General features: G+C 43.0%; 4 protein-coding genes and 1 pseudogene across 5 annotated transcripts in view; 4 read left to right on the top strand and 1 right to left on the bottom strand.

The window, feature by feature from the left end:
• LOC309799091 (RNA transcription, translation and transport factor protein-like) overlaps positions 1 to 19,011 on the top strand; it is a 24,042-nt pseudogene extending 5,031 nt beyond the window's left edge. Inside the window, exons 2-4 of the transcript in view lie at positions 17,726 to 18,373; positions 18,581 to 18,702; positions 19,000 to 19,011. The product of the transcript in view is annotated as an RNA transcription, translation and transport factor protein-like (transcript). The remainder of the gene's footprint in view (positions 1 to 17,725; positions 18,374 to 18,580; positions 18,703 to 18,999) is intronic.
• A 17,451-nt stretch (positions 19,012 to 36,462) lies between these two features.
• On the top strand, positions 36,463 to 49,198 carry SRSF10 (serine and arginine rich splicing factor 10). The gene is made up of 7 exons (XM_082612113.1): positions 36,463 to 36,663; positions 38,149 to 38,288; positions 41,766 to 41,915; positions 43,921 to 44,083; positions 44,297 to 44,350; positions 44,483 to 44,584; positions 47,898 to 49,198. Exons 1-7 carry the CDS (start codon positions 36,599 to 36,601, stop codon positions 47,956 to 47,958), a joined length of 735 nt encoding a protein of 244 aa, XP_082468239.1. The 5' UTR covers positions 36,463 to 36,598; the 3' UTR covers positions 47,959 to 49,198.
• A 2,292-nt stretch (positions 49,199 to 51,490) lies between these two features.
• On the bottom strand, positions 51,491 to 55,133 carry PNRC2 (proline rich nuclear receptor coactivator 2). The gene is made up of 3 exons (XM_082613294.1): positions 54,975 to 55,133; positions 53,878 to 54,083; positions 51,491 to 53,581 (listed from the first exon to the last, which is right to left on the bottom strand). The coding sequence occupies exon 3, from the start codon at positions 53,561 to 53,563 to the stop codon at positions 53,144 to 53,146; it is 420 nt and encodes a 139-aa protein (XP_082469420.1). The 5' UTR covers positions 53,564 to 53,581; positions 53,878 to 54,083; positions 54,975 to 55,133; the 3' UTR covers positions 51,491 to 53,143.
• CNR2 (cannabinoid receptor 2) lies at positions 55,108 to 104,833 on the top strand. Its single transcript, XM_082613292.1, has 2 exons — positions 55,108 to 55,159; positions 103,679 to 104,833. The coding sequence occupies exons 1-2, from the start codon at positions 55,148 to 55,150 to the stop codon at positions 104,804 to 104,806; spliced, it is 1,140 nt and encodes a 379-aa protein (XP_082469418.1). The 5' UTR covers positions 55,108 to 55,147; the 3' UTR covers positions 104,807 to 104,833.
• A 5,867-nt stretch (positions 104,834 to 110,700) lies between these two features.
• On the top strand, positions 110,701 to 134,069 carry FUCA1 (alpha-L-fucosidase 1). Its single transcript, XM_082614010.1, has 8 exons — positions 110,701 to 111,138; positions 117,367 to 117,501; positions 124,703 to 124,840; positions 126,756 to 126,861; positions 129,979 to 130,179; positions 131,245 to 131,435; positions 132,737 to 132,836; positions 133,061 to 134,069. The coding sequence occupies exons 1-8, from the start codon at positions 110,750 to 110,752 to the stop codon at positions 133,199 to 133,201; spliced, it is 1,401 nt and encodes a 466-aa protein (XP_082470136.1). The 5' UTR covers positions 110,701 to 110,749; the 3' UTR covers positions 133,202 to 134,069.
• The last annotated feature ends 10,110 nt before the right edge of the window (positions 134,070 to 144,179 follow it).

Raw genomic sequence — 144,179 nt, 5'->3', positions numbered from 1 at the left:
CAACGCCAACAGTTGACTGCAGTTGTATGAGCAGTCCCAGCCAAGACCAGCAGAAATGCCGCCCAGCACAGCCCAAATAGCTGACCCACAGAAACCTGAGCAAATAATATGATTGTTGTTATAAGTCACTGAGCTTGAGAATGGTTAATTACACAAAAATAGATAAGTGAATTTGGATAAAATCGCTTTATTTGTTTAAATTTGTACTGGGAAAAAGAAATAAACAACATAATCATTTCTATAGCAAGAGGGTTATGTGTTTAAAGATGGGTAAACTTATGTATGCTTTCTATATGCAGAGAAAATGTCTGGAAGATCACAAAAGAGACTGAATGATGGCTGGAGAGAGGAGCTGTGGGAGAGTGAAGCATACTTTCCACATGTTTGAGAGTTTATAAATGTGCATTACATTTATAATAAAAGGAAATTCAGGGCTTTCCTGGTGGCGCAGTGGTTGAGAGTCCGCCTGCCGATGCAGGGGACACGAAGTGTGGGGGGATCCCACATGCCGCGGAGCAGTTGGGCCCGTGAGCCATGGCTGCTGAGCCTGCGCGTCCGGAGCCTGTGCTCCGCAACGGGAGAGGCCACAACAGTGAGAGGCCTGCGTACCGCAAAAAAAAAAAAAAAAAAAAAAAAAAGGAAATTCATTGAGTACTTGGCTATATACCAGGCACTGTGCTAGGCATTAGGATCAAAAAATTGAACTAGACATTTCCCTTGCCCTCGGAAAGCTCCGGCCTAAAGGTGACAGCCATGCAAACAGACCACTGATAGCAATCTGAGCAGAGAGAAGAAAGACATAAAGAAGCAAATGGACAATTTTATGGGGCAGGGCAGGGAATGAGCACACTGGGACAGACTGAAAAAGTCCACAGAGGAGGCTTAAAGATAAGTAAATGCTGGTGGCATAAATGGGGGAGGACCTGAGAGTAGGGGTGGAGGGGGGTGGCACTTCCCACCTCTGGGCTTCAGATCTTCCCTCATTCTAAGATGAGGGAATCAGAGTGAGTTCTCTTGGACACCACTTCCAGTTCTGAAGCCCTAAGCCTTCCTTCACCTTCTCTCCCTCCGTTCAGGTAGCATATTCATCACACAGTGAGAATAAGAAAACTAATACCATATGTAGGGGAAGCTCAACACGTGGACAGAGCTGTAAACTGGGACTCAGGGATGTGAGTTTCTTAATCAGACTTCTGCAGGCAGATATTGTTTTGTCTTCTGTGATTCAAACACCACATGTGTGCATTTCAGAGGTCAGGTGTAGGGGAGGAAAAATATTTCCTCTACCTATCTTAATTAAGTTCCTCAGTTGGGGCTCTGTAACAAAAGACAGATTAACAAGAGAAAACAAACAGAATTTTGTCAACATGTATATTTCATATAAACATGGGAGAAACTCAGAGATGAGTAATTTAAGGAGGTAACTTAGAACTCAGGCTTATGTAGCTTATGTAGCATCTTCAACAAAGAACAGTACACTTGTAGAGCAATGGCAGGTCAAAAGAAAGAAGTTTTAGGCTTCAAAGGGCAACAAACTGTGTGAAAGTAAATACATGGGGGAAAATTAATGGAGTAATGTTTGTTTGTTTACAGTAACATTTGTCTCTGGGATGATAAGAGTCCAGAGTCTTATAGTAAAGGAAAATTTATATCCTGCCTTTAAGCAGAAATGGGGAAGGTTATAGAGAGCTTTTCCTGCATTTGCTATTTCTTAATTGCCTTCAGCTCAAAATAATTCTTACATTAAAAAGGGATATTTTGACATATTCTGGTTTACTTCACAAGTTATGTAGACCAGCCATCCATCTGTAGATGGAATCACTGAAAAAAAATGGGGAATTACAAAACAGAGGACAGTGTCTTATCTTGGCACCCAAGTCAAGTTCCTAGAACCTCAGCAAACCATGCAGTGGGTTGGGAAAGAACACTGGAGTCAGGAAACTGAGTTCAAATCTGGATCCAGCTGTGTGACCTTGGGCAAATTATTCACTCAATTATTCTGTTTCTCTATTTACATGTTATTTACAAGTAACTGAGCCTCTATGAACCCACTCAAGACTTAAAATCAATTTCAAACATAATCACATTAAAACACACACACCTCTGAAGGCAAAGATGAGTAATGAGTATTTTTCCTGGAATTATAGTACACATCACATAGCAAAACTTCCCCAAAATCTTGACTTTGTAGGGGAGGAAAAATAATTTTCCTTTTACACTTATGAGTTCTTTAGCTGAGACCCTTGTAATAAAAAATAGAGAAAAGCATAAAAGAAAAAAGCAAACCGAAGTTTATTAACATGTATGGCTCATGTATACATGGGAGATACCCAGGAAAAATGAGCACCCCAAAGAGGTGGCTTTAGAATTCAGCATTAAATACTATGTTAATAGGGAAAGAGGTAAGGGAATGTAGGCCTCTTAGGGGAGAGTATGTAATTTTGGGGAAAGATGAATGGGCTCTTAGAAGAATATGTGGGAGATAAGATAGTTTGTGCCAAAGTTACCTGGGTGTGGTATTGACGTCCAGTCTCCTCTCCTATGATAAGAATGAATCTTCCCCTGTTAACAAAATTCCCAGGGAGGGGATTTGTGACATCTGAGTTCCTTTGAGAGGATTTATCTTTAGGCAGATAAGGGAGTTCAGAGAAAGCCTCTCCATGCGTTTGTTGTTTTTCAAATGCCTACAGTTCAAGATAATAGATATATCAAAGCAGCATACTTTGGGGCGTGGCATGACCTAAATGTCTACAGTCATATTTTGTGGTGGCATATTCTACAGCCTTCAGCTCTTTCTTCAAATTCCTCTCCCTTTAGCAGCTGCTACAGTTGTTCCTCTCTCTGTCTCTCTCACTTATATCTTCCAGCCCCTCTTCACCCTCTTAGCTGCTGATCCCCCTCCAGCCTTACCCCCAGGTCCAGCTATTCCTTTCTTATGAAGAGCAGTGACCGCCTAACACCCTCCTTAGATGATTATCTACAACTATTCATTAAAATACTTTTGGTCTCAAAGAATGGATGAAGAACACAGACCTTGCCAAGTGTTTGGGAGGATTAAATAAGAAAAGTATGTCTAGTGCCCAGAGAGAGCAGACACAGCAGATATGTGTTCCTCTTTTTGCCATCCTTTCTCCTGGACAGTAGTGGATATTCACAAGTGGAAAATGGGGCAGAAAAGCAAGCTGCCTTAAGGAGAACTGTCAACCACTGAAAACCAGAGTTTGTACTGAGATTTTGGGGTGTGTGATTGAGTCCCCTCCCCACTACACACACATCTTTCTAAAGTACCCCCAATCCCCCTTCACCCAGTCACACTACTGCCCTTAAACATTCTTCCTTGTGGCCACTTCACTACCTGACTCTTTCCCCACCTGTTCTTAGCTACCTACCAGTAGGTATTCATGCAAACGTCCCTAAATAGGCAGGCAAGTTACTCACTGATAAAGGACCCTGCTCTCCCTTCTTGCTACCTTGAAATCCTTGCTCAACCCTTCTCACAAGGTATTGGTAGTGTTACCAAACCAAACATGGGTCCACTCACCCAACGTACAGCAAAGTCAATCTACTGACAGCAGGTTGCAGTAAAGGAGAGTGCAGCTTTTATTGCAGGACACCAAGCAAGGAGAATGGGCAGCTCATGCTCAAAAGACCTAAACTCCCAGATGGTGTTCAGGGGAGAGTTTTTAAAGGCCACATTTGGGGTGAGGGTTGCAGCTCACAGAGTTTCTTCTGATTGGTTTGTGATGAGGTAACAGGATGGTGTTTCAGGAATCTTAATCATCAACTTTCTGGTGGCAACCAGTCTAGGATCTACATGATTGTGATCAGCAAGTAGTCACCATCCTCCATCTGGGTATGTGTGTGTGTGTGTGCGCGCACGCGCGGGGGGGGGGGTGTCTCAGTATCTGAAGAACCACTCAAAAATATGCATCAGATAGTTATATCCCTTGAGGAAGAACTAGGACTCTGTTTTATCCACTGAACTATTGTTTCTAGACTGCTTTTCCTCTTTTTCTGCATCCCTCACCTCCCTAATTAGTAATTGCTTGAGTCTGTTCTTTGGAACTCAGGGAAGTCCTAGGAGACTAAAGCCTTTTTCTACAATCAAGAAACAGGGGACACAGAGGGGCTTTTGCACCTGGGAAGGCCCCACAGAATCCTGCTCAGTTTCAATCCCTGCTTTTCTTTGATACTCCTCAATCCTGAGGGGAAGGGGGTGGGATAATAAAGGGAATACAGTTTTGAACTGAGAGGTTAATCATAAACCCAGCATGGGAACTCGGTTTTAGGGGAGCTCAGTTTCACTAGTTCTAGTCCCTCTGAGCAAAAACCAATTGCACCCAGTCAATGCTACCTCAAAACATGCTATGTGGCAGTTTCTTCTAAAGTTAAACAGTATTTACCACATGACCCAGCCATTCCACTCCCGGTGTTACCCAGAAGAGGGTAAAATATATGTTCACACAAGATTTATACACAAGTGTACATAACAACTTTATTTGCAGTAACTAAAGACGGTAAACAACACAAATGACTATCCGCAAGAGAATGGACAAGCTGTGGTCATGTGACAGAGTCCAAGCTTGTACTGCCCACCACACAACAGGCCAGCAAATCAAGAGACGAGTTGTTGGGACAAGGAAGAGTGAATTTACTCAGAAAGCCAGGAGACCAAGAAGTCTAGTGTCCCAAAGAACCAGCTTACCCGAATTAGAATTCAGGCTTCTTTTATACTAAAAGGGGAGGGTTGGGGGGGTGGCGGGGAGGAGGTAGCTGGTTGCTGCAAACTTCTTGGTGCTGGAATCCTTTGTTCCTGCAGCTGTCCCTGTAGGTCAGGTCAAGATGTTCCTATAAACCTCCCACAAGACAAATGTATTCTCTGTTCTGCAACTTTTCATGTCTATATGAATGGAAGAATGTTACACATTTAAAGGTCAGAGCCTTGAGGATGGGCTATCCTGTATATTTCAGGCTACAGGCAACATTCTTTCACAAAGATGCAGAGTCAGCATGACTAAGCACAGGCAACAGAGCTCAAGGGTTAGCGCTAAAGGACTAGATCCAATATGGAGTCAGGTTTGTTCTCTGTTACAGTCACTCCATACAATAGCACCAGCAATAAAAAGGAATAAACAGGCAACCACACAGATGAATCTCAAAAATGTTTATGCTGAACAAAAGACACATGCCACAAAAGTGCACATACTAGATGGTTCTATTTACATGAACTTCTAGAAAAGGCAAAATGAATCCGTGGTGACAGACAGCAGATCAGTGGCTGCCTGGGCCCAGGGGTTGGGGAGGGCGGAGCATAACTGCAAAGCAGCAGGAAGAAACTTTGGGGGGTGATGGAAAAGTTTTATATCTTAATTGTAGTGGTCATTACCCAAGTGTATATACATTGTCAAATCTCATTGAACTGTGCACTTAAAATGGGTGCATTTTATTGGATGCAGATTCATCAGTAAAGTTGAGCTCTTAAAAAACTGTTCTGTTTCTGCAGGTCTCAGAGGCAGGCTCTGAATACAGCACGTGGTATGTAACAACGGATAGTAGTTATTCCAGTATCCCAAGGAAAACCATTCCCAATCCCAAACCTGGGGTGCCCTGGAGAACACCCCCAGAAGTCTTTCTCACCCAGGGTTGGGTTTGTGCAAGTTCAAAAGCTGATTGAAAGGGGTTTCCTAACTCAGCTCTTCCTGCTGTGGCAGAGAGCAGGCCTGAACTATTTCAGGCCCAAAGGCAACATCCTTGAGAAGTTCTATCTGGAAGGAGTGGGAGATCGCCATGGCAACCTGTCCCAGGCCCAGCCCTGGCCAGCCTCCAAGGCACACAAATAAAGCCATTGGAATGTGGTGCAGGGCAAAGGGTGGGGTGGGGGGAGAAAGTTGCCAAGTTTCCATGAAAACCAATAATGTGAGGCCTGAGGCCCTGGGAGCTGTCAGGGAAGCTCGGGGGGGCCCCCACAGGATCAGCCCCAGGGAAATATAACATGTTCACAGACAGACAGACAGACGGACTTGTACACACACACACCCTGCTTGAAGAACAGCAGTGCTGCTTTTTGAAAAAAGAGGCCTGATGAAATGAGAGCCCTGGCTTTAGAGCCTGACAAACAGCCCTTCCAGTGCCCAGGGACACTTCCTAGTAACCTCAGGCAAGTTTCTGAGCCAGTTATCTACTAGGCCCACTCCCTCCCCTCTTTGCCCGGAGGTCACCTTCTCCCTGAGACCTTTCCCGGTAACCTTACATCAAACTGCAGCCTCCCCTGCCCCAAACGCCTGCTCTGCTTTATTTTTCTTCATGGCACTTAGCACCACCTGACATATGAGATATTTCACTTATTCATCTCGTTTGTTGTCTTGTTCATGTCAGTTCCACAAGGGTGGTGATTTTCGTCTGTCCATGTTCTCTCACCAATGCCTAGAACAGTGCCTGGCACATAGTAGAAATGCACAAGGAACATGACAGAGCATGGACTTCTCTGTACATCAGCTTTCTCATCAGCAAAATGGGGATAATTCTACCACTGTGGGGTTAATGGGAGTGTTAAAGGAGTGGGTTTAAGGCTGTGAGGTAGGTGTCCAGCCCTTAGTGGGGTTCCACTACGGCAACTCACAGTTAGAGTCTTCGTTTAGTGAGGCGTAATCGTGAGCAGGTTCCTCATTACTGCCCTTCTGCACTTTGGTCCACATTTAAAAACAACTTTCCTGGGTTCTTATTTGCTACCCTGACCCGAGTCCAAGAACTTACCTGTGTCCATGTTCTGCAAAACCACTAGATAGTAAAGACAATGTAACCAGAGATTTGATGCACAGAGGCATTTCTCTCTCTCTAAATATTTGTTAGAAGACTGAGCAAATGAACTAATTAATTCATAGGAAAACAAGGTCTTAAAAATGTATAGACGAGGACTTCCCTGGTGGTGCATTGGTTAAGAATCCATCTGCCAATGCAGGGGACATGGGTTCGAGCCCTGGTCTGGGAAAGATCCCACATGCCGCAGAGCAACTGAGCCCGTGTGCCACAACTACTGAGCCTTCACTCTAGGCCCACAAGCCACAACTACGAGCCCCTGTGTCACAACTACCGAAGCCCACGCACCTAGAGCCCGTGCTCCGCAACAAGAGAAGACACAGCAGTGAGAAGCCCGCGAACCGCAACGAATAGTAGCCCCCACTCGCCGCAGCTAGAGGAAGCCCGTGCACAGCAATAAACACCCAAAGCAGCCAAAAAATAAAATTAATTAATTAATTTTAAAAAATTGTTTAATGTACAGACGATTTGTACAGGCAGGAAATGTTTAACCTGTCAAAGGAGAGAACAGGTATTTCTTGCCTACTTAGACTGTGCCAGGTGGCGTGTTAGGCACCTGACATCTCTTATATTGTTTCATCCTGTGTCAACCTTACAAGGAATGTATCCAAGAATGAACAAACTGAGGTCAGGACACTGGCCTGAGGCCGCAGAGCATTAAGTAGTGGGACAGGAGTTGAACCCAGAGCTGACAAGCCCCACTGCCTGTGTTCCTCCTGCCGCCCCACCCCACCCCACCTCCTTTGAAAATTCATTTGGTAAAAGGCCTCTTTGCCAAGCTAGGGACTTTGGATACATTCTGTTGGCAATTCTAAAAAAAAAAAAAAAGCGACTGATTATAAATATATGGGAACTACTAAGGAAGGAGGAATTATTTCTGCCTGAGATAAATCCGAAAAGCTACCCAGGGGAGATGGAACTGTTTTGGGACTTGTATTTCTATTTCATTTAACTCGTGTTTGCAGAGGTTATCACTGGCTTTTGGTTCCAACACATGACAATGAACAGCACTTTCTATTCATATGAGTTTTCCATCATGTCATATTTTCAGCAGGTCATTCCTTTGGGATCCCGTACTTTTATCTATAGCCGTTTACATCACTTCATTGCCAGAATTTATCATGTTCTGGCAACGGCCACTTTCCGAGGGGCTGAAGCCTCCAACTACAAACCTTTAAGAAAGCAGAGAGCGTGGAGTTTGGAGCCTGCTTGAACCGACTCTCCTGTTCAGTGACTTCACAGAGGTAACTTGAAATTAGCCAAGATGAAAGCATTTACATGGCAGAAACCGACAAATGCTTTAAACCGAGGCTCTTTTTTGTTTCCCCTAGAGAGCCGGTTGTTAAACATTGTTGCACTAACACACAATTGGCTTAGCTATTGTGAAAGAGCAGAGAGAATCCTGGATAGAAGTCAGAAAACTTGAGTTTTAACCTGGTGATATTACTAACGCATTTCAACCTCAGGCAAGTCATCTCACCTCTCGGGGCCTCAGTTCCCTTTTCTGTTAAATGGAGGGAGATTGACTAGCTTCAAAAACCAGTATTGCGGGGCTTCCCTGGTGGCGCAGTGGTTGAGAGTCCGCCTGCCGATGCAGGGGACGCGGGTTCGTGCCCTGGTCTGGGAAGATCCCACATGCCGCGGAGCGGCTGGGCCCGTGAGCCATGGCCGCTGAGCCTGCACGTCCGGAGCCTGTGCTCCGCAACGGGAGAGGCCACAGCTCAGTGAGAGGCCCGCGTAACGCAAAAAAAAAAAAAAAAAAAAAAAACCAGTATTGCGACCCAGCAATCCCACTACTGGGCATATACCCTGAGAAAACCATAATTCAAAAAGAGTCATGTACCAAAATGTTCATTGCAGCTCTATTTACAATAGCCAGGACATGGAAGCAACCTAAGTGCCCATCAACAGATGAATGGATAAAGAAGATGTGGCACATATATACAATGGAATATTACTCAGCCATAAAAAGAGACAAAATTGAGTTATTTGTAGTGAGGTGGGTGGACCTAGAGTCTGTCATACAGAATGAAGTAAGTCAGAAAGAGAAAAACAAATACCGTATGTTAACACATATATATGGAATCTAAGAAAAAAAAAATGTCATGAAGAACCTAGGGGTAAGACGGGAATAAAGACACAGACCTACTAGAGCATGGACTTGAGGATATGGGGAGGGGGAAGGGTAAGCTCTGACAAAGCGAGAGAGTGGCATGGACATATATACACTACCAAACGTAAAATAGATAGCTAGTGGGAAGCAGCCGCATAGCACAGGAAGATCAGCTCGGTGCTTTGTGACCACCTAGAGGGGTGGGATAGGGAGGGTGGGAGGGAGGGAGATGCAAGAGGGAAGAGATATGGGAACATATGTATATGTATAACTGATTCACTTTGTTATAAAGCAGAAACTAACACACCATTGTAAAGCAATTATACTCCAATAAAGATGTTAAAAAACAAGAAACAGTATTGTTAGGCCCCCAAGTTATTCCTCAAAAAGAAAACAGTTTAGAAGTTCTTCAAGCAATCTTCAATATTAAAAAGAATGAAAGAAAGAAAAGAAAACCATGCATGAATCCCCTGATAAGACCCAATCGGTTAACTTAAGGAATAAATTGTGTTTCCTGGTTAAAATCTTTCAAAATCTGAAACTCAGAGGAAAGACAAGAAAAGCAGGCAGCCCTCTGCCCCCCTCAATCCAATGTATGGAGCACCGGAAATGGGGCAGTCGCTGCTGGTCACTGATGCTATCATGCCGGGGAAGACACAGTCCCTGCTCCCAGGGAGCTTGCAGACTTTGTATCTTTTGGGTCCAGAATTTGTCCCAACTGCCCATGCAGGCAGTTCTTTTTAGTCCCATATAGTTTCTTGTATTTTGTTGCTCAAGGAGAGGTGTGTCAGGTGCAAGCACTGCAGCAAAGGGTCCCAGGTCCCAGCAAAGGGTCCCAGGTCCCAGCCTGTCCCAGTACCACAAATTTGGCAGCTTAAATAACAGAAAAGTATTCTCTCAGAGTTCTGGAAGCTAGAGGTCCAAAATCACGGGGTCAGCAGGGCTGAGCTGCCTCTGAGACTCTGGGTAGAATCCTCCTTCCTTCGCCCTAGCATCTGGTGGGGCCATCAACCCTTGTGTTCCTTGGCTTGCAGCTGTATCTCTTCAGTTTCTGCCTCGGTGTTCTCCCTGTGGGTCTTTGTCTCTTCACGTCATAGTCTATAGACACCAGTTGTATTGGATTAAGGATCTACCCGGCTTCAGCATGATCTCATCTTAACTAATTATATATGCAACAACCTTATTTCCAAATAAGGTCCCATTCTGAGGTTCTGGGGACTAGGAGTTGGTTTTTTTGTTTGTTTGGGGTTTTTTTTTTTTTTTTTTTGGTTTTTTTTGCGGTACGCGGGCCTCTCACTGTTGTGGTCTCTCCCGTTGCGGAGCACAGGCTCCGGACGTGCAGGCTCAGCAGCCATGGCTCACGGACCCAGCCGCTCCGCGGCATGTGGGATCTTCCCGGACCGGGGCACGAATCCGTGTCACGAATCCGTGTCCCCTGCATCGGCAGGCGGACTCTCAACCACTGCGCCACCGGGGAAGTCCGGGACTAGGAGTTTAACACAGCTTTTAGGGGGACACAATTCAACTTGTAATAGGGAGAGATTTAAAAATTGAATCAATAAAACTAATAAATTTATTAGGTATGGGGGAGGGGCAAATAAAGGATAGAAGTCAAGGGTTGCATGTTGATTTCTGAGTAGATGGTGGTCAAGGGAACCAAGTAGGGAACACAGGAAGGGAAGTGGATTTCAGGGAGTAAGTGATGAGTTTCATTTTGGATGTGTATCAATTTAAAAATGTGTTCAGCCGCAAAAAAACAAAAATCCAACGCTATGGGGGCTTCCTTTTCCCATATAACAAGCCCAGAGGTATGCAGTCCAGAGCTGGTACAGTTGTACCCCATTGCCATCAGGAATCCATGCTCCTTCTGTCTTTCCAGTTGCCAACATTACCATGTAGGGCTTCACCCTCCTGCCTGTGTGTCCTGGTCCCCTACAGGCTATTCCAACTCCAGCAACTACATTCCAGACAAGCAGAAGACAAAGGAAACTGTTAGAAAAGCAAAAACATCCCAGAAACCCTAAGCCTGTGTGTCATCTGGCCACCTCTGCCTGCAAAGGAGACTGAAGCAGACAGTACTTTTAGCTGGCACATTGCCACCCTGAACAAAATCAGGGCTCTGTTAAAAAGAGATAAAGAGAGAGTAGATTTGAGGTAGGAAACCAGCAGTTTCTGCCACAGTCCACCCCTTTGGCTAGCCAACATTCAAACACATCCTTCTTCCCATAAATAAAAAGCACTTACCCCTCCCCAAGAAATACAGCTGCAAAGTTCCATCTCGTCACTGATTCCAGTGCGCAGTCCAGGATCTTTAGAGGCTTAGAGTCAACACGTTGCTTCCCTTGAGGAAGGATCCATAAGCTTAAAGCTGAAAGACAAGTTTCTCTCCCCAACAGCAGCGAGTTATAGATACAGATGTAGATATAGATATAAATAGAGATAGATATAACAAGTGATCACTTATACAAGTGATTGATTGATTGATCACATTTTAAACCCTCTTTGGGAAGAGAGGAGCATGGCAAACACCCAGCTGCCACTGGTCAATGGTGCTCATACAATCCCACTGGGCAGGAACAGTGAGCATTCACTGTCCTGGCAGTGAAACTCCTTGGTTAGCTCCTTAGCAGCCCTCGTTCTGGCTTCTGGAAGGATTCTCCTTGTTTGCTATTCCCTACTGAAACCAGATGGCACTTTTCAGATGGCACTTGAACCCAGTCAAAACTCAGACTGGGACTTGAACCCACAATCCCTGACTTAGGAGGGAACTCGAACCCACTGTCTTTTTTTTTTTTTCAGGAATGCATTTATTTATTTATTTATCTTTGGCTGTGTTGGGTCTTTGTTGCTGTGCGCCGGCTACTCTTTGTTGCGGTGCGCGGGCTTCTCATTGCGGTGGCTTCTCTTTGTTGCAGAGCACGGGCTCTAGGCGTGTGGTCTTCAGTAGCTGTGGCACGCGGGCTCAATAGTTGTGGCGCACAGGCTTAGGTGCTCCATGGTATGTGGGATCTTCCCGAACCAGGGCTCGAACCCGTGTCCCCTGAATTGGCAGGCGGATGCTTAACCACTGCGCCACCAGGGAAGTCCCCCCCACTGTCTTTTACTTGAAACCACTCACCTGGTGTCTGGACTAACTGAAGCTCAGGTTCTTTGTCTCAGAGCAGAAAGAATTCAGCAAGAGGCAAAGCAGCAGGCAAAGAGTAAGTTTATTAGCACGGGACACTTGTGAGAGATACAAGCGGGCAGGTGAGAAGGCTCTACCCCCAGGACTGAGAGGACTTTATTTTTATAAGCAAAAGAAAAGTGGGGAGGGGGAGAAGACCACCTTCTTCCTCATTTGGGTGTAGATATCAAGGCTTATATCATTAGTTCCTCCTTAAACCCTATATGGTCTAACCGGGACTGCCATGGCACCATTTAAATCATATGTATATTAGCAGAAGGGTGGTAACATATACTAAAATCTGGTAATTCATCTCAGGTTTCAGTATAATGTCTCCTTCCACTTAGTTTTTTTCCCCTTTCACCTCTATTCCTATGTTGGCTACAGGCAGAAATGCTACTCTTCAAGGACCATTAACTCCCTGACTTCATGTAACAAGATTCAGACCCCGTATCTCTTGTCTTGTGTTTCAGGTTTGTGGCTTGAGTGTGCCTGGTGCTTGAATGTGCTGGTCTTCCTTCAAGGTAGCATAGATTGTTACTAGGTTACTGGATTCTTTTCTTGAGTGGTCATTAGCCTACAACAGTCTCCCAAACTCCCTTAAAATTCCCTCTCTGTCTTTAATCCCCTCGTGGAATTTTTTGTTAAAATAAATTTATTTATCCTACCCTATCCCTATCACTGTGGCTACACCTGGTTCGGGCACTGGGAAGAATACCCTTCTTGGAGGCTGTCAAGCTTCAGCAGACACTGCTGCTCACATAGAACAGGTCCCATCAATGTCTTAGGGGTTTCACAGGCTGTACTGAACAGCCTGGGGGATTCTTTGATAATCCAAACCTTCAAGATCTTAGCAGGCTTCCTCTATTTGTTTCAGTTCTATGAATAACCCTCATCAAAAGATCTTGCCCAGCTCTTTTCCAGAGCTGAAAATTGGCAGAATATGCCAACCCCAAATATGCTACTTTGCCTTAAGGATTTTTGAGCTAAAGACATTTGAAAAGCGGCAGGTACAGGAAGGACACTCTGACCACCTGTGCCCACCCCCTCCCCACTGCTCTTTTCTTCCTGAAAGCAGGAGATAAATAACTCCCTAGTGCAAGATGCCAGGAGGAAAGAAACATTCTTACCACCAGAGATGGGGGGTGGAAGCAGGAGAAATCTATACAAACAGACCTTTTTAAAACAACTCATCCTACCTTGGCCTCCCCATATGTTTTACTTTTCCACAGTTGCTCCTCTTTGTTCAACTAAGTTTATAAACTTAGATTGGGGGTTGTTAAGGGGGGGAGGTCAAGGGGGGGGTCTTCATTTTCCTAAGGGAAATGTCCATATAAAAACCCATATGCTTTTCTCCTAATAATCTTAGTCAATTTAATTCTCAGGCCCAGCCAGAGACCCTGCGACAATAGAGATACAATTCTGCCTCCCCTACAAATTTAAGTCTGAAGACCTGCTTTTTTACCTCTGTATTCTGCCAACCTACTTCTCACTTAAAGGTCTTTGTCTTGAGACAATCCAAAATAAAAGGTGGGGGACGGCTGGAGTGGGGAAGGAAATGCTCAATGCCCTCTTTGCTGGTAGACCTACTCCCTTGAACTGGCAGATACTTCTTAATGGAAAATGTCTTTTGGAGGACTTTGCCAAAAGGGGCAGGAAATCAGTACACAGCAACCTTCTAAATGTTTTCTACCATTTCCTCTAGCCCTGATTGGCATGGCTCTGTCCCAACGTGTAGCAAAAAACAGTTTGATTGAATGCCACTGCATAACAAAGCTCACCAGCTTTTCAGGCTGCAGCCGTTGGGACCTCATTAACTACCATTCTCCTCCACTCAGTCAATTTCACAGATTAGGGCCTGTGACTTCCAGAAACCACCTTAAAATACGAAGTCTACATGCATCAGGGTTCTTAATTGTAAGCAACAGAAGCTGAGCCTGGTTGATTACAGAGAAAATAAATGTATTTAAAATAATCTCATTGGCCCACAGAATCTGTGTGAAACTGAAGAAAGTGGCTCAAGATTAAGCTTCCAAGAAAAGGACTGAAAAGCAAAAACCTGGCCTGATGAAGAAACTGCTGCTTCTGCTACTGCCGTTGCCACCATGATGTGCTCATGCCGCCATCTGCATTTCGACCAGCATCTCCGTTTGATGATAACCACCGCTACACCAGCAATGCTGTCACTTGTGCCTCAGGCGCTCAGCTCAACGTGAAAATGCTGTATCCCTGAAAGCAATGCACCTCTGCCACTGCCAGGAAAATGGTTTCCACGCCAAGCCTCCTTCCTCACACTGTGCCATTCTGAATCAAAGTGTCATATGGGCGAGTCCCATTGGTAGAGAACAGCTCACAGGCCTAAGCCTGACCACAAGAGACTGGGAAACACCTTTCTGAGGAAAAGGGACAGATGAGGCTGGAAACTCCCCCCACACTGAGCAAAAAGTACTGAGAATCCAGAAAACATAGCTATGTGGGGCATTCAAGTGGAGCAATCTGGTAGATGATGACTATGCATATCTATAGTTTGGGAGAGCTACCTGGGCTTGGGAGCATAGAGGTGGTATTATGGTTTAAACTGTGTCTCACCAAAATTTATATGTTGATATCCTCCTCTCCATTACCACAGAATGTGCCTTTATGTCGAGATAGGGTCTTTCCAGAGGTAATCAAGTTAAAAAGAGATCATGAGAACTGACCCTAATCCAACATGACTGGTGTCTCTCTAAAACGGGGAAATTTGGACACAGAGAGAATGCCATGTAAAGATAAAGGCAGCAAGCCAAGGAACATCAAAGATGGCCAGCAAACCATTAGAAGCTAGGAGAGAGGGAGGGAACAGGTTTTTTCCTCACAGGCCTCAGAAGGAACCAACACCACCACACCTTGATCTAGGACTTCGAGACAGCAGTGAGCGGTCCCAAGGAGAGATATTAGTTCCCTGCCCAGGAACTGAACCTGGGTAGCCTGGATGAAAACCAGGAATCCTAACCAGTAGACCACCAGGGGCTAGAGGCTGGAAGTAAAGTGGCCCTGGCTCTTGCCCCTGTTTGAAAGCAAGAATGTTTCAAGGAGGCAGAAACTGTAAAAACGAGTACAAAGTTTATTATTAGAGACACAGCACAGGGCTTCCCTGATGGCGCAGGGGTTGAGAGTCCGCCTGCCGATGAATGGGACACGGGTTCGTGCCCCGGTCCGGGAGGATCCCACATGCCGCGGAGCGGCTGGGCCCGTGAGCCATGGCCGCTGAGCCTGCGCGTCCGGAGCCTGTGCTCCGCAACGGGAGAGGCCACAGCGGTGAGAGGCCCGCGTACCGCAAAAAAAAAAAAATAATAATAATAAAAGAGACACAGCACACCAAGTGGGAGAGCCCACAGAGAAAGAGTTTAAGACTGAAGCAAGGCTGAGATACACACCCAGAGAGAAAGGGTGTGGGCACCCTTCCTAATGAGCACAGTAAAGAGGTGATTTAAATCACTTGTATAGGGCAGTCCTTCTGGGTCTTTGTTTACCTTTGGCCAATTATTTTGTTTCTTTTTTCACACCTGACTGGGCCTAGGATCCTCCCCAACACGTGTGCTCAACTTTTCGCTAAGACGGATCCCACAGCAGTGGCCTGTGACGGTATGTCCACCCTTATTATGGGGTGGCGCCCCCTCCCTTTTGACCCCCAAACAGTTTTTCTGCTCCTGTGCAGTCGGGGAAGTTTCCCTGACCTCAGCAGTGGTCACCTTCCTTCTTTATTCCAGTAGAGCTCAGCTTCTGCCGCTAGTTTTGTCCTTGGAGTGTCTGGGGGAAAACAAAGCTTCAATTTTAGTTCACTTGACAAACACGAGCTCTCCAGCCCAGGAGCGCATCTACCTCCTACCTCAGAAGGGCAAGGAAGGGGAAAGAGGGCTAATACCTGGGGACGTATTAAAGGGAAGGCATCTCTTCCTCCATGAGAAGAGGAAAAGCCAGATGCAGGTGAGATGAGGATTCCTGGGCAATGACCTATTTTAGGAAGCATTCTCAGGAATAACCTGAAGGGATGCAGGAAAAGAAAGCAGGAATGGAAGGGGGCCGAGCACGAATGCCATGACAGCAGAGTGCCATGAAGAGCACCCTGACTTGGGTTCATTCCCCCGGGGAGCCCTCACAGCTCAGAGTCATCCCAGCCATGGGGCAAGTTTGCGGGGGTATTTATACTCCCGAACCTGTCAGTCAAAGGTTAAGAGCTGGGGCTTCCCTGGTGGCGCAGTGGTTGAGAGTCCGCCTGCCGATGCAGGGGACACGGGTTCGTGCCCCGGTCCGGGAAGATCCCACATGTCGCGGAGCGGCTGGGCCCGTGAGCCATGGCCGCTGAGCCTACACGTCCGGAGCCTGTGCTCCGCAATGGGAGAGGCCACAACGGTGAGAGGCCCGCGTACCGCAAAAAAAAAAGAAAAAAGGTTAAGAGCTGTCCTTTGTGGGTGGAGGTGGGGAGGATGAAAATTCCCGGCCACCTCTGGTTTTCTGTGCAGGCAGAGGGCAGTCCTCAGACAAGAGACACAGGTGCTGACTGCGGGGAGTGAAGGCACATGGGGGTGCTGGTGTGCCCCCAGACAACGAAGGAATCCAAGGTCACATGGGCAGGGCTCTGGCAGCCTCTGCTATACAGCTGTGGGTTGGCAGGACAACAAGAGAGTAACGCATGAAAGGTTCTATATCCCCTTCTATTCTATAGGGAAGACATTTGAGGAGAATGAAGAAGGTTTAAAGTAGGAAAGAGGTGCTTGCTCCAGCAACACATATACTAAAATTGGAACGATACAGAGAAGATTAGCGTGGCCCCTGCGCAAGGATGACACTCAAATTCGTGAAGCGTTCCATATTTTGGGGAAGCAGATTCGTGAAGCATTCCATATTTTTGGGAAGCAGCCGTAGAGCACAGGGAGATCAGTTCGGTGCTTAGTGACCACCTAGAGGGGTGGGATAGGGAGGGTGGGATAGGATGGTGGGAGGGAGACGCAAGAGGGGGGAGATATGGGGATATATGTACATGTATAGCTGATTCCCTTTGTTGTAAAGCAGAAACTAACACACCCTTGTAAAGCAATTATACTCCAATAAAGATGTTAAAAATAAAAAAATAAAAAATAAAGTACGAAAGAGAAAGCTGATCAGGAAGGTACAGAAAGATTGCCAGGCAACAGTGAAGTCCCAGTTGAGAGAGAGACCATGACCTTGTCATGGCACAATCACCAACAGCATCCAGGTATAACAGGATGGTGGGGCAAAAGAGGAGTGATTGGCAAAGACGTGGTAAAGGCATTCGGTCTTTCCTGGGCAGGAAAGGAACTTAGAACCTTAGAATTGAATAGAAAGGGAGACAACGGAGAGGCCAGGGGCTTGGCAGTTTTAACAACTTTGAAGAACAGGTATTGTGGGAGCAACTGGGTTAAAAAAAATGTGGAAGGATGAGAGGGTGTGGTCCCAGATTTAAGAAATGATGATGCAAGGTCCAGGCTGTGGCCATTACGGTGGGTACCTAAGGTGGAACAGAGGGGAAGGTCACTGGAGCTGAGGAGGTCAAAGAACCAACAGGCTGCTCTCACCACGTTGCTGGTGCCTGAATCACCCCCTCCTCTTCCCCTCTCCTCTCCTGGCTGAAGCCTGGGGGACCACAGCCAGAAGCTGGGACCACCACAATCCTGCCAACTACAGTGCAAAGATGAAACAGAATTTAGAAACAATTGTTTGGCTTGAAGACCAGAAAACCAGACACTATGAGATTAAAGACAGAAATAATTTAAGAAACGTTCACAGCAGTGACTAACCCAAGTTCTTTGAAAGGTATCTCAGCGCCATGAACTGTTTTTTCAAGATCGCCAGGTAGCAATTGACTGGCTTCTTGATTTAGCTCTTAGACTTGACTATGGAGGTAATGCTGAAAAATACAAAGACTTGGGACCTGATGGTGCAAAACATGCAGACAGTGCAACTAAAAATGCAAAGCCATTGATCAATTTGGATGTAAATAATCCTGCTAGGAAGGCTGGGGTAAAGGCTTTGCTAACCTCCTTTGGGTTCAGCGTCACAGTGATTACCTGGTAACGATTAAGGCAATTCTCATTATGGTCCAGGAGCTCCTGAACAGGATGCAGTTGCTGGAGGAAATCGAACAAAAGAAGGCTTGCCTGTTGCTTTAGACAAGCATATTCTTGGTTTGGACACAGGAAATGCAGTTCTCCATGAAGCTACTCAAATTCTGTTGCATATAGAAGAGCTCAGAGAGCAGCAGACAAAAATAAATGCAGCCAGTGGTTGAGAGTCCGCCTGCTGATGCAGGGGACGCGGGTTCGTGCCCCGTTCCGGGGGGATCCCACGTGCCGCGGAGCGGCTGGGCCCGTAGAGCCATGGCCGTTGAGCCTGCGCGTCGGGAGCCTGTGCTCCGCAATGGGAGAGGCCACAGCACTGAGAGGCCCACGTACCGCAAAATAAATAAATAAATAAATAAATAAATGCAGCCAGAGTGGCTGTTCAGACGATTCTTGCTGATCCAAAGACAGACCACAGGCTGGGGAAAGTTGGAGGACGAACATTTCAGCTTCTCACCTGCTTAGTACAATTGGGAACCATGTACACTCTGGTATGTGTTTGGAAATCAAATGTCACATTTTCAAAGGAGAAACCCCAGAAAATGGATGATGGTCTAGAGATTTACCATCATTGCTTTTTCTTTAATAAAGTTCTAGGAAGTGGGGAAAAGAAAAGAGAACTAGCAGGATGGGTGTGGGACGCATCATGTACATGGACGCTGAAAACTCACAGGAAGCCTCAGAGCCAGGCGTTGACTAGAGCAATGCGAATGGTAATAATCATCACTGACACATACTGGGTGCTTCCACCTGCTTTATCTCATTTCATCCTCCTTCTCTTCCTTCAGGTCTTAGCTTAAATGGCACCTCATTCCCTAACCCCCTTCCCATCATAGTTCTCCTTCATTCTGTCTCAAACTCTTCATAGAACATATATCAATTTATAATTATTTTCTTCTGTTCACTTTTTTTTTTTTTTGCGGTATGTGGGCCTCTCACTGTTGTGGCCTCTCCGGTTGCGGAGCACAGGCTGCGGACGCGCAGGCTCAGCGGCCATGGCTCACGGGCCCAGACGCTCCACGGCATATGGGATCTTCCCGGACTGGGGCACGAACCCGTGTCCCCTGCATCGGCAGGCGGACTCTCAACCACTGCGCCACCAGGGAAGCCCCCTTCTGTTCACTTTTTAGCTGAATGACTGTCGAATGCCAGTAACTATTCTCCAAGGTGGTTACTATTACTATCCCATTTTACATCCAAGAAAATTTAAGCTCAGATATTATTAAGTGCTTTACCCAAGAGCACACAGTGAGTAAGTGGCAAACCTGAGACTGGAACCCAGGAACATCTGACTCCAAAGCCCACATTCTTAATGATAACACCTCCAAAAAGTTTTCAGTGACTGAGAGGAGATGACCAGGAAGTGGGGGGAGAGCAGGGCAGAGATGGGTGTACTGCCCTGCTCTCAGGTTATACGGTAATTGTAGGACCAAGGACTTTCATACTAGAAATAGTTCAGAAGTAGCCCTGGGAAGGAAGGAGGGCTGCTAACCTACCTTCTGACCCCAGGTGTTTGAGATGTAGGCGATGCATAGTATCCTTTTGAGAGAGCTGCAGAGAAATCTCTTGGAGGAGCTCTGGGTTTCTATTAGCCAAGAGGTGGAGGGAAATTTCCATGAAGAGCTCACACTCCTCGGGAGGGTTTGCTTAGCATAGGATGAGGCTCCAGGGGGTGCAGTGGGAGGCTTTAGGGGAGCAAAGCAGTAGGAAGAGGCAACACAGAGCAGAATGCAGACGAGGGTGTGAAAGAAGATATATAATGGGGAGGCTTATATTTTGAGCATTAAACCAAGGATCAGAGGGCTGTGGGGAAGGTCAGGTTCAGCTGGCAACATATTTGCAAAGAATCATTCTTACCAGTCTTCTGATGGGCAGGAGAAATTCAGAGCATTCTGGAAGAAGTCAGTCTTGTCCTAAGTTGGTTGGGTTTTGAAGACAGTCTCATCCAGGTACACTGACCCATGAGAGTTCTATTTAGTCCCCAGGACTCTATCAGCAGTTGAACACAGCAGAGGGAGTGGACATGATTCAGGTCTGGAGGAATGTGTCAGGTTTGGCCTGTACTGATTTGTTTCAAACAGAATCAGACAGCACAACAGGGTAAGCCTGCAAGTTCCTGGGCAAAAACTGTTTACTCAGCTCTGGAACTCCAGAATGTAACAGACGCCCACCTCACATACCAGAAAGAAGCTCGCTAAATGCTTGTTGATTGAATGATTGCGGGTTTATACTCTTTGTGATGGAATTCAGCACAGCCATCTAGTAATATGGAGTATTATAGAGACATTGAAGTTCAAGATTAGATTTGAATAAAGATTGAATCAGTAGGGTTCCCCCGCAAAATCCTTAAAATATAGCAAAATGGAGACTATTTTTTCGTGTGTAGTGAAAAAGCCTAACGTAAGATTTTCCATCTTAACCATTTTTAACTGTACAGTTCAGTCGTATTAAGTATATTCATATTGTTGTGAAACAGATCTCCAGAACTTTTTCAGCTTGTAAATCAGAAGCTCTATACTCATTAAACAACCCCCCTTTTCCCCCTGCTCACCAGCCCCTGGTACCCACCATTCCACTTTCTGTTTCTATGAATTGGACTACTTTACATACCTCATATAAATGGAATCATACAGTATTTACCCTTTTGTGATTGGCTTATTTTGTTCAGCATAACATCCTAAAGTTTCATCCATGTTGTAGTGTGTGGCAGGATTTCTTTTCTTTTTGACGCTAAATAATATTTCATTGTATGCATATATATTTTGTTTATTCATCTGTTGATAGACATTTGGTTTGCTCCTACCTCTTGGCAGTTGTGAATAATACTACTCTATATATGGTTGAACAAATATCTCTTTGAGACTCTCCTTTCAATTCTCTAGGATATATATTCAGAAATAGAATTGCTGGATCACCTGGTAGTATTATTTTTAATTTTTTTAGGATCTTCCATACTGTTTTCCATAGTGGTCGCACCATTGCACAATCTTGACAACAGTACACAAGTATTCCAATTTTACCACATCCTCACCAACCCTTCTTATTTTTTTTTAATAGCCTTTCTAACAGGTGTGAGATGTGGGTGTGAGATGTGGGTTTTTTTTTTTTTTATAGCCTTTCTAATGGGTGTGAGGTGATATGTTATTGTGGTTTTGATTTACATTTCTCTGATGATTAGTGATGTTGAGCATCTTTTCACATGCTTCTTGGCCACTTGTATTCATCTTTGGAGAAATGTTTATTCAAGTCATTTGTCTATTTTTTGGTTGGGGTATTTGGGGTTTTTTTGTTTGTTTTAGGAATTCTTTATTTATTCTAGATATTAACCTCTTATCAGACATAAGATTTGCAAATAATTTCTCCCATTCCATAGGTTGCCTTTTCTCTCTGTTGATTGTGTCCTTTCATGCACAAAAGTTTTTAAGTTTGATGTGGTCAAAATGTAGAAGATTTTTTAACCACAATGAAGTAGCTAAGAGATCATGGGCTAATATATTTAATGTTGGCAAGAAAATCTTGCTTACATGATTAGGAAGATATTCAAGGTAAACTGACATTTGCACTAAAACATCTCTTTATTTGAAGTGTTGGCTTTGTAATTGAGCCTGCATTTACTCTAGGCTGTATTCCTCAAGGGGCTCAGTGCAACACTGGACCTGCTTAATACAGTAAAACTGATGTTATAAAACTTGGTGCAATAAGACGACAACAACAAAAACCAAAAAAACTAAAAAATAAAATGAAACATGGTGCAGAAATTATCACTAAGGAAAGGTATTAAGCAAAACCAGTAATATTAGTGGTTTAAAAGTTGCCACCTGGATTATGCAGCCATTACTTTTTTTTTTTTTTTTTGGCTGCACCACGCAGCATGCAGGATCTTAGCTTCCCCACTGGGGATCAAACCATTGCCACCTGCAGCGGAAGCGTGGAGTCTTAACTACTGGACCGCCAGGGAAGTCCCACAAATGTTAATAAAACCCTTAAAGGACATGATAGAATGCTTTGAAAGTAATGTTAAGAAAAAAAAGTTAGATATAAAATTGTAGAATTCATTTTCATAATTTTAACAAAACACATGCAAGACCATAAAGCTGAAAATTCTGACGGAACATTGCCAAGACAAATTAAAGAAGACCTAATTAAACAGAGAGGTATACACCATGTTTATAGATTGTAACATTCAATATTGTTGAGATACTTTAGTTATCTTAAAACCACTAATGCCCATCAGCAGTAATTCATTATTTAAAATGGTGGTTTACGTTTTATATTGCTAACATCTGAAAAGTGTAAGCATTTTACTGGGATACCCTATATTGTTGAATTTGATTGATTTCAGGGTGGGCTCAACAAAAAAGTGGTTTCTGAACCTGCAAAGGAGATGACCAGTGCTGGGATTGTGGGTTTTTTACTGGGGACAATCCTATTTTTTACTGAGTGACTGTCCTACAAGTGAGCAAATCCTTTTTGACTCCTCTTCAGCTATAATAATCTGGGATTAGCCTCAGCTTCAGAGGTAGAAGCAACATGTGGCATCACCTCTCAAGATGGTATGAATAAAATAGTCCCTAGGGCAAGAAATCTTAAATTTCCCCATCAATAAAAAGAAAGTATTCCCGTGCTCCTGGGTGATGGAGCTGTATTCAGATAAGGTTAGGGCTTTAGATCACTGGAAAATTAACTATTCACGTGAAAGTCATTAACCGTTCTCGTGCCCTAGGGCACTCCAATATGAAGAGTCAAGTTGAAGAGGGAGAATCAGCCAGCAAGGGAGACTGAAAAGGAGTGTCTACTAGGATGGGACGGGGAACCCTGTGTAGTGTCGTAGAAACCAGGTGAAGAAAGTATACTAGGTACTGATGAATCAGGATCCAATCAAAGGAAAGCAAACCAGTTCTAGGTATTTCAGACAGAAGAATTTAATAAAGGAACTGGCTACAAGAGTATTAGAAGAGATGGAGGAGCAGAAGAGGAGAGGGACAATTACTCAAAGATTATTAACTTCAGGAAACCATCACCACTCTGGGCTAGAGGTGCAAAAATGTTACCTGAAGCCCGGGGCACAGTATCCCTAAGGTTCCTGTTGGTTGTTGGAGCCCAGTTATCTGAGCAGGAGCCCGGGAGCCTGCACTTACAGGTTGTTGCTCCTGTGTCCACAGGCACCACCCAGATCCACTGCTGCCATTGTCACTAGAGTCAGTGCTGTCACCACCACCAACGCCGTACTGCTCAGTTGTACTCCTGTCACTGATGCCAAAGACACCACAAGAAACCAGAGTCAGAAAGGGAGGCAATTCTCTCTTCCTTTCATCTTCCAGTGCCTTTCGTTGACAAAACCTAAACAGAAACCGGCTAGCTCGGGAGTCTGGAAAATATCATTTGTCTCTCTCTGATACATAGCAGAGCACAGAAAGGCCGATAAGGGTCGAGAGCAATAGGCAAATGACCAGCATAATCTACCCTTTTGGTCATTCAGCATCCCTTCTTATTCTTCTACCTATATTTAGGTCAAAGACTCAAAGACTAAATTGAAGTTACCTACCAATGCTGCCTACATCTTAGAAACCTCTCATAGCTCTCCACTACCTTCAGAGTAAAGTCAAAACCCCATAGCTTGGAGGTTAAGAACCTACCAAGCTAGACCAAGCTTCCTTTTGTAACTTCTCACTATTCCAACTAGATTGATCCATATTTCATTTCCCAAACACATCTGGTATATTCCTCCCTCTAAGCCTTTGAGCTTGTCATTTCCCCCACCTAAAATGCATTCCCCTTCTCATCTCTTCTACCTCCTCTGCTTCAAGCCTACCCAACGATCACAGCATGGCTCAAGTTCAATTCCTCCACACAGCCCCCTCCCAAAGGCGCCAGCCCTCAGCACTCTTCCACTCTTGAATTCCTCAAGTCTATGCCACTGATAGAGACCAACTAGCCTTCCTGGCATCCCCATGGCACCTAGTGGCATATTGCCTCCAACCTATCCATTTACTGGCTGATTTCTGGTGGTGGAGGATAGGGAAAATGAATTGGCAATACATAGCCGACTATTAATTGGAAACCCAAGGCACTTACTGCCCGATATCAGCTTCCTGCCATCTCCCATAGGCCCCACTAAGGCTCTGCCTGTTTAATTCTGAATTATAATTTGGAGCAGTTCATCAGTTCTCCATAGCAACCTTAGAGGAGCTCAGCGGGCCTCCAGAGACATTGTTCTCAGATTACTACCAAGCTAGCAACCTGGTTGAGGGTATTACTAAACCACACAGCTTGCCAGCTAATATCATGTCAAAGCAGAAGCAAACAAAATGTTTTCAAGGGTGTTGCTCAACAGGAATCATGTGCCCTGAGAAAACTTGTAAAGACTCAGAACTAAACAAATTTCTGCTTAGCCATCCCGAGTCTGCTCCTGACAAAGATTAAAAGAAGCAAAGCAGCTATAAATCCTCCTTCTCTATGGAAGTTTAAGATGTGGTTCAGGGCTTCTCTGGTGGTGCAGGGGTTAAGAATCCGCCTGCCAATGCAGGAAACACGGGTTCAAGCCCTGGTCTGAAAAGATCCCACAGGCTGCGGAGCAACTAAGCCCGTGTGCCACATCTACTGAGCCGGTGCTCTAGAGCCCGTGAACCACAACTACTGAGCCCGTGTGCCAAAACTACCAAAGCCCGCGCGCCTAGAGCCTGTGCTCCACAACAAGAGAAGCCACCGTGATGAGAAGCCCGTGCACCTCAATGAACAGTAGCCCCCCGCTCGCCGCAACTAGAGAAAGCCTGCGTGCAGCAATGAAAACCCAACACAGCCAAAAATAAATAAATTTTTTAAAAAGATGTAGTTCAGAATAGTAACTCTTACCAACAAAGAAAATTGTTCGTCAACACGAACGGCAATCAGCAAAGAACCAAAGATGTGGTTCTTGTCCCAGTTCTGCCCTGCATGAGGCATGTCCCTTTCCCTCTCTGGATCTCAGTTTCCTCATCTGAAAAACTAGGAACTTGAGCTAGATAATCCCCAAGGGCCCTTGCAACCATAAAATCCAAAGACATCTTTAATTGCTTTCTGGTCTTCTTTTACAAAACATCCAATTATTCATTGAAGACTATTAATCATCTATTATCTTGAAAGCCACCACATATGACTGTTCAGATTGTACACTGAACAAATCCAGAGGGCACCATCTACATTGGGTTTGTGTGAACTGTACCCCTGTGTTGAGTGGTACACAACCTGAACATCCAAACATAGCAGCCTTGATTATGCTCTTCAATTTTGATAATATTTAAGTTTTCACCTTTTATTTTCTTAATACCCGTTGTTTCCTGACCTTGGGTCCCTACCAGCAGAGATGAAACTACATTAATATCTGGTACTGAGTTAAGTACTCTCTTATTGATTAACTTTTAATCATGGACAAGAAAAGAGAATAATAACATTAATACACTATTGACCACATATGTGCAAGATACTTTACATATATTAACATTTAATCCTTACGAAATCCTATCAGGGATAAATATTTCATCCTTATCTTTGGATGGGAAAGTCGAGGCTCAGGGGGACTAAGTAAACTACCCCAGGGTTCCCAGCCAGAGCTAGAAAGTGGCTGAGATGAGGATTCAAAGCCACGTCTGACTCCAAAGCTCATCCTCTTTCCACTCCACCACCCACGACACCTTCTGTATGCTCCCTACTCTGCCAACAAGCTTGACATTTTTCTGATATCAGTGAACATGTACAAGTAATTGGAACATTTAGTTAACCAGAAGCAGCAGTAACGTTGCATAATCACACTAGAGAGAAGTCAACACTCACCCATTTCCATCCTGATGTTGCCGCTAACTAGAGATGTGCTTACCTGTCTGTGGGCCTGTGCCCTCATTTCAAATAAGAGTGATGTCTTGGGACCTTTTTAGGTAAGTTAAGTACCAGCAATTCCTATAGCAATGAGCATTTAATTATTTGCATTCTCTGAGTTTTTGTTAGTCTTTTTGGCTCCAGCTAAACAGTTGTGCCACTCTTGTGACCACTTCAGCCACCAAGGAGAGTTCTTTGTGGTCCTTGCTTCTTTATGCCTCCCTCAGGGCACTCCTGTACTTCCCCCTCAGCCTCAAGATCCCAGGTCTGAGAACTTATTCCATGTAGATTTGTAGGCTTTGAGACGCTAGCCTATTATCAGCAGCCCTTGTTTCCTTCCCTCTCGTGTCTCCAGCTCTTTCAGGATTTCCCAGTGAATCGAGCATTGCATTCCTAAAGAGGGCTGATGTCAGAGTTGTGGCCAAACAGGAGGTGAAATGGAAGGACAGATGCTGGCTGCTCCTTCACAGACCCTGTCTTTCAACTCAGCATCAATCAACAGAACTAGAGGATGTCCTAATGCGCAGCCATAAAACTTTCAGATCCAGACCAGGTTTTCCTTCTCAATATGAATAGTCAATCATCATGACTATGATTATGAGGGTAGGGGAAAAAGGAGATCTAAATAAAATTAAAACGTGAATTATTTCCCAAGTGCAGCTGTTTTCTGCTCCATAACACCTGGATACAAGATATAATATTTTCTTTATTGGTCTACGTCACACTATATCTGGCTCTGAACTCTTATCTCTGTGGATGGGAGAAAAATATAATCTTCGTTATATGTAGAGGCCCACATCCTTCCCCTTCCCCTTCCCCCAGAATTGTACTTGGTTATCAGGGCACTTAGGCAATGCCAAAATTTGTGGGAAGGTTCTCTGATCCTCGGTGTGTCGAGTTTGACACTAAGAAGCTCATTACCCAAAACTATATGGCCCATTAAAAGATGACAGTTCATAGCCCAGTTCATAGTGAGTGGGGACCTCACTCACTCCCAAGATTGCCATGATGTTGAGGGTTTAAATCCCAGGCTCCACGCATCACTTCCAACAGAGGAGCAGCCCCTCTTGGAATGCTGCATGGTGGCTGGGCACTGGTCTCTGCCACTCTTGTGACCACCACTGCCACCAGGGAGAGTTCTCTGTGGTCCCTGCTCCTGTGCGGCTCCAGCCTGCTGTCTAACTCTGGAAAAGGGGCATGTGATTGGTGAAGCTTAGATCACAGGTCCATACCTTTGCTACAAGGGAGGCTGGGAAAACAAGCATCTATACTGTGAGGTAGGCTCTGCCTCTTACCAAGACATGGAAAGCAAGGGATTCCCCAAGCAAGTCATGGGCAGGAACAAAGAAGGACAATGTCTGTACTGCTTTAACCTGTGGATCTTGGCAGAAACCCTTGTCTTCTCCTGAGCTCAGCTTCCTCAACTGAAAATAGAGATAATGACACTGACTTCACAACATAAAAGCCCAGGAGACAAAGGCATACCTGGGCGACCCAGCCTCCCTGTCTCCGGGGTGTGGCAGGATGGGGCAAAGGGAGACGAAATCCCAGGAGAGGGATGAGATGTAGGGAGCATGCCTGGAGGTGATATGTTCTGACCATCAAGGCAAGGACCTGAGCTGAAATGCCCCCTAAAAGTGGGAATCATCCAGAAGTCATGCCTCTGCAACAGTTAACACTGAGCCAAGAGCATTCTAGAAGGAGTCAGACTTCAGGAAAGGAAAAAGAGAAAGAAGAAGGTGCTTTAAAATGGGACACTGTGTACACATGGAGCCAGGAGAGGGAGGAAAGTCAAAACGTAGGGCAGGGCTAAAACAGAGGTCATCTTGCCCTAAATCAGGATTGGGTAACTGAGGCAACTTCTCACAGAGGGCTCCAAGTCTTCTGATCTTCCCACACGCCTGCGGGCTGCCTGTGAACCAAGTCACATAGTTGCCAGTACAGCAGCAGTGAAGCTAAACAATTAAATCTCTGCCTCTTTGCTTTTCATGCTGAAGGTCTCTCCATGTGAAAAAATCTAATGTGATTTTTTTCCCCCATAACTGTGTGCCTCCTCTCATGTTCCAGACAGGAAAATAAATAACAATTGATTATGAAATATAGTTCCAAAAAGAATGTTGAAGACTTGTTTACTGGTGTTTTTAATCTCTACAGTAGTTTGAGCTCAAAAATAATAATAAAAACACTATGACTATATACAGTGAAAGATATATACATATTTTTAGAACACCCTGCACAATTCTATAGTTACTCTATATTTATACACCATATGTATGTGTGTGCATACATATAGAGAGAATTTGTCTATATATGTATACACATATAATCACTGAACTGTACACTTTAAATTTTACTAAAAGTTTTACTAAAAATTATTGATTTGTACACTTACAGTGGGCATATTTTATGGTATGTAAATTATACCTCAATAAAGCTGTCTTTAAAAACCACCCTACACAAGATTTGAAAACGAACTACAAACTAGCAGAATATATTTGCCATGAAAATAACTGTAACAGAGGTATCCTTACTATATAAAGAACTCTTCAACATCATGAGAAGAATGTTTACATCCAAATTGAAACACGGGCTAAAGGAGAAACAGAAATGGTCAGTAAACATGAGAAAAATCTTCATTTCACTAACAATCAAATAAACGTAGTTTTAAGAAGTAAAAGTTTTAATCTATAAAAATCTTAAAAATTGCAACTTCTTTTTTAAGATGATGTCCAGAATTGGTGAGAGTAGCTGACCCAGGCTGGGAAAACTCCTAGATCTCCTAGATATCATCTCCCTTCCTAACCCAGAGGGAATTAAGTCCTCCTTCTTTGTTTCAGTGTCACCCTAAACTTCCATCTCTTATGCCTTATTGTTACTGGCTACTTACATGACTGTATCACCCAGTTAAATTTCAACCCCCTGAGAACTGTGGCTTATTCTTCAGTGTACTCCCAGTTCTAGCAGAGAATATAAACTCTACATGTTTATTCTATGTTTATTGACTGAATAAGAAGAGTGAAATTGGTACAGATTTCCAAAGGGCATTTTGATCATGTCTATCAAGTCCTTAAATTCTTTAATATTCTTTGACTCAGTGATTCAAAACTGAGAAGTCTGTTCTAACCAAAATGTACAAAGATATTTATCTCAGGGTTAGTTTTAAATGTGGAAACAATGCAAATGTTAAACATTCAGTAATAGATTAAATTTTTTTAATTTTTATGTCCTTTTTTACTGTGGTAAAATGCACATAACATACTATTTACTATTTTAACCATTTTAAAATGTGAAATTCAGTGACATTTAATACATTCACAATGTTGTGCAACCATCACTACTACCTTGTTCCAGCACATTTTCTTCACCCCAAAAGGGAACCTCATACCGATTGAGCAGGCTCTCCCCATACCCCCTCCCCCAGAAGGGGGAACCACAATCTGCTTTCTGTCTCTATAGATTTACCTATTCTGGATATCTCTTATAAATGGAATCATACAGTACTGTATGTGGTCTTTTGTGTCTGGCTTGTTTCATTTAGCATAATGTTTTCAAGATTCAACCATGTGGTAGTAATTCATTCCTTTTTATGGCTGAATAATATACCATTGTATGAATATACCATATTTTATTTATCCATTAATCAGCTAATGAACATTTGGGTTGTTTCCACCTTTGGCTATTGTGAATAGTACCGCTATAAACATTCATGTCCAAATTTTTGTTCAAACACTGTTTTCAGTTCTTTGGAGTATATACACCAGGAGTGGAATTGCTGGGTATTTCTATGTTTATGTTCTATAGTAATTCTATGTTAAATTTATTGAGGAAGGGCCAAACTGTTTTCCACAGCGGCTGCACCATTTTACATTCCCACCAACAATGCACAAGGGTTCCATAGATTCACATTTTATTATGTGCTTTTGTGATGTGAGACTGTTCTGGCATGAATAAAACAGACAAGTCCCTGCTTTTAAGAAGCTGACATTCAGGGACTTCCCTGGTGGTCCAGTGGTTAAGACTCCATGCTCCCAATGCAGGGGACGTGGGTTCAGTCCCTGGTGGGGGAACTAGATCCCACATGCATGCCGCAACTAAAGATCCCGCATGCCGCAACTAAGACACGGCGCAGCCAAAATAAATAAATAATAAAATAAGTAGGTAAATACAAATAAAAAGAAACACATTCAGCAGAGGGAGTCAGGTAATAAACAAGTAAATAAATATAAATCTTCTTTTGATTTTTTTTCAACTATTTAAAAATGTTAAGACCCATTCTTAGTACGTGGGCCGTGCAAAAATAAGCTGCAAGCCAGACTTGGCCCGAGGGCTGTAGTTTTCTGACGCCTGATGTACATTCCCACTTACCAAGACTGACCTAGCTGCTGCCAACCTGCCGCCAACCTGCCAGGTACAAAGATCAATGCTGAGCCCGGGATACGATGCCTCAGGACTGCCAACCAACCCCTTCAGCAGGAAGAGATAGGGTTACAGTGATACCACGGGGGTAGGGAGGAATGCGTGTAGAACCCAAGTGATCCTGGGACTTCCCTGGCAGTCCAGTGGTTAAGACTCCGAGCTCCCAATGCAGGGGGCATGGGTTCAATCCCTGGTTGGGCAAATAAGATCCTGTATGCTGCGTGGCACAGCCAAGAAAAAAGAACCCAGGTGATCTAGTCAGGTCTCTCTTCATATCACTTACTTGACAACTGTACTGCAAATGGACAAGTGCTGCAACCCTGACCTGAGAAGGGCATGGTGACAAGGGGCTCAGACCACTATGGGTGAGCCATCAAGATTAGAAGAAGTAAAAAAAAAAAAAAAGATTAGAAGAAGTGACACGAGCGTGAGGATAGTGGAGGAGGGACAAGATGGGTGTCAGCTGTGGCCCAAGAGCAGCTGCAGCTACGGAGCTGTAGTTCATCCCAAGAGCCTCCCTCTTTCAATTTTTCCCCTTAGTAAGAAAGACCCATGGGACCCATGAAGGAGATGCTCCCCAATAATGTCAGAATAAAGGGATCTGCACGGAGCAAGGCATGGACTTTAGCCATCATGTAAGTGTAACTGAGCAGGACCCTATGGGGCCTTCCTGGGACAGACCCCTCCCCCATATCCTCTGCTGTAGCTCCTCTCTGAAGTACCCAGGTAATAGTATCTCATGCATATTTCCTGAGTTTTTCAGATGCTAAAAACCACCACCAAATGCAAGAAATTAACGACCTGATGTTCGTGTGCATGTAGGCCTATCTAAGGATCAATCACCATCAACCAATCAGAGAATTGTGCATGAGCTGATGACATACCCTGTGACCACCCCCTCCCTCACCTGGCCTTTAAAAATGATTTGCTGAAACCCTTCGGGGAGTTCAGGTTTTGGGGGACACAAGCCACGCATTCTCCTTTCATGGCTCAGCAATAAACCTCTCTCTGCTCCAAAGTCCAACGTTTTGGTTTATTTGGACTCACCGTGTGTCAGGCACATGAACTTGGAACGTGAGGTCAGTAACAGAAGTGAGCCCGCTTAGGTCTCCCTTTCAAGAGTGACCTTCCCCCACCACGTGTGTTGTTAGCTGATAGCCTCAGCCACAGCGCCTTCAGGATCCAGTCCGAGAGCAGAAGACCAACGTCCCAGCTCAATCAGTTAGGCAGGTGAAGTTCCCTCTTACACAGCCTCTTTCAGACGTTCTAATTCAGGTCTTGCATTGATTGGATGAAGGCTGCCCACGTTAGGGAGGACAACCTGCTTTACTCAGTCTGCCTGTTCAAATGTTAATCTCATCCCAAAACATCTCTACAGACACACACAGAATGATGTTTCACCAAATGTCTGGCACCACAAAGCTTAGTCAAGTTAACTATATTTGTCTATTTGTGTGTTGTGCTTCAAACAGTCTCTGACTATAGGCTCAGTGACACCCATAAAAGGAATAGATACCTGTAAGCAAGCTTTTTTACTTGGCCTATTGTTACTCTCTGGGACTGGATAGTAATTGATGGGCATCTTGGATGATATAAAACTAATCTGATTAAAATTAAGATAAGTCAATTATGAACCATGTAAAACTAACCTAAAACTCAATTTTACAAATACTGTGTACCTCACTAGTTTAAGAACTCCTTGAAAACACAGGAACTGTTTTAAATTACCTTTTATTCCCTCAGCCTTATATACTGTCAGAAAGTCTTATAATGTCTCAAAGGTTCAATCGCTTCATCTGTAGAATGGGGATTAAATGATTAAATGAGATAGTGCAGATAAAATGATAAACACAGTATCTGGCATGTAGTTAGTTCTTGTTCAGTGTTAGCTTTTATTATCATCATCACCGTTTCTACATAAATCAATTACGCTACAACCATGTAATGAAATGTACCCTTTTAATGTATCCACAACATCTTTCCTTTCCCTCTTCTTCCTTACAAACAGAACTCTAATTTTGTTGAGAGTAAGAATGGTTAGCCTCCCTTGATGATAGGTTTGGCCACAAGACTCAGTTCTGGCCAATTAAGTATAAGTGGGTATTGTTGTCTCTGACTTAATAAGTTCCTTGAGTGTGGGTGGTGGGTGGTGATTCAGCTAGCATATGCCTTTTGAACTTTGTCCTACTCTTTCTTTTTTTTTTTTTTGGACTGTAGACATGATGCCTTCAGCTCCAGCAGCCATCTTGTGACCATGAGGCAATTTGAGTATAGAAGCCAGCACTAGGGATAACAGAGAAGAAAGAATGAAGGAGGAGCCTGGATATCCTGAAGCTGCCATACCAGTCCTGGACTCCCTATTCCTGACTTCTCATTATACAAAAAATAAATAAATAAGTGAAACTCTAATCTGTTTTGACCACTCTATATACCTGTTTCCTCATCTATAAAATGGAAAGAATAATAGTAACCTAGCTCATAGGTTTGGAGTGAGGATTAAATGGGTTAATATACGTGACCTAAAATAACTGAAAACTGTGAGCAGAATGACCTCTGAAAGTTGTAACATTCTGCTACTTCTTGAGCCATTTCCCTTGCTCTTTTGTGAGAAAAATGCCTGGCATTTAAGTGCTCAGTAATAAGTGTAAGCTAACATGATCAACATTATTATTATTTCAAGTTTTTGTTACAGGCAATTGAACCCAATTCATAACTGATACAGCAGTGATTAAAAATTATACCTATTAAAACTATCTAATGGCCAGGGAGGGAAGATAATTCTTTTTTTAATTTATTATTTATTTTATTTATTTTTGGCTGCGTTGGGTCTTCGTTGCTGCACGCGGGCTTTCTCTAGTTGCGGTGAACAGGGGCTACTCTTTCTTGCAGTGCGCGGGCATCCCTTGCAGTGGCTTCTCTTGTTGCCAAGCAGGGGCTCTAGGCACGCGGGCTCAGTAGTTGTGGCACGTGGGCTCTAGAGTGCAGACTCAGTAGTTGTGGCACACGGGCTTAGCTGCTCCACAGCATGTGGGATCTTCCCAGACCAGGGCTCGAAACTGCGTCCCCTGCACTGGCAGGCAGATTCTTAACCACTGCACCACCAGGGAAGCCCCAGAAGATAATTCTTTATAAAATGTTCAGTGAGGAAGAAAACACATTATAAAACTCTATATATGGTATGACCCCAATTTAAACAATTATAGAAATGCTCAGAAATTCAGAAAAGTCTTAGAAGTAATTAGTTCTGAGTGGTATGATCACAGGTAATGTTTGTTGCCTTATAGTTTATTTCCAAAATGTTAACAATAAACACAGGACATTTATAACTGGGAAAAATGTTATTTTAAGACATTAAAAAGGAGGGTAAGATATAACAAGTGATTTTTACCTTAAGCGTATCCAAGGTAGGAATCCACGTGCTAGAAGAGATCATCTAAGGAATAAGGTAAACAAATATGTGCAGTAGTGGTGAATTCACCCACAGAGCAGAACTAGTGGGAGCCTGAGGTTAAAAGAGTCTGCATATAGGTAAATTGATAATGTGTTTATGTATGTGCCCCAAAGTTTCTGACCCACAAGTAAGGAATGTCTAAAAGGGAACACTGAGTCCTCCTCAGTCTGGGGAACTTGGCTTGCTGCCTACTCATTAGACTGAGAAGGCATCTAGGAAACACCAGGCATGTCTTATTAAACGCATTTAAAGAGCATGCTTCTAATTGATTGTTCATGGAGACAGAGGCAGTGCCGAGCACCATCCATGGCAATTGTCTAAATCAAACAGTCGTAACAATAAAATTAAGCTTGATGTACTGACTCAAGGTTTTGGTTTTGTCTATGGAGACGGGCTCATACTTCCATGGCTTTAACACACAGAATTTGTCCCTGTGAGTCTCCCTCTAGCTAGCAGCACGGCCCTCTCAGGCGTGATGTTTGTACTATCATCCACAAATCAGGAAAGAGCTGTTTTAGGATCAAGGGAATTCATAGGTATATATTTTACACTTGGGTCTTACTTGTGCAATTCTGAGAACAGTGCGCAAGGAAAGTGGTTTTCTGACATAAATCCCAATAAAACATAACTTCTTCAAGAAGAGGTGCAGTGCCAACAGACCGTTTTCAGAGGTTAATGTTTGGCTTTCAAAAAAATTACCAACCCTGGTATTGTGCTCGGAATGAAATTCGGTGCTCTTAACCACACATGACAACACTTTTGTGAGGAAGTGTTTTACTTCCAAAATTCCTTGGTGTATCTCCCTCCCCACCTGCCTCACGTGCTCCCACCACCACCTGCAGCAGATTTAGAGTTTGGTAAACTGCCCAGCTCAAGCCCCAGCTGAGCGGTGCTTACTTTCTCTACTTTTCCCAGTATCATCTTTTTCAAGACTGGGATACTAAAGCACAAAAGATAAAGGGGCACTTGGTATGTGAGGCAGAAAGCGATTCCAGTGAGTAAGTATTTGTACCTCACTTGCTCTTATTATTTCTCTAGGCATTATGAGTAATAATAATAATTGCTAACATTCAGGGCAGGCTTCAATGGCTGTGCCACCTGTGTAGTTGCACAGGACCCCGCTCTTGGAACAGCCCTGCACTTGGCTTAGTGCTCTGCTATTGTCATCTTAATTTTTGAACGTTTTCATTTTGCACTGAGCCCCACAAATTATGTAGCCAGTCCGATTAACATTTATAGGGCATTTGCTATGCATCAGACTGTGTTCTAAACATTTATCCATATTAAAGTTGGGTGGAGTGCCACCAAACTGTATTAATTTCCTCATTACTGAGGGTAATTTACAGGAGTCTGTTTTCTAGCCACTAAAAAGTGCTTAAATTAACTTGGGAGGGGGGAGTAAGGAAACACTTGTTCAGCAACTCTTTGTTTTAAAAAAAAAAAGTTGTTTTTTTTTAAACTGTCACATTACTGTCTTTCATATCACAGATCTGCAATTACTTGTTGACCAGCTTGTTTCCTACGGAAACATAAGCTCCATGTTTTTCACCACTGAATTTACAGCATCTAACGTAATGTCTGACACATAATAGGTAATCAATAAATGTTTTAATAAACTAAGCGTCCAAAGCATCTTGGAAAATATAAACGTAGAAAAACAATGTCTCTCCTACAGAGCACAACAGATTATCAAATCACTTAATTGCTATGGATGCGGATTGATGCAAAAATAATGCTTTTTTGTCGTTTTGTAAAATAAAAGTTCATTTAAACAGTTCTTTAGTCCCTGCTATCTGCTTGGCAATGTGCTACATGCCAGAAGCATTCTAGTAGATGGAGAAACACTGCAATACATGAACAATGCACACTCAGGAAGCCGTTAGCAACGAAGACAGTGTAGATGACAATGGAGACTAAGATGTGAGGTTTGCGTCCCATTTTGGTAGGGAACAGCCTTTAATGGGGAGAAAACCCCGTGGATAGGTGAAGGAAACAACCAAGAAGGGTGTACGCGAGGGGCGACCTGGGCAAAGGTGCTCAGAGAGTGAGTCCACCGTGTGCAGAAAGCACTGGAGAGGCAGGCCTATCTCTGCAAGGACACACACCTCCTTCCCTTTCACACTAACACGAGAGGCCATAAATTCTTCTCTTGCCGATGAGAGATCTGATAAAAGCCAGGTTATAACATGGACCAGACAGGGGAAAGCCTGTCCCTCCGAATTATAATATTTAAAACTCAGTCCAATTTGTAAAAACTGTACAGTATGGTGTAAACATCTGCTTCCTGACTTGCGGGGGGGCGGTCAGGAGGGGAGGACGCGGTGCAAGGGAGAAAAGGGCGGCAAAATAAAGCACTTAAGAAAGAAAGAGCGGGCTAGCGGGAGAAGGGGAGGCAGCTCAAGAAGCCAATGAATGAGATCTAGGCTGCAGCACGTACTCCCGCCGCCCGCATGCGCAGGCGCAAGCTGCGTGATCTCGCGGGAAAGAACCGTTGCAGGTCCCGGCGTTGCACTCAGGTAGGAGGTGGGGGGAGGCGGGAGTGAACTCTCGCGAGAAGAGGCGGTTGTCGTAGCGGAGCTCTCTGGCTGTGTGTGTCGAGGATCTGGCGCCGGAGCTGCGGACGGTTTGCTGAGCCCGTTAGTGTCCCTGCTGAGACCCACGCCGCCGTCATGTCCCGGTACCTGCGTCCCCCCAACACGTCTCTCTTCGTAAGGAACGTGGCGGACGATACCAGGTATGTACAGGGGAAGCACTCTGGGCCCAAGAGGGGAGGCCGCGGACGCTCGGAAAGGACCGGTGCGGCGGCGGCGGCGCGCTGGGCCTGCGCCGGGGGAGGGGAAGGGGTGAAGATGGCGGGTCCCGCGCCGGCTTTCTGGCCCGAACTAGGCCGCGCAGCCGGCATAACCGCCGCGTGAGAGCGAGGGCGGCGCCGCTGGTCCTCCCGGGCAGCCGCGGGAGAGCGGGCCGCGTGGCGGCGTTTCGGTCCCCTCCCCCTCCGCAGATGGGGGCCCCTTCCTTCCCGCTTCCTCTCCGAGCGTTCAGCCTCTGCCTCCGCCGAACGTCAGCTCCCCCCATTGATTTGAAGTTCGCGTTCTTTGGGGTCCACGCCCCCTTGGCCCAGAAATTTTTTTTTTTCCCTAGTTAGAAAGAAAAGCTGCTCTGCAGTAAAATAACGGATCGGGGGAGGGGAGTGTGGCGAAGCATTTGCTACCCTTTTTGTTGCTGTTGTGTTTTATTTGCGATTTTTTTTTTTTTTTTGGTGCTGTAGATGTTTGGATAAAGGGAATGTTGAGATTAGAGATATAAAATTCTTCCACTTAAACGGTACAAACTAGTTCTTCCCATTTCCGGGAAATACTGGCCACCCTTTGAAAACGGAGGTTTAGGAAGCCTCTACCATTAGGACGTTGATAGCTAAATTGGATTAATCCGGACCGTCCCTTTGTTCTCGCCAATTCCCTTAATTGCTTGGAGTTGCCGTCAGACTTTTTTGGAAGAGATCTTATGAGATGAGATTTACTGTTTAACAAATAATCACTCTACACACACACAAATCAAAAAATTTAGGTAGCCTCGTATGAGTTATATTTTTCTGTCTTACCTTTAAGTAGAGCAAGTAAGCAATAGTAATTACTCTAGCGTCTAGGAAACTTTCCCCTTTATGTCATATTGACATTTATTGAGGAATTATATATATTTGTGACTTTTATTTTTCAAACCGTATCTACCATTAAGTGTGTAACCCTGTCGCTAAAATTTGGAGGTAAAATAAGTGCTTTGTGTTTTTCAGAATACTAGAGTTGCTTTGGTACTGTTAAAAAAACACATAGCAATAGTTATGTACAACTTAATGCTGCTATACTATTGATGAAAAATGAAGGCTGTGGATAAAAGCAATAGAGATAAGTTGTGATCAGGTTTCCTTAAATGTCTTTTCCTGTTGTTAATGTAAAATAGTGATAGGTTTTATTATAAACTGCGTTATTATCTTCCAGAATCTCGCATTCTGGCTTTTCTTTTTCAAAAAGACATATTGTTGTATATTCTTACCGTTGGCTCTTGATGTTGAGATTTAGAAAGCTTGTTTGTTTCAGGTCACCCAGGAACATAGCACAGTCTCTTTCATTAATTGAGATATTACAGAAAGAAACCTATTTCTTGCAAAGAAACTTTTAAAGGAGTGGACTTAAAAATTTGGCATCTTTTTATGATGTTTTAGGTCTGAAGATTTACGACGCGAATTCGGTCGTTATGGTCCTATAGTTGATGTGTATGTTCCACTTGATTTCTACACTCGCCGTCCAAGAGGATTTGCATATGTTCAATATCCTTTCTTCAGATGGCTGATTAGTGAGGGGTGTTGAAGTTTGAAATTCAAGTTTTTGTAAGAGGTAACATCTAAAAAGTAGTTGTTTTTTTTTTTGTCTTCTAATAATGTTTTGTCTTCAATTTTTTCTAAGTTAATTCTGACTCACACATTGCTCTTACTATTTCTTAAAGTTGATCCAAAAACAGTAAAATATTTAAATTCCCATTCATGCTGCTGAAACTCAAATCAATGATTATAATATGTGATTTAAATCTGAATACACTCTGGTTGCTACCACCTTTAATGTAACTCAAAAGTTAATATGTTCTTGTGCTTAGCAATTAAAGTTTGGTATTCTTGTTTGTTAACTTGAATCACTTGATCAAAAACAAATTGTATAACAATGAGGTAAACTTCTTTAATATTGTCCCCTAATTTGCTGTCCTCTGTTGTTACCTCAGAGAATGTAAAGCTGTACAGTTATGGCGACCCCAAAGAGAAAGCATGAAAGAACCTTTAGAGTAGAGTTCAACACTTAAGGCAAGTAGACAAGCCAAAGACCTCTTAAGGATCAGGCTTGAAGAGAAGGGAGAGTTTGGGAAAAGAAAATATAAAGAAAAGCTGGAAGAAGGACAAGCCTAATGGGAGACAAAGCCTCGCTTTATCTACAAAAGGGGGAAAAGGTTGTTTTTCAAAGTTAAAGATAAAGCCATCTGTCATATTTGGCCAAGCATCTCATGACAAGTCCTTCTGACAAGCACTTAAAGAGTTAAAGGTCAAGATGAAGTTGAATGATGGCCAAGATTAAAGGAGTCATACCTGATGTATCCTACAGAATAACTATTTTCCTTTTTTTTTCTCCTCATGTTTTGTAAGCAGTTAATTTTCAAAATTATTCTGGTTTGGTCTAGTGACAAAACCTGTAACTTGATTTACATGGGCCTTTGATGTTGTGATGTGGTCTTGTATTAATGCACTCTCTCTTAGCTTGTGAAGTTAAAGTGTACCAGGATGTAATGTTGTTAAGCTTAAACCCAGCATATTTCTGTTTTGGACCAAGTGGTCAGGTGCCATAGGGTAGCAGGCAGTGCTCTTTGGAGTCGCATGAGGTTCTGGAGTCAAGCCGACTCCATAGAGCCGTGCTTAGAGGGCACACAGGTGCATGCACTGGGGACTACTTAGAAACGGCTCTGGTGGTTTTATAAGGTCAGATCCACTAGAGATACTGTCTGTTTATAGATTTTTTTAAAGAGGCTGCTAGGGGCACACACATACTCCTAACATCTGAAACTTAGCTCTGTGAAACCTGCTGGCCCTGACTGCTTTAGCACATATGATCAGTTGGCCCAGAATGGGTTGCAGAAGGCCTTATCTTTGGTATGGGTACGTAATCAGGATCTATGGGAAATTGTTCCTTGGCCCAGAGTTTCAGGTGACATTACTTCCTTCAGTGAGATCATCTCCTTGTGGCAACAAAGGTTTGGGCTGTGGACTTCAGGCTAGGAAAAATTCTTATTGCTTAAATTCAGTGGATCTCTTGAAACTTAGCAGAGTTCTAATGAGACTTAGGCGAAATGCCAAAAGCTGCTACTCCTGCAGGCCCAGTGATCAAGGACAGTTGTGGGAATTGGTTGCAAAGTTCTGTTACAGAGAGGACAAGAAGTATATCTGGCTTGGTTAAAAAAAAGAAAAAGTAACGGTACATTCTGGCTTACAATGTTGGCCTGATTTTACTTGGTTTGGGGGTGGCCTGGGAACCAGGATCAGCAGTTTGAAGAGTATGTGATACTTGAGCCAGGAAAGAGTTAACCAAAGGAATCTCAAGGTGAATTATAGCTATTTTTATACACAAAGTCTGTCTATGGTCTTCAAATAGTTAAAAAGAAATAGGTAACAGGATTTTGCAAAGACCCTGAGTACAAATTTCTCCGTAACTGGCATCAGAATGATATTTGACTGTCCCTGCTCTGGTCCTCTTTTCTATCTGACCCCATTCCCAGCTAGCTTTCTCTTAACAGGTCAGGTAGAACCTTGCCATGGTTCATCCAACCCAGTATTCTGTTTTTGAGGGTAGCTCCAGAGGATGATAGGCTCTCATTAATAATTTTTATACTTCTTGGTCTAAATCCTTTAAGAAGTTATTCTGTCTCTCAAAGTAGCAAAGTAGTATACCCTTTAAATGAACTTGTTCTTTTCAATTATTTTAGAGCCCAACTGCATTAACCTGGAGGGGTGGTTGATTATAGTGTGTTCAAGGTTCTAAACTCCCCATCAGCCTTTGTCTTTTCATGATGAAAACTTCTTGATTTAGGACTTGAGAAAACCTCTCGTTCACTACACATAATAGCCTCAGAGAGAGAACTGGGACCCTGTTGTGGTCTTTAAGTCCTTCCAGAACAAAAAATAGGGAATCTAGTGAGGCAGACCTTTTAGTCTCTGGAGTAAAAGAATATTAGTATCAGTCTTGAAGAGAGTATATCGCTTCAGGGATTTTTTTAATCAGCACTCAAGATCTGCACTGCTCTCAAATTTAAGAACTAGAAATGGACAAGTTAGAATAGTGAATTTTAGTACAGAATGAAAATCCACAGCCAAACCTAGCCTAGCTCCCCTTCAGAAGCTTTTATATCAAACACTGCTCTGCATATGTGCTTGGCTTCTATTAGAATGGTGGTTTTAGGAAAGGAACTAAATTTGGTCAGAATAACTTTGTTGGAGAACAAGGCAACAGCCTCTCAGATCAAAAATGGGTACCAGCGGTTCCTGCTTTAGGCTTATAAATATTATCTTGAAATTTCTCAAATTGAAAACCAGTCCCAAACGCACTTCTCTCCGGGGAGCTTTATGTTTAGTGTCATGGTTAGGGCTTTCCAGTCCAGGAATCTTTAGAAATGGTCTGTTATTTCTTGGCAGCATGCTTTTATGGTCTGTGCATGGATATAATATGATGTCTTAAGTATTGCTTGACGTTCTCTTGATATCTACAAGTGGCTGGTGTACCAGTCTTCCCAGTAAGGTGTAATAAGGAAGACAACTAAGTGAAATAATAATGTTAGGTATGTCTGAGAAAAATAGCGAGATTAATTTGAGGTTGATGCTTTCATTTCTTGTAAGGTATATTCCGCTTGCTTACACAAGAACTATTGGCATTTTCTTTTTTTCATTTGAAACAAAAATATGAAAAACAGTTTTGGTTTTATTTTAAGAAATTTTTGTTTTAGCATACAAAATAAAATTGACATTTGTTTTTCTTTTTTGTCTTGTTTTGTAAAATTCTTAAAACTCAGGAAAATCTTCTGATGGGATTACTTGGTAGTTCAGCTGTAACAGGCCTTATTTCAATAATAACTTCATAATATGTATTCATAAGTGTTTTCAAACTCATGCCTTAGGGAGTCACAAGTGCTTTAATACTCTAAAGTGTTTATAGCTGAATCAACCAACCAGTTAGTGGGGTCTGGTTGATTTTCTAGAATAATATTGAGAGGTTGTGAATTGTTCCAGACTTACCAACTGAACTTTCATTCATTATCAAAGTTTGCAAAACTTCCCAAGCCCCTTAACATTTAGCACATTTGAGGATGTTCGTGATGCAGAAGATGCTTTACATAATTTGGACAGAAAATGGATTTGTGGACGCCAGATTGAAATACAGTTTGCACAGGGGGATCGAAAGAGTAAGTACCTTTATGCCTATATGTAAAATGCATCATTTCTTTTTTTTTCTGTATATAGATTTTTTTTTACTTGGAGTATAATTGCTTTACAAAGGTGTGTTGGTTTCTGCTGTATAACAGAGTGAGTCAGCTACGTGTATACATCTATCCCCTCCCTCTTGGGCCTCCCCCTCACCACCACCCCCATCCTATCCATCTAGGTAATCACAGAGCATTGAGCTGAGCTGCCTGTGCTATACCACAGGTTCCCACTAGAGATGTGGATGGACCTAGAGTCTGTCATACAGAGTAAAGTAAGTCAGAAAGAGAAAAATAAACATGTATTAACGCATATATGTGGAACCTAGAAAAATTGTACAGATGAACCTGTTTGCAGGGCAGGAATAGAGATGCAAACATAGAGAATGGACGTGTGGACACGAGGGGAAAGGGTCGAGGGTGGGATGAATTGGGAGGTTAGGTTTGACATAAATACAGATTTTTTTTTTATTTTATTTTTTAATTTTATTTTTTTAGCCAATTTATTTATTTTATCTTTGGCTGCTTTGGGTCTTTGTTGCTGCGCATGGGCTTTCTCTAGTGAGCGGGGGCTAATCTTTGTTGCAGTGTGTGGGTTTCTCATTGCAGTGGCTTCTCTCTTGCGGAGCATGGGCTCTGGGCACACGGGCTTCAGTAGTTGTGGCACGCGGAAATACATCATATTTATACAAATTGTTCTGAGAGTGCTTCTTGGAAGTATTGTGCAATATGTCTATCTGTTCAAAACCCAGAAAGATAGTTTTGGGGAAGATAGAGTATCTTGAATACTTTGCAGAATTTCAGGGTAGACAAAAGGACTTGGAATGCAGTGATCAGAATGCCTGAAATATGTTTGGACTCTTTAAGAAGGTAGATCAGTACTATCAGCTGTGGCATGTTTAATATACTAAAAGTGGAATTGAAAAGAATAAACTTTGGAAAGTTTTGGTTCTCTTGAGCCATTTCCCTTCTGCATAAAGATCATCAAGGTGTAATTGGGTAATTATGTAGGTGCCTGGCTGTAGAAATGAACAGATAGACTGGGAAAGACTATATAGATTAAATTTAGAAAAGATTTTATATTAGTACTTGGTTTTTATTAATATGCAGGCATACACCAGGTGTTGGCTGCATGCTAATGAGGCATAAGTACAGGCTTTGGGGTCACATACACCTGGGTTTGAATTCTGGCTCAACTGTTGTTATGTTTCCTTAGGCAAGATATTAAAAGATAGAGATTAAAATAGCTGCTGGAAAAAAAAAAGCTGCTAAAGAGAGAGGGGGTACTTAGGTAGACACAAGCTGTTGGTGATTCTCCAGTTCTTGGGTTGAATGATAGGTTCCTGGGTAGTCAGTGTTATTTATACATTCATACACATGTGCATAAAGTATCTGCTTCATAGGATTGAATGAGATAACGTAAGGATTGAGGACTGTCAAGGGTGTGGGTGTCTAAGGCATTCGACAAGTGTTAGCTTTCTTCTGCTTTTCTTTGTCATGGTTTCTCAGAACTGTGTAACTATATATTATTGCATTTTGACACTACATATCATTCGTAGGCCACCATTAAGTATTTTGTCATTGTTAATTTTGTTCCTAATGAATGGAAACCATGGTAGGATAATTCCAAATTAGCATATGGTTCAAAAGTCATTTGTATTTTAATTCGGAATTTTAAAAATACTTTCATGGTATATTTTCCCAATGTCAAAGTAGTTGGCATATTTTTGGACAACAAACTAGATGTGAGAGGTCTTTGAAAAAAACAAAATAGTTGGGGAGATATTTGAGGGTATCATTTTTAATATAAAACCGTCTTCTGATAGACTTGCTTGAAAGTAAATACCTTTTCTAAGGTTAACATTCACAAGTAGCCACAGATTTGGAGGCATAAAGGAAGGGGATGCAGGAATTTTTCCTATAATTTGGAGGCTTAAATACTACGTTTTTAATGTTTGTAAATACTTCTGTTCTATGTATTTCATAGCTCCAAATCAGATGAAAGCCAAGGAAGGGAGAAATGTGTATAGTTCTTCACGCTATGATGATTATGACAGATATAGACGTTCTAGAAGCCGAAGTTATGAAAGAAGGAGATCAAGAAGTCGTTCCTTTGATTACAACTACAGAAGATCTTATAGTCCTAGAAAGTAAGTGATGTTGTACCACAGAAAAGATTTAGTTTGTTGGCCTTTAATTTTTTAAAATCTTCTTGTATACTTTTAATTATGTACATTGTATGGTTCATTGAGACTAAAAATATTTTTAGTGCTTTATTTTAAAAGTTTTATGGTTCACTTTTTTAATTAGAACCTTGTAAATAGACATGTGTCATTGTTTGCTTTTTCTGATGTACTTTTTAGCAGTAGACCGACTGGAAGACCACGGCGTAGCAGAAGCCATTCCGACAATGATAGGTAAATAACTTTGCTTTGAAAAAGACTATACATTTTTCAATTTCAGAGTGAACTTTTGCTCTAAAAATAACAAATTTGATTAATATAGAATCTAATTTTTACTCTAATTGTATCTCTCCTCTGTTTTGAAAGATTCAAACACCGAAATCGATCTTTTTCAAGATCTAAATCCAATTCAAGATCACGGTCCAAGTCCCAGCCCAAGAAAGAAATGAAGGCTAAATCACGTTCTAGGTCTGCATCTCACACCAAAACTAGAGGCACCTCTAAAACAGATTCCAAAACACATTATAAGTCTGGCTCAAGATATGAAAAGGAATCAAGGAAAAAAGAACCACCTAGATCCAAATCTCAGTCAAGATCACAGTCTAGGTCTAGGTCAAAATCTAGATCAAGGTCTTGGACTAGTCCTAAGTCCAGTGGCCACTGATAGTATAAACCATGATATTTTTAGGCATGTATCATTCATTTACTCATAGTTTGGTTTACTTAAATTATCAGGAATACAATGTTGCAATGATGCTTAAAAAAAACACTTGTCAGTTTTCCCTGTACCAGGCAATGGTTATTATTAAAATGATATGCTGTTGAGAAGCCACTCTTAAGAGTCCAGTTTGTTTAATGTTATGGGCAGCTACCAATTTGTGGTGTCTCTGTATATTTTTGTAAAGATTCTCATTTTTTAATGCTTGAGGTATTGGTGAAAAGATGTTGGTTGACCATAATTTGCAACATTGTCTTATTAAAAATAAACTTTCATATCCATATTTGGTAGAACTGTTAACCTAGAAATGTAGCTTGCTAATAAGGTAGAATGATACAAAAGTGAAGTTGTAGCCACCGTACAACACTGACCCAATTAGACACATTTAGGTTCAGGGTGGACCTTTTTGTCTTGTCAAGGTGTCGAGACCCACGATGATAATTTATGGCACAGTGTGGAATAGTTCTTTTGTTAACCCCACTGTCTCTGGGAATGACGCCAACTGGGTTAAGTAGCATTTTCAGGGAGATGGAGTTTTTGATTGAAACACGGAGCCTTCACTTTTCTGGTTTCTGTGAAGATTTGGAACCATAGAAACATCGGAAAAACCCACCTTAAAATTTGGGCAGGTTGATGATGGCAGAAATAATTTTAAGGGGAAAAGAATGCTCTTATGCAGTTACTCTAAACTTTAAGGAGCATTGTTGACCATAATATTGCTTAGTTTTCTCACTGCTGTTAAAAGCAAGTAAAGTGTTTTCAAAGTACGTTTTGTTTGTGTGTGTGCATAGTGTAAAAGGACTGAATTTTGATGCTTAAAGCACTTGGTGTGTGCATTTGTATCAAAATTTGCCCATATCTTTATGAAGGAGGCTTGTTCTTCACGCCTCAGTTTATTTAATGTGAGGCAAGTAAAAAGACAACACTCCCATTCTACGTGATTCTGTGGTGCCATGAGATTTTAAATAATTCTGAAAAAAACTAATTTTAAGGAAGTCACATCTCTTGAGGTTTTGACTGCTTATCCATGTAGTACCTGATGAAAATAATACCCTAACTCTATAATTTCTAACATCTCTCTGCGAGATCATTTGGGGGCAATAAAAAGTGACTTGACGTGTCCAATCTCATTTCAGAATAAAAGCTGGCATCCTTAAAATTTTTAGATTGCTTGCTTACAGGCATAATAAGTAAGAAATATTGTAGGGAAACCATTCCTTTTAGAGGATTACTTTTTTCAATTTTGGTTTTAGTAATCTAGGCCTTGCCTGTAAAGAACAAAAGGTGGTTTTTAAATACTGTTTGTGGAATGTGTTTAAAGGATTGATTCTAGAACCTTTGTATATTTGATAGTATTTCTAACTTTCATTTCTTTACTGTTTGCAGTTAATGTTCATGTTCTGCTATGCAATCATTTATATGCACGTTTCTTTAATTTTTTTAGATTTTCCTGGATGTATAGTTCAAACAACAAAAAGTCTATTTAAAACTGTAGCAGTAGTTTGCAGTTCTAGCAAAGAGGAAAGTTGTGGGGTTAAACTTTGTATTTTCTTTCTTATAGAAGCTTCTAAAAAGGTATTTTTATATGTTCTTTTTAACAAATATTGTGTACAACCTTTAAAACATCAATGTTTGGATCAAAACAAGACCCAGCTTATTTTCTGCTTGCTGTAAATTAAGCAAACATGCTATAATAAAAACAAAATGAAGGAAATAATGATTAACTGGAATTATTATAGTTTTGAATGAGATTATACAATAACAACGGATTTAGGAATATTTTAAATCAGTGTTGCACTAGGCACAGGTTTTACTTTGGAAATGATAGAACCTGCCAGAAAGGTACATCTTTTACGTAGTACTTAAAAATTCCTTATGTAATGTCAGAGTTGTTTCATTATTGCTTATTAAATCCCTTGGGTTAAATAACTTAGAGGTTATTGGTAGTGTTAAGATACGCATTAAAATGAAAGTTGAGTCAGCTAATTTTAAGTTTATATTTTCATTATTAGATGGACCAATAATTCTACTCTTCCCCATCCTAAACAAGATGGATTGGGCCTTAATGTTTATGGCGTGATTTAAAATATTTTTGCATTGAATGTTCGTGAGCACTTAATATTAAGTGATAATCACTGTGGGGAACTGGTTTAGGTGTTTTGTGGTTTGAGTTCAAGCTGCTTTATAATGACAAGTATAGCTGATATTTATTGAGTATTTATGATGTGCCAGACACTGTTCTAAAAGCTTTATGTGTTAACTCATTTACTCATCACGAGACCCTATGAGAAAGATACTTTTATTTTCTCATGTAACAGATGATAAGGAAATGGAGGCACAAAGAAAAAGCAGTAAAAGGCAGATCCAGGATTTGAGCTCAGCCGGATCCTTAGATGGTTTTTTTTTTTTTTAATGGACTGTAATTAGAGTAGATTGGGGAAATAGCCCGTTTAATTTTTCTGTCTGTATAGAATTAGAAGTAATGGTTTCGTTTTTATTTTTTATTTGTGTCACTTATTTTTAGACTCATGCTATTTTCTTGAGAACCTTATACGTTATTTCTAAAGTGACATACCTAAATAACATAGCTTCAAAGGGACTATTTTATAGTTGAACCCTTGATAGATAGGATCCTACTCATACTTAAGGATCCTTATACAGGGCTTTAATGTTGGGTTACATAGTTGAGTTCCATAATTATTGAGTATCTACTGTGTGTCTGGCATGGCTCAGTATTGGAGTAGAACATATCAAGACTCAAGTGAGAGCTGACACTTCACCTCTCTTTTTGCTTAAGATCTCTCTGCATTTTTTTTTTTTTTTTTTGAAGCCAAGTAAGCAAGAAGAATAATGACAGATAATGCTTCAGTGAGAAAGGAAAGGTGCTACATAGAGTATGAGCTGTTAAGTTACAACCCAGGGAAAAGACCTGGGAACTATTATACTATTCTCTTGAAAATTTGGCCCTGTAAGCTGCTACATCCAGTTCAACTAACAAAATCCTGTATACCACAGAGAAGAATAAAGAAAACCAAACTGACAAACATCCTTCTTTTATTTAAGACCAAACTGCAGCTGGAATACCCAGTACAGTTCTGCTTACTACACTTCAAGAAAGATCTGAGAAAGCGGAAAAAGAACCAAAGAAGGGCAGTTCAAGCGACCAAAGGGTGGGTGGAAGGTGCTGCAGTATGAATACTGTACGAATATTTTGACTCTGGTCTGAAAAGATAAAAGAATGTTATCGAAACTACATGGAATAATTGAAGTCCCTTCAAGTTTGAAAGTAAGCCTTTTAGGACAAATAAAAGGAAATTCAACTTTGTACTTGTGGAAACTAATCCCTAAATCTGAATAGGTTTATATTGATTCATGGGTAACAGGTCCATGTTAAATTGGAAACTAGGATGTTTGAATATCAAGGAAGACAGCCATAGTCTCTTATAGTGCCTCTATTGGTCTGTCTCAAACTGAATTGGGTGAGAAAAGGTATGGTCCAATATAAACTTGCTTATCTCTTAAAGTCAGTTCTGTTTTTGCTATTGGCAAATCTTGCCTTTGTTTATTCCAGTGCCAGTGTTTTCTGCTTAATGGTTTGCTTTGTTGGCATCTGAGTTTCCTTACTTGTATGCCACATGCGGTTTACATCTTCCTTAAACACTCTCCCACATAAATTCCGATTATACTTGACATCCAGCTAAGAGGGTCCATCTCTTCTCACCTCTTTCCTAGTCAGTATATTCAGCAAACATTTACTGAGCCCTTACTGTGGGCAAAAATTGTACTGGGTAATTGGGGAGAAAAATAGATAAAATTCACTTATTCAATAAATGTCTACTGAGCACAATCTAGTGAATCATTACAGTGTGGCCTCACTGTTTTGTTTGAGGTGTATTCATAACTATTTTACACCATTTATATCCTATGTAATTATAAAACCCAATATACTATCAAAGATAAGTAATTTTGTGGTTATTTGCCATTTAAAAATATCCAGTATTTGTTTTCATCCCATTAATACAAATAATGAAAAAATGATTTGTTTTAATCTGTAATAAACTGATTTATTGTGCAGTGACTGTAATATACTAGAGTTATATATAATTGTTAACTCTGCCTCCTCAAACACATGTTAGGAAACAATCCCCCAAAATAAGTATTTAACTTTGCATCAGATGTAAAGGAGACTCTGGGTGCTATAATTAGATTATTTCGAGGCAGATAGCTGTTATTCCCAACTGATTTAGTATGTTCTGTAATTGAGAAAATGTTCACCAAATATACTTTCTAGCGATTTACATGTACATTTTATAGGGGACATGTTCTGTGTATAGTGAATAAATAACTTTTATAGTATCACAAAATGTTTTGGATTCCTTAGTTCCTTATTAGGATATGAAGTTTATACATTGATTTCATCACTTGCATATTTGGTTTTTGTCTTTATTTCTGCCACATTTAAAACTTTGTATAAAGTTACTCATCTAAAAATACAGAAGTGTTTAAGCCTTTAATTTATAAAGATTTTGAAAATATAGCAGAATATACCTAAGGGAGATGTGAAACGGAGGTATTTTTTTACCCGTTTTAATTTTTCAAACTTGCCCGAGATCACACAGCAAGTAAGTGGCAGATACTAGATAAGTGTCCAAGGTTTTTCATTTGGTTCCTTTTTTTTTACAAATGGGAAAATTTTATAACAATACAATTAATATAATGGAATCTAGAGTTCACTTAGAGGGAAGCTTTAATAGATTTATGAAAATTATTTAATTACAAAAAGTATTTGTAACTTTCTTGGATGGAAAAGGTGTTAAATGTAATCTAAGATCTCAACAGCTGTTGACTCACTTTCCAGCCTGGCTTTCCAAATTTCAATCTCGTATTGCATTTTGACCATATTCCTGTTTACAAAATCCTGAGATAGTTTTGAAGTGGGGAGGCTGTGACAGGAATAAAATAAGTGTTCAACTAGGCGGTCTATCAAAGCTTTTAGAAGTCCCAGGAGTGAATTGTCCTCACTGATGAAAGAAGTCAGCAACCTATTACTCATCTTCAACTACTGACATCTATAAGACATAGCTAGCTGCTATGGAAAAGGATCTTTTTTGGGGGGTTTTCCCTTTGTCCCTTCCTCCAGCAGTGTCAGTTATGTTCATTGTGTTGCTTCTATGTATTCCTAAGTTGTTTCACCCTTATGTTAAAGATGGGGGATTCCTTTTTTATTTGGAGTACAAAGCAAGGCATGTAAATTCATTTTGTTGATAACTGACAGAGTAGTTTGTAAAGAAGTAAAAGGCCTCTTTGTGTCGTTTGTTGTAGAGTACATCTCTGAATGCTAGATAATGAAATAAACTGGTCTAGGATCCAAAAAAATCTTGGAATTTTTTTTTTTTTTTTTTTAGGTTTAGCTCTGCCTGACAGATTTGTGGCTGGGTAGGCTTTCCTCATTTGTGTAAGAGGTTTGAGATGTACTCTATCCCACTTGGTTTACGAAGTAATTGCCTATGAGACAATTAAAGAAACACTAGAAAACTAGTGTTTTCCTTCAGGTTTTTTTCCACCTTGTGCTTCTGGGATGAAGAGAATTTACCAGAACTTAAGTGTAAAGATAGGTTATGGACTCAAGATTCCATCGTACTATATACGCTGCCATCAAAAAGATACAACTTTAAATTGTAACACTGACAAGGCTCATGCTGTGGCTGACTGCAGCCCTACAGGGTAGATGAGCTCTTAACAACTTTTTGGTTCTTAAAAGAAGTACGACTTGAGAAATTCATGTCAACCATACTTCCTGTACGCTAACCATACCTTTATTAGTACCCTTCTAAGGTATGAGATATAATACGATTATTAACTTTTTAAGTTAACCGTAGCTATTAAAAATTTTTGTAGTTAAAGCTGATGTGCTCTTAATTCTCTGAACACTTTTACCACTGGAGTCAATCCCAAACCAGAAATCTAGTATATACTGTATTTACATGTATACATCAAAACCTAACATAAAGATGCTTGGGATGAAAATTGTTGAATCTAGTGGGATTCCAGTGCAGTACTGCAAAGAACTGGGCAATTCTTGCCACTGTTAATAGAAATTACACTGGGAATAAACAGGAAAAAAGACTCATTAATTTCTTCCAGCAGTTTGCATGAGAAAATACAGCCTGGCCCTGGGATTCACTGCTTGCTTAGTGTAGAAATTAAAATATTTTTCTTGAACTAGTTTAAGCTATCCTATCATTTGGAACGTATTAAAAAGCCAGTTTAGTTCTTGTGTCTTTTCTCCTCCAAGGTCCCCTTGTGAAAATTGTTTATAGAAAAAAAAATTCGCAGAATTTCTCAAATTGACAAGAACTCTTGTGTAGAAGAGGGAGACAGGCGATTAAACCTGCTTTACTCAATTTGGTATGAGATGAATTCAGAAGGTTTATGTAAGTTTCCAAAGTAATATTCTGTGGCCTTTTACTGTTAGCCCTGCTGGGAGGAGGAAGCCAGTTGCTTTAACGGTATAGCTGCTAATCCAAATGTCTGTATCAGTTAGCAAATTGGTTGCCTCTTAAAACCAACGGTCCTATTGTTATTTCAGTAGGATTAATTATGTGCATTCTAATAATATTACAGTCATAACAATTTTTTATACAATAAAAACAAGACACGGGAAAAAGCAATTTTATTTTTTAATTTCATGCTTCAAATTCCTGTATGTACATTAAGTACTATTATATAAACTTGTCTTTAGGATATCATTACTTGATATGGGCAATATTATCTCACCTGAATTTATCTGGAGAAATACAACTTACCCATTCTGCTTAAAAGTATCAAAAAAGCTGCCAAATGAGAAAAGAGGGCACCTACACTCATATTCTAAACAGACCCCCCGACACACTTTCCTTTTAATTTACTATTGGGTTGGCTGTTATAATTAGCGCTTATCTTTAAGGTAAGCAAAACATGTTATCATGGTATTAGGCAAGAAATTGCATCTTTTGCAATGAGTGGTCCCCTGGGTTGCACCTGTTGACCAAAAAAAAAAAAAACCAACACTGGCATTGTACACTATACTCCTAGGTTACACAAATTGTTGAAAGCCAAAATGAATCTTGTAAGAGGAACCTCTTAATAGTTAATCTTTGGGCTTAAGAAATTAAAATAATCCCATACTGCATTTCACATCTCTCAAAAATAGGAAGTGTTTTAGCAGCTTAAAACCTTTTCAGTTATATAAAACTTCTTACACTAGGATTTACTTTGAAATATAGTTTACAGCAAGATCAAATATAGTATACGTACAGTGGCACTTTAGCACAAGGGCAAACTTTAAAAACAAGGTATTTTTGGACCTTTAAAATTAGGCCATAGTATAAAAAGAGTCCATGTCTTACATTCAGCAAATTCATACTAAAATATTCTATTTTTGTAGGATAAATGCCAACAAAACTTTACATATGCTACAAGTTTATTACATATATTTACATGGCTCTTTCCTAGGTACATAAAACTTTCACATTATACAGCTCCCAACTTTAAACAAGCTTTGCAGGGATGATTTGAAGCCAGATCACTGTCAGAATAGCTTGTGCAGTGCCATAATACTAAAATGTATTCTGAAAGCTACTCGGTGAACACCGAATACTATTTCTATAAAAAATGGTTTCGGTGCATTTGTTGGCAGACACCTATCCACTGCACATCAGTAACAGGGACAATGGGGTATACTGTTTCATTCTATAGCCCCTAGTGCCCTTTCCGCCTTCTCCACCATACAGTTCACTAAAATACAACTATACTCTAAAAAAAAATTCACATTTTCTTTTGGCAGTGCATCAGATCGTTGGCATATTAACTGGTTTAGGTGTTTCTAGGACATTAAACTTTCAAATATTCAACTAGTTTTCAACCCCTGTATGTCTTAACTGGATGCTTATAATCACATTTACCAGATCTCAACAAGGCAATCTGCTGATCCATGAGTGATAATCTTAAGTTACTATTTTCCCCCAACAGGCAATAGAAAAAGTTGATTCCTTTACCATTCCCCAAATCGAAACTTGACTGGTTTCACTTGAATGGTTACTCAATTGAAAACACTTAGTATTGATATGAAGTACAATTATCAATAATTTAGTTATTTTAAGTTGCACTGATTCTACCATCACAGTGCACATAACACACAAAACAGTTAAGTCTAATTATATTTTCTACATTAATTAGCAGTTTTACAGATTAAATTCCCTAGTGAATTTGGTCTGAGACAATTGCCAATTACCCTTAAATATGACTAAATTTAAACACATTAATTCATTTTACACCTGTACTTTAAGTAAGGTTTTAAGTTGAAATGTCATTATTTCTTTATCAGAAGGATTAAAGGAAACAGGAACCCAGTGGCTTGGTGGTTTAGGAAGAACACTTGGTGATGGCGGCTCACTAAATTTGGCTCCAGCATAGTTCTGATTAGTCTGAGACTTAAAAAGTAAGGTGGGACTTGATAAGCTAGAGTTCCAGTTTTGATTATTGGGAAAATTTTTGTTCTTCCCCCCACTTTGCATGGCCTGCCATGCAGCTGCTGATGAATTATAAGTATGTCCTCTTTCCTTTTTCTTATGAACAATCTTCATCTGAGAATTCTGATCCTTGGTCTTCTGTCTACTAAGCTGTTGTTGGTTCTTACTAACATTTCTAGACTGAGGGGCTGGAATGTTATACCTCTCTCCACCACCCATCTTCAGCTTCTTTGTCACCTGTAAGTGAATGCAAACAAAATATTGAGTAGAGTTCCACTTCAAATAGTTCAAAACTTTAAGAAACTTCAATAGCTCCAATTTGTAACTCCAGAAATCTTGGGTAAGACTCAAATACGTACTATTCAGCTGCTTTAACTTCACTATACTGTTCACACTTCATTACATGCACTTTATTACCTTCCTAAGAACAGTGAGCTTATCCACAAATCTGAATAATCCTCTATTTAAAAACAAAAACAGTTTAGGATGAGTCCATCATAAAATGCCCCATTACAACGGGAAGTTTTTGATACCTTTCAGTCTGCTTTTCAGATTGCAGGATTTCCACCACCTGTCCTCTTCCTTGCTGCCACGCCCAGGATAATAGATGTTGCTTTCTGATAGATCCTTTCCTTTGTCTCAATACAGAAGTTTTCATGGGCCGACCTGCTGAGTTCAGCCTAGGAGCTGAGGCCAACATCTGAGTCTCCTCAGCACACAAGTTTGAGAGAAGTCTTAGCTAGAAAAGCAAATATTTCATTATTTCAATTCAAAAACACAGGAGAAAGTGATCGTTGATATTTACTACAGAAATAAAGAGTGACTACTTCCTGGACTAAAAGGCAGAAAATAAAGTCTCTAAAGATGGCTTTGACCTTGTAACTGTCATCATTTAAAAACCCTCAAGATCCAGGAAACCCTGAGGAATCTGGGGAGGGGTGTCCGCCAAATCCCGCAACAAGTTGCATCTTCTTCCTAGGAACCTTTCAGATTCTCACATGGATTTTGTGACCAAAATGTTAAACCACGGAGGCATTAACCTTTACAGCCATGCCAAGAAATAGGCTTAAAATCTTTCCTAAAGACCATGTTTTGAAAGTTCCACCAGAATTTCCCTTGGACACATCACATATCTATTTTCACAAAGCCTCCTCTCCCAACGTGTCTACGTCATGCAGCTCTTCCTTTGGTTATGAACTCTTGACTCCTCCCCGTCTTAAAATAAGTTTCACAAGCCGTAACAAGCGAAGTCAGTTCTTAAATACAAAAAAAATGCCTCCCTATCGTGAACATTAAACATTCGAGATTTCATTTGATATTCCAAGAAACCAAGTTATCGAACAAATAAGAAGCCCTCTTTTCGAAAAGGTGAGAGGCCCCTCCAGACTATGTTAACAGCCCTAAAGAAATTAGTTCCCGGATCGTGAGTCATTCCGAACGCGAGCCCGGAAAGTTCGGTTCTGCCGACGGCGCTGGGCTTCCGAGCGGCTCAGCGTTCCTCGAGCCCGGCCCGAGAACCCGCTCCTCCGGGCCGCTCGCGCCCGCCCGGCCTCGGATCTCGCCTCCTTCCCCCAACAATGGGGAGCGCGGCCGCCAACATGGCCGCACCCGCCGCGCCGCCGCCACTCACCGACTTCGAACCCGGGACTACGGCGGCGGCGGCTCCTGCTCGGCGTCGAAGCCCCCCTCCCCTTCCAGGGAGAGACGAGGCACGGAACGAGCGAAGCCCACGAGCACCGACGAGACAGCTGCAGGCCACCTGGGCGTCCCGACCGACCTTCCCCTTCTGCCTCTACCGACAAAATGGAGGCGGCGGTGAGCGCTAGAGCGGGGCCGGGGGGCGCGGCGGCCAATCAAAACACGCTTTTGCGCGGCCCGGCCAATGATACGCGGGCCGCCGCCTGTTGCTGGGGCCCGACGGGGCCGGGGGAGGGGAGGTGGTCGCGGCCGAGGGTTTGAAATCCTCCCCGAGAAGAGCATGTCGGGAACGACCGCCGCGGCACCGGCCGGCTACCGGGTGACACTGGCCTCTCCCGGAGGTACCCGTCCGTCCTCGCCCGGCACTACAGAATACGGCCAACGCCACCCCCTCGTGGCGACTCCGGGGCCCGAGCCCGGCGCGCCGGGGAAGGGGCGTAAGCCGCCCGCCCGGGCAGCGGCTTTCACCCGGGCTGCCCGGCTCGCGGGGCCCGCGGCCCTTGGAACCCGATGGTTCCCCGCCGTGGGGAGTCAGCGAAGGGGCTTTGAGTTCCCGAGTTAAGTTCACCGAGCCGTGTACCCGATCTCTTACTGATGGAAGGTACTCCAGCAAGTTGATTTCTGAAGCTGGCCCCTGGCCACTTAGTCCTGACACTCCTGTCACTCTGTTCCCCGGCCACGGGGACTTCTTTGCAGCTCTCCAGCTTGCGGTTCCCCTGCGGTTCCCTCTTGTCCTCCCTGCCCGCAGCCTCGAAATTCTTGAGTAGTTGCCTCCCTTGTGAAGGCGTTTCCGACACAGGTGCGGATCAAGTTAATCAGTTCCTCTTTTGTGTCCCACTGGCCCTGAACTTCAGTCACACGGTGTGGTGGCTACGTGTCTGCCCATCTCCACACACACACCTCTTTCTCCGAGCGCAGAGCACACTGTAAGCGCACAAGAAGCATCTGTTGCGAGAATGGGGCTCCCTTATTCCCCTTTCTGCCCAGTTTGTAAGTGAAAGCGGGGAGAAAAGGTAGAGTTCAGTTGATTATGCGACCAAGGTGCAGGGAAAAGGAAAAGGGCAACTTCTTTGGAGTAAATGGATAGCAACCCAGAGTCTGTGTTTTAAAGAACACCAATTTCTATGAACATGTACGCATTTTTGTTACAGGATTTATATGTACTTTTTATTTGTTACAGGATTTATATGTACTTTTCATAAGTCCCACATAATTCGTTTTTTAATCTTCAGTTTTTCTGCTACCATCATCCCCCACCCCTATGTTCTTGTAGCCATGGACCTTAATTAAGTTTCTTAAGAAAACCAATTTAAAAGAGGAGTTTGTTAATCAAATTAATTAGGTGAAATGTGTAGAATAGAAAAGAGGGCTTCCCTGGTGGCGCAGTGGTTGAGAGTCCGCCTGCTGATGCAGGGGACACGGGTTCGTGCCCCGGTCCAGGAAGCTCCCACATGCCGCGGAGCGGCTGGGCCATGTGAGCCATGGCCGCTGAGCTTGCGGGTCCGGAGCCTGTGCTCCGCAACGGGAGAGGCCACAACAGTGAGAGGCCCGCGTACCGCAAAAAAAAAAAAAAAGAAAAAGAAAAGAAAAGATATTTTTGAGCATGGGACTTTCAGCTGCTAATCATTATAGTCAAGTAGGATGTACATAGTAAGCGACCTTACTGAAAGTGTAAATCTATTTCCTAAAAATTCAAGAAGTTGGCTTAGACATCCAGCCAGATTACAGCCAGGTTGTATTTAATGGATTCAAGACTTTGACTTAAAAGACCCTTACAATATATTTTTTAATATAGTGCTTTGTAAAATGAACAGTCTGGTTTCAGTCTGAGCACTTCTCTTTTCTAATTCTTTTTTATTATCATCATCCAAATATCTTTCAAATTCATCCCTCCTATACTCCTGCCTCGCCCTCCTTTCTACCCTCATGGATCTGATTGTGTTACTTTAAAACAACAACAAACACTGCATTGGCCCCAAATTGTATTACAAAATTAAATCACCTTCCAGATCTTACCTGTATAAACATACGGGTAATGTCTTGGATGCTTGTAAACACACATGATGTACCGTATTGGATACTTACTCCGCCTCCCTCTGCCCTGTGGTAAATTGTTTTGCTTACATCATTTCATTTAATTTTCACAAATTGTGGAGTAGGTGCTATTTTGATCTCCACTGTACAGATCCAAAATCTGAGGCTCAGTTTAAAGCTGAAAGCCACACACTAAGGCTCCAGAGCCCACCCTGTGTTCCCTGCAGCATCCGTGTCACCTCTGTGTCCTCCCCAGGGCCCCAAATGTGCTTTGCCCAGAGCAGACACTGACTGGCTGCTGACTCGGGTGCTGGGGAAGCTTGGGCAGGGTGAAGCCTCCATCTTGCCGTCTGGCTGAGCCAGCTTCTCTGCCAGAAGGTCAGAGTCAGGCTGCGCGCCAAAGACTGCCGTTAAAGCCTTTACCATGTCCCAGACTCCCAGGAGCCTCCCAATATAGCTCCAGTCTCATCCTTCATTAATATTTACCAAGTACCCACAACAGCTCAGAACTGGAGAGCAGGAGTTAAAAATCACATCCTTTTCAGGACATCTGATACAGCCTCTGCCTGTCCCAGGCTGGGCTTTAAAGTCGGTTCCACCAACACGATCCAATTAGTGATTCTCAGATCAAATAGGAAAATGTTGATATAAACAAACAGCTCTCAGGATGTCGATCAGCCACCAATACTGGGCACCAAATGCATAATAAATGCGTGGGTGTTTAATACCAAGCATTTATTTAACAAAGATTTACCTGGTGCCTTCTTTGAGGCAGGCACTCCGCCAAGCCCTGGGAATACAACAGTGAATGAGGCTCCATCCGAGCCCTAAAAAACTCAAAAAGCTTTTCCCTTTACCACTTTTCAGAGAGGGAAGCTGGTGACTGAGGAGATTCATTTCCTCAGTTCTTCCCCAGAGAGTCAAGGACAGGCAGTCCTAACTGTATGCAAACATAAAAATCAACCTGCTAACACTGCGAAGGAGTGCAGCTTCCAGACCTTGTGCTCAGACCCTGTAGAATGGAAGGTAAAAGGAGAGGCTTTCCACACTCGCTGAAATCCTTTCCCCCGAGAATCTGTTTTGAATTATGTATCTGTGGGAGCTAAAAATCAACATTACCTACCTAATCTGTAAGTAGAAGTGAGCCAAAAGACATTTCTGAAAGTCCAGCTTTGGAGGACTGGCAAGGTGCAGGCTGATGCTTATTCTATTCAGACCCCACAAGGGCCAGAGCAAGTGAGACAAACACCCGAGTTTGCCAAATATTTGGAACAAGTCTCTAGTTGAACTGACTGGCTTTCGGGCTGGATCACTTACCCCGCCAGGGTGTCTCTCACAAAACAAGCCAGTTTGGTTCTGTTTCTTCCTCAAGCTCATCTGTGAATTCAGAGGACAGCTTTGAATGCTTGCAGGTCTGTCAGCTGATGGCTTATTTCATTTAGGGCAAGCAAGTTCTTGGCACCTGCCAAGAGTAAAGTGGACGGACAACCTGCCTGATGTTTTGATGTGTGTTAGGACTCTTATCTTGTTACCAAACTGGTATCAAAACACACGCACAGTGGTTTTGTTTCCTGGGGAAGCAGCTGCTGCACGCTCCCCAGTTGCTCACACATTCCAGAGCGGTTGCAAATCAGTCCTCAGCCATTACAGCCATTTCGGTCTAATTACTAAATGGGGCACAGGAAGTCAGTGTGAAACTCCCACACTTCCTCTGACTCTGACCCAGCGATTCTCAATCTTCAGTACCTTTAAAGGGTTCTGCTGCCTGGACCCCCAAGCCAGGATCAGAATCTTTGAGGATGGGTGCTTGGGTGTTCCAGTTCCAGCTGAAGGCTGGCAGAATATGCCACTCCTAAATATGCCACTTTGGCAAAATGATTATTTTGAGCTAAAGGCACTTGAAAAACAGCAGGTGCAGGAAGGGTGCTCTGACCCTCCTCCCCTTTTCTTCCTGAAAGCGGGAGAAAACGCCCTTGTGAAAGATGCCCTTCCTGGGCTTCCCTGGTTTCGCAGTGGTTAAGAATCCACCTGCCAATGCAGGGGACACAGGTTCAGTCCCTGGTCTGGGAAGATCCCACATGCCGGTGAGCAACTAAGCCCGTGGGCCACAACTACTGAGCCTGAGTTCTAGAGCCTGCGAGCCACAACTACCGGAGCCCACGCGCCTAGAGCCCATGCTCCGCAACAAGAGAAGCCACCGCAATGAGATGCCCGCGCACTGCAACGAAGAGTAGCCCCCGCTCACCGCAACTAGAGAAAGCCCACGCGCAGCAACAAAGACCCAACACAGCCAGAAAAAAAAAAAAAAAAAAAAAAAGATACCCTTTCCTATACCAAGAGGAAAGAAATGTTCTTATCACCAGAGATGGGTGGGGAGGGGTGGGGAGGGTGTCAAGGCCAAGAGAATTCTGTGCAAACAGACCTTGTCAGAGTAAGTCTGGAACCGAGCAGACCCCTGTGGGCCACCCCCCACCCCTCCCCAAGTATTGATACAAAGGCCCATTCACATCTCCTGCTTCTTGTTTATAGAAAAGCTGAAGTCTCCCAGGCCTCCCTGAGTCACAAAAGAGCAGGCTGAAGCAGCTAATGATTAGGACAATAGAGTCACAGACTCAGTGTCTGATGCACCTTCCTGAGTTGTTTTACAGATACTGTAACTGCCACCAGAGGGAAAAAGCTAACTGCATGATGACCAGACTGCAGCTGTGACATATAAACTGCTCCATCTTGAGCAGTAGTGAAACTATGGCTAGCACAGCTCCAAGAACTGGCCTTAAGAGAATGGGATTAACACTACTGCTCATAATAATCTATGTCTTTGTGGGCATCAAAATAATTATAGCTTGTTCTGCCCATATATGTAAAGGGGCGAGACAGCTGTCAGCAGGGAGATGCTACATACCCGTGTCGACATCTTCCACTCTAAGAATACAGTGCCCTATGTCAGCATGAAGAAGTTACAGAAGATGGACTTTCACCCACGATCCCATAGAGATGGAATAATGTTCTGACAAGCGGGGATTTGTGAGCAGCTTTTGGCAGAAAAAAGCTCTTTGCAGGAAAGAGCTCTCTGCAGGAGGCACCCCTTTATCTTGACACTAATCTTAAACCAGGCATCCCCATGCTCTACTCATCTCCGGCCCTAGTACCCCTTTTAAATCTTTTGATCACACAATAATTTGCCTAGCTTGTTGGTTCTTTCCATCATGAGTGAAGTAGAAATGAAGAATAAGAAAAATAAGAATAACAGATGATCAGATCTCTTTCCTAGCTTCCCCTTCAGTAATCTCTTAAACCGTATGAACAAAATAGCATCTAAATAAAGATCATGAGTCCCCAAGGGCTTATTTTACTTAAAATTCATTTGGCCTTTGGCTTATTTCTAAATAAAGAAATAAAGATCAGGAGGAGTGACAAGCCTGCACAGGGGTGTATGGGGACGGCTCTGGCCCCCGATCTCAGTGGTTAACTAACATTACTTCCCTGTTTCCTTTTAAAAACTTTCATGGCCGAGCAGAAACTTCAGATGTGGTTTTGGAGGATGCTGAGTCCACCTTCTCCCCAGGTTGCCGGCATTCGGTTTAAAGGCAACTTTCCTTTCTATCAACACTGATAGAGTATTGATTTTGTAGGCAGTGAAGAGTGGGACCAAATTCAGTAACAACTCTTATCTTCTTTTAGACTCTCCATATATTTTAGTTACTTTTCCACAGTTGCCTGCCTTTGTTCAATCTAGTAGAAAAGCATTTAGGATTTACCACTTCTTGGGGTCTTCATTTCCCCATGAAGGCTCCGCATCACATAAAACATATTAAATAGACTTGAATGTTTCTACCTTGTTAGTCTGCTTTACATCAGTTTAATTCTCAGGTCCAGCTGAAGAGCTTACGAAAGTGCAGGTAAAGTTTTGCCTACCGTGCATCTGATTCCAGTGTCTCACTCTGGTTGACAGCTCCTGCTCTAAGTTTTTCTAAGGGCAATCCCCTAGCATGGGGATGTATGTGTGAAGGATGTATGTGTGATGTATGTGTGAAGCCCCTTTGTCCTCCATAATCCTCAAAGGTGGTGATCACACAAACAATTGGAAAAAGTGAGAAACTAGCTCCTGAACACCCAGAGGTACTTAGATTAACTTCATAAAGTGTGTGTCTCACAAGTGGACTCCAGGCTCTACCAGCAAGCTCCCTGCTAGTCCACTGAGCCAAGCTGTCTATTCCTTGGCCCACTGCAGGGGCTGAGCTCCCAGTCCTTCAGGTCAGAAGCTGTGTGAACAGCGAGATGGGAAGCAATGTTTAGAAGAACAACCAAAACAGGCTCAGACGGGCAACTGGATTGATAATAACAGGAAATCTGGGACACTCACCGAAAAAATATAGTGGGAGATGAGAGCCATCTACTTATATTGGGTTAGCCAAAAAGTTCATTCAGGTTTTTCCGTAACAACTTACGGAATATATAAGGTCATGACCATACCTGTCTCCCAACTAGTCACACCCAGGGCATGAGGAAGAGGCACACAGTCCTCAGCTCAGAAGTCGTTGGAGTCGCTAAAGAGAATCAGATGAGATATGAGCCCCCTCAAACTCTCACATCATGTCTGCTCAGCTTGACAATCTCTGAATTCCTGCAGATATCTTGCCTTGTCACTTTCTACTTTGTGTTGCTTTGTACTGTAGCACCTAGCGCTTGTTTTTTTTAATTTAAAAAATTTTTGTCTGTGTTGGGTCTTCATTGCTAAGTGCGGGCTTTCTCTAGTTGCGGTGAGCAGGGGCTACTCTTCATTGCGGTGCACGGGCTTCTCATTGCAGTGGCTTCTCTTGTTGCAGAGCATGGGCTCTAGGCGCGTGGGCTTCTGTAGTTGTGACACGCGGGCTCAGTAGTTGTGGCTCACGGGCTTAGTTGTTTTGTGGCATGTGGGATCTTCCTGGACCAGGGATGGAACCTGTGTTCGCTGCATTGGCAGGCAGATTCTCAACCACTGCGCCACCAGGGAAGCCCCACGTAGCACTTTTAACACTTTCCAAATCTACACTATCAGAGTGCTTTCACAAGCATTATTACAATCTTGGCATTAGCTCTACAGGAGAGGTGTTATTACCATTCTACAGATGAAGAAACTAAGGCTCAGAGAGACTTTTTCAAGTCAGCAACAAAGATCTTCTCTCTTAAACATTTTTATTGGAGTTTATCTTGTTACATAAGTAACGTGTGTTAACTGTAGAAAAGGCAGATAAACAAAAAAATAAAATAAAACATCTTACCTTCCAGATAAGCACAGAGATAAGGCTTTCAGAGGACGTCCTTCCAGCCTTTTTTCTATACTGAGAAGCAGTATGGAGTGGTAAGAGCACAGACTCCAAAGCCTGTCCAGAGTCAAATCTCAGCTCTGTGACTTGCTGGCATATGACCTTGGCAGGATTTTTAACCTCTCTGTGCTTTAATTTCCTCATCTGTAAAATGGGGATAATACAATACCTAATAGTGTAGGGAATTAACTAAGTCAACATCCTTGGAGTACTTAGAACAATGCCTGGCACATAGAAAGCCCTCTGTTATTGAGCTTTTTTTTTTTTTTCTTGTTATAAGAATAGTAATAAATGGCATGTGTTCTTTTGTTATCTGACTTTTTTTTTTCACTTTTTTTTTTTTTTTTTTTTTTTTTTTTTTTGCGGTATGTGGGCCTCTCACTGTTGTGGCCTCTCCCGTTGCAGAACACAGGCTCCAGACACGCAGGCTCAGTGGCCATGGCTCACAGGCCCAGCTGCTCTGTGGCATGTGGGATCTTCCTGGACCGGGGCACGAACCCGTGTCCCCTGCATCGGCAGGCGGCCTCTCAACCACTGCGCCACCAGGGAAGCCCCAACTTCATACTTTTGCTTGTGGATATTCAGTTTTCCTAGCACATTTGTTGAAAAGACTGTCCTCTCTCCACTGAATGGTCTTGGCACCCCTGTTGGAAATCATGTGACCATATATGTGAGGGTTTATTTCTAGGCTCTCTATTCTATTCCATGGATCTGTGTGTCTATGTTTATGCCAGTTTCCCATTGTTTTGATTACTGTAGCTTTGTAGTAAGTATTGAAATCAGAAAGTGTGAGATATCCAACTTTGTTCTTCCATTTTCAGGATTGTTTTGGCTACTCAGGGTCCCTAACATCTCACCACTTTTGCTATATTCTGTTTATTGGAAGCTAGTCACTGAGTCCAGCCCACAGTCAAGAGGAGGAAAGGATGTAAATACAATTGTCTCTCAGTATATGCAGGGGTTTGGTCCCAGGACCCCCTCAGATACCAAAATCTGTGGATGTTCAACTTCCTTGTATAAAATGGCATAGTAGTTGCTTATAACCGAGGCACACCCTCCCATATACTTTAAATCACCTCTAGATTACTTATAACACCTAATACAATGTAAATATTATGTAAATAGTTGTAAACACAATGTAAATGCTATGTAAATAGCTGTCTGCTTGTGGCAAATTTAAGTTTTCCTTTTTGAAACTTTCTGGAATTTTTTCCCCCTGGAATATTTTCAATCTGTGGTTGGCTGAATCCAGGGATGCAGAACCCATGGATACAGAGGGCTGACTGTACCAGGACGCAGGGGTTACTGGGAGCCATTTTAGGGGCTGCCTACGAGAAGAGCTAACATTTACTGAGGATTTAATATACTAAGCCACATACATGTACATATACTCATTTAATCCTGACAATAACCCTGGAAATCTTTAACTATAATTAGACCTAGTTTGTACCAGAAGGCATTGAGGTTTAAACAGATTAAACTGTTTACCTATGGCCCCACAGCTACAAAATGATGGGGTTGAGATTCAAACCCAGCCTGTCTGATTCCAAAGCTGTTGTTTTTAGCTGTCGTACTATCCATGCACACTTGGCTGTTTCAATAGCTCAGGTGAATGTAAAACGTTATCGGTTATAATTTAGAGCTTAAATTTACAATTGCCAAAAGTCTCAGATGACTGTTCATGAGCAGAAGAATGAGCTCTTTCACCTGCATTTAACACTAGTCAAATGAATCCTATTTTAGTTCAATGTCAACTTGTTAAGGAAGTTTGCTACTCACTGTGGAAAATGAGTGACAAGCCCACTAACACAAACATGTTGAAGAATTTCCCTTCTTGCTACACTGGAAATGGTATAGGCTCTCCAGACTTCTTCTTTTCTTCTTTTTTTTTTTAACTTTTTTTTTTTAATTATTTTTTATTTATTTTTTTGGCTGCGTTGGGTCTTCATTGCTGTGCACGGGCTTTCTCTAGTTGTGGTGAGTAGGGGCCACTCTTTGTTGCCATGCACAGGCCTATTGTGGTGGCTCCTCTTGTTGCAGAGCACAGGCTCTAGGCACGCAGGCTCAGTAGTTGTGGCTCGCGGGCTCTATAGCACAGGCTCAGCAGTTGTGGCACACGGGCTTAGTTGCTCCACGGCATGTGTGATCTTCCCGGACCAGGGCTCGAACCCATGTCCCCTGCATTGGCAGGCAGATTCTTAACCACTGAGCCACCAGGGAAGCCCTCTTTTTTTATATTTATTTATTTATTTATTTGGTTGCACCACATCTTAGTTGCAGAAGGCAGGCTCCTTAGTTGTGGCATGGGAACTCTTAGTTGTGGCATGCATGTGGGATCTAGTTCCCTGACCAGGGATCGAACCAGGCCCCCCTGCATTGGGAGCGCAGAGTCTTATCCACTGAGCCACCAGGTCGTCCCAGTTCTCACGACTTCTATAAGAAGAGCCTCAGCTTGAGGGAAACTTTTGGACCTAACTTCATGGGCAGCTCATAACATCAAATCTCTCGAACTTCCCCAGAGCTTCTGGATCAGGTCACACACAAGAGAACTTTGAAAAAACAGGTTTCCACAGAACCTCTGGGCCTGAGAGAGTTCTGCGTTCAAATAACTTCTCCCCCACCTCCTCCCCATTCAGATTCTGCTGCTTGTGAACGGAAGGTCCTCTTCCTACCCTGAGGAATGTGTCCAGGAAAGTCTGCTGGAGCCATAAAGACTCTCTGCTTCTCTTTCTTCCCCTTCTGTTGAGACCGCATCCGCAAAGTCTCAGCAAGAAAATGATACGTTGAGTTTTAAAGCCCAGGATAGAAAGCGTGGTTTAGAAGTGTTTCAGGAACACTGAAAAAAAAATTTTTTTATGTGTTTTTGAAAGGTGTTCTTGTTTTCATTACACTGTAATGAGCAGATATAATTGCCTTAGCCCTTCAGCTTAAACAAGGAATCCACTCCATCCACTCTTTTTTCCTGAGCTCCAATTCAGTCCTCGGAGCTGGATTGGATCCTTTGCGGGTGCAGTGATGAATGAGACATGGATCTTGCCTTTAAGGCATTTTGACAACAGGAGTCAGAAATGAGAGCAACTTTGTACACTGTACAGCAGAGCAAGCCAAGTGCTCTGAGTGAGCCACAAAGAACTATAAATAAGTTTCTTCACGTTTTGCCCACAGCACTACTTTCATTTAGAGAAGTCCTTTCACTTACTTTCACAAGCTCTCCTTGAGGTCCACCCCACCCCACTGGGTCAACACAATGTTAAGAGCACAAGCTCTGGAGCTGGACAGCCTGGTTTTGAATCCCAGCCCTGCCACTCAAATGATGCACAGCCTTGGGCAAGTAACTTAATGTCTCTCGGTCAGGTTCCTCATTGGGAAAATGGAGATGATAATCTATATCTCACTGGGTGATTGTGAGGATTAAGGGAAGTGGTGTGTTTAAAGGGCTCAAAGCCCAGGAGGTATAGAGCATTTAATAACGTTAGCAGTTACAGCATTTCCCTTCCATAAATGAGGAACCTGAGGTTTAGCTGACTTAGGCAAACTGACTTGCCCAGAATCATTCAGCTAGTAGCCAGTGGACCAGGGCTTGAACCCAAGAATTCTCATACCAAGTCCAATGCTCTTTCTGTTGTTCAGCAGCCTGAAAGCTATGGGAGTTCAGAACTTGACCCCGGGTCTGGGAAAAGGGGTTGGGGGGGCGGGTGGGCAATGGAAATCCAGGGAGGTTTCCTAAGACAGCGTGGAATGGAGATTGTCCTTGAGTTCCCATATACGAAAACCTTCATCTAAAGATAAATTCGAAAAGATACATGCACCTCAATGTTCACATCAGCACTATTTACAATAGCCAAGACATGGAAGCAACCTAAATGTCCACCAAGAGATGAATGGATAAAGAAGATGTGGTACATATATGCAATGGAATACTACTCAGTCATTAAAAATAGTGAAATAATGCCATTTGCGGCAACATGGATGGACCTAGAGATTATCATACTAAGTGAAGTAAGCCAGACAGAGAAAGACAAATATGATATGATATCACTTACATGTGGAATCTAAAAAAAAAAAAAGATACAAATGAACTTATTTACAAAACAGAAATAGACCCACAGACATAGAAAACAAATTTATGGCTACCAAAGGGGAAAGGGGTGGAGGAGGGATCAATTAGGAGGTTGGAATTAACATATACACACCACTATAAATAAAATAGATAACCAAAAAGGACCTACTCTATAGCACAGGGAACTGTACTCAATATTTTGTAAGCACCTATAAGGGAAAAGAATCTGTAAAAGAATATATGTATATCTATATCTATCTATCTATCACTTGGCTGTACACCTGAAACTAACACAACATTGTAAACCAACTATACTTCAATAAAATAAAAAATAAAGATTTCTTCCAACAACAACTCAGTTTGACAGTGTATCCTCTTAAAAGTATTAGTGTAATTTCTTTCTTCACGTCGTACATTCAATTACTTTTCATAGCTCCCTCCTCTGTGTTTTCAAATACACAGTGCACACTTCTATTATAGCACTCATTGGAGGGTATTTGGGTTACCTACGGTTCTAGTTACTATTGTTGCCTAATAAGTCACCCCAAAGCTTAATGGTTTAAAGCAACAGCAATGGTTTTATTATCTCTCCAAGTTTCTGTGGGTCCAGCATACAGGAAGGATCGACTGGGCAGATTGACTTCGGTCTCTCATGTGGTTGCTGGTGGCAGATGGTGGATGAAGCCTACTGGACATCTCTCTGTCTTCGTGGTCTCTCACAGCCTCTCCTTGTGGTCTCTCCACATGGGCGAGTTTGGGCTTCCACACAGCACGGCAACCTCAGGGCTGTCAGATCCTTTACATGGTAACTGAAGTTTTCAAGAGCGAGGGTTCCCAGCCTTGCAAGTCACATAGCATCACTTCTGGCATACTCTTTCAGTTAAAATAATCACAAAAGTCCTCCTAATTTCAAGAGGAGGTGACATAAACCTCACCTCTCAATGGGAGAAGTCATACAGATGGGAGACTTTGTTTAGGTCGTCTCTGGATAATGCAGTCTGCCAGTCTTGCTTTTGTGTCCACCTTCCATGCTAGAACACTGGTGCATTCATTCACTCATGCAGTCATTTGTTCACTCATCAAACATTTGTTGATTGCCTACTATGTGTCAAGCACTAAGCCGGTCCCTTTATATAGATTATTTCATCTAATCTTCATGTCAGCCCTTTGAAGCCAGTGCATTATCCCATTTAACAAGTGAGGAAACTAAAGCTCAGAATGGTGCAGTGATTTGCCCGAGGCCACACAAATAATGGAGAAGCAGTGATTTTAACCCAGAACTGCCCATTCCAGAGCCTATGCCCATTCCTTACACCAGGCCACGCTCCCAGCTTCAATACAACCTGGTCGCCTGTAGGGCCTTTCGATCTGATCTGCACCTTGGTGAGTCTCCTTGTCCTCCATTCCCCCAGCCTAGGTGAGTGGCTGGGAAAAGGAATGAGGAAGACACTGCCTGGGACCAGTGGGAAGAAACCCCAAGTCCTGGGCCAGCCATGGGCCTTACATTTGTGGTTCCAGAGGTTCTGGCTGCACAGTGCATGATTGGGACTCATGCCCTTATTGATTCACCTATTCACACATGGCAAATAAGGTTTATTTCAGTGCCAACTCCAGTGGACAGTGGCAGCCTGGAGTGCTGTATTGTGGAGGATTGTGAGTAGCACTGGGCTCAGCAGGAATAAGGGCCTCTATCGACTAGTCATGGCTACCATGGGCATGCAACTGGGAGTTGCAACTCAACTCTCGGCCCTTGCATCCACCTTCCCAATATTATAAAATTACATCTCTTTTCTTATGGGAGGATACTAGGATGCAAGCACCATGAGGGCAAGGACTTTGTTTTGTTTACTGCTGTAACCCCAGCACCTAGAACAGGGCCCAATGGGAATTAGGATCTCTATAAACACTCATTGAATAAAAGAGACAGTTATGACATAGAAGTTAAATGGGTTGACTCCATGGGTTTGAATTTTAGCTCTGCCCCTTGCTGGCTGGATAACATTGGGTAAGTCATTTTATTTAACCTTTCTGAGGTTCAGCTACTTCATTCACTCATTTGTTCATTCAATAAATATTAGTTGAACACCTAGTATGTACCAAACACCGTTCTAGGCATTGGGGATGTAGAAGTGACCAAAATAGACATAGATCCCTGCCCTCGTGGAGTTTATATTTTAGGGAAGAGAAACAGACAAGTGAACAAATAAGTGAAATATAGAGATTTATAGAAAGGACCTTTGGATAAATACAAGTTTCTGGCTTTCAGACCATAATGCTAAACTGGATTAAAATGCAAAGAGAAAAAGGCAAATCAGAGTATCCAAGAACAATGAGAGAATATCAAAAGTTATAAGATATGCTTACTTGGACTACCAGAAGGAGAAGAAAGAAAGAATGGAGTAGAAGAAATATTTGAAATATTAATGGCTGGTAACTTTCCAAAATTAATAACAGACACTAAACCACAGATCCAAGAAGCACAGAAGTCTTATCCAATGAGGTAAATACCCCCAAATGCACAGCTAGACATATCATATTAAAAATGCAGAAAACCAAAGACAAAGAGAAAATCTTGAAAGGTGTCAGGAAGTTGGGGATAGTGTGATAGAAAGAATACCTTATCTATAGAGGAACAAAGATAATAATTACACCAGACCTCTCATCCAAAACCAGGAAAGCAAGAAGAGAGTGGAGTGAATAATTCAGTGTGTTGAGAGAAAAAAACGCATGAACCTAGAATTCTATCCAGCAAAATTATCCTTCGAAAGTAAATGAGAAATGAAGACTCTCAGACAAACAAGAACTGAGGGAATTAATTGCTAGTAGATTTTCTCTGCAAGAAATTTTGAAAGAAGTTATTCAAGAAGAAGTAAAATATAGGTCAGAAACTTGGATGCACATAAAGAAGAGCAATGTAGGAGGAATAAATGAAGAACTCTTCAAGAACTGAGTAGGCATTCAATATCACTTTGAATGTTGGAATAAATGAATGAGTGAGTAATAGTAAATGTCAGCCTTTTAAATAAAGTGTTTGGTGATATTTCAAAATATATATATATATATATAGTGGGTGTCAGATGATGATAAGTGTTTGTTTGCTTTGGCCGTGTTGGGTCTTCGTTGCTGCACGCGGGCTTTCTCTAGTTGCAGCGAGTAGGGGCTACTCTTCTTTGTGGTGCGCGGGCTCTCATTGCGGTGGCTTCCCTTGTTGCGGAGCATGGGCTCTAGGTGCTCGGGTTTCGGTAGTTGCGGCACGCAGGCCCTAGGGTTTGCAGGCTTCAGTAGTTGTGGCACACAGGCTCTAGAGCGCAGGCTCAGTAGCTGTGGCACACGGGTTTAGTTGCTCCGCAGCATGTGGGATCTTCCCGGACCAGGGATCGAACCCATGTCCCCTGTATTGGCAGGCGGATTCTTAACCGCTGCGCCACCAGGGAAGTCCTTGATAAGTGCTTTGAAGAAACATAAATCGAAGCAGGAGGACAGGAAACCATGAAGTAAAGTAGAAGATTTGCCTCCTGGCCTATAAGACCCTTTGAAGATTTTAATCCAGGGCACGAAGGATGGTAGACCTCATCTCAGCCAAGTCACCTGGACCTCCTTCTAACGCCTTCGTAGGAAAGACTGTATTTCCATATGTAATGTAATATGGATATATGATCTTTATTGCTAAGACTTGTGAGGTTTTCTCACAAATGAAAAAGTGTTTGTTGAAAAGTTTAGTTATATGCCTTGACTCCTTCCAGGCCTACCCAAATCCTTTCCCCTATAGATCTTCCCTGCTAGGTCACAAGTCCCACTTCTTAATCTTTTTTTTTTTTAATTTATTGTCTGCATTGGGTTTTCGTTGCTGTGCGCGGGCTTTCTCTAGTTGCAGTGAGCGGGGGCTACTCTTTGTTGCGGTGCACGGGCTTCTCATTGAGGTGGCTTCTCTTGTTGCGGAGTATGGGCTCTAGGCTGTGGGCTTCAGTAGTTGTGGCTCACGGGCTTAGTTGCTCCGCGGCACGTGGGCTCTTCCCAGACCAGGGCTTGAACCCGTGTCCCCTGCATTGGCAGGCGGATTCTTAATCACTGCGCCACCAGGGAAGTCCCCTCAATCTGTTTTTATTTTTGTTTTTGTTTTCTTGAATGCTTATATCTGTCAATTAGCTGGTAGGTATCTATTTGTCTGCTTATGTGTCTAGAACTGTGCACAGTGAGGGTTCAATACCTGGAGGTTGTTTTTATTTTCCTTTCATTTATTCAATGGACGTTTACTAAGTACCTACTGAAAGTCAGAGCTGGGAGGTCCACCCCATCCTCTAATTTTACAGAAGAAGCATCTAAGGCTCAGACTTGTTCAAGATCACACAGCCAGGATGAGGCAGAACTAGAACTTGAACCCCAGTCCAGTCTTGCCTCCACCGTTGCTTCCTCAACCATTCAGGTATTCCCCACAATCCCTTGCTTGTGGACTGTTTCCTATGGCCTCTCATGGGTCCTGAAAGCTATTGGAAAATTATTCATGACACTTGTTAAAGATGGTAAGAAAGGCTTTATTCAAGGGCTGGGGGTGGGGGAGCATTATGATGAGTGTAGGGACCACAGCAATGGTTTTTTGCAGCGGGAGAGAGATCGGACTCAGCTCTGAATACAGTATGGGCACGTGGGGATTTCTAGCCAAGGGGCAGGGTGGGTGTGAGTGGATGGAAAATTACTAAGAGGCAACATCAGGAGTAAGGGGTGTCGGGGGTGGGATTCTGGCTAAACTGCCCTAACAGGATTCCTGCTGAAGGCCGGCCAGGGCGATCAGACATCACCTGGGGCTGGTGGAGGCTGAGGAACCCAATTAGATATGGAGGGAGATCAGCCATGGAGGATGGGGGATTCTAACTAAACCAACCTCGCAGGATTCTTGCGAAAACTGGACAGCACAGAGATGAACATGAAAGTCCAAAAGTTGAAGCCTGATTGAAAAGTTCAGGGGAGCCTGAGTAGAATTTGGTCCAGGAGAGAATCTTTGCTGCTATTCAGTCTACCATTAAAAACCGTGAAATAGTTTAGTCAACTTTCTTTTCTTGGAAGGTTCAAGATAAACCTATCGGCAGCTTCTTGAGCCCACTCTGAGTCAGGAGTTTCCAGCCAGTTGGACACTTTGGAATCTGCCCAGAGTGGAAACCACCTTTGCTGACCCTAAGCTTGCTTAATCACCTGGCCCAGCCAGTCAGGCGTCAGCAAGTGCCTCCCTCTGACCCATTTCCCTCGACCCTGCACGGAGGCCTTGGATGCTACCTCCTCTTTGTTTAGAGAACGGTTCTTCCTGCTCCTCCCTGCCTTGGGGCTTATTTTGTCCTCAGCCTTAACTCTCTTTGCCCTCTCTGCATTTCTCTGAATTGGGAAGTGAAAAGAGAGTTCTCTGCTCTCCCCACTCCTCCAGGACATTGCCCGCTACTCAAACCGCCCCCACCCCACTCAGGCTGCGTTCTCCTGTTCCCTGTTCCCTACGTCTTGCTGATCACATGTGTCTTGTGCCTTTTGGACTCCTCCGTAGACCCAAGCACAGTTCTAGACACAGAAGTAGGCAAATAAATACCTCCCAGCTATTTGACAGATGTAACCGTTCAAGAAAAAAACAAAAACAAAAACAGATTGAGAAGTGGGATTTGTGACCTAGCAGGGAAGATCTATAGGGAAAAGGATTTGGGTAGGCCTGGAAGAAGGAGTCAAGATCAGACAGAAAAGCAGGAGGGAGAGGGCACTGCAGGCTGGGATGACAGCATAACCAAAGATGCAGAGGCAGTGATATGCAGGCGGGTCAGAATTCCAGACCTGGACAGGAGGCCCTCTAACAAGTGTTTGCAAATTTCAGTGTGTGGGTGATTAAAAATTATGTTTTTGGCTACAAATAACATTTTAAAGAATAAAACAGAGTAGATTTGAAGAGAATAAAGAGGATTATTACTGTTACATGAAATTGATGCTGTAATTTTATTCATAGCATGTAAATGTTATTATTATTATTTTTAGATAGTTGGTTATTTAAGTAATTAAATTGCTATTTAAGTACAATTTTCCTTTTTTACTAATGCTTGCCGCATGTGAAGGAAATATTAGATATGGTAATCACTTGGATCTGTCTTTCAAGTAATTCAGAGAAGCACACGATGCATGTTCAACAACCTCACCCGACGCTGGCATAGCCTCAGCTCCACATAGCTAGCTCATAATTCATATGCTCTTCGCCAGAGCAGGAAACCAAAGTCCTGAGAGAAGTAACGGAATCAATTTAAGATGATCTTGCATGATTCACTTTTATTTCCCTTGGAAAGACCCACAGAAGTAAAGGATATGGGGGAGAGGGAGGAAGGACAGCTGGGTCAATGTTGTATTGTGTCCTGGAGGCTAATCTTTCTTTTTAAATTAAGTTTTACTGGAGTATAGTTGACTTACAATGTTGTGTTACTTTCTGCTGTACAGCAAAGTGAATCAGTTATGCATACACATATATCCACTATTTTTTAGATTCTTTTCCCATGTAGGTCATTACAGAGTACTGTGAAGAGTTCCCTGTGCTGACGAAGTGAGAGAGTGGCATGGACATACATACACTACCAAATGTAAAATAGATAGCTAGTGGGAAGCAGCCGCATAGCACAGGGAGATCAGCTCGGTGCTTTGTGACCACCTAGAGGGGTGGGATAGGGAGGGTGGGAGGGAGACGCAAGAGGGAGGAGATATGGGGATACATGTATATGTATAGCTGATTCACTTTGTTATAAAGCAGAAACTAGCATACCATTGTAAAGCAATTATACTTCAATAAAGATGTTTTTTAAAAAAGCTCAGGGGCTTCCCTGGTGGCGCAGTGGTTGAGAGTCTGCCTGCCGATGCAGGGGACACGGTTCGTGCCCCGGTCCGGGAAGATCCCACATGTCGCGGAGCGGCTGGGCCCGTGAGCCATGGCCGCTGAGCCTGCGCGTCCGGAGCCTGTGCTCCACAACGGGAGAGGCCACAACAGTGAGAGGCCCGCGTATCGCAAAAAAAAAAAAAAAAGCTCAAGAAATGAAAGTTATTCCAAAAAAAAAAAAAAAAATGAGTTCCCTGTGATGTACCCTAGGCCTTTATTAGTTATCTATTTTACATATAGTCGTGTGTGTATGTCGATACCAATCTCCCAATTTATCCCTTCCCCCGCTTTCCCCCCTGGTAACCATAAGTTTGTTTTCTACATCTGTGACTCTATTTCTGTTTTGTAAATAAGTTCATCTGTAACATTTTTTTTAGATACCATATATAAACGATATCATATGATATTTGTTTTTCTCTGTCTGACTTGCTTCACTCAGCATGACAATCTCTAAGACCATCCATGTTGCTGCAAATGGCATTATTTCATTCTTTTTTATGACCGAGTGTAAATGTTAGAAATGTACTGGGTCATAATGTAAAATGAATTTTTCATGGATTACAGTAAAAAAATTTTTTTCTTTAACTTTTACTAAACCAGCCTGTTCATTTCACAGATGAGGGGACTGGGGCTCATAGAGAGAGCTAGGGCAGCCCTGGGGACCCGACACAGATCTCCTGACCCCTGGTGCTCTTCCACAAAGCATCCCACCCCCTGAGCTAAGGGAGCAGATAGAACTCAGCTCTTAAGCACTATGGCTCCCATTATTTTTCCCTCCCCGGGGACACTCCCCAGTTTTTCATTCAACACACACTTGTTGAGCGCCCACCATGGGTTGGGCATTTGTGCCAGGTACTGGGATAGTATGAAGTTTACGATGGGAATGTAGGATTTACTGCCTGACGTTGGTTTTCTCTTGGGTTAACTTTTAAATTTTTTGTTCTGATTGGGGACATTGAAGAAAAATTACTCTGACAATTGTTAAAATGGTAAGGAAAACTTTGTTCAGGAATACTGCGATAGGAATATTGCAATAAGGAAGAGAGATGGGGCTCAACTCCAAATACAGCAAAGGCAGCTGGGGATTTAAAGCCAAGGAGCAGGGTGAGGGTGCCAGTGGGTTGAAAGTTACTAAGAAGAGATATTGAGGGTAGGGGGATTCTTGCTAAAGGCAGGCCAAGGACTGAGACATCAAAGTTGGGGGATGAGGGAACTTTCCTGGTGGTCCAGTGGTTAAAACTCCACACTTCCACTGCAGGTCCCTGGTCAGGGAACTAAGCTCCTGAATGCCACGTGGCCAAAAAAACAAAACAAAGCTGGGGGATGAGGGATTTGAAAAGATATCAATGGTGGGAGGGGAGGATGACTTAGTAGCCTTCTTTGCTAAGACTGGGCTGGGCAGGCCTAAGGCAGGACAGGGGCCAACATCAAGGCCTAGTTGAAAAGGGGACTCAGAGGAACCTGTCTACAGTTTGGTCGGGGAGAGAGTCTTAGTGATGGCATCCATATCTGTCTTATTAATCTTGTGTTTACAGTTATCCCTGATATTTATACGGTGCTTTCCATTTTTTGCACTTAGTTGCTAGGTAGTATTAGTACAAAGGAAAACTGAAGTTCAAGGAAATTAAGTAACTTGATCAAGGTCACACAGCTGTTCAGTGGCAGAACTGGGAATGGACGCCCAGGTCCATCTGCTTCAGAGCCCAGACGCTTAACCGCTGTGCTGCATTGCTTCTCATGGCCAGACCCAGTTGGAAAATCCAAATCCAGTACTCTGCTACTGAAGATGCCTGCCACAGGTTCTGATTGGGAGCCCAGATGTTATCTGCCTGCGCTTGCACTGCTGTCTGAGCCCAGTGGTGAGAGAGAGGCTATTATTAAACTCTCTCAGGTCCCTGAGCCTAGCAGGCTCAGATCTGCCCTCAGCCCCTGCCGATGCCGTTATTTATAAGAGCTGATTGTTTCCCCGCTGCGGCTGGGCTCTGCCCCCAGGGCAAAGGGCCGATGGAAATACCCACATGCTTTGCCTGGGCACCAGAGCTCAAAGTTTGGCTCCAGATTCAGGTTCTGTTGATCCACCCTCTAATTCCTCTTTTTAGCCGTCCTCTCTCCTCCGTCCCCAAGTCCCCCACAGGCATGTTGAGGCCCTCAGCACCTCTGGCCTGGATTTGGCGGCAGCGGAGAGAAAAAGATCAAAAAGCTAGCAGTGGCTCTCTGGTTCCCTGCAGTGGGATCGGAAGCAGGCATTTTTGTCTTCTCCCTCACATATATTTTAAATTTCCCAAATGTCTGCAATGAGAATTATTACACTTTTAGGGGGGCCCCTTGGGTGAGTTTACTGTCTTAAGTAGCCCCCTCCAGTCTAGGATACCTTCCTCGCAGGTAAATGATTCATTGATGGACTGAATTTCTTTTATCCACCTTCCTCCTGCGCTCTCCTCTGCCCCTCCCCCTCCACTACAGGTAACCTCTATGCGGTACCTCTTTGGTCACCAAATAACCTTGACTTTAAATATATCCTTGTAAAATATGTTGTATTGTTTTCTGTGTGTAGGTGTTTTCTAATCTACAAAAATAGTAGTATGCCACACGTCTTATTCTGCTTCTCTCTTTTTTTTAACTTGCACATATGTGGACATTGTCTGTGACTTCTGTTTAATTTCATAATCAGAAAAAAAGGCCCAACAAATAGCAAAGGTGGGATCTGATGGATTTCAGAGGTAGCTGTGAGTTAATGCGGAGTCACACGTCCCCTTCTTTTGACATACAAAGGCAATACATTGGAAAAGGGAAGAATAGGTACCCTTGGGGAGGGGATGTGCGTGCATTCATCTATGAGAAATTACCAGCTATCCTCACTGGGAGGGCTGGAGAGGGAGAGGATGGGACAACATGGAAATGCAGAGCCAGAAGGGTCCTTAGGCAGAGGTTGCAAACTGGAGGCCCACAGGATAGATCCGGGCTGAAGATGTGTTTTTTGTTTAAACACATGTTTGATTAAAAAATCAAGGAATTCCAGATTTGGGGTATCTCTTGAAAAGTCATATGGTTTGGCCACTTGAGCTCATTCCTTCAAGGAACAATCAGCAGAGCCGAGAGGCACAACCTCCTTTGTGTCAACCTCCTGAGACATGGCAAGGGCTCTCTCAGCTGAAGTATAGTTGATTTACAACGTTGTGTTAATTTCTGCTGTACGGCAAAGTGACTCAGTTATGTGTGTGTGTGTGTGTGTATAAAGATATATACATTCTTTTTTATATTCTTTTTCACTATGGCTTATCCCAGGACATTGAATATAGTTCCCTGTGCAGTAGGACACTGTTGTCCATCCATTCTATATGTAATAGTTTGCATCTACTAATCCCAAACTCCCAGTCCATCCCTCCCCACCCTCCCTCCCCCTTGACAACCACAAGTCTGTTCTCTATGTCTGTGAGTCTGTTTCTGTTTTGTAGATAGGTTCATTTGTGTCATATTTTAGATTCTATATATAAGTGATATCATTTGGTATTTGTCTTTTTCTTTCTGACTTACTTCACTTAGTATGATAATCTCTAGTTGCATCCACGTTGCTGCAAATGGCATTATTTTGTTCTTTTTTATGGCTGAGTAGTATTCCATTGTATCTATGTACCATATCTTCTTTATCCATTCCTCTGTTGATGGACATTTAGGTTGTTTCCATGTCTTGGCTATTGTCAATAGTGCTGCTATAAACATAGGGGTGCATGTATCTTTTTTAATTATAGTTTTGTCCAGATATATGCCCAGGAGTGGGATTGCTGGATCATATGGTAACTCTATTTTTAGTTTTTGAGGAACCTCCTTACTGTTTTCCATAATGGCTGCTCCAACTTACATTCCCACCAACAGTGTAGGAGGGCTCCCTTTTCTCCACACCATCTCCAGTATTTGTTATTTGTAAACTTCTTAATGATGGCCATTCTGATGGGTGTCAGGTGGTACCTCATTGTAGTTTTGATTTGCATTTCTCTAATAATTAGCAATGATGAGCATCTTTCATGTGCCTATTGGCCATCTGTACAGCATCTCTGTACTTTAAAAAGTTTTCCTGGAGAGTCTGATGAAGTTAAAGTTTGAGAAACATTGACCGGGACCTGGTTCCTCATTCCTGGTTGAAGAAATTGAGACCAAAAAAAAGAAAGTGCTTTGACTGAGCAACTGTAGATTCTCCCCAAACCAGAATGTAAACCTAAGGCTAGCCCAATTCCAGAGACTGCACCCAAACCACCCACCACACTGGAGAACCTAGCTCCACTTACTTTCAGCTTATATTCCCACTAAACGTACAAGAGTGTCTCATCACAGGCTTTCCATCATTGCTATTGTTTTCTTTGTTTTTTGGGGTTTTTTTTGCCCAATTTGGTAAGTGAATCACCATGACTTAAGCATGCATTATGCAACCACCTAAAAGGGTGCTAGTAGTAAAAACTTGCAAAGATACACAAATCCTTTTCCGTGTAAATATCACCACCAATATCTGCATTTAGTAGATTAAGATAATTGTGCGTCAGGTTTTTTTAAAGCAGAAAATAGCAACAGTTTGGTGAAAATACGTTATTCCACAAGCTTGCCAGAGCATTTTATTTTCATTTTCCCAGGTTAATTCAGGTGCCCTGGATACTGGAAGCTGAGTCCTCTGAAAGAGTCAGATGGCCTAGAAGTTACCAAGGGGGCTTCCCTGAAGCCTGGTAGGAAAGACACGACCCAGGAAGGTTCCTCCTTCAATCAGGCCCCTAATATGGCAGTGCTCTGGGCCCAACTATGGGCAGATGCATCCAGTAGATGGCAGTGTCTCACAGAACAAGGGCCGGGGGAAGCTGTCCACTAGGAACTGAAAAAAACGACTCCTGGACCCTCCCCTGCAGGTGCACCTAGCCCTCCCTGGGGAAAAGCAGAACAGACTTCCTGTGTGGGCCCCCTCAGCCCTGCCCACGATAGCCAGAGGACTTGGAGATCTGGACCGACCGAGCAAGAAGGGCCCTTATCCATCACGTTGTCCAGTGCTGCCCAAGGTGTGTTCAAGGACCAACAGCATCACCTGGGAACTTGTTAGGAATTCAGATTCTCAGGCCTCACCCCAGAATACTTTAGTCAGAAACTTGGGGTGGGGTGGGTCAGCAATCTGTGTTTTAACAAGCCCTTCGGGTGATTCTGATACATGCGCAAGTTATAGAAGCACCTATCATTTTAGAAGTGGGGAAATCGAGGCCAGACAAAGGAAGTAACACAGCCAGGCAGTGGCAGAACCACACTAGAACCCAGATTCCCAGTGTTCTTTCCACCTTAGCCTTTAAGTAGCTTCCTTCTTTTCTTCATTCATTCATTCATTTATTCCTCACTCATGCATTCAACCTGCCATTCCACTCTCTGGGCTGCAATGGAGAGCAGGCTTTGGGGTCAACCTCCTCCTTCTTCTTCATGATGAGGTTTCCTCAAAACCAGGGGTCAGGGAGTCAGTGTCATGGAAGCATCTGCTGGATCTTTGCCAGCTCAACCTTGGTGTTCTCCAATTCCGGTCCAGAAAGAAGTCTGATGTAGGTTGCAGGTGGCCCCCAAACCCCAGCTACCTCCTGTCTCCTTTTTCCTCTTTCTTAGCATCCCAGGGTCTCTTCCCATCCTTACTGTCAATTACTTGCTCTTAGGAAAGGCACAAGAGTGCTCCCCAAAAGACTTGTCATCAAATGAAAGGCCTCCCAGAGTGGGGTTTGCTCAGAAGGGACCTGGGCTGGGTCTAGAGCCATTTCTCCACCTCCGTGTTATTGACATTGTGAGCTGGATAATTCCTGTGTCCTGCGCACGGTAAGATGTTTGGCGGCATTCTTGACTTCCACCCACTCAATGTCAGTAGGATCCCCTCCCGGTGTGACATCTTCAGATATTGCCAGAGGTCCCCTCTGGGTGGAGTTGCTAGACAAACTATAGAACGGCCAGCTAAATATCAATTTCAGATAAACAACAAATAATTTTTTAGTATATGTATGTCTCAAATATTACCATCTTATATTTTTACTCGCTGAATCTAGTAACTCCACCTCCAGGGCAAAATCTCCCTTCTTGAGAATTACTGGCCCAGATCTATCCCTTGGGGTCTGGGGTGTGTGTGTATGGTGGGGGGCATTAGATGAAAAGATCTGATGACATAATTAAAGGCCATTACCCTAGGGGGTGAGAACTTTATTGTACGCATCTTTGTATCCCTAAGGAGAAGTAGATTCTCATTAAATATTCTAGCTGATAACAGGTGTGAGAATAGTTTGAACTGTATCAGGTGTCGGACTGGGCGTTGGCTACACACTCCCTGCCCTCAGGGATCCCGTGGTCCAGCAAACAGAAACTGAAAATGGTGTTTGATTTGACCCACTTAGCGTTTTTAGAAGATTTGACTTTGTGGTCAACATTCTAAAATTGGAAGCCACTACATAAAAGTCAGGTTTTCTAGTATCGTTGAAAAATGTGGTATATCTTCCAAATGCTTGGAACATCTAGCAATCAGGCCTGCACTCCCAAGTAGCAAGGCTTGCCTGGAGCTGAGAGATGTGTTCCCCTTTTCCCCTGGAGTTCCCACCACTCCTTGTTGCCCCCTACCAGCATCCTTCACCCATTTATGTTATCTGCCTGGTGCCTATGGGCATTTGGATTTCAAAGCTCTGGTCTGGTGGGGAAGAACATTAGAATGGAATGTCCTTTTAGGTGATCTGTGTAAAAAAAAAAAAAAATGGGTGCATTATCCCCATTTTACAGATGAAGAAACTGAGGTTGAGTGAATTGCTCAAGATCATAACAGCTAGGCTGGGTTGGAACCCAAATCCCATGACTCCAGGGCCTATGCCCTGGCCAGAGATCCCCATGAGAAACAACTCAACTGTAAGGGCAAGGATGTTGTGACATTGGGTACCCAGAGGGGAAGTGGTGACAGGGACGGAAGGCCAGAGCTCCCCACACTCACTCATCTGTGAAAAAGCAAAAGCAAGAGAAAGCTGGTTTGAGGGCAGCAGCCCCACAGGAGCTCTGACTGGGACCCAGGGCTGGGCCTTAGACACACAACTGCCAGGACTCCTCAACGTCCAGCTGGGTCAGGGAGCTCAGCCAGGGACAACCGTGAGTAGCTTTTTCTGTTGTCTTATTTTGGGCTTCTTCCTCTTTCCAGAAAACCTGTGTTCTTACCTTATCCCTTCCCTCCAGGGTTGTAAGAAGCTGGGTGGGCCTGCCTGGGGCCAGGGGATTGATGTTGTAGAGGACTCCTGAGGTTTTTGAGGACCAACCCCTGGAAGGTTCAGGGCGGGTGCAGTCCTCACCCTTAGACAGGACAAGAATCAGCTCTCAGCATTCATGTCCGCCAAAGTCAGGACACAAGTTGATGATCACAGCCCGCAGAGAGCCTCCCTGTGTGCCAGGTGCTGCTCTAAGGGCCTTTCATGTTTATTTAATCCTCGTGATGGTCTAAATCATTCCCCACTTTACAGACGGGGGCTCAGCAACTTACCCAAAGTCATATGGGCGTTAAATGAGAGCTCTGGTCTTGAACTCAGGCATTCTGGCTCCATGGCCCACTCTTCAACCACTAGGCCCTCCTGCCTTACAAGGTACAGGCCTAAATAGCAGGTGGTGGGCCAGGAAAAAACCCCAAAAGACTAAGGCTGGAAAAGACCATCTGGTGAGTCCCAGCCTTTGTTTTACAGGTGGGGAAACTGAGGCACAGAGAGACGCAGCTTGCCCGGTTGAGGCAGCTCGGTAATGTAGTGTAGTCTAGTCCACACTAGACCCAGGAGGCTAGGGGTCCACTTCCCTGGAGGTTCCACTCAACGAACAGTAGTGTTGACGAGTGTGCTCTGGGGTCAGTGCCCAGGTGCGAACCCCAGCGCAGCCTCTAGTAGCCCTATGGCCTCAGACAAATTACTCCACTTCTCTCCCACTCAGCTTCCTCTTCTGAGAAATTTGGGCCCGGGACCATCAGTCACAGGCTCGTGGGAGTGTTGACGGGATGAGGCCAGTGCTAGGATGGGTACCTGTGCTGGGCTCAGCAGGTGGCTGAGGTGGAGATTCTGATCTTCACCCCATCTGCGCTGGCCCTGGATTAGAGATGAGGATAAATGAGGCTGCGCGCTGTTTTTCCCTGGAATGGGTGGCATTAGACACCTTCAGGGCATAAAGACCAGGACTGAGGTGGGGGAGGGGCTGGGGAGGCCTGGGAGGTGGCACTTGACAGCACTGGCCCCAGCTCTGCATCCACCTTCTGGCTCACCTCGAGACGGCCCCTAACCTGCCCTGGGGCCAAGCATCAATTTCTATCAATGAAGCATGTTCTTTATCCTTTGGCTGGTTAAGATCAGGTTAAGGTGGGAAAAATGGCAGCCCGGCTCAGCTGAGCAGAGCCCTCAGCGCCAGTCTCTTTTCTTCCCTCCTCACCTTGTTGCATCTATTAATCTTACCTCACTTTTTGGCTGCATTGGGTCTTCATTGCTGCGCATGGACTTTCTCTAGTTGCATTGAGCGGGGGCTACTCTTCGTTGCGGTGCGCGGGCTTCTCATTGCTGTGGCTTCTCTTGTTGCAGAGCACAGGCTCTAGGCACGCGGCTTTCAGTAGTTGTGGCCCATGGGTCTAGTTTAGTTGCTCCATGGCATGTGGGATCTTCCCGGACCAGGGCTCGAACCCGTGTTCCCTGCGTTGGCAGGTGGATTCTTAACCACTGCGCCACCAGGGAAATCCCTATTCATTCTTATTAAAGCACATTCAATAAGACTCTGAGTCCCCATCCTCCTGAACTGGTCAGTAACTGAACCTCACTCAGTGTGTACGGAGCCTCCCCCGCCCCCACCCCTGCCTTCAAGCATCACACATCAACTCTTAGGGTCACCTGCCGAGCACAGAGTGAGAGAAGCCACCCAGGCTCCTCCTTTGGTGAATGCCCCTTGTCCAAATGGGTTGGATCCTCTGAAGTCCAGCCTGGAGCCTGGATTCTTTGCTAAGGCTCGAATCCCCTGTGTCTTGGGTCCACCCTCAGGGTGTGCCACCTGGCAACTTTCCCCAGAGGTCCCACCATCTCCCCAAGGCACTTCCAGGCCAGAGCCCAGGTCCCCAACGCTCAAGGACCCATGACCTCTGGTCCCCTCCCTGTGTGGGGCCATCTCTCCTCTCTCCTCGGCTTTGGATCACAGATGCAGGCTCTTCTCTCCCCACCCACCTGGGACACCAGCTTAACCTTCTTAGGTTTTTCACAAAGGACAGGAAGAAGGGCTGTCTTCAAACAGCTTCTGCTTTCCACCCCACCCCTGCGCAAAGTCCCTGAGCCGGGAGACACCAAGGGCACTCTGAAGGGATACAGGCTGTCCTACCCTACAGAGAAGGAAAACCAAGGCTCAAAGGCAATGCGTATTCGCTCAAGGTCACATGGCCGAGGAAGAGAGGAGCCAGCGTTGGGTCCTGCTCTGCGGGCTCCAAAGCTTGTGCTGTCAATCACCGAATCCTGTGGAAGACCCAAGTCTCCCTCACCAATTAGTCAGGTGGCCCTGGCTGAGCCACATCACCTTTCTCAACCTCAGTCTCTTCAACTCTAAATATAAAGCTATGGTAGCATTACCTACCTGTCTCAAAGGGGTGCTTGTTTATTTTCTGAAGTTAACATTTACTGAGCTTTCTAGCACGATATGCTGGAGCTCTGCTAGCCCTGAAGACTCACCTCTTTCAATCCTCACAGCAGCCTGTGGGGGAGATGCTATCACTACCCACATTTGAGAGTTGAGAAACTGAAGCTGACACGGCTTAAGACCTTGCTCAAGTTCACACAGCTGGTCACGTGGCAAAGCCAAGACCCAAACCCTGGTCTGCCTGAATCCAGAACCATGGTACATTGTGGTGAGAATCAAACAGGAAAACAGTTGTGGAAAGTGCCTCATAAGCAGTAAGGTGCAATGCAGGCTCCAGGGTCAGCCCTCTTCCAGCAGAAAAGGACAAGACCATTATTCCCTATTCCCACCGTATCCTGGAGAGATAGGGTCCACAGAGCATGGGGTGTGTCCTGCCCCCACCCCCATGCAGCGAAGACCCCAAAGGAAATAAAATAGCAGACCCGGGCAGATCAATGGGGTAGGTCAGGTGGGGAGGATCCTCCCCAGTGTCATTAGACCCAGGCGTGGGAAGGAAAGCTGTGGGTATCCCATCCAAATCGGGAGGATGTTTGTGGGACCTCTGGCAGAAGTGACAACATGGGTGAGTTGGGCGTCCTGTGGGTTTTGCTGCTTCTCTTCTCCTCCCCCACCTGCTCCCACCGGCACAGGGGAAGCCCCTGATCTGCTCACCCAGTGAGTCAGAAGCAGCCCCTCCCACCAAAGTCCCCCTGCCTTCCTCTCTGGGGATTGCGGCCACCCCAGAGTTCCTCTTTGAGAATCACAGCTGCATTCACAGTGTTGCCTCTGTCAGAGTTCAATGAGTCCATCCTTTATGTGTCTCCGTGGATCTGCCTGGATCCTGGGGAATCTGATGGAGCCAAAAGCAGGAGACGGGAGCCTGCTGAGGACCACGGGGGAGTGAGGTGCTTCATGGACCTTCTCTAAGTTGTCACATAATACCTACTGGACAGATGAGGTCACCAAGGCTCAGACACAGCAGGTAAATGGCAAAGACAAGAGTCAAGCCTGGGTCTGTCTTTCCACTACTTTCCACCAGCTCTTCCCAACAGGGAAGAAGGTGTTCCAGAAGGTTCACATTATTAGAATGTTTCCATTTTTTGAAAAATTAGTGAATAATTATTTTGCCATTTAAAAGGTATTTTTCTCAGGCTGAGAGCTTCTTAAGATACATGAGAATCAGGAATTTCCTGGTGGTCCAGTGGTTAAGACTTGGCACTCTCACTGCCAGGGTCCTGGGTTCGATCCCTGGTTGGGGAACTAAGATCCTGCAAGCCACATGGCACAGCCAAAAAAAATTTTTTTAATAAAATAAAATAAATGGAAGAATCAAAAGCAGCAGTTAGTGGTGATCAAACAAACAATAACCTTATGACTCCCAACCAGGCTGTTCATCATTTGGTCACTGGAGTGGCTTTGGCTGACACAAGGTTTTACATTGGTCTTATTCTTAATCTTATGTTGCTTAATTTATACCTTTAATGAACCAATGATTAAAGAAAGGAATCAAAGGGAACTCTGAGGTCGAATACACAAGGAAACAGGAGAAGGAAGATGATGACTCCTCCGCAGATAAGTCTCAAGATTTATCATTTGCATTTATCTGATCAAATTCCTTATATAGACTGTCATAAAAATTCTTGTGAGTTACAAAATTTCAAAGATTATTAAAAAGAGAAAATAGGGCTTCCCTGGTGGCGCAGTGGTTGAGAGTCCACCCGCCGATGCAGGGGACACGGGTTCGTGCCCCAGTTCGGGAAGATCCCACGTGCCGCAGAGTGGCTGGGCCCAGGAGCCTGCTCATCCGGAGCATGTGCTCCGCAGCGGGAGAGGCCACAATGGTGAGAGGCCTGCGTACCGCAAAAAAAAAAAAAAAAAAAAAAGAGAAAATAATATGTACTCTTTCTTTCCCTGTGTTGGGCATAAAGGTAATCTATACCTGCAAGGCATATGCAGAGAGGTGCTTGCAAATAGAGACCTGAGAGCTATTTTATCTTACCATACAACAAACATAAAGTTCTCTTTTAAAGTACAAATCAGATTTTTTTAAAATTAATTTATTTAATTTATTTATTTTTGGTTGTGTTGGGTCTTCGTTGCTGTGCGCGGGCTTTCTCTAGTTGAGGCGAGCGAGTGCTACCCTTCATTGTGGTGCACGGGCTTCTCATTGTGGTAGTTTCTCTTTGTTTCAGAGCATGGACTCTAGACGCGCAGTCTTCAGTAGTTGTGGCACGTGGGCTCAGTAGTTGTGGTGCACAGGCTTTGTTGCTCCGCGGCATGTGGAATCTTCCCAGACCAGGGATCAAACCCAAATCCCCTGCATCGGCAGGCAGATTCTTAACCACTGTGCCACCAGGGAAGCCCTACAAATCAGACTTTTAAGCATCAAATCCAAGAATGCAAACCCCCAACTTATGAAAGTGATCTCGCAGGGCTTGCGGGATCTTAGTTCCCCGACCAGCAATTGAACCTGGGCCCCCGGCAGTGAGAGCACTGAGTCCTACCCACTGGACCACCAGGGAATTCCCCATTTCATTCTATTTTAATGTCTATTTGGTCCCCCCATAAAACATCACTTTAAAATTTGTTCAGCAGCCATGCATTTTCTTCTATCATGAGTTTAAAGCAAATCAAGCACATATGCCACTGTAAAGTGGGGAGAAGTCAAAATTTGTTTTTATATATTATGCATATAATTTAAATAAAATAAATGTTAGGGAAATTTTGGAAATAATACACTTATTAAAAATAGTACTCTTGATGGGCTTCCCTGGTGGCTCAGTGGTTAAGAATCTGCCTACCAATGCAGGGGACGCAGGTCCATGCCCTGGTCCGGGAAGATCCCACATGCCACGGAGCAGCTCAGCCTGTGAGCCACAACTACTGAGCCCATGCACCTACAGCCTGCACTCCGCAACGAGAAGAGCCACAGCAACGAGAAGCCCGCATAACCCAACGCAGAGTAGCCCCCGCTTGCCGCAACAAAGACCCAACCCAGCCAAAAATAAATTAATTAATTAATTTTAAAAAATAGTACATTTGACTTAAAAACACTTCCTTTTTCATGGACCATAGAAAATTATGATATAGCCCAAATAATTCTCATGGGGGTTTGTAAAATTATATTTTACTGTGAAATAGTTCCTGAGTCAGGAGAGATGAGAGATGGTCTAGTCCAACCATCTCATTCTATTTTATTTTACTCTTTAAATTTTGGATATGATCCTTAAGTAATCTGGCAGAGAAAATGTACACAAAAAACAATAAACATAATAGCTAACGTTTATGAGGATCTATTAAGTGCCAGCCAGGCACTATGTTATGCGTTTTCTACATGCCGCCCACCCCATTCACTCCTCACAACCGCCCTGAGGGGAGATAATTTCATTATCCCCATTTTACAGATGAGGACACTGAGGCTCAGGATAGTGAGGTAATTTGCCCAAGAGCCCACAGATTTAATAAGGGGGCAGAATCAGAACTCACAATTGTGACTCAAGGCTGCCTCTTAAACTTCTAACTATTCCCTTCTTATTCTGAGCTGATCCTTACCTGCTTACCACCTCTCTTCACAGAAGCAGGAGATAGAAATCCAGGTTACCTTGCAAGTGGGTATACTGAAGGAATCAGTATTGCTGGATCTGATCCCATATCCTAGGCCAGAAATGGTAATGCGCTTTCTTCTTCACGGTCACGGAGGCCAGAAGCCAGACAGATCCTCAAACACACGTGAATTCATTCTATCACAAAAGGCTATCGTGGAACTTGCATGAGGGTCAACTCCACAGATGTCTGGCCTCTCCTTATCTGTCCATGGCCTGAATGCCCACACTAGGTTTAATTTAGCATCAGCCGCTGTCCAGCTGTCCCTGTGACCCTCCAGCCACTCTGTCAACACTCACATCTTAGCGGCCTGCAGCCCTACGACTCAGCCTCTTTACTGATGCCAGTTCCCTCAATTATACAAGGGGAGTCATACCACTTCCCTCATTGGCTTGTCGTGTGGAATATATGAGTTAATGTGTAAAGGGCATAGCATGGAGTCTGGCCCACAGTATACAGTAAGTGCTCATTCAGTGTCACTTTCTGTCTTTGTCATGAGCACTGGTGTGTTTCAAGAGCTGAGCCTCCAGGGCTCTGCGCATCATCACCCCACCACTCCTGCCTCTGCTCGGGGACCAGCCCAAACTGTAACCGCCACCCCCACTGCTGCAACCCTAGAAACAACCAGAATCAAGATTAGGGAGGGACCCCACCGTTTGGGATCTGGCCAAGCCAGGAAGAGGCAGAGCAGCCTGCAAGGAAACCGCAGGGGATTCAGAACACCCACCATGAAGTTAACCTTTTCCTACTCTGCTATACAGAGGAGCCACCATGAAAAGTCCTCAGCATCCTTTAACGGCCTCTCTGCCCCGCCTCCCCCTACTCCATTACAACGCTTTGCTTGTCCTACAGAGAGCACTTCATGGGCGGAGGGGGCTGACCAGCCACTTATAGGTGTAATTTTAACAGTTTTAACAATGCTCCTAAACCCACCTGCTCCCCCCGCCATGCTTCCCATTGACTCCTGACCAAGCGTCCACCAGCAGCAAGTACCCCCAGGGGGAGGGGGAGCCAGAGACACTTATCGGGCATTTACACTTTAATTACTGAGTTCCTAAAATTTTCTGTAGTAGGTTTTCTTTGAAAGAGGAGGATAGGGACTTCCCTGGTGGCGCACTGGTTAAGAATCTGCCTGCCAGTGCCGGGGATGCGGGTTTGATCCCTGGTCCGGGAAGATCCCACATGCCGCGGAGCAACTAAGCCCGTGCGCCACAACTACTGAGCCCGCGTGCTGCAACTACTGAAGCCCGCGCGCCTAGAGCCCGTGCTCCACAACAAGAAAAGCCACCGCCATGAGAAGCCTGCGCACCACAACAAAGAGTAGCCCCAACTCGCCTCAACTAGAGAAAGCCCGTGCACAGCAACGAAGACCCAACGCAGCCCAAAATAAATAAATAACATAAATAAATGTATTAAAAGAACAAAAAAGAAAGAGGAGGATAGGCCTTTAGTTCCTATTATCAAGATGAAGATAACAGCACAGAATCAGAGTGAAGCCCTGAATCGTAGAGATGCTCCCTGCAGGGGAAGAACTAAGACACGTGTCTTCAGACAGCATGTCGAGGTGCCCATCTGGAGGCTCCGAACCCTGGGATCTGCGAAAGCACGAAACAGGGAAGCCTATGTACTTACAGTATTTCAAGAACCGTGCCCCCCAAAGGATAGAGGTCCCCAGGAGAAAGCTTCAGGATCTGACTGAGCAGGAGGTATGAGGGTGATGGGCCTGGGCCTGGGTTCAAATTGGGCTTTACCCTCTGTATGACCTCGGGCAAGTCACTTCATTCCCGTGTGCTTCTATCTCCTCGTCTGTAAAAGGGAGACATGAGAATAGCACCACCTTCCCCTCCTCGTTGTGAGGAGTAACTGAGTTTACATGCAAAGCCCAGTGCTTGGCACACAGCAAGCCATTGTCATTAAGGTACAGTCCCCCCTACCCTGCAATCCCCCTCTCGCCCATATATTCAAGGCAGGCAGGTCAGGCTCTAAAAGGCTTTTCCTGTGTCCTCTTGCCACAGAACTTTGAGAGTCACTTTTGAAATGTTAAGCCAGGCATGCCCTTCCTGCTGATGTATATTCTATCAGCCCGTCTTTTCCCCCATAAATCGATCAGTTGTGTCTACTTTGAGAATCTTGAAGAAGGTAGCCCTCCCTGAGGATTTTCACAAGTGTCACAGAACTCCTTCAACCAATTCACTGGACAAATATTCCTTGAGCAGCTGCCATGGGCCAGGCAGCGTTCTAGGCCCCTGAGACGCAGCAGGGAACAAAACAGACAATGAGCCCCGGATCTCTTGGAGCTGACCTGTCAATGCCTTGGCAGCTAATGGCGGTGCTGGAGGCCCTGGTTAGAGGAAATGGTCCAAGGAGGAAAGGAGGAAAAGGAGACCAGGGAAGAGACTGTTGCCCAGACTGTGAGAAAGACCCGCATCCCCCTCCATCCAGGCCGGCCTGCCGTCCATGGACTGGGCCTGGCACCAGCCGTAGCAGAACAGCCTGGCTTTGGGTTCTGATTCTGCCGCCTACAAGCTGTGTGACCCTGGGCAAATCCATTCAGCAGAACCTCACTTTCCTGATCTCTAAGATAGTGAGAATAAAGCATTTCTATCTGCAAGGGCAGTTTGCAGGATAAAGGAGAGAGTGCAGGTAAAATGCCTCCTGTCGTGCCTGCCACAAAGGAAGCACAGGAGACAGTGAAAAATTCATTTTCCTCATACGTTTTAACCACAACGACACATTATAACAGACTGAATGCAGAAGCAGAGATGAGAATCCAGCTGCCTGACAATAAAGATATCTGCCCCCCAAAATTATTTTCATTAAAAACATGTTATTTCTATTAACATGTAACAGCTTTTTTGTTGTTGGTGGTTTTTTTTGGTTTTGGTTTTTTTTTTTTTTGCGGTACGCGGGCCTCTCACTGTTGTGGCCTCTCCTGTTGCGGAGCACAGGTTCCGGACGCGCAGGCTCAGCGGCCATGGCTCACGGGCCCAGCCGCTCCGCGGCGTGTGGGATCTCCCCGGACCGGGGCATGAACCCGTGTCCCCTGCATTGGCAGGCGGACTCTCAACCACTGTGCCACCAGGGAAGCCCAACATGTTACAGTTTTATTAAATATTGTTTCTAAGTTGTCAGTTTTGTTTTCTACCCAGTAGGTGCTGAAAGATGTAACCTGCAAGGAAAGCCCTTTAGGATCTGGGTCACTTTTTGAGATGGTAAAGGGGTGCTGAGCCCATGAAGTTTGAGAACTGCTGCTCCAGGCGTTCTCACTGTTAGCTCTTTTCCAACCTGACAAATCCCCGCACCCACTCCCCGCCTCTGCCCTGCCCCGGCCCTGCCCCAGCCCGCCCCAGTTGTGTGCAGTTAATTGTACAACTCAAAATGGAAGGACCAAGTTGGAAGGGTTTTGAGATCTCATCTGGTGCAGATGGACATTCTGAGGAGGGGACCGTTTTGCCTGAGGTTCCCAGGCATCAGTTCCACCTAAAATTGGAACTGGAATCCAGACTCCTATCTCCTTGGCCCAGGGCTCTCCTCGTAATTGCAGGCTGTCGGGTACTGACTTCTTACCACAGCCTGGTTAATAATCCATCAGGCTCCCAGGCATATTGTCAGTTTCCTGTTCACTCAGCTCCAAAAGTCCTGACTGGAAACAGGATCTTCTCCCTCTGCTCACCCCCTCTCTCCTGCCTTTTGCCTTCCTCCTTGACCACACCCCTGCCCTCACACCAGCCCAAGGGCATAGCAGACATGGCATTGTCACTCTCATTTGTTGCCAACTAACAAAGAACTTGAGAAAGTGAGGAGAGGGACTTCCCTGGCAGTCCAGTTGTTAAGACTCTGTGCTTCCACTGCAGAGGGAGCGGGTTCCATCCCCGGTCAGGGAACCAAGATCCTGCATGCCACGTGGCATAGCAAAAAAAAAAAAAAAATTTGAGGAGAAAGCTACAATATGTGTACATATTATATATACATATATAATCTGCCATCAGTGGTGGCCTAACTGTGTACCAGGCACTATACTAAGCATGATGCTATCCCAGCTAGTCCTCGTGCTTCACCACCAATGAAATGTGTGCTATATGTTATTCCCATTTTACAGATGAGGAAACTGAGGAAAAGAAGTGAATGAAGTAAGTGACTTTATCCAAGGGCACAAAACTAATACTTGGCTGAGCCAGGACCGGAAATCAGCCTGACTGGCAAATCCATGGGGATCAGTACTTCACCAGGCTGATGGGGACAGGACTAAAATCTACTCCAGCTAATAGTAGCAATGGAGGCATGACTGAGTGAAACTGGTCAGAAGAGGAAAAAGACAAAAAGAGAAAAGAGATGTGTGATTTGACCCTGGGACTAAAGACAAAAGATTGCCTGTGTCTGGCGTCACCTGGGCAGTGTCATGCATTAGATCCTGTCCCTTTATCAACTTGACTTTGTCATAACATAAAGGCTCAAGTCCTGGCTTGGCCTGCCACTTGCTGTGAACTGGAGGCAAGTGACTTGCGCTCTCTAAACCCATTTGCTCAAGGAATGCTACCTGCTTCATATAGTAGCCATGAGCCCTTCCCTGCTGTGCAAACTGTCAAGTATGATCTGAATGTGGGCCTTATGAGTCTATTCTCTGAAAGGGAAGTTGCTGGAGTATAAGGTAGTGGAAGAGAAGAAGAAGATATTTGAAAAGACTCAACAAAACTGTCCTGTGGGCAGATTTCAGGTTTGTTAATTTACCGTGTAATGGTTTAGAGGTAAAGAATGTAAAGCAATAGGATGGGACCCTGGGTCTTCAGAGGAATGAACAAGAGCACAGGTTCCTGACGCCCCCAGCCAGTCTCTTAGCAACCCTGTACCCCAATTTCTGCATTTATGAAATATTGAAAATAATAATATCAGGTTTAAATGAGATACTGAAGAGAAAGTGCTAGTGCAATGCCAAGCGCCCATCACCACTATCCTCCAATCTTCTTTTCAGATGGCAGTATGGAGGCGACAGAGAGTAAGTGACTTCTCCATAGAATTAACCAGTGCCAGTGCCAGGTTCAAACCCTGAGTATCTGCTTCCTAACTTGGGACGCTTTTCTTTCTACTACATTGCACACACGTTCTGTCGTTCAATTAGGCGGCCAAGCTACTGCTTAATTGTTTTTTTGTTTTTTTGTTTTTTTGGTTTTTTTTTTGCGGTACGCGGGCCTCTCACTGTTGTGGCCTCTCCCGCTGCGGAGCACAGGCTCCAGACGCGCAGGCTCAGCGGCGCAGCTGCTCCGCGGCATGTGGGATCCTCCCGGACCGGGGCACGAACCCGCGTCCCCTGCGTCGGCAGGCGGACCCCCAACCTCTGCACCACCAGGGAAGCCCTGCTTAATTGTTTTAAATAATTATTTCATCTGCACATCAAGAATGCTGGTATTACAGGGAAAATATTTTTGCAACTCAGAAGTAAACTTGTGAACAGTTAGAAAAAAAAAGAATTCAGGTATTAATTTCCCCAGTTACAGATGAAGAAACTGAGGCTCAGAGAGTTTGAGTAACTTGCCCCTAGGTCACACAGCCCATCAGTGGCAGAGCTGGGATTTGAACCCTGCAATGCTTCATTCCGAAGATGTGGCATTTAACCTTCGCTACAGTGAAAGAGGATTCAGGCATCATTTAGCTCAATTCCTCCTGGGAGAGAGGCTGGAGATGATACAGATTAATGAGGAAGGAAGGTCCAGGGAGAATGAGTGTCCAGACAGCAGGTGGTGACCCCACAGGCCCCTGGGCGGGAATGATGAATGGTGAGTAGACAGCAGACTTGGGACAAAATCCTTCAGCCCCACAAGGCAGATTCATGGGGACTGGGTTTCTTTGATGACCAATAGACATTTGAGAAAGGAGTTGTGGAGGAGACCTCAATGATGATCTTTTGCCCCAATTCTGTAAAATACAAACTCTTTCCTAAAAGCACTGGAGGTGGCCTATGTTATGAATTAGGGCAGTAGAAATAAAAGTGAAGCACTAGAGAGACTTCTCTGGTGGTCCAGTGGCTAAGACTGCACACTCCCAATGCAGGGGGCCTGGGTTCGATTCCTTGTCAGGGAACTAGATCCCACATGCCGCAACTAAAGATTCCGCACGCTGCAACTACAGATTCCACATGCCGCAACGAGATCCCAAGTGCCAAAACTAATATCCGAAACAGCCAAATAAATATTGATAGATAGATATATTTTTTTAATTAAAAAAAAGAAAAAGAAAAACACTAGAAACTACTAAAAGGAACAATAAGTGAATGAGGAACCAACCTTGAATGACCCAGCACTGCTGGTTTGTACTGCATTTAGCTCTGAGCTTCCTGGCAGCTGAGGGAAAAGGAAACACGAAAGTTTGTCTGGAGAAACCTGCTTTTTTCCTAATAGACATTTGTTCATTCATTTATTCAATAAGTTGATTTGAAGATATTTAAGAGCCTACTTTTTGCCAGGCCCTGTGCCCAAGGGCTGGAAATCCAGGAAGAAAGTACTAGAGAAATCAGTTTGGGAAATAACCCCTTTGGCAGCCCTTTGCATCTCTCCTCTAAGGCAATTTCTATACTCTGCCTCGCATCGATAACCTTCTCCTGCAGCTCATATCACTGGAGAAATTTTAAGTTCCTTCTTCCACGTGCTGGCCCACCTCCCCTGCCAAATTCATTTTAGGAATGACTATCCTGGCGCTCTGTTTATAAGGTTAAGGATCCTGGACAGTTGCCAACCTTCTAGTTAACTCTCTGCTTTCGACCTGCTGCTTGTGGTTCCCGCCTCTTTCCGGAAGTCTGGATCTGTGGGCCAGGAACACTATGGTGAGAAGCTCACAGTGAGGCTTAGGGCACGGGAGGACTGGGACAGATGGACAATGTCTGCCATGACTTGGGAATGGGGAGTGGTGGCTTGGGGGCCATCAAATTGCCTTGCTTATGTGGGCTGAGTTCCATCTCCATAGGGCTGCTTAGCTTAGCTCGGGCCCTTCATCAGAAGATCTCCACCAAGAGTCTACTGGGGGCTCTTTTTGGTGTGAGGGGGAGTAGAACACAAAGATGCCACCACTCCCTGACCCAGATTCTACACTCAAAATCAGAAGCTCACAGTCCAGGGAGCAATATGAGGAAAAGACACAAATAAGGGAAGGTAGACAGTGATCCATGCATTAGGACTCAATGAGTTTCATCCTCATAGACAAGTAAGGAGAAACCAGAGAATACTTCCTGGAGGAGGTGGCTTTTGATATAGAGCCTGAAAAACTAAATAAGATTTGGGCAAAGGAGCACAGCCCACGGCCCAAAACTCCAGAAAACTTTCTTGCAACTGCAACCAAGTGCTACCAAGCACGGAGGGGAACTAGGAGAAGAAAGATGGAAGGAAGGCCCCACGACACCCTTCCTATGGCTGAACATAGCACCAAGAGCCCTGCTGGGAAGCAAGTCAAGAGCCTCAACTTGGTCTATTACTAATGGATCATTCATGCAGGTCAAACAGGTTTTTTTTTGGTTTTGGTTTTGGTTTTTTAATGTGATGGTCTGGACTTCATGGTGGTAAAGTGACCACTGAGGATGAGTGAAGAGCTTTCTATATGCCTAAGTTCTCAGATGACAGTTGGACAAGACCAGCACAGAATCCTGTAAGAATCCTATAAACTAATTCTACTGAGTATGTCCTGCCATTCATTAGACACATACTGTAAGCCACCATTCACTTCATAAATTTCTATCACTTGATTGCGCAACAGTGTGATATGGGTAGTATCCCTCCTAGTTTACAGATGGATGAAACAGAGGCTCAGATAGGTGAAGTTACTTGCCCAAGATCACACAGCCCACAAGGTACAGAGCTGGATTTGAATCCAGGGCTGGTTGAATCCAAGGAGGTCTGGTTGCCAAGCCTGTGACATTGTGATCCAACATGGTGAGCTTCCCAGAGGAGACCTAAGATGTGACCCAGGCAACCCACTTGCTTTAAAGATGAGAAAAGAAAGACCCAGACAGGAGAAAGGACCTGCCCAAAGTCACTCAGTGGCAGAACAGGGACTGGAACCCAGGCCTCCCCACTCCCAGTAAGAGATAAATATGATGGCTCCCGGTCTCAGCTTCTCACTGCACTTGTAGCGGCCACGATCAAAGGGCCAGCTCCTTCTCACGCACACGTGGTCCCCAGTGCCTTTGGGCTTTCAACACAGCAGTACAGAGGGGCCAGCTGTGACCATGGCATGCTTTCACTTCACACTTTCAGTTCGGGTCAGTAAAAGCCCCAGGCGCACCTTTTCCTGAGCAGCTTCCCGGCGCTCAAGGTGCCCTTCGCAGACACTCAGCAGGAGTCAGGGCTCCAGGTCCTGGACACCCACTGCAGCATGGACGTGCTCTCTGGGGAAAGAGTGTCATGTAGTTTGGGGGTGTGGCATTTTTCTTAGGCGGGAAAAGCACTTGGTTGTTTGTTTCTCTTTTAATACTACATTTGTACGATGTCAGGTCACAAAATGTTTTTGCACGCATCAGTGGTTCCTAATATTTGGAACTCCACTGACACGCTGATTAAAAAAAAAAAAAATGAACCTTTTCCTCCTAACAAACGCACAGACATGAAGTCTTACCTACACTTTGAAAGGAGTGGTACCTCATCACAGCCTCCCCATGGACCTGGTTAAAGGGTCATGGGGGAGATTGCCAGCCAATTTGGTTTTCCCAAGGAGAATCGGACAGGTCTTGTCATTGTCATTTCACAATGAGAAGAGGGGCTCAGAAAGCTGAAGGGACTTGCCCAAAGTCACATGACAAGCCATGCAGAGGTGGAACTGGAACAACAAACACTGAGTCTCTCTCTGCGCCGGGCATTCAGACCAGTCCTTGCCAGGAGGAAGGTTCATCTAGAAGCCAGAAGCTCTGGCTCCAAAAGGGATTTCTATCTGCTCAGAGGGAAGGCAGACAGGGATCTGGGTTTCCTGTTGCTCTGTGCATCCTGTTGTCGGATGTTTTCTTGTTAGGACCTCCATCCAAATGCCTGCATTTCCTGGCCTTACTTAATTTGGACAATAACCATAGGTTGGTGGCCACGCCAGGCCTGGGTGAGGCACAAATACAAGCCACCACCACCCTGGCATCCCTCTTCTAGGCTGGACTCTGCGTGGGGTAAGCCATTCTCTGATGGTGGGGGGCTGTTTTCTAAGGGAAATATGGCAAGAGAGTTGGAGGGGGATGGGACTGGGGCTGCAGGGGTGCAGGGAGGAAGCTTTCAGAAGTGGGATGGTGGATATGGGAGCTGAGAAAGGCTTACACTGTCTCTTATTCATGTCCAGGGCTGAGAACTTGGCTGGCACCATTTCCTATCTCACTCTGGGGTGGCCTTGGCAACATTCAGCAAAGGGCATCCATCTCAGGGAAACACCCCTTTTCAGCTTTTCGAAATAGGGTCACTTCTATGCTTACAGCACGAGGGTTTTGATTGTGGTTTGGGGGATGTGAAATCTAGTTCCAGCTCAGCTGCTGATTTGTTGGGTGATCTTAGAAAATTACATCACCACCCTTAGACTGTTTCCTTGATGGTAAAATGACAGAGGTGGATTTGATGAGAGGTTTTCAATCTGTTCCTTGGAGCCTGAGGGCTCCACAGAGGAATCTGGGCTGCCTGGAAGAGAGGACAATAGGTGACATGAATTCAGATTTTTACCTGATTTATGAATAGGTGTTCCATTGATGGTAAAAAGCATTCTGCTCTCTTAAAATTTAAAAAACACTGGATTATAAGAGCTGCCACTTATTAAGCTCATATAATGCTCCAGGCACATTACTGTCAACAACCTCACTCTAAGCAGGTTGAATTATCCCATTTGAAGATGCTCCTAATAATAATAATAATAACAATAATAAGCACTTCCATATGTTATATTAATTTACTGAAATCCTCACAAAAACCCATTTTACAGATGAGAAATGGGAAAACAGAGGCATTAGGTATCTTGAACAAGGTCACCAGGCTAGGATTTGAACCTACCCTATGTGCTCCCCTCCCCCTAACGCTCTTACTTGGGATCTACACATTGGCAACAGCCCCTTTCCATCCAAATGGGTTTCATTCATTAAGCAGTTTTTGTTGTTTGTTTGTTTGTTTTGGCCCCCGCTGCGGCTTGTGGGATCTTAGTTCCCCAACCAGGGATTGAACCTGGGCCCTCAGTAGTGAAAACGCAGAGTCCTAACCACTGGAATTCCCCATTAAGCAGTTTTTTAGCACCGACTAGGTAGCAGGCATTGTGCAAGGCACAGAAGACCCAGAAATAATGAAGGCTCAATCCCTGACCTTGACAAGCTGTGTGCCCTCCTCCAAGTAGTTTAACGTCTCTGAGCCTCCATTATCTATGAAATAACAATAACCACAATTCCTATATCAGAGATTGTGTGGATTACTTTAGATTGTGGCTGAGAAAAAATATTTTGTAGAAGTTAAATTGCATACAAATATTGGTTGGTGCAGTTATCAGCCTGGTTGGAGAAAAGACTAATCAGAACTGGTTATAATATATACAGAGTAAGTCTAGGAACTTGGTGTGTGACTGCGGGGTCCTGGAAGCTTTCACTGGGCGAAAGATGAGTCCAGAAAAAAGATGAGCCAGGGAGAGGAACCCCTGGGGCAAAGGTGCAAGAAAGCAGAACTATCTGAGGAATGGTGAGGCAACCAGTTGAGTCCAACTGGGGTTCCCTACAGCAGCTGCAAAGGAATACTTCTGACCTTGCTGTCACCAGACAGTACAGCACGTTGGGGTGGGCTAGCGCTGTCCCATGAGCCCCTTGTCATTTAAAATGTTCTAGTAGCCACAATAAAAAATAAATAAATAGTGGGATAGGGAGGGTTGGAGGGAGACGCAAGAGGGAGGAGATATGAGGATATATGTATATGTATAGCTGATTCACTTTGTTATAAAGCAGAAACTAACACACCATTGTAAAGCAATTATATCCCAATAAAGATGTTAAAATAAATAAGTAAATAAATAAATAAAAAGAAGCGGGCCAAAAAAAAAAAAAAAAAAGAAATGAGTGAAATAAATGTTTTTATTTAGCCCAATATATCGATTGGTAATTAATATAAAAACATTACTAATGAGCTATGTTACCTTCTTTTTTCCATACCGTCTTTGAAATCTGGTGTGTATTTTACACTCAAGGCATATCTCCATTCAGACTAACCACATTTATGGTGCAGGTATAGACAGAACTGGAGTTGAACCCCAGTTCTCAACTCTTAAATAACTAGGTCATCCTGAGCAGGTTTCAAATTAAGAACAGTTCAGTGAAGTGTCGAGCTCTCTTCTAAATATATTTTATGTATTAATTCACTTAATCCTTATAACGTGAATTATCTATAATGGTGGGTTACCATCATTATCCCCATTTTATAGATAAGGAAATGGAGTAAAGGGAGCCCAGAGAGCTTATCATTCCTAAACCTTCTTCCGCTCTAAAATGAGCACAAGCACACCCACCCTGGAAGTTACTGTGAGGGGAGACTTGAAACTGCAGCGAAGGTCTTCTCACCCGGACACACCAGGAAACCACTGCTCGGGAACCACAGACCTCGCTTGTCCCAACTCCCACTCCCTGATAACCTCTAGCAAGACCGGAAGTAGGGTGAGGAGAGGGAGGCCCTCACCATGGGCACAAAATTTAAATGGGTGCCAAAAAATTATAATAAATTCTGTTTTGAGTGTAAATAAAATATTTAAACTTTATAAAATAGTGTTGTGAGTTTTAATGACCTACTTTTCCATTTTTCAATAATAACTACTTTTTAGTGTTTTATTGTTTAATGTTTTGAGGGGGGAAAAAAAAGCCAGTAAAGAATACAGGGAGGGCTTCCCTGGTGGCGCAGTGGTTGAGAGTCTGCCTGCCGATGGAGGAGACACGGGTTCGTGCCCCGGTCTGGGAAGATCCCACATGCCGCGGAGCGGCTAGGCCCGTGGGCCATGGCTGCTGGGCCTGCGCATCCGGAGCCTGTGCTCCGCAGCGGGAGAGGCCACAACAGTTAGAGGCCTGCGTACCGCAAAAAAAAAAAAAAAAAAAAAAAAAAATACAGGGAAATGTCTACATAGAGGAACACATTTTTTCCCTTTGCCTCAGGCAAGACATTATAACAAATTCTGTTTTGAGTGTAAATAAAATATTTAAACCTTATAAAATACTGCACTCCTCCTGCTTCTCTAGTTCCTCTGCCACTGTCCACGAGTTCTCTTCTCTTTATCTACTCTATAAATCCTCTACATTCTCCTAAGGGATTGGACTTTTGGCTCAGTGGCGTGATGTTAACATTTATCCTTGTTGACACATATAGTTCTAGTTCATTTTTTACTGTTTCATTTATTTCTGTGTATGGATGTACTATAATTTATCTATGCATTTTGCAATTGATGGACTTTTGTTGGTGGTGGTGATGGTGGTTTTCTTTTGCTATTTCAAAAATGCTGCTTGTACATGTCTCCTTGGGCACATTTTCAGGAGCGGAATTGGTGCACCTCAGGGCAGTGGCTCATCTTCAACTTCACTAGATTTTGCCAAACTGCCCTCCACAGTGTTTGCCCCAACTTACACCCCCGTCACAGTGCTGACCGTTTGCACTCGATATTGTCAGATTCATCTTTTTGTTGATCTGATGGGAGTGAAACTTGCCTTTCTGTGGATGCTATTGAGGTTAAACATCTTTTTAAAGGGCTATTGACCATTTCTCTTTCATGCCTGATATTTTTCTTATTTGTAGGTTCTCTCCTTCATCTTAAGTAATCTTGCCTGAGGTTTGTCTGTTTTATGATCTTTTCAAAGAACTAGTTTTGGTCTTTGTCAGGGCTTCTTATTCTCTGTTGTTTAACCATGTCATCAATTTCTGCTCTTATTATTTCTGCCTTCTGCCTTCTTTGTATTTTTGCTGTTGCTCTTTTTCTAATTTCATGAGTTGGATGTTTAGCTCATGAGTCTTTTTTCTTTTCTAATATGAGCATGTAGGTCTATAAATTTCCCTTTCAGTACTACTCAGATGCATCCCACTCATTTTAATATGTTATAATTCTAAGGATTTTCTAACTTCCTTTATGATTTTTTGGCTCAGGAATTATTCAGGCGCTTCAAACCTGTGAAGTTTGTTAGTTATATTTTTTAAGTTCTTGATTTCTAAATAAATTGTGCTGTGGTCAGAGAACATGGTTTGTATGTTACAGATTATTTAAAGTTTGTTGCAATTTACTTTTCACCTAAGACAAGACCAGTTTTGGTAAATGTCCACATTTGCTTGAAAACAGTGAGTATTCTCTAATTATTAGGTGCTGAGTTCCATATATGACTATTAGATCAAACTTATTAATTGCATGTTCAAATCTTATATATCATATTAATTAGTATATTGTCTGCTTAATTTATTAACTTCTGAGAGAGGAATGCTAAAACTCGCTGACTATTCAATTTCACTTCAATTCCACAAATATTTGTTGAGTATCTACTATGTACCAAAAACTATTCTAAACCCTTATATCAGTGAACAAAATAGTCAGTTCCTTGACCTTATGGAACTTAAATTCTAGTGGAACAGATAATAAACAATAAAGATTATGTAGGGTAAATTATATGTTAGAAGGTGATTAGTGATATGGAAAAAATAAAATATAGAGCAGAGTAAGGGGGACCAGAAGAGCAGGAGGGTGGGGTGAGCTACAGTTTTAAATAAGATGATAGGGTAGATGTCTTTGAAAAGGCAAAATTTGAGCCACAACTTGAAGAAGGTGAGATTGACCCATGCATAGAAAAGAGTGTTCTGGAAGAGGGAACAACTACTGCAAAGGCCCCGTGGTGGGGGGGGCGGGGGAGAGTACCCATTAGTAAGCCAGTGTGGCTAAAGCTAGTTGACCAAGGGAAGCATGGTTAGTAGGGAGGTCAGAGAGTCAATGGGGCCGGAACACACACAGCCTTCTAGGCCACTGTTAGTACTTTAGCTTTTACACTGAATGGAATGGGTGCTGTGTGGGGTTTGGGACAGAGGAGTGACATATTTGAAAAGGATCTGACATATTTGAAAAGGATCACCTTGGCTGTTGTACTGAAATTAGACAGACCTGGTTAAAAGCAGGGAGTCAGTTAGGAAGCTATTGTAGTAAACCAAGTAAGAGATTATGCCTGATTTTTAAAAGCCTAAATTAGATCAATACCTTTACTCACTTCCTAAATAAAGCTTCAACTCTATTCATTTCTCTTGGCTTGTGTTACTGTCATTCACAATTTTACTTCCACTTTGTTTTTATACCCTCCAAATCAGTCTCAGTCATCATTATTATTATTATTGTTGCTTTATACATATTTTTTATTTACTCATACATTTATCAATTTATTTGTTCACAATTCCTGCTTGCCTTTCTGTTCTTCCCTCTGTGAAGAATTTCCTTCTTCTAATGGCATATGCTTTAGACTTCCTTCAGTGAGAGTCTGTTAGTTGACAATTCTACTTGTATTTCTTTATTTTGAGTGATAGTGTAGCTTTTTTCCCTCTATCTTCTGGCTATTATTACTGTTACTGGAAAATCTGCTTTTAAATTTAATTGTGATTCCTTTGCCTTTTCTCTCTGATTGTTTTAAAGTTTTTCTTTGTCTTTGGTATTCTGAAGTTTTATTATGCTATATGTGAGTGTGGAGTTCTTTTTCTGTTTGTTTGGTTTTTGCTGGTGGGTTGGTTTTGTTTTTGGCCCCGCCATGTGGCTTGTGGGATCTTAGTTCCCCGACCAGGGATCGAACCAAGGCCCTGGCAGTGCAAGCACCAAGTCCTAACCACTGGACCACCAGGGAATTCCCATTGGTTTGTTTTTAAAATTCTGTTCAACACACGACTATATATAAAATAGATAAATAACAAAATCCTACTGTATAGCACAGGGAACTATATTCAATATCTTGTAATAACCTATAATGGAAAAGAATCTGAAAAAGTATATATATATATATAAACTGAATCACTTTGCTGTACACCTGAAACTAACACAACATTGTAAATCAACTATACTTCAGTTAAAAAAAAATTATGCTCGAAGTTCACTGTGATTTCTGAATCTGAGGAGTCATGTCCAGGAGAATTCTGGGCAATTCTCCACTAGCATCTCTTTGAATATGGCCTCCCCAGTGCCCACCACCAATTCTATTCTTCCCTTCTGAAACTCCAGTTAGATATATTTTAAACCTTCTCTTTCAATCCTTCCTGTCTCTTAACCTCTCTTTCATATTTCCCATCTCTCTATCTCCTTGTGCTGCATTTTGAGAAGTTTCCTCAAATCCACCTTCTAGATCAAAGCTTTTCAGCTAGTCTCTTCTGCTCTTTAACCTACCCTTAGGGTTACTGTTTTCAATGACTTCATTTTTCACTTCCAGAAACTCTACTTGATTCTTTTTCAAATCTGCCTAGTCTCTCATTAGGTAATTATGGTTCTGATACCTTATTGTTTAATCATATTAAACATATTCGGACTTCCCTGGCAGTCCAGTGGTTAAGGCTCCGTGCTTCCAATGCAGGGGGCGTGCGTTCAATCCCTGGTCAGAACTAAGATTCCACGTGCCGTGCAGCCAAAACAAACAAACAAACAAAAAAACAAAAGCTTATAAACATATTCTATAACATAAACCCAAGAATTATATGAATTCTTGGAAGTCTAATTCTACTGTCTGACATTTCTGCTAACTCTTGTTCATGTTTCCTTGTGCATTTTGTAATTTTGCATCGTGAGCTCAAATTCCATGGGCCTTTATATGTGGAAATCTTGTGTGACCTGGATACGAGAGTATATCCCTCTAGAGAAACTCAGAGTTTGCTTTCTAATAATGTCCCATACAATATTTGGGTGCCCTGTTTGTTTTTCTCAATATTTAGGACATTCTTATACTAAGAATGATTCATTTATCTGACATTCAAATTTATCTGGACTCATTTAGTTTATCTGGCAAATCTACTGGTGTGAAACCCAAGTCTTGTCTCCCATCCCTAAATAGTTGTTAAAACTTCGGCATCTTACTTACCAAAACTGGCAAACAAAACAAAATAAAACATCAATGCAAAAAACCCTCCACCATATCACTCTGGATTCCATTTTTTCTTGGTTTTGATTTCCTCTCAGTTTTTGACCCTTGGAGATTTCCTTACTTTCAAAGGGAAGTCTTAGGTGTAGTTTTCTGGGTTTTTTAAAAAGACCAAAAAAGGCAGGTCACTTTTATTTTATTTCTTATTTTATTTTATTGAGGTATAATTGACATGTAACATTATATTAGTTTCAGGTATACAACATAACGATTTGATATTTGTATATACTGTGAAATGATCACCACAGTAAGTCATTAACCTTCATTATCACACATAGCTGCAAATTAATTTTCTTATGATGAGAACTTTTTTTTTTTTTTTTTTTTTTTTTCTTTTTGCTGTATGCGGGCCTCTCACTGTTGTGGCCTCTCCCGTTGCGGAGCACAGGCTCCGGACGCGCAGGCCCAGCGGCCATGGCTCACGGGACCAGCCGCTCCGCGGCATATGGGATCCTCCCAGACCGGGGCACGAACCCGTATCCCCTGCATCGGCAGGCGGACTCTCAACCACTGCGCCACCAGGGAGGCCCAGATGAGAACTTTTAAGATCTATTCTCTTAGCAACTTTCAAATACAATATTAGTAACTATAGTCACCATGTTGTACGTACATTCCCAAGACTTATTTATTTTATAATTGGAAGCTTGTACCTTTGACTACCTTTACCCATTTCACCCCCCGACCCCAACCCCTGCATCTGGCAACCACCAATCTCTTCTCTATATCTATGAATTAGTTTTTTTTTTTTAGTTCCACATGTAAGTGAGACAATATGGTTTGCAGGTCGCTTCTGCTTCTTGAATTCCCACATGCCTCTCCTAAGGCAACCAGTACAGACCTAGCACCCCACTAGGATGAAGAAAGGGTAAAATAGAGAGAAACCAATATAAATCGCTGTTTCAACATATGATCCATCGCACAGGTAAAGTGTTGGGTTAGAGTCAGTGATTGTATGTGGTCATTATTGCGCGGATTGAAAAAGAACTAATTTCTTCTTCTCATTGTACTACAGCAAAGGCTTCTTGGTACGCCCGGCAGAAGCCGAGGGACCCAACCCATGGAGACATGCTGGAAGATACAGGCAGCCAATGGCTCCATTGATGGCTTGGATTTCAATCCCATGGAGGATTACATGATCCTGAGCGGTTCCCAAAAGATAGCTATTGCGGTGCTGTGCACCTCTCTGGGCCTACTAAGCGCCCTGGAGAATCTGGTGGTGCTCTACCTGATCCTGTCCTCACACCGGCTCCACAGGAAGCCCTCGTACCTGTTCATTGGCAGCTTGGCTGGGGCTGACTTTCTGGCCAGTGTGGTCTTTGCCTTCAACTTTGTAAATTTCCACGTCTTCCATGGCGTTGATTCCAAAGCTGTCTTCCTGGTGAAGATTGGCAGCGTGACTATGACCTTCACGGCCTCTGTAGGCAGCCTGCTGCTGACTGCCATTGACCGCTACCTCTGTCTGCGCTACCCACCTACATACAAAGCCCTACTCACCCGTGGGAGGGCACTGGTGACCCTGGGCATCATGTGGGTCCTCTCAGCATTGGTTTCGTCTCTGCCTCTCATGGGATGGACTTGCTGTCCCAGGTCCTGCTCTGAGCTTTTCCCCCTGATCCCCAATGACTATCTGCTGGGCTGGCTCCTGTTCATTGCTGTCCTCTTCTCTGGCATCATCTATACCTATGCGCATGTCCTCTGGAAGGCCCATCAGCATGTAGACAGCCTGGCTGAGCACCGGGACAGTCAAGTGCTCGGAATGGCCCGGATGAGGCTGGATGTGCGGTTGGCCAAGACCTTGGGGGTGCTGCTGGCTGTGCTCTTCATATGCTGGTTCCCGGTACTGACCCTCATGGTCTACAGCCTGGCCACCACTCTAAGCGAACAGGTCAAGAAGGTCTTCGCCTTCTGCTCCTTGCTCTGCCTTGTCAACTCCATGGTCAACCCCATCATCTACGCCCTGCGGAGTGGAGAGATCCGCTCCGCCGCCCACCACCGCTTGGCCCACTGGAAGAAGTGCCTGAGGGGCCTCGGGCCTGAAGGAAAAGAAGAGGTCCCGAGGTCCTCAGTCACTGAGACAGAGGCTGATGTGAAAATCACCCCAGGGCCAGATTCCAGAGAGCTGTACTGCTCTAATCACTAATGAGGTCACTTTCACAATTTTAAATAAGCCAAGTCAGAAATCATTTCAATCCCTGGAGGAGAGTGTCTTTGATCCTCTCATCTTACTTGAACCAGACCCAGCGGCCTGGACACTTACCCTTTTTCACTGAGTGTTGGCACTGACCCCTGGAGGGTAACCTGGCCACGCCTCTCTGCACACAGTCTGCTGGGTAGCCAGGCCCTGTGAGGGGTGGCAAGGTGGGCAGGAGGCAGGAGGCCTGGGACAGGCTCATTGCAGGTCAGGACAACCTTCCCAACAAGACGGCTTGGTGCCTGCATTCTCTAGAGACCACGGGAGCCAAGCGGAGCCTTCAGGCTCAGCAGTAAAGGACCTGGAGGAAATCTGGGAAGAATGGATCACTCTCCTGGGATCTCAGGATGGCTGGCTAGCCCTTCTTCCTGTTTAATTGTTGGGTCCACCATGGTTCTAGAGCTATGAAAGGCCCTACCTGCAGGTCACCCTTTCCCACAGAGGACCAAGAACTGCAATGCAATGAGGACCTAGGATGTTGATCCACCTCTTGCAGAGATAACTGACAAGCCTCCAGTTCAGGGCATCTTATTATTAGGGCACCGGCCCTCTCTGACACCCTGATAATCCCCGCTCACAACCATTGTGTCCTCCTAGGTATGCGGGGAATACAGAGGAGACTGGGATCGCTTGAGATGCAGATTGGTTTTGTGAAGACCCATTTGATGGTACCACTGGAAGCAGGCAGTGTCCCAGTCTAACCCAGCTCCAAAAAAAAGGAAGATATTCACAGAGATTTTATAAATCCCCAAATTGTTCCTGGTCATCCCTCAATCCAGCCCCTTTGTCTCTTCCACCCCCATGCCCTATAATGAATAATAAACAGAGCAAGTGGGAGGAGGGGGAAATTCCCTTACTATGTGCCAGGTATGGTGCTGACATCCTACAGTCCATCATCTCCAGCAAGGATTCAGCCCCATACTTTTGGAGATCCCAGGACACCCATATCTTACATATCAGGGAGGCTAGGTTCCTACCAAAGGGGCTTAAAGCAGTAGGCAAGAGAAACCGTTGATGGTGAGGAGGACTGCAGAGGAATTCTAATGCAATTATTTGGAGCTACAGATGGAATAAAAGGAAAGATATTGATGAAACATGTCTTCATTTAATACTTACAAGACAAGGTGTTCACTATTCATTCATTCATCCACTCATCTCACAAATATGTGCCAGGCTCTGTGCTAGGTCCTGGATGTCCAGCCATAAATGAGACTCTACCCCTGTCTAATGGAGCTCACATTCTACATCTGGTGGGAAGAGAGCCAAGAAAGAAAGAAAGAAGATGATTACTGGTGGTACAATGAAAGAAATAGTCAGGGTCATGGAATAGAGATTAACTGAGGTAATATTAGGTAAGGTAGAACTACTGTGTGCTCTGGTCATAAGAGTCAACTGGCTTTTACTGAGGTTTTACTATGTGCCAAGCTCTGGGCTATGTGGTTTTAAATGAGGGATCTCACTTAGTCTTCACAGTAACCTGATGAAGAGGGCTTGATATCCTCATTTTACAGGTGAGGAAATCTCTGAGAGGCAAAATCACTTGCCTGACGTCACACTGCTAACATGTACCCAAAGCTGGGGTTTTCAACCCAGTTCTGTTTGATTCCTAAGCCTCTTTACCACTAACCTCTTGGCCTAGTTCAGTCAAATTCTGCTCAATTAGGATAGTAATAATAAATAAGTCTATAAATAATAATGACTTCAATAATAATAAGTCTAACAGTGATAAATATGTATAAAGTATAAGTGATAATATGCCTTAATAGGTCCAATAATAATATTAGACTTTTGTAACATCAGATTTCTGCACACTTATGATAATAACTCATCATTATTTCTCAACATACCTCATTTTATGCCCTGTATTAAACTTCCTGCAACAATTTTCCACAAACTGAGTGGCTTATAACAACAGAAATTTATTCTTTCACAGGTCTGGACTCTAGAAAATCAAGGTGTCAGCAAGGCCATGCTCTCTCCAAAGTTGCAAGGGGAGGATCCTTCCTTGCTTTTTCCAACTTCTGGCAGCTCCTGGTGTTCCTTGGCTTGTGGCAACATAACTCCTATCTCTGCCTCCGTCTTCACATGACCTTTCCCCACCCTTTATCTCCAGGTGTCTTTTTTTTTTTAATTGAGGTATAGCTGATTTACAATGTTATATTAGTTTCAGGTATAAAACATAGTGATTCAACATTTTTATAGACTATACTCCATTTACGTATTATAAATATTGGCTATATTCCCTGTGCTGTACAATATATCCTTGTAGCTTATTTATTTTATGCATAGTAGTTTGTACCTCTTAACACCCACCCCTATCTTGCCCCTCCCCCTTCTCTCTCCCCACCGGTAACCACTAGTTTGTTCTCTATATCTGTGAGCCTGTTTTTGTTTTATTATGTTCATTCATTTGTTTTATTTTTCTAGAGTCCACATATAAATGATAACATACACTATTTGTGGTTCTCTGTCTGACTTATTTCACTTAGCATAATACCCTCCAGGTCCATCCATATTGTTGTACATGGCAGGAATTTATTCTTTTTTAATGACTGAGTAGTATTCCATTTCATATATATATATATATATATATATATATGTATGTATGTATATCACATCCTCTTTATCCATTCCTCCCTTGATGGGCACTTACGTTGCTTCCATATCTTGGCTGTTATAAGTAATGCTACTATGAACATTGGGATTCATGTATCTTTTCGAATTAGTGTTTTCATTTTCTTTGGATATATGCCCAGGAGTGGAATTGCTGTATCATATGGTAGCTCTATTTTTAGTTTTCTGAGGAACCTCCATACTGTTTTCCATAGTGGATGCACCAATTTACATTCCCACCATCAGCGTACAAGGGTTCCTTTTTCTCCACATCCTTGCCAGCATTTGTTGTTTGTGTTCTTTTTGATGATGGTCATCCTGACTGGTGTGAGGCAATATCTCATTGTGGTTTTGATTTGCATTTCTCTAATAATTAGCAATGTTGAGCATCTTTTCATGTGCCTGATGGCCATGTGTATGTCTTCTTTGGAAAAAATGTCTATTCAGGTCTTCTGACCTTTTTTTTTTTTTTTTTTTTTTTGCGGTACGCGGGCCTCTCACTGCCGTGGCCTCTCCCGTTGTGGAGCACAGGCTCCGGACGCGCAGGCTCAGCGGCCATGGCTCACGGGCCCAGCCGCTCCGTGGCACGTGGGATCCTCCCGGACCGGGGCACGAACCCGTGTCCCCTGAATCGGCAGGCGGACTCCCAACCACTGCGCCACCAGGGCAGCCCCTTCTGACCATTTTTAATCAGGTTGTTTTCCTTTTTTTATATTGAGTTGTGTGAGCTGTTTATATATTTTGGATATTAACCCCTCATCAGTCATATCATTTGTAAATATTTTCTCCCATTCAGTAGGTTTTCTCTTCATTTTGTTGATGGTTTCCTTTGCTGTGCAAAAGCTTTTAAGTTTAATTAGATCCCATTTATATTTGCTTTTATTTCCTTTGCCTTAGGAGACAAATTCCAAAAAATATTGCTACGATTTATGTCAGAGAGTGTTCTGCCTATGTTTTCTTCTAGGAGCTTTATGGTTTTCCATCTTACATTTAAGTCTTTTCTCTTGGTGTCTTCTTTTAAGGACACCAATTATTGGATTAAGGCACACTGTAATCCAGTATGACCTCATCTTAATTTAACAAATTACATCTCCAAAACTCTACTTCCAAAGAAGGTAACATTCACAGGATTCAAGCAGACATGAAGTTTTGGGGGACATGCTTCAACCCAGTACAGCCCCCAAGGACAAATTTCAACCCTCTCTTACAGCACATATCATGGACTGTGTTAAGTGGGAGTCACTGGCTTGTCTTCCCCCACAAGATGAGCTCCATGTTTATCTCTCAGTTCCCAGTGTTATGTGAAGACCCAGCATAGAGTCTTAAAGGGGTTGATCAATATCTGTGGCACTGAACTGCTTCTGAAAAGCTTTAGATTACATTTTGGAAAATCGAATTTTATTTTAACCCAAATACCTATCTTTTTGTAAGGCAAAGAAATTGAATGATTTTTTAAAGGTGGATATGTGGCTCCTTAAATTTGGGGCATGACTTTCTTTATTCATTGGTGGGGTCCTATCTCATTTCAGCAAAGAAAATGCCCAAGTGCCTAGCATAAATTGATACTCAGTAAACATCTGTTTAATGAATAAAACTAGAGTTTTAAACTAGAGTTTAAAAATCATTGAATTAAATGCACTTCCACACTTTCTTCCTCTCTCCTTTCACAATCACACTCTATTTCTGCTTAGAGTTTATGGAGGGTGAGAGCAAGTGAGAAGGGGGACCTCAGGTATCACAGAGAACTGCTCTCATTGTTTAGATGAGGAAATGGGACCAGAGAGTGGACAAGACTTGCCCAAGGAGACCCAACAAGGTGGTGTCCAATGCAAGAAACCTAGGTTTCCCAACTTCCAGTTTTTCCACCCTATTGCAATGCCTCTCACCTGCCCCTACAGATTTACATTTTGGTTATGAGGCTAAGGAGAAATGAAGGTCATGGTGTCTTATTTTATCTCCCCCAAGATGATTTCTGTAACATCAAAGACCATTACCCTGATCACTACAAGATGTGTACGAATGCTTTTTGTTGTTGTTGTTTTGTTTGTTTGCTTGTGTTAGGTGTCTGGGCTTGCTGTTGTGGACAATATTACAACATAATCTTGCGGAGGAAGTAACGGAAAATAAAGAAAATGGCTGTTCATTCAGCAACAGCCACTGTGTTCCTTTATCACTCCTAGAATGAGGAAGTGCTTGCTTCTGTCGACACAGCCTTTGACAGGTTCTCTTGCACCTCCTGGGGTGCAAGAGAGAAGCAGCGTTTGAGAGACATAGATTCTGCATCTGGAGACCTGGGTTCTGGTCCCACCTCTGATCCAAACTAGTTGCATGATCTTGGGCAACTCCAGTCCCCTCTCTGGGTCTCAGTTTCCTCTTCCATAAAATGGTAAGAGTAAAGAAGGGGATAGTGTCGAGGGTCTCCAAAGTTCCTTCCAACTCTTACCTGCAGCAGTTCTCACTGATATGTAGGTACCAGTTGTGCCACGGGGGAGTCATTAGACTTCCCACACCTGACAGCCTCACCGCCTGTTTGTGCGGGCACAGCCTCTACCAACTGTAGGGGAATTTGGTGACCTCCCTGCCAGACAAGGTTCCTGAAAAATTGAGGAACCTTGAGCCTGAGGCTCTCAATTTTCTCACGCAGTTACTCTAAAAATATTCCTTCGTGGTAGCCTGTGCATGGGTCTTGTTTTTCCAAGTAGATGTTAAGCTCTTTGAATTGCCTCAAAATTCCTCAAGCAAGTTCAAAAAATATTTATTAGACAGGCAAAATGGTCACACCTGTTCTTCCTCTTTCAGCGCCCACTTTCCTCCCACCTCTCCCCTTATAATGCTTCCTCCCATCGTCCTTCTGTCCCGTCATTTCTGCCAGGGCTGTTACAATGCCCTTCCATCTGGTATTCCTGCTTCCTGAGTTGTTCTTCCATACTACAGCTCAAAAAGTCCCCCATAGCTGCCAACGGCAAAATGGAGCAGTCCCAGTTCTCTGCACACACCGGGCCTTCCACACCCCCTCGATTTCACCCCGCAGTGAATTCTAAAGTTTTCAATCATCGGTCACACCGCCATCCTCCTTGCACCTTTCTCCCTTTGAGAGCCAGGGGTGGTAGGGACCGCCCACCAGGAGGGGAAGACGCTCGGTAGCCAAGCAGCCTGGGTTGACCCACCCCTTTTTCCTTCCGAGCCAATCATTAGTTAGGGTGGGCGGGGCCACGCCCCCCGCACTTGCGCGTTCAGTGGCGGCGGTGGGGCTCCAAGACGGCTGTGCCAAATCCCGAGATGAAGTCGCGGGTGGTGGGCGCCGAGCTATTGCTGCTGCTGGTGCTCGGCACGGTGCGGGCTCTGCGCTGCACGCACCCTCCGCGCTGCACCGACCCTCCGCGTCGCTACACCGCGGACTGGCCGAGTCTGGACTCCCGGCCGCTACCGGCCTGGTTCGACGAGGCCAAATTCGGAGTGTTTGTGCACTGGGGCGTGTTTTCGGTGCCGGCCTGGGGCAGTGAGTGGTTCTGGTGGCACTGGAAGGGCGAAAAGCTGCCACAGTACGAGAGTTTCATGAATGAGAACTACCCACCCAATTTCACCTATGCCGACTTCGGGCCAAGATTCACTGCGCGCTTCTTCCACCCGGACAGCTGGGCCAACCTGTTCGAGGCCGCCGGGGCCAAGTGAGTGCCGCCGCGGGGGGCGGGCGGGGCCCCCCTTCCCCGGCTAGGGCTGACCCGAGCGCCGGGAGGGGGCTTAGGCAGGTGAAAACCGAGCGGGGGGAGGCTAGGCGACTTGCCGGGTCACACAGGTGTCCGTCTGACTTCAGATACCGGGGGTACTCTGTTTTGCCTCCTGAAGGATGCAGAATTGAATATGGCACGCCTGATCCTAAGAAGGTGCGTCTGGTTGAGGATTAGAAGGAAATAAATGTTTCCGGTTGGTGGTGGACCGCAAAGCCCCCAGTGTCTGCACCTGAATATTGAGAGGACTGAGCTACGTGATACCTAATGTCCCTTCCGGGTCAACAAGGCAATCAGGATTCCAGGATTTTAAGCCGGTGGTATGGAGTCTTGTCCTAGTTCAGCTGCGAACTTGAACAAGGCATTTTACCTCCTTACCGCCTCCTTCCATGGTTGTAGACGGGGATTGTGTTCCTCCTTTCAGCTTTAATATGTCCCGGAGGGAAGGGAGTTCTGGTGTGCAGTGTATTTGGGCAACAATACAGATTCTCTTTCAGCTGCTCTTCTCAATGCCTTGCACATAGAGAGTGCTCAAGAAATGTCAGAACTGTTTTGAGAACTGTTGCAACGTGCTTGTGAATGGTTCAGAGAACTGAAAGTGCAGAGCGTTGGGGCTGGGAAGAGAGAGGCAAGGACTCACAAGGTTGTTGAAGGCTGGGGCTAGTCCTGAAGGAATCATCCTTGAAGACAGGATGTTGCAGAGTAAGAATGAAGGCAGGTAGGTTTCCCGGCTCCTGGCTTAGGGCAGTCTTCCACCCTTACTTTGTCTCCTCACCCGTCTTCCAGGTTTTAGTTTCTCTTGGACTTCAGGTTCTCTTGTACTAAATAGAAATTACAACTGATATTTAGTGTTTGCAGTTAAGTGTATGGGAATATAAGCCTTGAATAAACAAAGGAGGAGTTCACTGTCTTCCAGAAGCCTTAGAAATCCATAATTTTCAAATGAAGAAGTTAAAATCTGGGAGATATCCTTTGTCCGGGACAAGATGCCCTTGCTATGGACAAGATGACTGGCCCAGACAGAAGAAGGGAACTAATGTCCTAGACTCCAAATGACTCTAAGGTGACTCTAAGGTGAAGGTTCTTTCCACCACACCAGGGGTCTGCAACCATGGCCAGAGGGATTGGTCCTCTGCCTATTTTGGTAAGTTTCTTGAGATGAGAAGGATTTTTACATTTTAAGGGGTTGTTTTTAAAAAGTAGAAGAAGAGGGGCTTCCCTGGTGGCACAGTGGTTAAGAATCCTCCTGCCAATGCAGGGGACACGGGTTTGAGCCCTGGTGCGGGAAGATCCCACGTGCCACAGAGCAACTAAGCCTGTGTGCCACAACTACTGAGCCTATGCTCTAGAGCCTGTGAGCCACAACTACTGAGTCCGTGTGCTACAACTACTGAAGCCCGCGCGCCTAGAGCCCATGCTCCGCAACAAGAGAAACCACCGCAATGAGAAGCCCGCGCACCACAACGAAGAGTAGCCCCCGCTCACCGCAACTAGAGAAAGCCCGCGTGCAGCAACGAAGACCCAACACAGCCAAAAATTTAAAAAAAATAAAAAAATAAAGTAGAAGAAGAATATGCCACAGAGAGGACTGTGATCCACAGAGCCTGAAATACTGTCTAGACCTTAAAGTTTGAGCTCTCCACATCGGCCAGTGATTAAATTGTCACATGTGAGCACCAGCTATTTTTCTGCCATAAAAGTAAATGAAATGGTGAGTGATTTGGTTGTTATTTCAACACTTGCCTTTTCTCCCCTTTTCTTTTGGCCTTTTGTCACTTCTGTGAATGAGAGACAATTCATATGGGCTTGGTAAAACAAACAGCTTACTTTTTTTAATCATCTGCTATTTCCAGTAGAGATTTCTTTCTCCTTTAGTAGGGCAAAGGGTTTTTTTAAAAAAACTAATCATCGATACACAGAAGGGTTGAAGAACTGGAAAGCCAAGGTGTACATATTTTCCCTTACCTATTCCTTCCTTCTTTCCAAGTCTCCTGGTTGTTTGGGAACTAAGGACTGTGGCTTCCCTGAGTTTGCTTTCATTCCTGGAGCAATACCCAAGGGGTGTTGTGACTGAAGCAACTCCCTGGGTGTCACTAATATAGTCACTCATACAAGTACAGTTGACCCTTGAACAACATGGGTTTAAACTGCATGGATCCACTTATATGCGGATTTTTTCCAATAAATATACTGGAAAAATTTTTGGAGATTTGCGACAATTTGAAAAACTCACAGAAATATCGAAAATTAAGAAAAAGGTATGTCACAAATGCATAAAATATATAGACACTAGTCTATTTTATCATTTACTACCATAAAATATATACAAATCTATTGTAAAAAGTCAAACTTTATCAAAACTTAACACACACACTTTCAGACCATACGTGGTGCCACTCACAGAAATGTAAAGGCACATAAAGATGCGTATTAAATCATAACTGCGTAAAAGTCACTGTAGTACATACTGTGTTACTGTCATAAGTTTGTAGCCACCTCCTGTTGGTGTCACGGTGAGCTCAGGGGTTGAGTATCCACTCAAAATGCCACGTGACACTCATCATCTTCACATGAGCACTGATCCCTCCAGTAAATTGCCTATGGCAGTAAAAAGTGATCTCTCGTGTTCTCATGTATTTTTCATCTTGTTTCGTGCAATATCATAAACTTTGAATAATACCATGGGACCCACACAAAGCGCCCCTAGTGATGCCAGAAGTGATCCCCAAAAATAGAGAAAGTTCAACATTGCAAGAAAAAGTTGAAGTGCTTGATATGTATCATAGATTGAAGTCTGCAGCTGTGGTTACCCGCCATTCCAACATAAATGAATTAATGTTAAACAACAACAACAACAAAAAAAAACCCACGAAGCTGTCACTGCAACTATGCCAGGATGCCAGGAGGTGTGAAGAGCCTTGCACTTCTTGCATAGTACCTTTTTATCTCATATTGAAAATGCAGCTTTGATGTGGGTGCAGGATTGCTATAAGAAAGGCATACCTAAAGACTCTAATATGATTCGAGAAAAAGTGAAGTCATTACGTGACAACTTAAAGCAAAAGGAAGGTGAAGGCTCTAAAGGTGGAGAATTTAATGCCAGCCAAGGATGGTTTGATAATTTAAGAGGTTTGGCTTTTAAAATGTCACGGTAACAGGTGAAGCAATTTCTGCCAACCAAGAGGTGAGTTCCCAGACGCTACTGAGAAAATCATTGAGGAGAAAGGATATCTGCCTGAACAGGTTTTTGATACGGATGAAAGTGCCCTATCCTAGGGGGGCGGAAAATGCCATGAAGAACATTTATTAGTAAGGAGGAGAAGCAAGCACCAGGATTTAAGGCAGGAAGGACAGGCTAATTCTACTGTTTGGTGCAAATGCAATCGGCTTTATGATCAGGACTGTCCTTTTCTATAAAGCTGCTAAACCACGAGCCTTGAAGGGAAAAGATAAACACCAACTGCCAGTCTTTTGGTTGTGGAACAAGAAGGCCTGGACAACAAGAACACTTTTTCTGGATTAGTTCCATCATTGCTTTGTCCCTGAGGTCAGGAAGTACCTTGCCAGTAAGGGACTGCCTTTTAAAGTTCTTTTGATATTGGAATATGCCCCTGGCAACCTAGAACCCCAGGAGTTCAACACCAAAAGCATCAAAGTGGTCTACTAGCCCCCAGACACAACATCTCTAATTCAACCTCTAGATCTTTGGGTGTCATAAGGACCTTTAAGGCTCATTACACATGGTACTCTATGAAAAGGATTGTCAATGCTATGGAAGAGAACCCCAATATAGATAACATCATGAAAGTCTGGAAGGATTACAGCATTGAAGATACCATTGTTGTTATAGAAAAAGCTGTGAAAGCCATCAAGCCCCAAACAATAAATTCCTGCTGGAGAAAACTGTGTCCAGATATTTTGCATGACTTCACGGGATCTATAACAGAGCCATCAAGGAAATCATGAAAGAGATGTGGATACAGCAAAAAAGATGGGGAAGGGGGAGGGCTTCCCTGGTGGCACAGTGGTTAAGAATCCACCTGCCAATGCAGGGGACATGGGATCAAGCCCTGGTCCGGGAAGATCCCACATGCCATGGAGCAACTAAGGCCACACGCCACAACTACTGAGCCCGTGTGCTACAACTACTGAAGCCCGCGCACCTGGAGCCCGTGCTCTACAACAAGAGAAGCCACTGCAATGAGAAGCCTGCGCGCCGCAATGAAGAGTAGCACCCGCTCACCGCAACTAGAGAAACCCTGCGCGCAGCAACAAAGACCCAATGCAGCCAAAAAAAAAAAAAAAAAAAGATGCAGGGTGAAGGGTTTCAAGATGTGGATCTTGGAGAAATTCAGGAGCTAGTAAACATCACACCTGAGGAGTTAACAGAGGACAGCTTGATGGAGATGAGTGCTTCTGAACAAGTGCAGAGGAAGGAGATGTAGAAGAAGCAGTGCCAAAAGACAGATTGACGTTAGACAATCTGGCAGAAGGATTCTGATTACTCAAGACAGCTTTGGACTTCTTTTACCACATGGACCCTTCTATGATATGAGCACTGAAACTAAAGCAAACAGTGTGGACTTCCCTGGTGGTCCCGTGGTTACCCCTCCAATGCAGGGAGCACAGGTTTGATCCCTGGTCTGAGAACTAAGATCCCACATGTCAAGCAGTGCAGCCAAAAAATAAAAACAAACAAACAAAAAAAGCAAATAGTGGAAGAAGGATTGGTATCATGTAGAAGTATTTTTAGAGAAATGTAAAAGCAGAAAAGGCAGACAGAAATTGCGATGTATTTCCATAATGTTACACTGAATTCCTGCCTCTCCTGCCTCCCTGTCCACCTCTTCTGCCTCTGCCACCCTGAGATCCATGAAGACCTTTATGATGATCCACTTCCACATAATGAACAGTGAATAATCATTATGCCATACAGTTAATAAACGTATCTGCTGTGTGTGTGTGTAAGTGTCTTCATGTGAAAACCTAAGAACTGGACGGCAAGAACTGTATGAAACGTTTCTGTGCCATCATCATCGTCATCATTGCCTGAGTATTCATCACGTAGAACATCATATGCAAGATTGGTATGGAAGTGAACAGCCAATCCTTACATAAGGTAAGTGACACAATAAAAAATTACCAATGTATTGGTTTTCTTACTGTTTTAAAACTTTGCTTTCAAAGAATTACATTACCATACAGTATGCCCTCCCCTCTAGCCCCTCATAATGGGATAAACTGTGTATCAGCCTATCATCACAGGCAAGTGGTTTTTTTTTAATGTAACAATGTTTCCAGTACTGTGTTATGAATAGGATTATAATACCATATGCCATAAAAATTTTATAATGATTCATTCATTAGTGTATCAGCTAGGCTACCATGAAGCAATCATATTGATTACACTAGGCTACTGTAAAGCAATCTTATTGCTGCTTCTTTATTATCAATGCACAAATCGTTATACCTGCAAATAAATATGAATTTCTTTTTCACATTAGCTTTTCACTATTTATATCTAGTTTTATAATAATTATAACATCTACAGTGTTTTGTATCATGTAAGACAGTATTGATGTAGGTACTGACAGGTGGTTCATCTTGTAAACAGATAATGTAAACTTATGGTATCAATAAATACAATACAGTACTATAAATGTATTTTATGATTTTCTTAAAAACATTTTCTTTTCTCTAGCTTACATTATTGTATTAATACAGTACATAATACATATAACCTACAAAATGGGTGGGGTTTTTGTTTGTTTGTTTGTTTTTGTCCACACTGCATGGCATGCAGGATCTTAGTTCCCCGACCAGGGATCGAACCTGTGCCCCCTGCATTGGAAGCGCAGAGTCTTAACCACTGGACTGCCAGGGAAGTCCCCCAGAATGGGCATTAATCAATCATTTATGTTATTGGTAAGGCTTCCAGTCAAGAGTAGGCTATTAGTAGTTAAGTTTTTGGGGAGTCAAGAGTTATACATGGATTTTCTTCTGCACAGGGGGTTGGCACCCCTCACCCCCACGTTGTTCAAGGGTCAACCATACATTTCCTGTAGTCAAGTTCTCCCAACCATTTTAAAAGCCTCAGGCATACCAGGTAAGTTTGTGCTGGTGACCCACTGCCCACTTCCTTTGTTCATATGGTTTCAATGTCCACAGGTATGTAGTCCTGACAACAAAGCATCACGAAGGCTTCACAAACTGGCCAAGTCCTGTGTCTTGGAACTGGAACTCTAAGGATCTGGGGCCCCATCGTGATTTGGTTGGTGAGTTGGGAGCAGCCATCCGAAATAGGTGTGTGTCCACAGATGATTACTTCATCATCACTTTTGATCTAGCCATCCAATGTGCCGTGCCTTCTCTACTCGTGTGTTTTTTAAGTTTGCATTTAACCAATACCTTGAAGGGCTTCTGGCCTTGAATTAGCAGTGTCTGATGCTTGGCAGTTTTCATATGACCAAAGGTGACACCATCAGAGAAGTTCATAGCCCTGTCTGCTTAGGTGAAGGATACCCAGCATAGACCCCAATTCTTCATTTGCATTCTGCAAAGGATTTTTTCTGGAAAGCCTACCAACCCCAGGCCTTTTCCAGTATCTGATGGAGGCCAGGGTTGGGCCTCTCATCTTTGTGTCCTCCTTAGCTGTCAACACAGAGCTTTGCAGGCATTCAGGGAAGGTTTAGATGAATAGTAGATCAAGAGAGAACTGAAGAGGGCAGTTAAAGCAGCAAAAAGTGAGATAAGGAGCCACCCTGTTGATTCTAATTAATGTTTTCTAATATTTGCCACTTAATAAAAAGTAGCTTCCCAAGATCAAAATGCTGGGAAGTGGCAGAGGTGGGATTTGAACCCAGGTATTTTGGTTTTGCATCCTATATTTCTGGGTATGTTTGCCTCTAAGGAGGAAAAGTGGTATTTGTGTCATGCCCAGTCTCAGCTCTATTGTGATTTGGCAAACTTGATGTCCTATTTAAGGGGTACACCAGCTGCCTGTTTGTATAAGTAAAGTTTGACTGGAACACAGTTGTGCCCATTCATTTATGCATTGTCTCTGGCTGCTTTCAAGCTACAATTGCAGAGTTGGGATAGAGATCGCAAGGCCTGCAAAGCCTCAAATATTATCTGGTCCGTTGAGAAAGCATTTGCTGACTTATGTCACCAGTTAAATATTCAGTTTCCCAATGCTATGCTCTGCTAATAGTCCTGCTGTAAGACTCTAAGATGTTGATTAGATCTGGACTCTAAGATCCTTGATTTTTACCTTCTTTATATTTATTTAGTCCCTGAATCACGTGATGAAATACTTAACTTCAATTGTTTCTGTCTTATCTGTGCCATTGCAATGTTACATTTACTTCTTACTTGTATTATAGCGTTTCCAAAACACTCACTATTCTTTTTTTTTTTTTTTTTTTTTTTTTTTTTTTTTGTGGTACGCGGGCCTCTCACTGTTGTGGCCTCTCCTGTTGCGGAACACAGGCTCCGGATGCGCAGGCTCCACGGCCATGGCTCACGGGCCCAGCCGCTCCGCGGCATGTGAGATCTTCCCAGACCGGGGCACGAACCTGTGTCCCCTGCATCAGCAGGCGGACTCTCAACCACTGCGCCACCAGGGAAGCCCCCAAAACACTCACTATTCTTAACTCAAAACAATCTTTATTTTGTATGAAAATAAGTCACTTTAGCCATATTTCATTTGGGGAACGTTAAGAACTATTTTTTTTTTTTAGAATTTAATTTTTTTATATGGCATGTTCTCATTAGTTATCCATTTTATACATATTAGTGTATATATGTCAATCCCAATCTCCCAATTCATCGCACCACCCCCCTGCCACTTTCCCCCCTTGGTGTCCATACGTTTGTTCTCTACATCTGTGTCTCTATTTCTGCCCTGCAAACCAGTTCATCCGTACCATTTTTCTAGGTGCCACATATATGCGTTAATATACGATATCTGTTTTCTCTTTCTGACATACTTCACTCTGTATGACAGTCTCTAGATCCATCCACGTCTCTGCAAATGACCCAATTTCGTTCCTTTTTATGGCTGAGTAATATTCCACTGTATATATGTACCACATCTTCTTTATCCATTAGTCTGTCGATGGGCATTTAGGTTGCTTCCATAACCTGGCTATTGTAAATAGTGCTGCAATGAACATTGGGGTGCATGTGTCTTTTTGAATTATGGTTTTCTCTGGGTATGTGCCCAGTAGTGGGATTGCTGGGTCATATGGTAATTCTATTTTTAGTTTTTTAAGGAACCTCCATACTGTTCTCCATAGTGGCTGTATCAATTTACATTCCCACCAAGAGTGCAAGAGGGTTCCCTTTTCTCCACACTCTCTCCAGCATTTGTTGTTTGTAGATTTTCTGGTGATGCCCATTCTAACTGGTGTGAGGTGATACCTCATTGTAGTTTTGATTTGCATTTCTCTAATAATTAGTGATGTTGAGTAGCTTTTCATGTGCTTCTTGGCCATCTGTATCTCTTCTTTGGAGAAATGTCTACGTAGGTCTTCTGCCCAGTTTTGGATTGGGTTGTTTGTTTTTTTAATATTGAGCTGCGTGAGCTGTTTATATATTTTGGAGATTAATCCTTTGTCTGTTGATTCGTTTGCAAATATTTTCTCCCATTCTGAGGGTTGTCTTTTCGTCTTGTTTGTAGTTTCCTTTGCTTTGCAAAAGCTTTTAAGTTTCATTAGGTCCCACTTGTTTATTTTTGTTTTTATTTCCATTACTCTAGGAGGTGGATCAAAAAAGATCTTGCTGTGATATATGTCAAAGAGTGTTCTTCCTATGTTTTCCTCTAAGAGCTTTATAGTGTCCAGTCTTACATTTAGGTCTCTAATCCATTTTGAGTTTATTTTTGTGTATGGTGTTAGGGAGTGTTCTAATTTCATTCTTTTACATGTAGCTGTCCAGTTTTCCCAGCACCACTTATTGAAGAGACTGTCTTTTCTCCATTGTATATCCTTGCCTCCTTTGTCATAGATTAGTTGACCATAGATGCGTGGGTTTATCCCTGGGCTTTCTGTCCTGTTCCATTGACCTATATTTCTGTTTTTTGTGCCAGTACCATACTGTCTTGATTACTGTAGCTTTGTAGTATAGTCTGAAGTCAGGGAGTCTGATTCTTCCAGCTCTGTTTTTTTCCCTCAAGACTGCTTTGGCTATTCGGGGTCTTTTGTGTCTCCATACAGATTTTAAGATTTTTTGTCCTAGTTCTGTAAAAAATGCCACTGGGAATTTGATAGGGATTGCATTGAATCTGTAGATTGCTTTGGGTAGTATAGTCATTTTCACAATATTGATTCTTCCAATCCAAGAACATGGTATATCTCTCTATCTGTTGGTATCATCTTTAATTTCTTTCAACAGTGTCTTATAGTTTTCTGCATACAGGTCTTTTGTCTCCCTAGGTAGGTTTATTCCTAGGTATTTTATTCTTTTTGTTGCAGTGGTAAATGAGAGTGTTTCCTTAATTTCTCTTTCAAGTTTTTCATCATTAGTGATAGGAATGAAAGAGATTTCTGTGCATTAATTTTGTATCCTACAACTTTACCAAGTTCATTGATTAGCTCTAGTAGTTTTCTGGTGGCATCTTTAGGATTCTCTATGTATAGTATCATGTCATCTGCAAACACTGACAGTTTTAATTCTTCTTTTCCAATTTGTATTCCTTTTACTTCTTTTTCTTCTCTGATTGTCATGGCTAGGACTTCCAAAACTATGTTGAATAAGAGTGGCGAGAATGGGCATCCTTGTCTTGTTCCTGATCTTAGAGGAAATGCTTTCAGTTTTCACCACTGAGAATGACGTTTGCTGTTTATTTGTCGTATATGGCCTTTATTATGTTGAGGTAGGTTCCCTCTATTGCCCACGTTCTGGAGAGTTTTTATCATAAATGGGTGTTGAATTTTGTCAAAAGCTTTTTCTGCATCTATTGAGATGATCATATGGTTTTTATTCTTCAATTTGTTAATATGGTATATCACATTGATTGATTTGCGTATATTGAACAATGCTTGCATCCTTGGGATAAATCCCACTTGATCATGGTGTATGATCCTTTTAATGTGTTGTTGGATTCTGTTTGCTAGTATTTTTTTTTGCGGTACGCGGGCCTCTCACTGTTGTGGCCTCTCCCGTTGCGGAGCACAGGCTCCGGACGCGCAGGCTCAGCGGCCATGGCTCACGGGCCTAGCTGCTCTGCGGCATGTGGGATCTTCCTGGACCAAGGCACGAACCCGTGTCCCCTGCATCAGCAGGCGGACTCTCAACCACTGCGCCACCAGGGAAGCCCTGTTTGCTAGTATTTTGTTGAGGATTTTTGCATCTATATTCATCAGTGATATTGGTCTGTAATTTTCTTTTTTGGTAGTATCTTTGTCTGGTTTTGGTATCAGGGTGATGGTGGCCTCATAGAATGAGTTTGGGAGTGTTCCTTCCTCTGCAATTTTTTGGAACAGGTTGAGAAGGATGGGTGTTAGCTCTTCTCTAAGTGTTTGATAGAATTCACCTGTGAAGCCATCTGGTCCTGGACTTTTGTTTGTTGGAAGATTTTTAATCACAGTTTCAATTTCATTACTTGTGATTGGTCTGTTCGTATTTTCTATTTCTTCCTGGTTCAGTCTTGGAAGGTTATACCTTTCTAAGAATTTGTCCATTTCTTCCAGGTTGTCCATTTTATTGGCATAGAGTTGCTTGTAGTAGTCTCTTAGGATGCTTTGTATTTCTGCGGTGTCTGTTGTAACTTCTCCTTTTTCATTTCTAATTTTATTGATTTGAGTCCTCTCCCTCTTTTTCTTGATGAGTCTGGCTAATGGTTTATCAATCTTGTTTATCTTCTCAAAGAGCCAGCTTTTAGTTTTATTGATCTTTGCTATTGTTTTCTTTGTTTCTATTTCATTTATTTCTGCTCTGATCTTTATGATTTCTTTCCTAATACTAACTCTGGGTTTTGTTTGTTCTTCTTTCACTCTAGTTCCTTTAGGTGTAAGTTTAGATTGTTTATTTGAGATTTTTCTTGTTTCTTGAGGTAGGCTTGTATGGCTATAAACTTCCCTCTTAGAACTGCTTTTGCTGCATACCATAAGTTTTGGATCATCATGTTTTCATTGTCATTTGTCTCTAGGTATTTTTTGATTTCCTCTTTGATTTCTTCAGTAATCTCTTGGTTATTTAGTAACCTATTGTTTAGCCTCCAGGTGTTTGTGTTTTTTACATGTTTTTCCCTGTAATTTATTTCTAATCTCATAGTGTTGTGGTCAGAAAAGATGCTTGATATGATTTCAGTTTTCTTAAATTTACTGATTTGTGACCCAAGATGTGATCTATCCTGGAGAATGTTCCGTGCGCACTTGAGAAGAAAGTGTAATATGCTGTTTTTGGATGGAATGTCCTATAAATATCAATTAAATCTATCTGGTCTATTGTGTCATTTAAAGCTTGTGTTTCCTTGTTATTTTTCTGTTTGGATGATCTGTCCATTGATGTAAGTGAGGTGTTAAAAGTCCCCCACTATTATTGTGTTACTGTCGATTTCCTCTTTTATAGCTGTTAGCAGTTGCCTTATGTATTGAGGTGCTCCTATGTTGGGTGCATATATAGTTATAATTGTTATATCTTCTTCTTGGATTGATCCCTTGATCATTATGTAGTGTCCTTCCTTGTCTCTTGTAACATTCTTAAAGTCTATTTTATCTGATACGAGTATTGCTAGTCCAGCTTTCTTTTGATTTCCATTTGCATGGAATATCTTTTTCCATCCCCTCACTTTCAGTCTCTGTGTGTCCCTAGGTCTGAAGTGGGTCTCTTGTAGACAGCATATATATGGGTCTTGTTTTTGTATCCATTCAGCAAGCCTGTGTCTTTTGGTTGGAGCATTTAATCCATTCACGTTTAAGGTAATTATGGATATGTATGTTCCTATGACCATTTTCTTAATTGTTTGGGGTGTTTTTTTTTAGGTCCTTTTCTTCTCTTGTGTTTCCCACTTAGAGAAGTTCCTTTAGCATTTGTTGTAGAGCTGGTTTGGTGGTGCTGAATTCTCTCAGCTTTTGCTTGTCTGTAAAGCTTTTGATTTCTCCATCGAATGTGAATGAGATCCTTGCTGGGTAGAGTAATCTTGGTTGTAGATTCTTCCCTTTCATCACTTTAAATATATCATGCCACTCCCTTCTGGCTTGTAGAGTTTCTACTGAGAAATCAGCTGTTAACCTTATAGGAGCCCCCTTGTATGTTATTTGTTGTTTTTCCCTTGTTGCTTTCAATAATTTTTCTTTGTCTTTAATTTTTGTCAGTTTGCTTACTATGTGTCTCCACGTGTTTCTCCTTGGGTTTATCCTGCCTGGGACTCTCTGCGCTTCCTGTACTTGGGTGGCTATTTCCTTTCCCATGTTAGGGAAGTTTTACACCATAATCTCTTGAAGTATTTTCTCAGGTCCTTTCTCTCTCTCTTCTCCTTCTGGGACCCCTATAATGTGAATGTTGTGGTGTTTAATGTTGTCCCAGAGGTCTCTTAGGCTGTCTTCATTTGTTTTCATCCTCTCTTCTTTATTCTGTTCCACGGCAGTGAATTCCACCATTCTGTGGTCCAGGTCACTTATCCGTTCTTCTGCCTCAGTTATTCTGCTGTTGATTCCTTCTAGTGTATTTTTCATTTCAGTTATTGTTTTGTTCACCTCTGTTTGTTTGTTCTTTAATTCTTCTACGTGTTTATTCTTTAATTCTTCTAGGTCTTTGTTAAACATTTCTTGCATCTTCTCGATCTTTGCCTCCACTCTTTTTCCGAGGTCCTGGATCATCTTCACTGTCATTATTCTGAATTCTTTTTCTGGAAGGTTTCCTATCTCCACTTCATTTAGTTGCTTTTCTGGGGTTTTATCTTGTTCCTTCATCTGGTACATAGCCCCCTGCCTTTTCATCTTGTCTGTCTTTCTGTGAATGTAGTTTTTGTTCCACAGGCTGCAGGATTGTACTTCTTCTTGCTTCTGCTCACGTTAAGAACTATTAATAAATCTTATATGAAACAATAAACCTATATGAATTAATTCAGCTACACAGAAAATGTTACTAATGATTATTTGAGTGATAAGATTTTAGATATTTTATTCTTTATACTTGTCTCTATTTTCTAGTATCTCTTCCATATGTATTCTTACGATTGACAGAAAACATTTTTTAATAGGACTACATGTTATTGAGATAATTGACTTAAAAGACAAAAGATGGTTTAAATGACATTTGGTGTTAAGATATTTATGTATAAAAATAATTTGTTATGTGTATTATCAAAAACATAGTAAGCCCAATCATTTTGCTTAAGTGAATGATGAGATAATTTAAGGAAATCGTTGTGGATCCTGCCCCTCTGCATGCCCTATGGGTAAGTTTCACTGAGATGTTAAAATGCTGCAACTGATTTTTCTTAAAATAAATTATTTTTTCTTTGCTTAATGACAGTTGCTGTCCTGTTTTTCTGTTTAAGGAACATACGCTATGGACTCTATCACTCACTCTTAGAATGGTTCCATCCTCTCTACCTACGGGATAAGAAAAATGGCTTCAAAACACAGCATTTTGTCCATGCAAAAACAATGCCAGAGCTATATGACCTTGTTAGCAGGTACAAAACAGAAATTTTTTTGGCCTTATGACCTTCAGCAATGACACCTGAGCTTCTTATAGGATACTGTTAAGTTGAGGGGAAGGGGAAAAGGGGTAGGACATCAAAATAGTAAAAGTAGCAGTTGTGTTAAGACAAAATATATTTTTTCTTCCTACTTTTCAGAACTTTCATAATATGGTCATATTGCCTCTATAAATTGAAACAAACAAAACTGAGGATGGTAGTAAGTCAAAACTTCAGTGCCCTCCTTACATGCTATTTTCTTTGTCAGGACCTTGAAGAAGGGCAACATGGTCTAACACACCCTGAAGAGGATTTGGCATCTGGCAGATTTGTATTTGAATCCTGGCTCTAGTTACTTACAGGCCTTAAACAGGTCACCCTTCTGAGCCTCAGATTCTTACTCTGTGAAGTGGGGATAATAATGCATTCTGTATAGGGCTCAGCATAGTATGTGGAAAGTATTTGTCACTATGCCTGGCACAGAATAATGGTGTTGTTATTACCATTATTCTTAAAATGATGACTTTCACTTTGGCATTTGTCCCTAGTCTTCACCACATTTTATTCTGAGTTTGCCCTTCTTGCTTCTGGGGGCTCCTAGAGGATGGTGGACCTTTAAAGATTAAGAGGCAGCTATCTCTGCCTGGACTCTCATTGTAGACCAGAAGACAAAAAAAAAACTCCTTGCATCCAGATGACTTCTCTAAGGAAATGGTACAGTTGTAAGAGATCAGCATAGGCTTTAAGTCAGAAATCTAGTTCTTTTTTCTTACTGACTGTATAGCCTTGAACAAACTACCTCATCTTTCTAGAACTCAGTTTCTTTATCTGTTTATACATCACAGGGTTGTCGTGAGAATGAATGAAGTAATGAGTATAAAGTGCCTAGTACAGTTTCTCGTACACAGTGGAACACAGACCAACAGTGCTTCTCTCACGTCTCAGGCAGTCAGTCATTTTCCTGGAATCAACCTGCTGTCCTAAGTAGTTACAGAGTACAGCACAAGATTAGGCATCAGGCAGATTTGCATGTGGGTTCCAGCTCCTGTTACTTAACCAGCTTTGTCACCTAAAACAAAGTACCCTACTGAGCATTAGGTTCTTGCTTTCTAAAGTGGGAATAATAATGCTTACCTTATAGTTATAAATACACACACACACTCACACCTCATAGGGCTCAGAGTAATAATATGTGAAAGATGCAACTGTGGCTTAAGTGAATTCAATAGATTTTTACAGTCAAAGTTTTGGGTAGTTGTCCCCCCAAAATGCATTTGGCAGAACAGTTCAAGCTCTTGATACATCTTAGAAGCAGAAATATTAATCCTATAGTTCTGGAGCACCACTCTTTTCATTGGAATTAGTTGTCGGAAGGAAACCAAATTGTATACACACTGATTACAACTCTACTTTTTTTTTTTTTTTTTTGCGGTATGCTGGCCCCTCACTGTTGTGGCCTCTCCTGTTGCGGAGCACAGTCTCCAGACGCGCAGGCCCAGCAGCCATGGCTCACGGGCCCAGCCGCTCCGCGGCATGTGGGATCTTCCCGGATTGGGGCACAAACCCGCATCCCCTGCATCGGCAGGTGGACTCTCAACCACTGCGCCACCAGGGAAGCCCACAACTCTACTTTTTAAGTTAAGACATTAAAAAGAAAAAGATTAGGAAGAAATACACCAAAGTGCTGTGTATTAAACAGTGCTTGTGTTAGCTAAGGGGTTTGTGTGTGTGTCTGTGTTGTCATTTTTGTCTCTCTAGTTTTCCACCTTCTCTGCACTGCGGTAGTTTTTTGGTACTTTCCAAATAGGAGAAAATTAATTTTTAAATATTTGTTGCAAAGATAGATCCGTAAGACTTTACTATGAATGGATTCAGATAATAAACATTGTTCTCATTGCTCGTCTCTCAGGTACAAACCTGACTTGATTTGGTCTGATGGAGAGTGGGAAAGTCCTGATACTTATTGGAACTCTACAAATTTTCTTGCTTGGCTCTACAATGATAGCCCAGTTAAGGTACATGATTATATGACTTATCTCTTATTTTTCTGTTATGATAAAAGAAAATGTGAGGAACCAAGATCCGGAGTAATGACAATAATGACAACAGCAACAATAATAAATAGTAAGATCAATGTGGGTGTGATAGGGATCAGGGAACTTAGTGGATGTTAAAGGTTTCTCCTTTAATTCTTTTTTGGCCCCTTACTTGGAGTATAATCTTTCTTCTTCTCCTTTAATTCTTGATTTTTACAAGATAGTTTTAAATCTTCTTAAATTTAAGTAGGCTAGAAATAGTATGTAGAAGTCCCAGACCACCATAGAGAAAATAAACTATTAAGTAAACACATTATAAATGAGAAAACCACCCCCAAAATTAATATATAAAACATGTAAAATTAAATGATAAGAATAAAATGTGAATATCTATGACTTCGCCTACTCTGTGTTGATTATGTAGTTTAACTCTTAAGGGGAAATTTCATTTCCCTTATATTCCAAATTCTTTTTTTTTTTAATTAACTTATTTTATTTTTTTGGCTGTGTTGGGTCTTCGTGGCTGCGCGCCAGCTTTCTTTAACTGAGGCAAGCAGGGGCTACTCTTTGTTGCGGTGCACAGGCTTCTCATTGCAGTGGCTTCTCTTGTTGCAGAGCGCAGGCTCTAGGCGCGTGGGCTTCAGTAGTTGTGGCTCACGGGCTCAGTAGCTGTGGCTCACAGGCTTAGTTGCTGTGGATGGCATGTGGAATTTTCCCAGACCAGGTCTCGAACCTGTGTCCCCTGCATTGGCAGCCGGATTCTTAACCACTGTGCCACCAGGGGAGTCCCTCCAACTTCCTGAGGGAACTTTGCCTACCTTGTCCTCTCCCCCATAATCAACACTATTACGCTGCACGATAGCTACCCATTTAAAGTTTGTATTTCAATACACTTACAAAGCAGCAGACATCTTAATCTTCACTATAGAAAATTTCAAAAATTTTACATATTCTAGATTTGTTGTAGATTTTAAAGAAAAATCTAAGTGTAAGACCAGTTTGAACTGAGCTTTCTTGGTAGATTCATAAACCTCTAAGGATCTCATTGGGTAAACATTACTAAATTCAGAAAATGGAGAGAAAGAAAAAAAGGACAGATCCTCTGTGACAAATTGAAGCAAATTCAGATTGGTTTTCTGGGACTTGCGAGATGTGTGGGGACCTCTAGTGGCGCAGTATTGTGGTTCTTCCCCGATGATCCTCAGGCTGGGGTGCCTCCGTTGTGGATCCTTGGGTGGGACACCACAGACCCTATTCTACACACTCTTGTTCTGTATGCTTTCTCACACATTGGGAAAGAGGGCTGTTTTGGAGATATACTCATGTTAAGAAAGTACTTTTAGGAGAAATAGTCCCTTCTCCTTATTCTCCATTCTCTCTAGTTCCCACGTGGCTCACTCCTGAGCTCTCCGCAGGTCTTCCCTGGGAGGTCACCTTCCCCGTCACCCTATCTAAAATTGCAGCATGCCCCTGTCACACTGTATGTCTTTCTTTGCTTTATCTTTCTCTTACCACTAAGATATTGACCTAACTTATTTCAGATATCATTTACCTCATTACTATCTGTCTCCCTCACTGAAGTGTCAGCTTTGTGAGGGCAAGCGTTTGGGTCTGTTCACTGCTATGTCCCCAACCCCACAAACAGTACTTGGCCCAGTTAGGTGCATAGTAAGTATTGGTGCAATGTAAACTAAATCTGGCTCCTGGCAATTTATATTCTTTCCTGGAAGAAGCAAGAAACACTCCTGGATTGGTGATCCCTGTTTATGTTTATGTTTATGTTTATGTTCATCCCTAACTCTGCTGTGATGTCACATTATAATTTTTCACATATCTGTCTCCTTAGCTAGTCTCTGCTGGATTTCTGAGGGCAAGAACTGTGTTTTATTTACCCTAGATAACCCAGTACGAGCCTCATAGTAGTATTTTTTTAAACATTTATTTATTTATTTGGCTGCGTCAGGTCTTAGTTGCAGCACACGGGCTCTCTAGTTGTGGCACGTGAGCTCTAGGGCACACGGGCTTAGCTGACCCACAGCATGTGAGATCTTAGTTCCCCGACCAGGGATCGAACCTGCATCCTTTGCATTGGAAGGTGGCTTGTTAACCACTGGATGGCCAGGGAAGTCCCTTATAGTAGTAGTAAACATTTACATTAAGTTATTCCATGTAAGGATTTCTCAAAGTTCAGCAAAACCTTGAGGGAAGGAAAAGAATGTTTGATTTTTTCTTATCTAAGTAAAGAAAGTCAAGGTTGTACAGTGGAAAGCATCCTGGGCTGGGTTCAAATACCTGATTCACAGGCCCAGCTTTCTGAAACTCTGCCTGGGGATGTGACCTCGGGCAAGTCTCCTCCTCTCTATTTCTCCTCTGATAGAATAAGAGGTTTACTAGATTATTTAAACAGGCCATTCCAGCTCTGGCATTACACATTGCTAGGCCAGGGTTTCTCAGCCTCGGTACTATTGACATTCGGGGCTGGATATTTCTTTGTTGTGAGGGGACTATCCTGTATGTTGTAAGATCTTTAGAAGCATCCCTGGCCTCCACCCTGGTGGCAGTAGCACCACCCCCAGTTGTGACAACCAAAAAAACTGTCTGTAGATTTTGCTCAAAGTCTTGTCCAGGGCAAAATGGCCCCCAGTTAAGAAACACTGCTCTTGGGCTTCCCTGGTGGTGCAGTGGTTAAGAATCTGCCTGCCAATTCAGGGGACACGGTTCGATCCCTGGCCTGGGAAGATCTCACATGCCGCGGAGCAACTAAGCCCCTGTGCCACAACTACTGAGCCTGTGCTCTAGAGCCCGTGAGCCACAACTACTGAGCCCGCGTGCCACAGCTACTGAATCCCACATGCCTAGAGCCTGCGCACCACAACAAAGAGTAGCCCCCGCTCTCCTCAACTAGAGAAAGCCCCGCGCACAGCAATGAAGATACAACACAACCAAAAATAAAATAAAATTTTAAAAAAAAGAAACACTGCTCTCGACTAAGTCTGCTTCTTGCTTCCAAGTAGGCACCTAATATATCAAACTGTGTTACATAAGGAAGCTAAGTGATTTTACCCCCGATGACCCCGGTACTCCTTCCTCCTTTAGGATGTTGTCGTAGTAAATGACCGATGGGGTCAGAACTGTTCCTGTCACCATGGAGGATACTACAACTGTCAAGATAAATTCAAGCCAGAGACCTTGCCAAATCACAAGTGGGAGATGTGCACCTCAATAGACAAGCTGTCCTGGGGCTATCGTCGCAACATGGCAATGGCTGACATCGCAAGTGAATCTCGAATCATTTCGGTAAGAGCACCTGTGAGGTAGTGATTTGTTAACTACCTTCTGACTAAGAGTGGTAGAAGCACTGTGGATGGAAGTGCAGGCTGATAGATCCCTTTAGGGTTCTTGAACACACTCATAAAACCTGTCCTAAGGAACTAGGTATAATTAAGAAGAGTCCTGTACAGAGATGTTCTTCCCAGGATTATTTTCAGTTTGACATTTGGGTTGTTTCAATTTCTTGCAACCAGAAAGGAATAATTACGTAGATTTAGGGATTTTCCTTAACCATTAAAATGGTTCTGAATGTAATATGGATTAATGCTTAGAGGGTTGGTGTAATATCACAACTATATAGAATTAACTGCATAGGAAAAACACGAAAAGGAAACATCAAAAGTTAATGGTGTGGTGTCTTTGGGGTACTGTAACAAAACCTCCTTTTTAAAATATTCTGTATGTAGCCTTAATTTTTCTGGGCTGCCTTGAAGTGCTACCGTTTGAGGTCACACTAAACACACACGCATCCCACTCCAAAAATCTTAAAGAATATATCTCTTTACAGCATGTTTTCCTGAAGGGGCAACATACACATTTATATAGCCCACCACATACAAAGTGTCCTGAAATTCATCAGATCTTTTCTACCTCCCCAGAGTCTCCACAGCACCTGCTCTAAATCTCTCCTCTCTGTTTTCTCTCTGGATGGCTCCATGGGATTCCTTCATGGCCAAGTGCTTTGTTTTCAGTTCCCCTACTCACACTCTGTGCTTCTGACACACGACCCTTCCCACTGCATATGGCACCACAGCAGGTGCCGGTTCATGGGGAAGTGCCCGTGATTACTCCCTGGAATTCGAGTTAATATATTTCTCCACCTTGTAGCAGGATTTAAAAATTTTCTCATATAAGCCTATCCTGCTTTTATTATGACAAAAATATATAGTATTTTCCAAAGGGTAAAGGATATTCACAAAAGAGAGGGAGAATGTAGCCTAGATTCTTTTTCTTCCCTTCATCTGTGTGCTCTAAGCATTTCTCCAGTCTTGGCATTCAGAGCTGGGATTTCCTTGTTTCTGTTCTCTCCAGGAACTGATTCAGACAGTAAGTTTGGGAGGCAACTATCTTCTCAACATTGGACCAACTAAAGATGGACTGATTGTTCCCATCTTCCAAGAAAGGCTTCTTGCTGTTGGGAAGTGGCTGAGCATCAATGGGGAGGCTATCTATGCCTCCAAACCATGGAGGGTACAATCTGAAAAAAACACGACCTCCGTGTGGTGAGTCTAGTCTTCTGTTACGTGCAGGAATGGGATGTGGCCCATCCTGAGCTGGCATCTCCTTGGGTCCACAATGGTACAAGCCAGGCTGGGAGTCATCTTGAAGAAATGCAAAAGCGGTCCTTTTGCTATTAAATTTGTGCCCAGGTTTATGTTTTAGGCCCCAGGGTATCTTTGACTAGTAAGGGAGGCTGAAGTCTTGGTGAAAAAAGAAAGAGCTACAAAGTATCAGTCAATTTGCTTGACAATGTTACCCCACCTCCTAAAAATACTAATAGCTGATACTTGTACAACATCCACAATATGCAGGCTTCATTCTAAATTCTTTCCCCTAATTTAATCCCCTCAGCAATCCCACCAAGTTGATACTATCATTGTCAGGTTACAAGTGAGAAAGCAGACTCAGGGCAGGAATATCACTTGCCTAGAACTACAGAGCTACTAAATGGAGAAGTCATGATTCATACTTGGATTGTGGATCTAGTTTTTTGATCTTGCGCTTCAGTTTTTTTCAACTGCAAAATGGGGTGATGATATGTAACTTCCTAGAGTGTTTGTGAGGGTTAAATGAGATAACATATGTAAAGTATCAGCAGAGTGCCAGGCACAAACTAACTGCTCAGTGAAAGACCTCTGTAAGTGTTATACCAGAGAGCAGGGGTCTTTGGATCAGGGGAAACACGTTCATCCTTCTGTTTTGGATGAGTTTCTATTTAGTGATTTTCACCCTCTTCTCTAAGCATGGTGAAATCTCAGAACAACAAACTTGTCTTGGGAATTCCCTGGTGGTTCAGTGGTTAGGACTCCGCGCTTTCACTGTCCTGGGCCAGGGTTCGATCCCTGGTCGGGGAACTAAGATCCCGCAAGCTGTGTTGGGTGGCCAAAAATTAGAAAATAAAAAAAAAAATTTTAATTAAAAACAAAAACCCAAATTTGGCTTCATTGCACACCTTGCCTTTGTTATATCCTTGACTGTTTTCATATGGATTTGGAGTCAAAGAATGACTTGAATAATGAGGCAAATGGCTTCAGTGTGAGATAACTAGTATGAGAGTTAAACATTTTTTAAAGAAAACTTAGAACCCCGTAGAGAGAGAAAATGGAAGATATCACCAGAAAGAATCTTCCAGGACTGCTTTCTTCCCACAGACCTTAATTGGTATCGAGTTATTAGTGCTTCCTCATAGCAGTAACAGACTGAAGGTCTTTGAATTGGTAGATAATTGAAAGGGGAACGTATAAGGTCATGTGGCAGGGTAATAAGCCAGGTATCTTTGACAATGATGTTTCTTTTTTCCCAGGTATACCTCAAAAGGATCAGCTATTTATGCCATTTTCCTGCACTGGCCAGAAGATGGAATCTTAAGCCTTAAATCCCCCATAACTACTTCGACCACAGAGGTAAAGAGCCTCAGTCAGTCTTGTCAGAGACATAACTTTTTGTAAAGGAATTGGCAAGCCTTCTCTAATTCTTCCTTCCTTCCCCAGGTTTCTCCCATATTTATTCCCCTTTTGGACTGTCTTCCCTGCCATGGCCCAGCATAGTTGTTTCCCACCATGTTCAGGCCACATTCTGTGCTCATCAGTGCATTAATGTTTTTTCCATTCCCTTTTGCTTTCTGCAGGTAACAATGCTGGGAATTGAAAAGCATCTGAAGTGGTCCCCAAATCCAGGTAAAGGTCTCCTTGTGTACCTGCCCCAGTTACCACCCTCTGCTCTTCCGACTGAGTTTGCTTGGACTGTAAAGCTGACAGGAGTGGAGTGATCATTGGAGTTCAACAAGAGACACTGCCTACACTTTGATTTTCCTCTTATAGTACCATCACTGTAATAAACTACCCCTGTCTACTCACACATCTCTTTTCCAACGCATTTTAATAAAAGGAAGGAATTACGTTATGCTGATGTCTCACAGGATCAAAGATCTGAGATCGATTGCTAGCATCTCTCTCTCTGATCAGCAGAAGGGATTGAACAGTTAAGCTCATCCTAACTTTGGGAATTATCTACAATGGAAACTTCACTCCATTCTGTGTTTCATAACCTGCTTGTTTACTCAGATGACTTCAGATCAAGAATAAGCCAAGTCATCCCGTTGCCTATGGGAGGAGCTGAAAAGGATTTGGCAAAATCCACCACATGCTATTTATTTAGCATCAAATGTGACCAATTACCCCCACCTACCCCCAGGAGCAGGAGATCCTGGAGGGGAAGGAAGATGCTTCCTAGGCTGCTAATAGTCAGCTTTTTAGAAGTTTCCAAAGCAAACTAAGAGCTGTGAAATTCAGTCTATTTACAGTCATACTATGAAGAAAATGAATGTGATTCTGCCCTGCTTTCTTTTTTAAAAAAATTTATTTATTTAATTTACTTTTGGCTGCGTTGGGTCTTTGTTGCAGCGCACAGGCTTTCTCTAGCTGCGGTGAGCGGGGGCTACTCTTCGTTGTGGTGCGCGGGCTTCTCCTTGCAGTGGCCTCTCTTGTTGCGGAGCACGGGCTCTAGGCGCACGGGCTTCAGTGATTCCTTTGGTTCTTCTACTCCTCACTTCTAGTACCATTCTTTTGAGGTGACTATCAGTTCACCCTCTTTAATTGTTATAGATCTAATAAAGTTTTCTGTTTCTTTTTTATTTACTACATGTATTTGGAAACCCTTACCCTGCATTTACAGAAAATTTGTTTTTCTCATTTACAAATGTAAATACCAAAGATGCAATATCATATGGACGATATAGTATGTCTGCAACATATTTAAAGGACCATAAAAACTTGGATGCAAAAAACTGTTATGTTTGGAAATTTTAAAACACACATCTAAATACTTATTGATCAAAGAAAGCACCAGATGGGGAGTTAGAAAACACTTAGAATAATGAAAACACTATGCACTGAAACTTGTGAAATATAGGTTAAAAAAAAAGTCTTTAGAGAGGGTTCTGGGAAGATGGCAGAGAGGAATCACCAAGAATCTGTCTCCTCACCTAGACAACAATTGCACTGGCAGAATCTGATGTAACTATTTTAATGTAACTATTTTGAAACTCTGGAGTCTAAGGAAGGCTTGCAACTTCCAGAGGAAGACTTGGATGGTAAATTCCGGTTAATTCTGTTCAATTTCAGCTACCCATCCCTCATCCCTAGTCATGGAGTAGGCAGCTGTGCATGTGTTCTTGGAGCAACTTACACACAGCTTGTGAGAGCCAAGCTGGGCAAAAGGACCCTGTCCTCCAAATGTCAGGGATTTGTGCTCTGATTGCTGCTTTTGACCACAGAGTTACAGGCAGAGAGGTGGGCAAGCCATTGTTGTACCTTCCCCACTGTTGCAAGCCCCACCTCCAACAGCTAAAGTAACTTCCAGAGGATTTAAAGGGCTGGTGCTCTTTTTCCCCCCTTTTGTATTTTCCCCCTTTTGGGAGCTAGACATTAAAGTTTAGGAAATTCAAAAACAACTGCTTATGTGGGGAATGTTAGAAAGTGACCATGCATGTCCAGGGAAAGAGTCAGAAAAGGCCTGAGAAGATCTCAAGTTTACACCTCTAGCTTATCCTTGGCACAGAGACAGCCTACAACAATCAAAAAGGAAAAAAAAGCAATGAACAAAAACTACAAAAAACAGCAAACCCTGGGGAAGGGGGAGGGTCTTATTTCCAGGTTGCCATATTATTAAGTTCAAATGTCCAGTTTTCAACAACAAGAACAACAGCACAATCACAAGACATACAAAGAAACATGAAAATATGGCCCATTCAAAAGAAAATAGTAAATCAACAGAAACTGTTCCTGGAAAAGAACTGATGGCAGATATACTAGACAAAAACTTTAAAATAACTGTTTTTAAAATGTGCAAATAACTAAAGGAAAATGTGGAGAAAGTCAAGTAAATGATGTATGAGTGAAATGAATATATCAATAAAGAGACAAAAAACCTAAAAATAAAAATTCTGGAGTTGAAAAGTATAATAACAAATGAAAATTTCACTAAAGGGATTCAAAGGCAGAGTTGAGTAGGCAGAAGAAAGAACAGTGAACTTGATTATAGGACAGTAGAAATTATTGAGTCTGAGGAGCAGAAAGAAAAAAGATTGAAGAAAAATCATATATTTGGCCATGAATTAGTCTCAGTAGATTTTTTTAAATAGGTATTTTTCATAGTATCTTCTATGACCACAACTAGATGAAGTTAGATATCAATAAGAGGGAAAACTGGAAAATTCGCCAAATTGTGGAAATTGTTTAATTTCCAATGTATCAAAAAAGAGATCACAAGGAAAATTAGAAAATACTTAGAGATGAATGAAAACAAAAACACAACATACCAAAGCCAGCAAAAGCAGTGCTAAGGGGGAAATTTATTGGTATAAACACATCCAAAAAAAAAAAAAAAACAAACAAAGAAGAAGAAGGGAAATTTCAAATCAACAACCTAAATCTAGAGCTTAAGGAATTAGAAAAAGAAGAACAAACTAAAACTATAACTAGCAGAAGGAAGGAAACAAAGATTAGAGCAAGATAAAATAAAGAATATAAAAACAATAGAGAAAATCAATGGAACCAAAAGTTGATTCTTAAAAAAGTCAACAAAATGGCAAGCCTGTAGATAAATGGACTAAGAAATAAAGAGAAGAGACTCAAATTATTAAAATTAGAAATGAAGGTGGGGACATTACTACCAATTCCACAGATAAAAAGAATTATAAGAAAGAACTATGAACAATTGTATGCCAGCAAATAGGATAACCTAGATGAAAGTGGACAAATTCCTAGAAACACAAAACCTACCAAGACTAAATCATGAAGAAATAGAAAAATCTGAATAGATCTATAACTAGTAAGGAGATTGAATCAGTAAAAAGAAATCCCCTGACAAAGAAAAGCCCTGGACCTGATGGCTGCTTTGGTGAATTCTACCAGCATTTAAAAAAGAACTAAAAAGAGCTAACACCAATTCTTCTCAAACTTTTCCTAAAAATTGAAGAGGAGGGAACACTTCTTAACTCATTCTATACTACCCTGATACCAAAGCCAGACAAAAACACTACAAGAAAACAAAACTACAGGCCAATATCCCTTATGAATATTAGTACAAAAATCCTCAACAAAATACTATCAAACTGAATTCAACAGTATAGTAAAGGGATTATATGTCATGACCAACTGGGATTTATTCCTGGAATGCAAGTATGGTTCAACATACAGAAATCAGTCAGTGTAACACACCACATTAACAGGATGAAGAAAAAAAACCACATGAACATCTCAATTGATGTTGAACAAGCATTTGACAAAATTTAACACCTTTGCATGACAAAAACACTGAACAAACTAGGAACAGAAGAAAACTACCTACTGAATACAAGCCATATATGAAAAAACTACATCAGACATCATACTCAAGGGTGAAAGACTGAAAGCTTTTCTTCCAAGATCAAGAACAGGACAGGAATTCCCACTTTCACCGTATTAAACATAGTACTTAGAGTTTTAGCCAGAGCAACTAGGCAAGAAAAATAAAAGTCATCCAAATTGGAAATGAATTAAAAGTATCTCTGTTTGCAGATGACATGGTCTTATATATAGAAAACCCTAAAGATTCCACACAAAAAAATCTGTTAGTTACAACAGAAATCAAAACAGAATGGTACTTGCATAAAGCAGACATGTAGAGCAATGGAATAAAAGAGAAACCAGAAATAAATTTTCACATATATGGACAGATTATTTTTGACAAATGTGCCAAGACCACTCAATGGGGAAAGAACAGTCTTTTCAAAAAATTATGCTGGGAAAACTGGATATCCATATGCAAAGAATGAAGTTAGACCCTAACCTGACACCATACAAAAGTTAAATCAAATATCTACATGTAAGACCTAAAACAATACAACTCTTCAAAGAAAACATAAGACAAAACCTTCATGATATGGATTTGGCAGTGCTTTATTGGCTATGCCACCAAAGGCACAGACAACAAAAGAAAAAATAGACAAAAAGACTTCATGAAAATTTAAAAATCTTGTGCATTAAAAGACACTCTCGGGCTTCCCTGGTGGCGCAGTGGTTGAGAGTCCGCCTGCCGATGCAGGGGACACGGGTTCGTGCCCCGGTCCAGGAAGATCCCACATGCCGTGGAGCAGCTAGATCCGTGAGCCATGGCCTCTGGGCCTGTGCATCCAGAGCCTGTGCTCCGCAACAGGAGAGACCACAACAGTGAGAGGCCCACGTACCGCAAAAAAATAAAAAATAAAAAATAAATTTAAAAAAAAAGACACTCTCGAGAGTTTTAAAAAAAAGCAACCCCCAGAATGACAGATAATATTTGCAAATCATATATCTGATATGGGATTAATATCCAGAATACATAGTGAACTACTAAAATTCAGTTAACAACAAAAAAAAGTAATTCAAAAATGGGCAAAGTACTTGAATAGACATTTTTCCAAAGAAGATATACAAATGGGCAATAAGACATGAAAGATATTCAAAATTACTAAGCACTAGGGCAATGCAACTTAAAACCACAGTCAAATACCACTTCATAATCATTAGGATGGCTATTATCAAAAAACAAAACCCAGAAAATAACAAGTGTTGGCAAAAATATGGAGAAATTGGAACTGTTGTGCGTTACTGGTGGGAATGTAAAATGGTGCAGCTGGTTGCAGAAAACAGTATAGCAGTTTCTGAAAAAATTAAACACAAAACTACCACATGGTCCAGCAATTCCACTTTTTGGATATATACCCAAAAGAACTGAAAACAGAATCTCAAAGAGATTATTTGTAGACCCATGTTCATAGCAGCATTATTCACAATAGCTAAAACATGGAAGTGTATATATATGTAGTTGATCCTTGAACAATATGGGTTTGAACTGTGCAAGTCCATTTATATGCAAATTTTTAAAATAAATACTACAGTACTAACCCAATCAGAAATGGGCAGAAGACCTAAATAGACATTTCTCCAAAGAAGACATACAGATGACCAAAAGGCACATGAAAAGATGCTCCTCATTGCTAATTATTAGAGAAATGCAAATCAAAACTACAATGAGGTACCACCTCACACCGGTCGGAATGGCCATCATTAAAGTCTACAAATAACAAATGCTGGAGATGGTGTGGAGAAAAAGGAACCCTCTTACAGCATTGGTGGGAATGTAAACTGGCACAGCCACTATGGAAGACAGTATGGAGGTTCCTCAAAAAACTAAAAATAGAGCTGCCATATGATCCAACAATCCTACTCCTGGGCATATATCTGGAAAAAAACTATAAAAAGATACATGCACCCCTATGTTCATAGCAGCACTATTTACAATAGCCAAGACACAGTAACAGCCTGAATGTCCGTCAACAGATGAATGGATAAAGAAGATGTGGTGTGTATAGTTGGGAATTCCCTGATAGTCCAGTGGTTGGGACTCTGCCCTGTCACTGCCAAGGGCCCGGGTTCGATCCCTGTTCGAGCCAAAAAAAAAAAAAAGGTGTGAGATATATATATATATATATATATATATATATATATATATATATGTGTGTGTGTGTGTGTGTGTGTGTGTAGATACATGTATCTATATCTATATCCACAATGGACTACTACTCAGCCATAAAAAATAATGAAATAATGCCATTTGCGGCAACATGGATGGACGTAGAGATTATCATACTAAGTGAAGTAAGTCAGACAGAGAAAGACAAATACCATATGACATCACTTATATGTAGAATCTAAAATATGACACAAATGAACTTATCTACAAAACAGAAACAGACTCACAAACATATAGAACAGACTTGTGGTTGCCAAGGGTGGGGGGAGGGTGGGGAGGGATGGGCTGGGAGTTTGGGATTAGCAGATGCAAACTATTATATATAGAATGGATAAACAACAAGGTCCTACTGTATAGCACAGGGAACTATATTCAGTATCCTGTAATAAACCATAATGGAAAAGAGTATGGGGCAGAAGTGTGGCCATTGGGGCCATTGAGGCAGCGGCAGCTCCGGGCACCGTGGCTCCAGAAGGAAGCAGTGCCGCGTCCCAGGCCGGGGCTCTGCTGCAAGCCTGGCAGGGGGCTGGACAGGAGCCACAGCTTCGTGCACCACATCCGACGGAGCCAGCTCGCCCTGTGCTGCACTGCCCCGCGCACCGCCACTGCCCCCAGCCTGGCCTGGCCATCCGTGACTCCTGCTCAGCTCCCCGCAGGGATGACTACGACAGGAGGGTGAAGCAGGCGGCCGGGGAGAAGGCGAGGAGGCAGCACAGGCCTGTGCCCACTCGGCCTCGAGAGCCTGACCTGCAGGTGTATCTGCCACTGTAATGGGGGCGGGCAGGTGCATAACTGTTGGCAAGCGCCCACTGGCGCACAACCATTAGCGCGAGACCGTTGTCGTGCAGCAGTTGGAGATTCTGCTCCACCAACGGTCAGCCTGGCAGTGATCACGGCAGAGAGCGCCCTGAGAGGAGGATCGGCCTTCTCCCTCCCGGCCTCAGGCTGGCGGGTGAGCTGGGAGGCCCGGTGGGGCTGGCTGAGGGCTGTGTCCTGCAGAACTCCAGAGCCCTTGCCACGCGGCCCACTGACTGGGCCCAGCCCTTGACCTAATGGTGGCGGCAGTCTCCATGGCTCGCAGTCCATGGAGGCCTCAGCAACCGAAGTATACGGACACTGCCATTAAGGTGACAGCTTCACCAGCTTCGGTCTCTCCGTTCAAGTTTCTGATTGGTATTTGCTAACGTTTGTTTTAGTGGAGGTTTATAGGAACATCGTGACCTGACCTCAAGAACAAAGGATCTGAACCCAGAAGTTGGCAACAGCTAACCACGCCCCTCCCTCACCTTTCCCATAAAAGGGCTTTGCTGAAAGCTTTCAGGGAGTTCAGGGTTTTTAAGGCATGAGCCAGCCGTCTCCTTGCATGGCCCTGCAATAAACCTTTCTCTGTTCCGAACTCTGATGTTTCGATGTTGTTTGGCCTCACTGTGCATCGGGCACACGACTTGCTTTTGGTAACACTAACAATCTACAGCAAACATAATACTTAAAGCCATAATGTTTAGAAAAAAGCTCTTCCAACCAGGAATGAGATGGGGCACCAAGCATCACTGTTACTATTCAGTGTTGTTTGGGAGGTCCTAATCAATGCAGTCAAACAAGTAAAAACATCAGGGGCGTAAGAATCAGAAAGGATGAAACCACGCAGTCATTGTTCTTGGATGATGGGATTGTTCACATAGAAAACTTCCAAGAATCTATACAAATAAAGTATTAGAATTAGGGGAATTCCCTGGCGGTCTAGTTGTTAGGACTCGGGGCTTTCGCTGCCAGGGCCTGGTTCAATCCCTGGTCAGGGAACTGAGATCCAGCAAGCCTCAGGGCATGGTCAAAAAAAAAGTTATTTGAATTAATAAGATACTTTAGCAGGTTTTTGGATCCATCAATAAAAAACAATTGCATACCTACAGTCCAGAAACTAGAAAATGATGAAAAAAATTCCATTTACTTTAACAAAAGATATAAAATACCTAAAACAAAATTAGCAAAAGTTGTGCAAGAGACTCAACAGCCGAAGTTCCAACTTCTCTAAGTTTCCAACTGCCATTTCCCACCGGAAGGAGATGACGGGGCAACAAGATGGCTCCAGGCAGCATCTCAGACCTTTTGGACGCTTTGGCACCCCAGTCTCCCTGATTGTATGGAAGGTTTCCAGTAAATCCTGTTGGGTGGATCCTCAAATAGATCCAACTCCTGGCAAAATCGCGGCCCCAGGTGTGTCCTCAACTCGTAAATTTTCCAGTAGATACTGAATGTCTGGAATGCTTTGGGGTGTGATTCCAGGATGATTCTAATGAGAAGAGTAGATGCAAATCCTTATAAATTTCATCCCAAAGAATGGTCCCAACTCTGTCTTCAGGACTGCATGCAATGTGTTGAGTAAATCCGCGCTGTTGGGCTTGATTCCAGGATAGTTCCATTGGAGACAGGGAGATCCAACTCCTTACAAACTCAAGCCCCAGACTATGTCTCCAGCTCTAAGACTTCTAGATTGCATCTTAAAGTCTGGAGTAAATCCACACTGTAGGACAGGATTCCAGATTCCAGAATGGTTACAATGGAGATTAGTAGATCTGACTTCTCACAAAATTGAGATCTGAGGTGTGTTGTTTCTTTCAGTGCAATAGCTCAGTGGAGGGTCACAGGCCAGGATGGTTTGCTGTGCAACCACATGGATGGACCACCTTACAAAATGGAGGCTCAAGGTGTGTCCCCAACTCTTAAACTTTCTAGATTATATCAAATATCCTTAGTAAGTCTACTATGGAGGATTTTTCTCAGTGGAGACGAGTAAGTTGAACTCCTTGTGTTTGCCTTCAATTCAAATGTCTCAAATAATTCAGTGCTGGGATTACCAGGCCAGGACTGGATAGTTTGCAGTGAAGAGTGGATTGAACCCCTTACAAAATTGTGGCCCAAAGCATGTCTGGACTTTTCAGCCGGGAACTTTGGGAGGCCACATCCTCCCATCTGCCATCAAAATATTTTTTCACTGTGCTTATCTTAGAAAACTGATAAAAGTGACTCCCATAGTCTGTTAATGGGCTGAGAATTTTCTGAAGGTAGGCAATCCTGCCACAGTGGCCACCAGGGGGTGTGTGGTGCAGCTGAGGAGACCTTTTCCAGGCCCAAGACACCGCACTTGGGGGAACTTTCTTGGGCCATAGACCCAGCCGGTCAACCTCAAGCAGGTGGAAAGGTGGGACTGGGCCTCTGAGGCCCAATGGACTCTACCATCAGTCATCTCAGGGACTTTCCCTCAATTTATTTATTAATTATGTTTTTGCCATGTAAAAAACAGGTTTATTGAGATAAATTCACATTATACAATTCACTCATTTAAAATGTACAATTCATTGGCTTTTAGTATATTCACAGTGTTGTCAACCATCGTCACAATCCATTTTAGAATATTTTTATCATCCCCAAAAGAAACCCTGTACCTTTTAGCAGTCACTCTCATCTCCCCTCAACACCCTCCCAGCCCTAGCTAACCACGAATCTACTTCCTATCTCTGTGAATTTGCCTGTTCTAGGTACCTTACACAAGTGGAGGCATACAATATGTGATCTTTTGTGTCTGGCTTCTTTCAGTTAGTATAATTTTTTCAAGGTCGATGCATTTCGTAACACATATCAGTACTTTATTTCTTTTTATGGCTGAATAATATTCCATTGTATGGGCACACCACCACATTTTATTTACTTATTCATCACTTAATGGACATTTGGGTTGCTTACACTTTCTAGCTAATTATAAATAGGCTGCTATGAACATCCGTGTGCAAGTTTTTTGTGGACATATTTTATTATTTCTCTTGAGTATATAGAGTGGGATTACTGGGTCAAATGGATTTTTTAAGGCTAATATTCCATTGTACATATATATCACATTTTGTTTATCCATTCACAAGCTGATGAACACCTGAAATGTTTACACTTTTGGGATATAAGAAATGCTGCTATGAACATTGATGAATAAGTTATTTCTTTGAGTTCCTCCTTTTCAGCTTTCTTGGGTATATACCTAGGAGTGGAATTGCTGGATCATATGGTAATTTTAAGTTTAGCTTTTTGAGGAATCACCAAACTGTTTTCCACAGCAGCTGCACCATTTATATTCACCATTGATATAGTCATGTATAAAGATTCCAATTTCTCCACATCCTCACCAACACTTATTTTCTGTCTTTTTGACTATAGCCATCCTAGTGGATGTGGGGAGATTCTTTTATTTTCAAACCACTTTTTAAAGTTACAATATTCCAGGAAATCCATTTCAACAAAGTTTTCAGATTTATTGTCCATAAATTTGTATATTAAACAGTGCAGTGTCTTTAATTCTGTCCTCTTGTTTTATTCATGGCTTTTGTGTGTGTGATCAATGTGTTTATACAGTGTTGTCAATTTTATTAGTCTCAAAAAGCCAGTTTTTTTTTTAATTGGATGATTCCCTCTCAATTGTAACTTTTTTCCCTATATCATTTAATTTTCTACCTTTTATTTTGGCCTTCATTCTACTTACTTGGAGTTTTCCAGTTGTTCTTTTTCTCACATCTTGAATTAAAATAAGATTCCAACTGCAGGTGACCCTAGGCCGACTCTCATACATTTGCTAGTATTACTCTTATAGTAAATATTTACTTAGTGCCGGCCATGTACCTGGTATTGTGGGCACCACAGTGAACAACCAGTTAAAGTCTTTGACCCATTTTGAGTTAACTTTTGTATGTGGCATCAGGTAAGGATCCAACTTCATTCTTTTGCATGTGGATATCCAATTTTCCCAGCACCATTTGTTGAAAAGACTGTTCTTTCCCCATTGAATGGTCTTGGCATTCTTATTGAAAATTATTTGATCATATATGCAAGGGCTAATTTCTGGATTTTCTATTCTCTTCCGTTGGTCTATATGTCCCCCTTTATGCCAGTACCACACCATTTTAATTAACATAGTAAGTTTTGAAATCAGGAAGTGTGAGTGCTCCAACTTGGTTCTTTTATTTTTTTGCGGTACGCGGGCTTCTCACTGTTGTGGCCTCTCCCGTTGCGGAACACAGGCTCCGGACGCGCAAGCTCAGTGGCCATGGCTCACGGGCCCAGCCGCTCTGCGGCATGTGGGATCTTCCCGGACCGGGGCACGAACCCGTGTCCTCTGCATCGGCAGGCGGACTCTCAACCACTGCGCCACC

Source organism: Mesoplodon mirus (assembly GCF_964341445.2).
Source record: "Mesoplodon mirus genome assembly, chromosome: 3".
In the NCBI taxonomy this organism is placed as follows: Eukaryota; Metazoa; Chordata; class Mammalia; order Artiodactyla; family Ziphiidae; genus Mesoplodon; species Mesoplodon mirus.
Note: the sequence above shows the minus strand (reverse complement) of the source record. Positions and strands in the feature narration are given on the sequence as shown.

Excerpts from the sequence above, each read along its gene's own strand:
- PNRC2 (XM_082613294.1), bottom strand. The coding sequence starts at position 53,563 with ATGGGTGGTGGAGAGAGGTATAACATTCCAGCCCCTCAGTCTAGAAAT.
- SRSF10 (XM_082612113.1), top strand. The coding sequence starts at position 36,599 with ATGTCCCGGTACCTGCGTCCCCCCAACACGTCTCTCTTCGTAAGGAAC. Across the intron at positions 41,916-43,920 it reads TGCACAGGGGGATCGAAAGA|CTCCAAATCAGATGAAAGCC; the intron begins GTAAGTACCTTT and ends TGTATTTCATAG. Across the intron at positions 44,084-44,296 it reads AGATCTTATAGTCCTAGAAA|CAGTAGACCGACTGGAAGAC; the intron begins GTAAGTGATGTT and ends TGTACTTTTTAG.
- FUCA1 (XM_082614010.1), top strand. The coding sequence starts at position 110,750 with ATGAAGTCGCGGGTGGTGGGCGCCGAGCTATTGCTGCTGCTGGTGCTC. Across the intron at positions 117,502-124,702 it reads GGAGCAGCCATCCGAAATAG|GAACATACGCTATGGACTCT; the intron begins GTGTGTGTCCAC and ends TTTCTGTTTAAG. Across the intron at positions 130,180-131,244 it reads GTGAATCTCGAATCATTTCG|GAACTGATTCAGACAGTAAG; the intron begins GTAAGAGCACCT and ends TGTTCTCTCCAG.